The sequence below is a fragment of the Rhyacophila brunnea genome, unplaced genomic scaffold (assembly GCF_057557595.1).
Source record: "Rhyacophila brunnea isolate RB1 unplaced genomic scaffold, BYU_Rbru_1.0 scaffold_8, whole genome shotgun sequence".
NCBI lineage: Eukaryota > Metazoa > Arthropoda > Insecta > Trichoptera > Rhyacophilidae > Rhyacophila > Rhyacophila brunnea.
Window position 1 is genome coordinate 9955641 of NW_028233350.1, and position 144179 is coordinate 10099819.

A 144179-nucleotide genomic window follows, 5' to 3' on the forward strand; every position below is an offset into this window, starting at 1 on the left:
AAGATATTATTCTTTTTGAAGAGATTGAAATACTATTTTAAACAGAATTTTTTGTTCCAGCTTTAAACGAAACTGCGAGAAAAACTTGACAATTTAAATAAACCGGTGATAAATTCGTCAATTGATTTCGTTTTCACACGTATTTATTACGATCAATTGTATGGTGATTTATCGAAGACGAGCGTTATATCGCGAATGTGTGGCAGATGCTCTTGCTCACAAACGACGAACAAAAACAATAAATACTTCAAAGAAATCCGTTTCCAGCGGAAGAAATAACAATTAACGGCCAACCGTTTTGATTGATGACGCATCGATACGGCGAAACCACCTTCTTCGCATTATTTCGGAAGTATCAAAACTAAACAAAAAAATATGGAAATTAATAAAAGGTATTTCGGCTTTCATCGTGCAGTGTTATTTATTATTCCGCGATTAATCGGCACTTTTCAAATAAATACCAAAGTGACTTTGAAACGGTGGAAAGTTTGTTTTAAAATAGTCAAATATTTAGGGACATAATATTCTGTTTTACACTGTTTCAGTTGTCACTAATGAATAATATTATTATTACATGAATGACACCTCAGATTGAGAAAGTAGAAGTTTTGTTACATTTACATTTATCCTAAATCTTTAAATGAGTTATTGGACTCATTTACCATTATTAATTTAAGTACTCAACCTATATTAGTTTTAACTTTCTATATGTGCGATGTATAAGTTTTTAGTTAACGGGTTGATGCCTTACCAGCTCCCAGATTTTGTTATTTATTTATTTTTTAGTATTGCCTTATAATTATACATATTATATCTAGTTGAAGGATTTAATCAAGTTTGATGTATGAAAATTGTACTCAAATATATTGATACATGCAATATTGCTTTATATTATAATTATAATATATTATTATGACATGGAATCGCAAAGCTTTTAGCCAATTATTGAAAAATATGGAAATACATAGGTACTGGAAGCCGACTAAAATTACACAAATTTGTGGTGAGTAATGGACAAAAAAAAACTGGGTAATAATAATATATTGTAAATATAATATATTACTTATATTATATTTACAACTATTTTGCAATAAGTTTTGTATTGTTTCATTGTTCTTCCTTCAAGAATTACCACATATTCAAATACACTACTAGTCTCAATTCTCACCAACTGTCTTCTACGACAATGTGTGTCATAAATTAATATCAATTAGTTATTTGAATTGCTAATTTATAATTTACACTAAAACGATCGACCTATCGCTTATGACACTATCATTGAAGTCCACAGTAAAAGTAAATTATCATGTTCGATCTTAATCTTGCATAATATAGCCCTTCAGAGAAATAAAGGTAATATACTTATTAATACTTTTTTAAAAGATTTTTTACAAGGAATTCTAGTTAATCATTGAAAACTAAGTACAAGAATAGATATATCTTTGTATAACATTTTAATTTATCTGGGCTCACGTGACACGCGATAAATGGTGTGTAACTCTTTGTATATTTTTATATTATATTGATTACTACCAAAAGAAGTAAATTGACGTTATAAACTTAGACTACATACATTTTTTTCTAAATAAAACATGTAGTATATACACTCGAAGTTGGTTATTACGAGAAAAATGGGACCGACTGAATTTACTCGTTATATCAGATAATAGGTATTTTTTATATGAGCGGTCACATAACACAAAAAGTCGCAGTTCAAACAAAAATACACAATTAGAATTTTTCTACGAAACAAGCCTGGCATTCATAGACTACAAAAGAAGTTATTTACTGTAATGAACGCTGGTAGGTACCTACCTAGTGACTTCACAAACCTTGGATTTTTTACATGCAATTTTAAACATACCTATCAATATTGTCGGCGAAAACACCAATTAGGTAGTACTAATTAGGTACTTAGACACTTAACTAGTGTCATAAACGTAATCCGATTCCGGCGGCATCCTGTCCGGTCGGATTTTATTGCTTAGGGTCGAAATGTTTTTAAACGATCGACACATTAACAGTTTTTAGAAATTTTTTTAACCATATTTTAGCTCAGTATAACCGATAATTAGCTCGTTATAAAAGTAAATAAATGTTTGAAAAAGATCATAAACTAAAATTTCAACAAATTTTTCCTCGCTATATCCGTGATCGTAATAACCACTAGCGACAGTAGGTATGTTTTTTCTCTTATGATTCTTATGTGTATTTCATTGACTATTTAAATTCTAATTATAATGATTTGCACAAAGTCTACGTCATAATAATTAAAGGTGTGCAATACCTGGATACACCTGCAAATAAAGCCGCGTTCGATTGATTGGAATGTGGTCGCGTTGTGTATCAGCGGCCGTAGTGTCCAATACAAAACACACGCCAATATATTTTATTTGATTTACACCTGTTTAATACTTGTAATGAATTCTGTTTTCACTCACCCCAATGTGAGACAGTTGAAATCTTTGACAGCTAGATATTAGCATGTGCTTGTTAATAATTTATATTTCATATTATCTTCATAACAAAAAAAACGTTGACGAGTTGTTTATTTATTCATTCTGTAGAGAGGTGCTTACTTATTATTTATATAGATATTCATAATGTGAATAAAAGTAATACATAAAAAAGAAATAAAAAAAATTAGTTTTTACTTATCAAAATATAGAAACAGAATACATTTCTAATAAGTATTAATATAATTTAATGGTTTGAAAAAAAAAACAAAATTTACAAAACAAGATAGTTGTATTTCTTTATATTATTTTGTTTTTATTATAAGTATTATCTCATGAAAAATGTTAAAGAGGAGACATCAATGCATAGTTATTCACCAAAAAACTAAATTCCCAATATATCTGGTAGATGGATGAATTCTTCAAGGTTTTCGGAATAAATTGGCAATTGGGGCAATGTGACTAGTAGAGATTGTACTTTAAGAAGCTATCAGTTTCCAAAAGTTGAAAAAACCCGTTGATGATCATCTAGATAGAGTCTAGATTCTAGACTTTAGAAAATACAGATAAAGATACGAGCAAGTGAAGGAGCTGAATAAAGGCAACATTCACTTTGCCTTGAGAGAAGCAAGAATCGAGAAGGGTGGAAAGTCTTAGTCGCTCAAAAGATGACAAAATTAAAAAAAAGTGGTCACGATCCTCATCCACGAGTTAACGAACAGGAAAAGATTGCAATTCTATTCTTCAGGATATTATATTTTTGATAGTAATATATATAAAAATAGCATAATACACACATTTTTAACAAAATAAAATAATTGTTTCAGCAACTCTGGCGTAGCAGTGTGGTACCCAGACACAGCCTTCCTTGGAGGGGTGGTGCCTATAATAATACCTAATAAACTTTTCATCAAAAGAATTTGATGTCTACATAAATAGTTACGTAAATACCTTTATTATAATATGAAACACCAAACGATGGCTCAAAATATTTAACGCTGCTACAGTATCGATTACTATCAGCGAGTTAGTTAAAATATTTTATGATAGCTAGTAATAATATTATTAACTGTTATTTTCAATACGACAGCTTTTATGGCTTGGACCATTTATACTGTAATTAATCAGTGCAATATTTCGTGAACGGAAGCTTATCATTACGGACATTGTAAAAACTGGTAGTGCTGCCGCGAGATGATTGTAAATCATTTCGATATCCGGCCGGAGCTTTCATTATAGGTAGCCGGTATGAAAAGCTTTATTGTCGATTTTAATAATTTGCTCTTTTTCATACTACCTTGAGATAAACTTTTATTACAATAAAATATGCACCTACATCTAAAATAAAATACAGTAAGTATATCATTACCAATAGCCTGGGGCAGGGCTCGAAATGGACCGGAACGCACCGTAGCGCCGTTTCTGTTCGTGAAATCGGTAAAATTATCGCTCCGTCTTGTGGAATAAATAATTTGACCGTCTGAGCTGGATAGGTCATATAATAGAAAATCTAACACTTATTTTTATGAAAAAAACACATAATGATAACTTTACTATGTAAAAATCTTCAGAAAACTGTTGAGCGCTCCGGTTCGTAAATTTTTCCATTTCGAGCACTGGCCTGGGGTGGATAAAAGCCGCTCTCCAATGATTTCACTATTTTCACGTGAACACTTCCGTAGAACTAAACTATTTCGTCGATCCAGTGATTTCTATGATTTCTTTGTCTTCTTGTAAGTTTATCAGTGGTTGAATAGATTTTTCGTCATTAAGTTATGTATCCAGCCCATTCCCATTCGATGTTTAAGCAAAATATATTACATCACATACTCACTTTTGTTCTTTTGTCCAAGTTTTCTCTTTTAATGTTATTTGTAATATAATAATATAATACACAATTTGACAAGGAGACCGGATCTCAACATTAATGCGAAGATAGTACCAACCTACTACTACAATAGATGACATTATTTTTTCGTTCATTTTATCTAAACAGTCATAATAATTACTCACAGGTGACTGAATGTTGTGAGGACCAAATGTCGTTTGTTTAACGCGTGCGTGCTACCTGTGCTCCTGTATGGCTGTGAGACATGGCATCTTACTAAGCTTCAAGAGTCACGGCTTTTGAGCTTTGAGAATCGATGTCCCCGCAGAATTTTAGGGGTACATTGGTACGACCGCGTTACAAATATCCGAGTTCGTGAGCAGACACAACAGACTTCGGTGATTGAAGTTATCACAAAGAGACGATTCACGTGGCTGGGACATGTATTCCGGATGCCGCCAAAGAGTGCGGCACTTCGTACCCTTGTGGCACAGCCTCAAGGGTTCCGTCGCCGTGGCCGGCCCTCCCTCACCCTGCAGCAATGCTACAAAAGCGACCTACGTGCTGCAGGTCTGACATGGCGGGAGGCACAGGAGTTGGCGATGGACCGAGGGAAGTGGCGCCAACTTGTGCTTGCCCTATGCCCCAATGTTGGGACGTGAAAGGGTGAAAGAAGAAGAAGAAGACTGAATGTTGGCTAAATTGGTTAAGCACACTGACCGGAATCCAGTAAATGCGGGTTTGAGTACCGCCCGGCACCCATATTTTTTCAAAAAATATATTGTATATTTCTCATGTTAGAAGATTGTTATTATTATAAAATAGAAACACCTCTGGATTGAATATTAATTTAGTGTTCAGAGAGATTGATTAACAATAAAAGAGAATACTTCATACGGTACACGGAAATAGATTAAGGAGATTCGATGACAGTCCAGTGTTGGCATCTTTTCAAAGCGGAATTGTAGAAGAGAGCCTCCAAAATTATAGTAGGTATATGTGGAAAAAATATAGTACGCGTTGTCGTCTGTTATAAAAATGTATGTATGTGTTTCTAAGAAAAAAAAATAACGGAGAATTTGAGAAACTCCGAGACCCCTTTTTCGAAAAATTCAAGATATTTCATTTTAAACCAAATTCAAGGTACTTATTTACGTTTTCAAAGCATTTTTTCCAAGTTCTTTAAATCTTCTTATTTTGCGAAATTATAGTACCTACTTTTTATCGAACGGAAATATCGAAATTTTAGTACTTTTCACATATTTTTTTTCGATATTCAAAATTATAGTATTCTGGGCGTACTATACCTACCTGTTTTAAAAATTAAAGTGCAAATACTATAATTATAGTACGGTTAGCAACACTGAGTGTGTATCGCATTTGACAACTAGATAACCACACTTGGCTCTAGAAACGGTTCTAAATAGTGTAAATTGCTTAGTTCTAAAATAGAAGACTTCTATGATTAAAAGGGCCAGAGTTTATCAGACTAAGCTGAATCTGAGAGATTGTAAGAGAAGATTACGAAATGAACATAGGGTTAAATCCTATTCTGTCTGCATAACGTTTGAAACTTCCAGGCAAGTAGGCAGTGCCATAATGTGGGTCTCTCTTTAATTTAATATCGAGAAGGAATTAATAGAATAAACATTAGTGGGTTCGCACATCAGAACTTGCCGCATGCGTTTTACGACAAATTCGTCGATGTGACGTCATCGTAAACCAAGAAACAAACGTTATCAAATGGAACTTTGCAGATTGGCCGATGCAACTCGACGCTGCGAAGATCCTGCATGCAACATGTCGCATTCTGCTACAGCCTGCATGTTGTATCTAAAAAAAGTCGACTCCGCGCAAGCGCACAGCCCGCGGCCATCGGCCATTTCTGTCTCTATCTCTGTCTACACTGTCATTGCTCGCTCATCGCTGGTCACCGCGTTTGACGTTTGTTCATACAATCAACACAATAAAAATGGCAGACGAGAGACTCTCCGATGCGGCGAATGTCGATATCGCTAGGCATATGTGCGAGGTTTTATCAAGGAACACCGCCTGCCCGTTCTCGGAAGCTTTGATTTATGGCGGTTAGGCACACGAGGCGAGTTGTGATGTGCGAACCAGCTGAGACTTACAGGAAAATAGATTACAAAGAAATTCGATATGCATTAAAAGGTTTACAGTGATAAATAAATAAATACGCAATATTAAAAAAACATGTAAATAATTCATAAATGACGTTTATTTTCAAATATTCTACTTAACACATATTCCTTTTTGGGCTTCATGAGTATTTATTTACAATGTTAAGTAAATAATAAATTATAATGCTTTTGTATTAAAGTAAAATTAAACAATAATTGACGTACATATAAGTATTTACTAAAAAATTATTTATTAACTATTATAGTACAATTTTATATCTTAAACTAGTAATAATTTTGTGATATGCTTTCTACTCATTATAATTATTGTGATGTCCATATATTTACAATATTAATCTTAACCCAATGTATCCATACCAATATGACTCCTCATCTGACAATTCAATAATATACCATCGTCTATTTCTATATTGTCATAGTATAAGAAAGAAAAACGACCATTTTTATGTGTCAGTAGTTTTCACAAATAATATGTGTCATTTTCATTTTTCTATAATATGCACTCTATGAACTCTATGCACTATATGATGCATATTATTGATCCATTGATTTTGTAAATGCTACAGAGAACGATGATTTATTGCATTCATTATCAGTCAAATTATATATGTATATTATTTGAAATTAATTAATTGTCGCCCAATTCTTATCATAGGATATGAGTGGGTTAAAGAAGAAATAATGAGGTTTATAAACATTTTAAAAATTAAAATAAATGTTATTATTGTTTAAAAATATTTAGAATAGGTACCATTATAAAGTACTTTGACAATTTACAATGATAATAATAATTTGTAACAATTAATAAGATTATTCATAACTGACGCTGTTTTAGACTTTAAAATTTCTTTAGTATGTCACGTTTTTACAATATTATATTTACAGGGCACGAAATGGATCGGACCGTACCGCACAGTTTATGAAATACACGAGACGTGGAGAAAATCACCGGCAGAGCTAGGTGGGCCATATTATATAAAAATGTAACAGTTATTTTTATAAAAATATATACATAAACTTAGTTAAATATGTTAATATTTTCGGATAATAATTACCGAGCTCTCCGATTCGTAACATTTTCCATTTTGGGCACTGTAATTTAAGTTATATATTTTTTTAATTAAATACTGAATATCCACCAAATTTTAAATTTTAGCATGTTTTGTTGAAAATATACTTGGAAAAGCATAGAGTAACAATAATGTGTACATAAGTATTAAGAAGCAATTAGAAACAAAGGCAGCACCGTTTGACGTTACCGCTATTCAGTAAATAAGAAAAGAAAAATATTAATGTTTGATAACTAAGGTAAAGTATTATTTTTTAACATCTTCTACATAGTATAATCCATTTAATAATTAGGTACTCAGATTACAGTTTCTGCTTTCTGCCATCTGTACAGCATACTGAAGCAAATACTTCACGATTATAATATGACACTTGCAACAAAAAATATTTCAGAAGTAAACTTAATGGTTGTAGTTATTAATTTGTCAACACACAATATGAATTAATATATAAATTAATGTAGGACAGTCTAAAACTCCAAAACAATGGTTTGTTTTTAATTTTAGTAATATAATATGTACCTATGCCAAAATACAAAGTTATGTTTTAATTGATAAGTTATTTTAATTTGGAATCTCATAATATTTCAAGACGAAAGAATATTTGAAAAAATATTTAAATCAAAATTTTAAGTCGCATGAATATCAAATAATTATAATAGTCTGATAAAAGCTTAAGTACCAACGTAACCCAATTATCAAAAGGCAGATAATGAATGTACTGTAAATATAACGTAGACACATAAAAAAAAACATCGTAAGAAATCATACATCGGTTTTACTGAATACGATTTTTATACTGATTTGACATTTTATCACAATAATTATTTAAATATATTACAAAATGATAATAAAATATTTATTACGAGATCTATTTACAATATTATATGCAGCGATACAATTAATAGTTAAACATGATTATCTAAATTAACTACATATTGACATAAATATTCGTATTTTAATCAAATTGACATTGTGTATTTTTCTTAATATACAGTTTGTAATTAAACGTAATTTATAACATCGCATGTCTTTACCTGCTTACATAAGCTTTAAAGACAAGATAAATGTTATAATAGTATATTAAGCCTTGGAAATCTACATGTAATTCGTTATAATTAAATCACCAACGCAATATTGGAGACAAAACATTTTTGTATATTGACATAATTGACATTGTATATTTTATATAGGTGTGATTTTATTTTGTGAACAAATTACAAAACCTCTTTTATTCAATATTATAGGAACTCCATGACAGATTAATAAATAGAATTTCGATAGGCTATACGTGTATTTTGATACAACATACAGAAAAAAAGCAGACGAAAAAACATAAAAAGTAACAGCTGATTGTAAAAAAAAAATAGGTAATGCTGGTTGGTATAGGTTTTGAAATATAGTTAGATAAAACAGTAGTTATTTGTTTTATATTCAAATAAATATTTTCATTAATTTGAGAAGTTAATAAATCTTTCAATATATCTGATTATTATTATTTTTTATTGTTCCACGATTAAACGGTCAAAACAATTCGTTTGTCGTTTCTTTGCAGGGTGACTTTTTTTTAAATTTTTAATGAAAATTTTGACCCAGTCATTAGACTTCGCATAGGTATTTAAATTTTAACGAACATTTTGACCCAATCTTTAGACTTTGGGTAGGTACCACTGCACGCTATTTACAATTTATATAATTCTCAATAACTTATTATATATAATCATATTTCAAAGTACAAAATCAAAAGAAAATAAATATTCGAATTAAATACATTGATATGTCTTGACATACTATAATATTTAATATTTTTTACTGACAATGATTTTAATAGTAAAAAAACAAGTGGCAAGGACAAGAAAACAGAATATAGGTATATTGGCACGAAATGTCAAATAAAAAGTTTATGGCTGTTATATTATATATCCAGATAATATGTAAATTAAATTAAAAATTTGTCATTTGACATAATTTTCTTATGAATGATAAATAGTTTTATTTTTTTTGTAATTTAAATCGAATTTGTATCATTGCATTGTAAAAATATGCTTTACAAAAAACTGTATAGGTATTGTTATCGCATAGAATAAATTATGTTTAAAAATGCATTTTGTTGACTTATAAGAAAGGATGTCCTGCTCAGAATTTTCTTATTTTAAATGATAATGGTTGATTGAAAATCTTTCAAAATCAATTTAAACATAATATTATAATAATACGCTTTTTTTAATTACAAAGCGCAATAAAAAGTGAAAAGTGCTGCTCATTGCGTGACACAGGACACTGCCTCTGACTAAACTCCAAACTAGTTCAAAAATTACTATTTACCATTTATAAACAATTAACTCTGTGTTTTTTATGTAGTGGAAGCTACCTGTTTGTAATTAAATATGCTAATTGTCCTTGATACAATGTGATCAACAACTGTGTGATATTTTTTGAGAGGTGTCGACTTTTGGAGCCAGCAGTTTAACTAAATAATATCATTTAAACCTGTTTTATTGTCTGCCTATGCTCACCTTGTAACCTGCCTATATCTTGTCATGTTGTTTATAAATAATTTTGCATGATTTTATTTAAAAAAAATACTTCAATAAAGGCTTAATTTCAACAAAAGTAAATATTTAGGTTAACAAGTTTGAAATGTGATACAAATGTACTGAGAAATATTTAAATAATTTTCACAGAAAAAAGTTTTATGAAATAATGTGTTAATTAATTAAATAAACAATGGCATTAATTAAGTTAATAAATATTTAGGTTTAAAGAAGAAAAAGTGTGGAGGTATTATTAACGAAATAAGATTTTATAATACCTAGGAATGATTATTAGCCATTGGTTTACTATTTTTTTGCCAGACGAGGTATTCAAACTCACATCTGTGCTTTCAAGGCTGTCTGCTAACCATCCACAGTGTGTCAGTTTTCTCTATCTACTAATAAGATCTCAATAAAAAATATACACATTATTATAAAATAATATTCCTTTAATTAAATTTTGGTGAAAACAGTAGCATTTGCAATTCAGCAGATCAGTATGTAGGTAAATATATTTTTCTTCACCCAAAATCTGTACCCTGTTATAATACACCCGATAGGGTAAGCCAGTTACCATTAATTCGGTGTTATCAATTGAGAATTCCCTCATAAAATATGTAAGTATATATCGCGCGGTGACAAATATTTAGAGTTTTTGATTATTCACTATGGTACCTATCTCCGGGTAAAATAGTTAGAGCACAATCATTGCATCATTGTGCACAATACAGCATAAGAGGCCGTTATGCGCCGACAGTTATAGGTATCTAGTAAAAGATAGACACAAAACTGGTTAATAGACGAAGAATAGTAACCACGATTTTAAAAAGCTTGCATACAAAGTCGCTATATGAAGAAGGTTGACACTAAAATACGTCGTAAAGTTTTGATTAAAAGAAAATTTAATATTGATCAAAGATCAAACAAAAATCAAACTGTATTATAAAACTGCCATCATTATCTTTGACTGACAATAGCATTGATCTAGATTTTCTATACTGTGGATTTGTATTACCTATACCTATAGGTAGGTATATACTTATTTTAATTCCACATAGGCTGGATTTTCTGACCAATTCATAGAAATGAAGCCCATTGTTTATGTATTGGCAAAGTAGATGATGGTGATGAAAGCTTTCACTGCTTTCCGAAATGTATTTAGAGTAAGTTATATTATAGTCAGATAAGTTATTGTTATTATTAAATAATATTGTAAGATCAATTTTTCTTTTTAATAATATTATATCCCGTGTGGGTAATTTTGAGTTTTTATAATTTGATATTTTTTTTTAAATACTTATTCTTTTTTCCAACATGATCAACATTGAACTATTCATGCTCAAAACACAACAAGTATTTTTTATCACTCAAACAAGAGTTTTACAGCTCGTAATCTTTAATTATCCATTATGCCACGTGTTTTTCCAGGCATTATTATTTTATATCATACAAGAATTTTACAAGATACATGTATTTTGATTATAGATACCTACTTGACTATACAGACTTAATAAAATAATTACATATAATAGGTACCTACATAATATTATTTTAATACAATTTGGAGTAACTTTAAAATATAAAAGTCTATCACAAGTGCCCACCTATTTTCATATATGTAGGTATTCAATTTATTGTTAATATCACTTCAACACAGTTTCATTGTTTTATTTAAGTAGTTATTATTAATAAATTCACTCAGACTAAACAATTCACAATTAATATGATTAGCGATCATGCTTAGTCAACTGTAACGGTTGACAATGTTCACCAGGAATTAAAGTCCTCAGAGGGTTTCCACTAATAGATTCAGTTGAATCCAAAGGGCTTGGAGTTCTAGACCTATCAAACCTCATTCTTTCAAAAAGTCTCTCTCTCGGCGCGTCAATTTCACAATCTGACTCATCATTCACGTTGATTTCTTCGTCGGAATCAGACGCGGAGTTGTATCCGAGGTTATCCGGGCGAAGTAGATGTGAAGAGTTCGGTACGAGGGCTTTGAAGGCGCTATTCTCTCCGCCCATTAATAGTAGTGAGCTTGTTTGAGGCGGGGGCTTTTGAGTGGACTGGGGCGAGCCATGGGCGGAAGGTGGCGGCCGTGTGGGCGGGCGATTGGGCGGGGATCCCCGCTTCAGCAAGCTCATGCGCTGGTGTCGCCGCCACTTTGCTCGTCTGTTGGAAAACCAAACCTGTCAGTCAATATGGGTATTAGTTTGGTTGTCATTTGGTACACATTTATTATAATTTATGGCATGTTAGTTTTATTGATCGTTCTGATTATGGTATGCTAGAAATCACTACCGGTTTTTGGTTCGGCTTTAAGATTGATTTTATTTGATAAGATCTTGATCATTACAACGACTTGTAAGAATAGAAAAATTAAAAATACTACCAACGTCACTTCAGAAATATGTATACAACTAAAAAACATAGAAATAATGACGTTAAATATATCAAAGATAGAATATTTTTGTTAGCATTGAATGAGTAACCAAACGCATTTTTTGGTACATTCCACGTTGCAAAAACAACAAGTGATTTTGGCAGATACGTGAATTAAGCCTCTACCAACTACATTACCGTGAAGTTGGTGTCATATAATTAATGACGAAAATATAATATAAAAAATAGCAAAAAATATGCTAATTTAAATTATTTTAATACTTTTTAACTATTAACTATTTTTTTATTCAACGAATAATTCACAACATTTAAGAATGTATCATTCAAATTATTGAACATACATAATTTTGAAAACACTTATGAGAAAATATATTATAAACAATAGAAAAAATGTTTTTGAAAAAAGTAAGACACCCTGCAGGAATCGAACCTGCACCTCTCGGTTATAGCACCCATGCAAATAGAACTACTATGCTAAAGGAGTCTTACATTATTGTGACAAATTTTAACTAATGACTTTTATTAAAACTCACTGAAGTGTTTTCCAAATTGAGCTACTATTATCCTATACTTATAAACACCTAACCGATAGTAGTGGTATAAATATATATTAAGTATATATAATTATTTTTAGCAGTAAGTAAATCAATGCAATCTATAGAAATGTTTTATTATTCGGTCCAAATGACATTTTAAGTAGGTTTTTAAAATAAAATTTGGTGTGAATAATATTTATCATCCTGTAAAGATAACACTTTTGTATATTACGTCGATAATATAAAAATAGAAAATAAATTTAATTGTCAATAAAAATATAAAGCACAAAAAAGTTGATTGATAATTACCTGAACTCTGGCTTCCGAAAGCGAGGTTTTCGACGCAAGTCTTTCTCTGGTGGATACGCAAGGATAATGGGACTTCTCGAATTCTTTTTCCAACTCCTCAAGTTGGTCAGGGCTGAAGGTGGTGCGGTTTCTTCTAAATTTTGGTTGCTCTCCATCTAAAGATCCGGTATCGTCGCCATCGATATCTGTTAAACATAATTCACATATACAATAATTATAATATGTAAGTACCTACGCGTTTCTATTTCTTGGAGCTAAGTAGTTTTAATTTCAGTTAACTGTATTTTTATTTTAGTATTAGGACATGGCATAGTAATATAAAAAAATACATACCTAATCTTAATAATCGTATGTAGGTTTAATATATCCCTATAATTCTATAGCATGAGAGTCAATACTGAAAAGACACTTTCGAGGCGCATAATATAAACATAAACTTTAAGTGGACTTATATGGTCTCTATAATTAAAGTAAAATGCAGGTTTATCTTATAATATATGAGTAACTATACACTAAAGGTGAATTTGCTTGATAGACATAAAAAATTTGGCTCAAAATCTTTACTTATTTTTGGTGCAATCGACCTTACAATGTAGTACTGGTTCTGAGATATAAATTAATATATCAAATAATTTCATTTCAATGCCTTCTTTATATTGATCTCAGTCTATATAAGTATAGGTTTCTTACATCACCAGTTATGTACCCACTTATGATGATTTGGACTATACGATATTTAATATGAACGGGTAAAACATACGATAAAATTGAATTGTCATTTTCACCCATAAACGAAAAATATGTATCAATACATTTTTTAACGATGAATGGTTTTTAGTCATTTACCCAAAATTTATTCAGTCTTCACAATGGATCAAAACACATTAATACGTGCTACTTTTTCCAAATCCGTTAGGCAATTAACGTCTTAGTGATGAACGGTATGTCAACTACTACTTACCAAGTAATAATTGCTTGTACAATAGTTATTATTTGTCTAGTAATAATTATTAGTAATATTAGTAAGTAATAGCAGAGTATAAAAAGCTTTTTAAGATAATCTCTATTCAGTGGAGGCATATCATTGACCTTTTTCTTATATGTATCAGTATAAAATTAGTAAAAATTATACCTTAAAACAAAAACAAAACAAATATGTGGACCTACCTATCATTCCTCGTGGTGGTTCCCCTCTAAAAGCAGATGCAACATCATGATGCATCTGGTCTCTTGGACTAGGTGTTCCGCCGCTCATACCCCCATGTCCTGACACTCCGAGAGCGGCAAGTCCTGGCGGCCAGGCAGCGGCTGCCCAAGCTGGGAAGGGCGCATACGGGGGTGGCGGTGGACCACTCGCGTAAAGTCCATATCCGGCCGCCCTTGCGAATTCAGCTGCCGCCCGTTCGGCTGCTCTGTTTCTTAGAATGCGGTTGATTGATGATACACTGGGTGCTGTTGCGTTTGTGCAGACACCTGAAATGAAACAGAATAAAAATATTGTTACACACAAAATCAATTTACTGTAAAAATATAAATGAAAACAAGATTATGAAAAAATAAATATGCAAACAAAATATTAAAAAAATCAATAATTTATAAACTGTGATTAATCTTTACTGATTGTATCGATATGTACAGTGGTGGAATGGAAGAGTTTATGAATTGGAGCGCTCAACAATTTTATTAAAATATCCATACATTTATTTAATGTATTATAAGTATCACGAGTACGGGACATATATGTGTCAAGGCTCAATGAAATAGCTGTCATTGAACTCATGGCATGCAAAATTAGGGCATAATGTTGTCAGCCCAGCAGACAAAAATCAAGGTTTACGTCATATCATAAATATTTTTTTACCATGATTCCAACAAGTTTCGTACCAAAGTAAATGAATTGTATTAATACTATTAATATTATCGACCGATGGTACGTGATGGAATTTAAATGAATTTTATTGATAACAAGATAATCTTGGGGATTTCACGAACAAGAGCTGTGCTTCGATGCGTTCCGGTCCATTTCAAGTGCTGGATAGGTACGATTAGTATATCATAAAAAATTAAAGTAAGGTATATTTTTTAAATGCAGAACAATGAATGACCGACCCATCGTAAACAAAACATCATTTGTACAAAAAGTCAAATTATAATATCAGTGTCGAATATCGGCTAAATATGTAGATATAAAGTCTCGTTATATAGGTAGGTACCTAATACCTATTATGATATATTATTATTATGAAATTATTTTATATTTTCTATAATAAAGTAGATAAGTACCTAATACATTTTTAGGATTTTTTTATATTAGATACCTACCTACTTACGAGTATGTAATAAAAAAATAAAACATAATTTCACATTTAAAATCTTCTAAATAATTATTATGAAATATTTGCTTTCTTACATTATCAAGATATGCCTACCTAAATATTAAGTAATGGCAAATGCATTAAAAATTTAATAATTTTATATTTGACCTCAATATAGGTATAAATATTTTTGACCGAGAGTAGGTAGGTACTAGATAGAATTTGAATTTAAATTCTAATTGATTTAATTTCGTTATTTCATTATTGATTCATTTTTTAAATATGCCATAGTTTAAATTTGCCATTGATGATTGCGCATAGTAGAAATAATAGCATAATAGAAATGCAAAGCATGACTCAAGTGGAGGATAGTACCTACAAAACTTAAATCAATTAATTCAAACGACCAAAGCATTATTAGTCTGAGTAGATACTTATTATATTCTTACATAATATTTTCATTTAATAACACATGGTAAAATAAATATGATATTTAATACCCCAAATTTTGTAAAGATCAGGACTGACTGTGTTTACTTAGAAGGTCATTTTTAACTGCTAGAAAAATGTATGTATACTGCTATTTATAAAAACAATTTAATAATAGGAACTTATTGCGTAGGTATGCAAGCATGAAAACAAATTACCTACCATCTTTTTCTTCATTCAAAAACAATTGTATTTTTTTTTTTATATCTTTACCAAATAGGTATGTAATATACTTAGGTAATAATGGACTACAGAATGAGTAAATAAAAAATAAATAAGTGTTATTAAGAAAATAAATCTTAATAATATCTCAGCGAAATGAATTGACTACGATTACTGATTATAATGTCTAGGTAAATATTTTAGTCGACATTGGCGTTCTATCAGGGACCATTATTTAAATATGTAAATTAAATGACTACATACTGACTATCAGTTATTAAGTACATAGATATTTATTATTAAATGTACATATTAAATGAACAGTCTGGACTGCTTAGTATTTAGATTTTAGACGATGTAATGAAATATAAATAAAATTAATAAGTAACAAAATATTATATGTATTTTATAACCGTTAATTTGATTTGGTTGTTAGCCACATAATCGTCGGCATTAACACAGAAATCCACATGTCAGTTTATCAAAAAGCTGAGCTTCGAAAGCTTAGTTTGGCAGCTTCTGACGCGTTTACAAGAACAGCGCCTTCCCATTTCTTGGAAACGGCCATCCAGGATTCAATCACTCGTAAGTTTTGAAGGAAGCTTTTCAAATCGAAAGCCTATAATGATGCACTTGTAACCATGTTATAATATAAATGGGTTCAGTGAATATTGTATAATTTATACGTGATGAGATTTAAATGAAAGGGATGATGATTTTTGATTTATATTTCTCAGAAAAATAACGTTAATAATAAAAGTTATTGAAGGCTAAAAAGCTACTGACACGTTCAAGCTTAAAATCCCGTTAGTCTGTTATTATTGTTTGGTACGTAATAATTGTTTTCTTTTTATTTAATTTTTTTTACATTGAAATATTTTACGGCAGTTGTCAGGGTGGCAGAATAACAAGTTCCGATTTTGTATAATACAGTGGGTATACACTGTGATACTATACCAGGCTTGGTTGATGACATCTTTGAACAATTAAGACTGTTTATTTGGCCTCATGTGTGGGTTCCTATTATAATACATTGTTTATAATCATATTTACATACAAAACTTGGAATTTCATTAAAATAGATGCCTATAAATCCAAAAAGTGAATGCCAAAATACAAAAAATTATTTGTGAATTAATTAAGTTTGCTAAGCCCTTAAAAGAAAATAAGTAAGACACAAAGCTAGAAGAAAAGATAATTTCTTGTACCTATGCTTAATCCAAAAAAACACAAAACTTTAAAAGAGTGGACATAAGTATAGGTAATAAAATTTTCAGAACCTAGAGGTATGAAACTAATACTTGTAGATATATAATATATTTATTCAACAGTGGATTGATCCAGATTAACGATCATGATAATGATGACTGCAAAGTGAATTTTAAGGTGATTTCGGAATATTATATATTCAGATATTTAGAAAAATAGCGATAATGTATTTAGTTTTTCAATACGACTTATTCTAGAATCTACTTATTTTATATTCATATAAAATTACGAGGTGCACATAAAACATATTATTTATAATAATATCATGTCAACATCCATGGTGTTTTGCATTGTCTAGTTATGAGGCACAGTGAATAGAAAAAATGTTTCTACTTGATTAACTTTGAAAAATTTGTGCAATGAAAAGGAATATATTAAATATGACAGATGATATTGAAGTCAAACTAGGGCTGATACAATTAATACTTTTGATGAACTGATTTATTTTGTTATAATGCCTGATAGTATTTTTACAGTGTTAATATTTTTTTTTTGTTAAGGACAAATAATGGTATTGTTGGATTCTCAAAAAAATATTTTAAGTAAATCTATTGATTTTTTTTTCTATAAAAGAATAAGATTATATTGAAGACCAATATGTTTTATTATTTCATGTTCTATTTATATTATGAATTAAATTTTATTAGTAAAAATAGGTAGATACATAAGTAATATTTAAATTTTATTTTATTACATCGTTTTTATTAGCTCGTTTTCTTGTTTGTCCGGTGGTTGTTTGTCCAGTACAAATTTTGCAAACGATTTTTAACTAACTTCCAGACTAGCTAGACATTTTAAACTCTTATAATATATCAGAACACGATGCCAATACATTATTTTAATACTTTTAGCCATCTTTAAGCAGAATTGATTTCATTTTCAGTTGATTCTGTTTTGTATGGAAAGTTATTTAAGAAAAATCCGTAAAAAGTAAAAGACTATTATTGGTTGCTAAGGGGGTGGTACTAGCAACTAAATTATTAATATATACGTGCGTTACTATCGAATCGATGAAAATGATATTTCAGTATTATATATTTGTTTGTTTGTTTTTTATTTACTTCATATCAATTACAAGTTTGAGCATATTGAGCATAATAATTCAACAGAAAATTTAAAAACGTTGTATATAAAAAGTTCTTTCCATCTTGTAATTATTTTTTAATTAAAGAAAACCAACAAGTTACTTTGATTATAAATATTTATGAAAATAGATTGTTGCAACTAGCAAAGTTTAAATAAGTATATAAATTATAATATAGTAAGCCATAGAAAAATGGCGCTAACATAAAATATAAAAAAATAAAGTAGAAATTTGGAGTATGAGGCCTCTCTAAATTGTATTTTTAATTTTGACATTCACAAATATTTTATTGTTATCTAGTATTTATTTTGTACGAAAAAATGTGGACAGATTATTTAAAACAACACTAACCATTTAGTAATGCATTACTGTCAAAAACGGTCATTTATAGTAAACTACAACTTTATTAAGTGTCCAATTTTATTATATAAACATTCTAATACCTCTAAACAATACCAATACAACAATTAAGAAGTCAAAAGTCTCCGACTATTTAGCATTTTGGTCATTTATCCTGTCTAACAAAACATCATTAAGTAAATATTCTACATAAAATAAACATCTAACAGTTTTGATTGTCGCGATTAATATTCTAATATTATGGAATTTCAAGCCCTGTTTGGAGATGGCTCTGCTCAACTCGGTAGCCGGTTACAAAGCCACTGTCTTTCACGCGGAATAATATGACATTGGACCGCTAAAGGCTTTTAAATATTTATTATTAATATTTTGGGACTACGGGGTCATTATAAAATATTGTATCAATTAATAAACAAACCTTTTAGAGTGGCTACTTGTATTTATTTACAACATTTTAATTAATATAGTTTGATGTTAGAACAATATATCTATAAAAGAATAAATAATATAAGTATAAATTCCAATGGATTTAAGTTCTGTACTATTCCATTTGAGTCGTTTGTTTTCGATCTGTGTTTCGCCTTTCGCCTTTCGCCAACGCCAACGTTAAATGTGAAAGCAGCTGAAATGGTGGATTGCTTTGAGAGAAAGATCCTTAAGCGGATATACGGACCCATGAATGATGGTGGGGAGTGGAGAATTAGGTACAACACGGAACTATACCGCTTATAACAAGATACAAAACTCTCCAACTTCATAAAACTCCAGAGGCTAAACTGGGCAGGCCATGTCCAGCGCATGCCTGAGTCACGGATACCGAAGAAGATCCTCGAAAGAAATCCAGGGGGGAAAAGGCCAGTGGGAAAGCCACGCACACGATGGGGTGATAGTGTTGCAAAGGATGCCAACCAGCTGCTAAAGGTCGGGAACTGGAAAGGACGTGCGGAGGACCGTTCCGGCTGGAGGACAGCGGTGGAGGAGGCCAAGGCTCGACTTGAGCTGTAGCGCCATCGAAGAAGAAGAAGAAGTTTCGCCTTTCGGCATCTTCAGGCACTATGTGCACTCACCAAAAGTTCTATACAATTCTAACTTATTTATAACTCCATTAAATTTCCAATGCGTTGCCATTGTTTTAGCACCTATCTTATGTTTTTGTATTTAGTACCTATTTGTTAATTTTTATTTAATGATTTTTTTATTAGGGTCCGACGATGTTTACGCATATTGATTGTGTTATGAGTTATAGACGTTTTCTTTACAAACATTTCAACTATTCGTAATTTGTTTGTTATATTTTAATTGTGATCCTTGACTTAATAGGTATGTATGTGATAAAGTTTTCACCTACTTTATTTTATTAATTTATTAAAATTCCATCAAGTAGGTACCTTCAGTCGATAGTATTAATATAATAATATAAGTATAAGGAAAAACAAAAATATATCTAAAACCACCAACGCATCTTCTAGTATTGTACAATACATAACGGTGAAGGAACATGAACACTTCAAGAAAGACGTAATAAAGATTATAGCTTGACGATTTTGAGACGTGGTACTGGACAAAAGTGTTCCTAATTCCTTAAGGAGATATGCATTAAGGTTAAGCTGTCAGAATTATGCGTAAACCACATATGTATTAAGTTTCCTTGACTACATTTACCACCGACAATTTTATTTTGGCATGTTACCGGCAAAACAAAAAACATGAAGGACTTAGGATTCTGACTAGCCAACGTGATCAAGTATCACAACACCATTTCACTCCTTATATGAATAGCGGAATGGCAGAGAATCTTTGAAGACAACGGAGATGTAGTAACAGTAAAAAATGATGATCACGAAGAAGAATATTTGTAAATTCGGCACCGAAATTGGTAAATTTGATTAAATTTTTATTTTGAATTTTCCATCTCAATTTTAATGGCATACAATATATACTTTTGACTTTATATTGCAATATGTTTGTGTAATTTTAATCTATATTATGTACTCATATAGTCGTATACCATGATACCTTTCTTTTTGTTTGTGTTGAATCATTAGTTAGTAGGTACCTACGTATTAAAAATTAAATATTAAAAGATAGTGTCTGATTATTTGAGCATTTATTGATTGATTAAAGATAGAAACATTATACATATTTTAGTATATGCATAAATTGATGAAAAAATAATTGAAAATGTGAAATAATTATTACACATGTTTTTTTTTTTTTTTTTTGTGATTTTACCGAGGCTTTGACTGCGACTCGCTGTCATATCGCCTCTTCTCTTCTAGAAGGGGATCCTTCGATCAGGTCCTCACTCCTATTCTGTTAAATGGCTTTATATTTATTTTGTCTAGCTCTTCCGTCTTTCTTTCTTTCTTCTTTAGACGCCAGTGTTTTATGCACCAGAATCGCTCTCCTCCGTATCCATCCCTTCTGTATTTTCGATACATCGTGTAATCATTGAATTTCAGATAGTCTAATTCAGACCTCAGCCAAGTCTCTGAGATTAATGCTATTGAAATTTTTTGTCTTATTAAGTAGAGTTCTATATCATCCTTTTTTTGCTTCATACTTCTGGCATTCCATTGTAAAATCCTAATTTGTTTTTTCTTATCCATTTTGCTCCAGAACCTCCCCTAGAATTTCCTTTAAGTGTCCTTCTTTGAATTGTTTGCATACCCAGTCCACTGCTTTAATTATTAGTTGTTTAATGATCTGCTGCCAGTCTCCCCCTTTCAGCAAGACTTTCATAATTTCTCCCATCGCGTTAACCTCTGTCTTCCCCTTTGAATTTTTCTTATTTTTTGTAGGCTTTACGCTACTACCTGTAGATATTATTGTTGAGCCTGAAGCTTCTACCACCGCTTCTTCTTTCTTTTTGTTTTCCTTAGTTTTTTGAATTGTTTCGCTTTCATCTCTTCCTACGATTTTTTTTTGTTTTAATATGTCAGCATAGCTATTATTTAACATATTTTTTTTTGCTTCCTTGAAAGGTATGTTCATTTTTTTCATTGCTTCTTTGCAATTCTTTTCCTCTTGCCACTTTGGGCATTTTTGGCTGTTTGCCGCGTGGTTACCTTTGCAATTGATGCACGTAATTTCCTCATTTTTTCCGCAGGTTTTGTGGTTTTCACCACACTTAGGGCACGTTTCTACTGTACGTCCGCAATTGTTCGCGATATGCCCATATCGCCAGCATTTGTAGCATTGCATAACCCTGAATACATACGGTTCTACAGCAAAAGAGACTCCATATATGTAAATTGTTCTCGGCAATATTTTCTCCCCAAATTTAATACTGACTGACGAGGTCTTTGTCAGCTCTCCTGTATCACCTTTTCTTGTCAACCTCTTAAGGTTGATTACTTTTGCATCACTTTTGATTTCCATTTGCAGTTCTTGGAGGTCCATATCAATATCGACTTTTCTTATTACTCCATAAGAGCAGGAGTCATTCTCTTTGGTCACAAAACCGAGATCTTTGAGTTCTCCAGCTTGTTTCACTTTATCTGCTTCTTTTTCGTCTTCTACTTGGATGTACGTCTTTAAATTTTTATTGTAAATTTTCTGTACTTTTACTCCTGCCTTATGCAGCATCTGCGCTATTTTCAATTTTAATGGAATTTTACTTCCCGTCGCTATCATGACGATGTTTTGGTTTCCCTTTGGAGTGACCCCAGAGTCTCTTCTGGGTTTTTTTCCAGAGGTCACCGTCTGCCATTCTTCTTCTTTTTCTCCAACCACTTCCTCTTCATCATCGTTTCTTTTCTTCTTCGTTTTTTTGGTTTCATTCACTTCCATCGTAGTGTTTTCCATTTTATTGCTTTTGCCGTTCACGCGGTCTTGGAATTCGCGCAACAGTGTGAACAAAAAACAGTGTGGACAACCCCTCGCTTCACAGCGTTTGACGCACTCCCCGCACAAAGTGCACTATCCGTGCAACAATAAATATTTTTCACTTTTTCTCAAGCACTGGCACTGCTTGTCAAAATCACATGGGACCACACATGTTGAGTTTATTGTCAAATTCATTTACAAACAATATTATTTTTGTTGTATCCCGTATTTATAACCGTTCGCGAGTAACCAGGCGAATAGCGTCCCGAATACGCAAGCAAAGTTGTACAACCTCACTCCACCGCTGTTGGCTTCCGACTGTATTACACATGTTATTGTGTGTCAAAATATGACAATACCTACTACAAATTGAATAATAAATACATTTTAAATTTATTGTTTTACTGTTTAAAATACCATAAAATGCAATGTGAACAATTAATACTTATTTATTTTAGAATTATGAAAATATTGGTTATTACAGCGTTTATTAACCTATGAGTCGCATCCCAAAATTAGGTTGATTAGTATTTTTAGTGGCTCGCGAAAAATTCTCAATAAAACAATATTCTGGCAACACTGTCTACACGTTGACTTGTCACGCGATCGCAGTGGTCAAAACTAATAATTTCTTTCGAGACGACGTTCTCTTGGTTTCTCCGTTTCTTTGGTACTATTATAGGTATTTGTTTTTTTTGACCATGTCCGATCCTAATAGGATCATATGGGCCTCCACAGAGTAGAGGTTTGTATTAACAGATTTTGTTTTTTACGAGAAATGGATGTCAGCCACTTGCTCAACCTATTATGTCCATACCCTGACTGCAAACACAAATTGAAAAACAATATGTGTACTTTCCAGACCCAGGATTCGAACCTGAGACCCACGGCGTGATAGTCCAATGCTTAAGCTGCGCGGCCACCGTTATTATTATAGGTATAGTCTGCTTATATTAAAGTTCTTAAAATTTATTCTACCCACAATGTCGTGAATATAAAGAAGCATTTTGAGAAATAGGCTTTTCCTGCATTAATGATTGTGGAGTAGAGTTGTGAAGTATTAAGTAATGAAACATTGAAAACAAAAAAACCTAAAAGACATTTTGAAACGAAACATAAAACATTTTGGTACAAGTCGGTTATGGGAAAGCCAGCGGCAAACACATTTTTAACTTTGAAAAAAGCCGATATACTGGATTATTTGTTAGGTTGGGTTAGCTTAGGTTAGGTTAGGTTTTCATTCTTGAATTCATGAATTTTGTCCAAAATCGGCTATGACAATAATTAGCGCAGCCTCGCTTGGCTTCTCCATAACCGACTTGTACCAATATTTATTTTATCTTGAGCCGCGAACCAAAATTATTACCCTAAATTATAGGGTCGAAGATCAAAAAGTTAAGAAACATTATTATAATGACACAAATATAATATTGTATACAAAATTTTATGGATTATCCAAGAATATACCACTGACACTTACATAATTAGGGCATATGTCCCGTTAACTTAAAATACGTGAACAGTAGGTACATAAATGTAATCTGTTCTTCAATGACATATCGGCTTGAAATGTTCAAGCGACGAAACGTAAAAAAAGATCATTAATTACGGCAACAATGGGTTCTTAGTCATTGTGCCTGTAACGATAGTCTATGTTTTGTTTTGTCACACAAATACAATAGACGAACCACCAGCAAGGGAAAAAAATAGTCGAGAATTGCGGAAGCGACGGAAAAAGAGCCTCTTAATTGACGGCCATGCCGAGGGTTACGGTCAATGGCCACCAAATAAACATGTCACTATAAAACTGTGAGACTTGGCCATTATTAGAAATGTCCAAATCAAATTACCAAACATCGATTATGATAACTTGAAATCGCTGTCTTCGTGGAATGCGTCGCGAAGTTTTCACTGTGAAACAAAAATAGCGGCTACTATTCAAACGATATAATCAGAGTCGGATTTAACTAAGAAGGATTTAACTAGTACCTAATAGCTGGTGAGAAAAGTACAAATTATCTAATTAACTACAATTAAATCCTGCACACGTAGAAGGGCATTCATGCCTAAATGCATTTTTTTTGTACAAAAAATAATATACTATATCTTACACCCACAGAACAGATAATAAATAGAATACCAATAGGCTATATTCAATACGCTGTATCTTGATGCAGGGTTTTAAATGTGTGAGTGTCGTACAAAAATTAAGCACGCATTATGCACGTGCAATAGTGTGTGTAATACACCAACATTAAATGACCGTAAATGCATAAACCGAGAGCAGTTTTCAGTATTCGACGTAAAACGTATTCTTGTCACGTGTGTAAGTTTAACCCGGATTCTTACTTACTCGAGTCCGTTACCTGCTATCGCCTTACCCGTTATCTATTTCAGCTCCCATTATTTCTGAGTTCCCTACTTACACCCGTTCATCTATTTATTTTCAGCATATTGTTGTTAATATCAAATACCTCGGTACACGTCGGTTATAGGGAAGCGAGCATATTTTTAAAATAGCCAATATACTGGATTATTTGTTAGATTGGGTAAGTTAAGGTTAGGTTGAGTAAGGTTAAGTTAGGTTTTCATTCTTGAATTCATGAATTTTGCCCAAAATCGGCTATGACAATTAGCGCGGTTTCCGCCTGGCTTCCCCATAACCGACTTGTATAATACTCGTACCAATACATCTTTAAAAAATAAAATGGTCTGTTAATCTATTCCATACATTTTTATAAAATAAGGATTTTTTTTTAATTACTCGCAAGTTTAAAAATTCACGGACTCCCTAATAATAGTATGCACAATTCAATTTAACTAAAGTAAAATATTTAACCACTACAATTTAACCGTGGCTCAAAATTTACTATGTAGTTATCACTTCTGGAGTATTGTGGAAATTATCTGTACGTCTACAAATATGGATTGGTATACTACGGCTAAAATATTTGGATCAGTGGCGGAACTTTCTGCATTGCGTAAGGATTATGCCTTTTAATATGGGGAGCCGATGTCCACAGGCTTTTTAAAATAAAATTACATAAATTGAATGTAGGTACTGTGAGTCTTTTTACGGCTTGTAGATCTATGGACTCGTATGAACCATTCTATTATTGGAAGTACCTATCTAATACTAATATTTCTTACACAGTTTTATTTTGGGGTTAAATGTTCAACATATTATTAAAAATTATTTTTTCAACATAGTCTTCAATCTTTGCTGCAAATGGAGCAGATTATAATAAACTGACTTTCTTATTCAAATTTACATAAATCTTCTAATTCTGATGAAAGGTAAAATTTCTGTTATTTGTACTGATAGTAAAAAAATAACCTGCGGCCTAATGTTGTTTAGCACCTAGCTAGATATATATATTTGAATGTATTTTTTTTTTTTTTTTGAATTATGTATGATAAGGGAGAGGGCGTATTTTTTTGTAGGGTGTTTACAAAATTTAAAGTTACGCCACCGCTGTGGATTCAATAATTACATTCATTCATTACAACTACGGTTCTTCACATCCTATGCATAGTTATGGTTTGACGACAGAAATGTATTATCAATGAATACTGTTACAATATTTGGTTTTGTGTATTTTCAAAATCTTGTAGTTTTTAATAAAAATAAATATATTTTAATTATTTCACGTGATCAGCTAACTATTATTTTTTTTGCCATCAGTTTTTTACCGCTGATAAATGCTCAAGATAAAACAAAACAAGTGGATTTAATACGCGATGATTCGCTTCACGCCACCAACGTTCGGGCGAGTCTCCACTCCCCATTGTTCTCCTCACGAATTGAAGATGGTCGTATTTTTTAGCTCGATGCCCAGTCATGATCGCGCAATTTGCTTGAAAGGCAAATAATTTTCATTGGCCACTACGCTCGTCCGGGAATAATTTCTGTTTTTCTTTCTTTTATTCGAGTCAAGCTCTGAATGCTCGGCTGGCCATCTGAAGACCGGGTACAAATTAGAGTGGCTATGAGACTCAGATTAATGCCTAACTTATTGACGTTAATGACTCAGTGAAACACTTGTAAAAAAATTAACTTGAAATTGTAATTTGGTACTTACATAATCGATCACTGACAAAAACTACAGCGATTGACACTCGCAGTAAGCAATTTTGAAATATTTAAATATCTTACAAGAAAAGCAAACACGCCATCAAATTATATCAAGTTTTTGTTTTCTAAAAAACTGTTCCAATATCCTCAAAACGGGTAACTATATTAATTTCTACAAATTAAAAAAAATATGAGAAAATGAAACTGAGTACATACTTAATAAATTTTACAGTATTAGTAAGTATATTATAATCATAAATTAAGATAATTGTGTGCTTTGTAGTAATACTAAATAATTTATGAAATATAGGTTACTAAAAAGTATGCTATACTGTTTTGTTTCGTTCTTTTTTACGTTATTTTAATAGGAAAGATCACATTTTTCAGTGAGACCTTTTTTCCTGAAATCGTGAAAACTAATTTTTTTTGAATATCTTAAAAACGAATAGTTAGTAAAATTTATCGTCACCTTACTATTAAAACCTCGTAAGTCTGTTGTAAGTATGTTGAGGGGAAGGAAACAACGTAACAATATTTTAAACACTTCTGTAACTGGTTGTGAAATACGAGATTTTGTTATGCTTGAAACTACGAGACTTACCAGTTTTTAAAATTTGTCGATAGATGGACAGCTTACTAGTCTAGCTAGAGAACCGAGTTTTTGATATGATTTAATTAAAATGTTTTTTGTTTAAATTTTGTCAAACAAACTTCATTTTTCCACAATATCGGACTTACGAGGTTTTAATAGTAAGATGACGATATATATTACTCATTTTAAAATACAGATAGGTCTATTTTTGAATCAGTAGAGAAACTAATATTTTTGATTTCGTGTAGGTACCTAGGTATGTTTTGATTATAGTCTCGTTCTTGTGTTATAATATATTATATATAAATTTTATTGTAGTAGCATTTAAGATAGGTGTTATATCTTTTTGCATGTTTTACATCAGTGTGATATTTTCGGTTAATTAAATATAATAATACAAACCAGCAACATCTTGTTATTCTATCTACGCGAGAACTAGTTAGCGCGCGGAATTAAACGAAACACCCAACCGTCAGTGATGTAATTAAAATTTTGGCATAGTCACAATGCGGTCTATCTTATTTGTAACGCCTTACAACAAGGTATTGAATAGCTCCTTAAGTTGCAGGCAAGTATGGGTTCTTTTAATAGGGAGTCGTTTATCTTTCATCGCCGGTTTCATTGCACCCGTGAAACACAATCAATCACAAGTCATCAAGACCTGTCAATACTTCATTGTCTTTTTTTCAGGTATCATCGGAGTATCTGTTTTCTCTAAAGGAGATAAAAAACAAATTGTCTGTGGTAAGAATACCTCTGTTTTTGTGATTGCTGAATATCGACAAAGGGAAGATTTTGTTATTCGATTTTTAATCTTTTAGATAAAAAACATTTAAATTTTACAATGGTTTACTCTAATTTTTACCACTCAAATACAATCACATAATAATAGGTAATTACTAACTATTTTAGTAGTAAAATGTACGTACTTAGGTACTCAAGTAATTAAAAAAAACAAACACTTATTATTTTATTGTTTTATACATTTTCCACAGTTTATTTTTATATCTATCACAATACCTTATACATCTACAATTTATACTTTTAACTGGTTTCATTCTGATGGATATTCTCAATTATTGTTAGCCTAGGTTTATAATAAAATTAAGTTGATCATTTGGCATACCTATTACAAGATTTATTTTGACAAATTATTGGTACCGGGTGAAACTTAAACCCGTATCCATCAATTTTACTAATTGTGCTTTATAGCTACTCACAACAAAATTAACCAATATCTGTGCGATTTCGTAAGTTCTTTATAATGTTGTGTTGGATGTTCCCCCCGTTTTTAATGATTTGAGATACCTACATAAAGAATTAGATTTAACTAGAATTGACTTGTAGAATGAAAGAAAAATAATGCTCAATATGATAGCTCATAATATAGGTACCTATATTAAAATTAAATAATATTGTACATAGATAGGTACAATTCAAATTCTTTCGTAAACCAATGAATGTGGTTCATAAATAAAATCTTTTACCTCACAATAAGGGTTGGATATTAATTATTACAGTTTACTACATTGTTGTCATATTTTGCTAGCTTAAACAATACCACCAAATAAACTACAAATTATAAATTATTATTGTATACGATTAAAAATTCTTTCTACTCACGTTGCAATAACGATACGTAATATTGCAAATTAACTCCGCTACCTATCCTGCTAACGTGTCAACCTAAATATTAAAATCGTATACCTGCCATTCATTAATAAATTCAGTCTTGATTTTATGAACTTTGAGGCTCAATGCGCCGATATGTTTTATTAACTCAGAAGAAAAATATTTCCTATTTATACGATAAGCCAACATTGAGTGTTATGGTAATGGTTCAACAAAAAAATACGTTTTTATTTCAAATTGATCAGATTTCCATACCTTATGATCTGATATTTGACAGATTTCTATGGAATAAATCAATATTTACGACAGTTATAATACTATTAACTTACCTAGTTTAATTCTTCCAGTATAATCTGATCACAGAACAGATTAATACATTGAATTCCGGTAGGCTATATTCCAATACAACTACATTTTGAAGCAGGGTTTTGAAAGTGTGAGTGTCCTACGAAAATGACCCACACATTACAGACTTGCAATAATATGTGTTGCAACCTTCAATACACCAATATTAAATGAGCGTCAATGCATAAACCGAGAGCAGTTGGCAGTATTCGGCGTATGACGTATGTTTGATACGTGTTTAAGTTTATCCCGTATTTTTCCACGCTCGAGATCAGTTGCCTGCTTCTACACACCAGTTAGGTATTTTAGTTCCCATTATTTCTGAGTTTCCTGAATCTGATCTCAAATATTTTTTTAAAGATAACATTTTTCTCAAATTGATTTTTATAAATAAACCTGTATTTTTGTAATTCTTTTTTTTATGTGTTGCCCAATAGGTACCGCTAACGCTGTTTGCTTTAAAGTTAAATAATTAAACACGCATAAAACATAATAGGTAAAAAATTATCTCAAATAATATCTTGTTACTAGGTACTCTAATGTAACGCTATATTTTGACACGCCACATACCTATCGCTACGTCTATTATATTTATCGTTTCTACACAGTATTTATAACAACTTACAACATACTGTTGACATTTTGAACATATTATTGTCTTGATAAACGAACCGAAATCTTTTCTTTTGTTGGCTATCCGTTACGTTACGCAATACTAAGGGATGTAAAAAAAAGGTTAAACCTTTAACGAGATCGAAAAACAGGTATTTTCTATTATATTTATTCAGTCGTTTTGCGATGAGTGTATACAATTTCGTTGGTATTGTTTGATTTTTATTCAACAACAAAAAATATCTAACAAGTGAATTCAAAGCGAATTCCAGTAGGTTTTTTATTTTTTGTATTAATTGATCACGAAACTAATACAAGTAGGTATGATAAATTTAAAGCAATATGTATAAGTATAAAATTTAAAAAACAATCCAGTCTAATAAATATAATAGTAAAATAACGAACAGTATTTTTGATAAATTTATTCCAGTACCTATGAGAAGTATGTGTATTAGTTTTCTAGTCGTCTAACAGTCGTTAAGAGAGTATTATTAGTTTTAAGCCTATTTTTTTATCTATATTCACATATATACAATAGATATATACCTATTATTAAAATTGTTATGAGTGAATTTACTACCTACTTATAGCCGATAAATTTAGGCCTGAATCTCGCGATTTGTATCATATTACCCCAACTAACCCTTATTTTGTGATAAACTGATAAACTATACACACAACTTACAGATTAAGTAAATGGTTCACAACAAATCTTAATAAGAACTACTGATCATTCTGTGGTGGACCCATATGCTCAACGCCTCAACATTGTAAGTTATGTAACATCATTTATAGCGATGAAAATTTGTAAAAAATAATACCGACTAAGTGAGATACCTACTGTTACTTATCGATTGACTGATTTGGTATTGTCAATCGATTGGTCGATTGTATATTTTTAACAATTTAAATTGATTTATGTTTAGTACTATTTCAATTGAGTATTTTTTTCGAACCGGGTTTCACCTTTCGGCATTCTCAACCACAATGCGGACTTACCAAAATGGCAAATGCATACTGACACAGTGCATAATGAATGAACGTGAGAATATTATTACGAAGTAAAGAAGCAAGTATCAAGCATCAGCTGGTGTTGGAAATTTTAAAGTGTTTTTGAATATTATCAAAAAATGTCAAATTCTGTCAAATAGTGTTAATTTTGTATAATAATCATTTTTAATTCTACCTACTTCTTCTCTTGCCGCCATTTTCGATTTAAGATCAATGATCAATTATTTAAGGTAGGAAGGTATGTATTATCATTTTCCTGGCATAGCTGTATCTGATCACCAACGCATTACACATAAAGCAACATAGGTACATACTAGGATAATTTGAACTAAAGTAAATCACATTTGACATTATTGCGGAAACTATTGTTACATTTATAAACAAACATCATCTTTCAATGATTATAAATTTAGTCTTTTGAAAATATTGTGTTAAAAGAATACAATTGCATTATGTAAACATATTATATAATATAGAAGGAGGAGCAATCTCACCAGTTATCGTATTGGTCGAAGTAAATTTGGAAGCCATCAAACCAGTGATTCGTATCAGTGGGCAATGAGTGAAAGAAGCCACATCCGGTATAATGGTTGGTCTACAAATACGGTGAGAATAGAATATTTAGTTCACACACTCACTTAATGCATTCATATATATATGTTTAGGTATTTTTATATTTAGTGCCTACAAAATGTGAGAAATACTGTTTTTTAATACTAATCTGCATCCTGAATCTAATAAAAGTAACAAAGAGTGTTAAAAATTGAAAAATCGGTATACGATACATATCATAATATATAAATGTTAAGTTTAATTAGGCATGATTAGCAAAGGCTATAAGAATGTTCAATGCACTCTCTAGAAATGTTGATATTTTTAATGTACCTACTTAGTAGATAATATGTTTTTATTTTATTCTCTTTATTCATTATTTAATATACCTACTTAATAATATATATATTATATAATTATGTATATCGTATATACATATGCCTAAGATGACCATGCGGCTAACGCATCAGCGTATAATGTCGTGGGTCCCAGGTTCGAGTTCTGGGTCTGGCAAATACACATATTGTTTTTCAATTTGTGTTTGGAGTCACAGGACCTATTAAGCTGACCAAGTGGATAACATTCATTTCTCGTAAAAAATCCCTTAATACCATCTTCTACTCAAAAGAAGAAGAATATAATATATCATAATCAACTTAATAGGTCCATACTGTGACTCCAAACCAGCGCTCGGAATGGACAGGAACGCACCGGAGCGCCGTTGTGGTTCGTGGAATTCCAAAATATACCGTTCCGGCTCGTGGATTCATTTAAAATTGCGTTGCGGTTCGTTAGATTGAGATAATTATATATGAATGTATCTTTTAAAGTTTTTCTCAAAATTAAAAATTAACGAAGTTATGTTATGCCGGGCGTGCAAGGGTTAAAAATAAAAATTATGACATCCCTAAATTTCTTTCAACCTTCTTATTTTGTGTCGATATGTCCATGCCTAAATGCATTGTCTAAATAACAAGAAACAACCAGCTGCAAGCGTAAATTACTTTATTACCCAAAAAAATGTGCCTTGCTGACACTATTTGAAAACTCTTAAAAAATAAAGTAGGTATACATTGTTTAATAATTTCTAAAGGATGAAACATTTCAAATCTCAATACAATCTTGCCTTTGACTTACGCATTGTTAATTTACTTACCTACTAATTTATTATATTATTTTATTCGGAGTGACAAAAATTATTACTTCGCCATTTATTTTCGGGTGAATGAATTGTGTTTTCGATGGTTAAATTAGTACAAAAAAGTTTGATAATTTGACTCGTGCAATCCGCTATAATATTCCTATTAGTTGCCTTTTAAAATATTTTGTATTATTTAAGATATAAATACGTTTCTAAACAAAATTGTTTATATTATTAGTTTGGTGTTTTTTGCTACATTTTAGTAAGTTTTGTGTTTTAATTTTAACTGTGTGTTTAACTTGATTTTTTAATAAAAAATTGTTCTAAAAGTTGGTCAAAAATGTCATCAGGCGAAACGTGTTAACCGAAACTATTGAAAAATATTTTGTCGCAGGTAACGTAACGCTAGCCACATACCTACACAATTTGATCATTTAAAAAATGATATTGAGTGGTTATTTATAAAAATAATGAAGGTATAATAAAGTAGTAGGTAATTCGTGTAAATCTGCTAAAACCACATTACATTACATTAGGAATTCACTCCAATAACCATTGAAGTGGCAACAGATGGTATTCATCTCAACAATTAACTTTTGTTAAAAAAAGCTTATGACGTGTCGTAAACCCCTCTTTTTACGATGTTTACATTTGTTTTGTAATTTACATTATTGTTGAATTGCGACTATAGTACAATAAATCTTGTGATATAACTACTACATTCATTCATTTATTTGCCATAGGTCATGATGAGTATACTTTTTTGTAAGTGAATTTTGTTGCTTCTGGTAAGTTTTGTGTTTTAATTTTAACTTTGTGTTGAACATATTTTTTAATAACAATTTGTTCTCTTAAAAGTTAGTTAAAATTCTCAGCAGGCGATACGAATACCTTTATATCGTCGGTGTATTGTAAAAATGGCGAATTAACCAAAATACTATTACAGGAGGAGAATTTTTAACCTTTGACATTTATTTATTAATTACCTGTGGATGAATACTTTTCTTATAATAGGCTTTATAATATAATATTTTAAAAAGTCTATTATGTTAAATTCGCTTTTTCTTCGTAACACTAAGTGGATAATCACCCTTACAATTATCGTTTTTAATAAGTAAGTACTTTCCTGTGGGATACAAATTCGCCATTTTTACATAATTATATTATTACATATATACCTATATACTATTGTCGCTGGTATCCAAACTGATTTAAGATAATTCTGGCCACACGCACAATTTGATAATTTTGTGGATATTTATAAAAATAATGAAGGCTTAATTACGTAGTAGGTACTTCGTGTAAATCTGCTAAAACATTAGGAATTCTTTCCGGTGGACAATACAGTGGCAACATCTGTTCTGTGATTCAATAATTATTATCATCTCAACAACTTGACTTGTGTTAAAAAAATATTTATGATAAGTCGTAAACCCCAATTTTCACAATGAATAATGAATGATTTTTTCTACAAAAATGTGTTTGGGCCATTGATGGTTTGGGCAGAAAATATTGAATAGCCTTCTGCAGAGTTTATTTATTTGGGACGTTCCTATTGTATTACAATTATTATTAAATGCATTGTAGTTTGTGACTTTAAAAATAATAGAAATAATACATAGGTAGGGTGGAGAGAACTTTTACTTAATTTTTGTTTGTAAATTTGTTTAAAAAAAATATAGGAATATCCTTTAATAAAAATGTACGACTATCATAATATCTGTATTGTATGTAGGTACCTATTATCATTTCCATGGCAATAATAATGTGAGTAGGGAAGGACAAACAACATAGATTAAATCGTTTAGAATAAGTAGGTACTAACAAATTAGGTACCTATGTGTCCAGTGCGGACATCTAATTATCTTAGGTGGTGTTAGTCATAGATTATTAAATAAATACGGTGGTAGATGTATATTACAATAATGGTAACCAAAGCATCACCATTGTAACATAACATGCATACAATACAATATAAGTCCTTATAATGTTGAATATAGTAGGTACTAATTAATGACAATTTTATATTATTCTATAAGAATCGCGCTACGCAACCTGAGTTTCACCTTCCGTCATGTTTTATCTTATATAAATGAAAATGACACACCATTGGTAATTTAATTACAAATAATGCTATGTTTACGTTGTTTGGATGACTTGAAACTTTTATTAGATGTAGGTACGGCCTTATGCCCCTTATAGTGGAGAAGGTTCAAAATAAATCTTTGAGAATCCTTTAAAGCTGTGTGGATAGTGGATACTATCCATGGTTTTATCCGATTGATTTCTCAAGACGTATGCTTACATACTGTATTCTGAAAGTTAAAAAGAGAGCTAGGTATTTAGGCTACGTACTTTTTCCAAATTATATCTACCCAGTACAAATGAGAACTCTGCCATTATTGGTACTTAGTATTGATTTTATTATATATTATTTTATAACTTTCTTGATAATCTAAGTTGTTTGTTCTGCCAAGGTGCAATAATTTCTAATGATAATTGGGCAGGAAATAACTATGTTCAACCAAATCGCTTCGGATAATCGTATATTCCACCTGCGTGAGAACGAGTTTATGTGAACGCTATTTTATAAATTCTTGGTATAGGTAGGCACTTACTGTTTTTTCTAATACTATTTCTTTATTTTTTAAACACTATTTTAATACTATTTCTTGATGTTTGATATTCTGTGCTCGTATTTAAATGGAATTTGTAAAATTTTCTATAAGTACGTAAATATTTTTTTAATTTGAATCTATAAGGTACTTATGTGGATACGTTGTTTGTTATGACTAATTAATTACAAACTTATCTATCCCAAATGAGACAGTAAGTTATAATCAGTGACGAGTGGTGGTAGAGGTATCATGCACTGGTTATAGTGGTAGATAAAGTAAAAATAAAGAATAATACAATTTTTGACGGTATACTTTGTTAAAACAAGATTATTTCGCCTGCGGCGCTGACAATCCTTACCAACCTGCCCAATATAGATCCACGTAAGAAGTTTAAAGTTTATTGTTGCATTTTTATATCAAAAGTACGTACGTACGTAAAGAAAGGATTAGCATAAGTACTTAGTTTCGGAAAATTATACAGCGTTCCTGTTCGTGAAATTTTCCATTTCGAGCACTGCTCCAAACACAAATTGATTGAATTTCTATAATGATTGCATTCTAGTGTTATTCTTTAACTTATTACATGGTAGATTCCTCATTATTATATTATTATCTCTTATTGTACCTCATTGTACCTATGTTTATACTTTAGATTGTCATATTTTACTAGTTTATTTTTAAAGATTTAAATGTTTAAAAAATCAGAAATGAGTTGAATTTCTATAGCTTAATTTTAAAAATAATAATATTATTAACAGGTTCTTAAAACCTACAATATAATTGATTAATACATAGGTTGGTACTAGTTTTTTAAAGTTCAAATTGAATCTTTAATTGTGCGGATATTAATTAATATAATATGCGACACCCTAAATAAATTGCTTTGAAAAAAGTAAACTTACCTACTTAATGCACGAGATCATTAGCGTGACTATTTATCTACCCCTTTCGACGCAAAGCTGATATTATATTAATTAATTAGTTTCTATTTAAATTCATTTATTTATTTATACGCGTAAATATTACAAGAAATATAAAAATAAATTTATGAATGAAAACAGTAGAAAATGCATGAAAATATTTGCAAGCTAACTGGGAAATGGTATCGAATGATGTGAATATTTTAAGGAAATTCAAATATTCATCATCATACACAACCATTACTACTGAAAATCTCAAATCTTCTCTGAAATCAAATGAAAAATCTCTTTAAAGTTATGCAGGGTTTATTGGTACTTGTATACATTGCTAGCATATCATTGTAATTGTAGTTTCGATGAATTTAATATATTGATTTTTTATAATGAGGCATGATTGGAAAAGCTTTTAATATGATCGTCATGTAAAGAACGCCATGCAGTTCACACACAATTTAAAATAAAGCCATGTCTCACTTTCCATACATGAACAACCTAATAACGCGATATAGCTTTTACGTGACTGCCATATTGATTTGGTGTCATAAAAGCTCCGACATGAAACGTCGATAGTGAAAATAAGCTTGTTCCCATATTAATCACGGTATCGGAAACGCAACCTGTGTATTAAATCGTAATAAAATTATCTCTAATAAATGGTTCAAAGATTAGCTTCTTAGGTATCATAAATATAAATTATCTTTCGCAAACGCCACAAGCGACATATCTTGCCGGCATCGCATCAATCCATAGTTTTTTTTTATGTAGGTAACCTATTGAATACGAAGTTTTAGTTCGAAAAAGCTCCAATATACATATTGTTTTCCGCAAAATCTTTATTATTTAAATAAAAGCCCATATTATATCGTCGTTTCCATTGCAAAATCTCAAGGTTTCAGGGGAACATGAAAACAGTTTAAAAAATGTATGGCACTTGAATCAATTTCAAATAAAGTTTTCATAATTTCAACGAAAATGCAATTTTTATAAATTGTGTTATTTTACATGTGTGTAAAGGTGATTTTTGCAGTTTTAATTATACAAAAATGTCAAAAACGCATATTTTGCAGATATACAATTGGAACGGAAACGACGATATTTATTACTATTTTTTAATTTAATACTAAAAATATACCTACTAAAGATTTAAGAATGTATGAATATTAAATTTATTAATGAATATACATACAAACTGTTGAAAAACCTCAGAAGTAAACTTCCTACTAAGAAAGATGTCAGTTTGATGCCCATTTGGTTATTTTTTTATCTAACACCTTTTCTAATTGGTATGTAGGTAACTAAAATATATTTATATTTATTATTGTCCTTAACAATTCTTTACCAGTACACAGAAAATACATCACCACCCATAATTGAGTTAGTTTTCATTAAATTATATTTGTTCCATTGAACTATGTTATTTACTTTATGCCTTTATGGTCAACATTAACGAATTGATTGAAAGAAAAATTAATTAGCTCTTAACTCATTCAGCTGACAATAATCCCGAGCTATTCATAAAAATGACAATTTTGTTGTAGATATATAACTGTTTACATAATATCTAACAAAATTAATGCAATAAATGAAAATACCTACAAGTTAATAATATATCATTGTCAGCACTCGAAATGGAAAATATATCGAACCGGAGCGCTCGTTAATTTTCTGAAAATATTCACGTAGGTATCTAATTTTAGTTGTGTTTTATAAAAATAAGTGTGTTAGATTGTTTGTTTTATGGCCATTCTAGCTCAAATGGTAAAACTATTTTTTTCACGAGAAAGAACGACAACGTTGCTGATTTTACGACCCGGAACGGCGTTCCGGTGCGTTTTGGTCCATTTCGGGCACTGCATAGTTAACCTTCTTTAAATTAATTCATTATAAGCCCCAAAATAGTGCAAACTATTAATTTTCAGTGAAATATTTAGTAATATAAAAAATATCAAATATCGTTAAATATAATTTTTATTTGTATGAGAAAAATATCAATACAGATATACCGGTGTATTTTAAATTTACTTAAAATTGAATCACTTTATTGCGTAAAATGTAAATAGATGTTTCAAAAATGAATGGTTATCATAATTATATATTTTTCATTCTTTCAAGACATTAAAGAAATTATGCAAAAATATTATAATAAAGCGTCAAAGATGATTGAACCTTTTCAAAGTGAGGATATAATTCATTTAAAAAATCATTAATCTTACTGAACGTTTGCAAAACATCAAATTAAGTAAAAATGATGAATTAACCATTTAGCGTAACATACTCATAAATTAAAGTTGATTTTAATGACACTTGAGGCGCGAGAAAGATTGAAATGTTATGTTTATAATTTTTAAGTATGATTATCGATAAACTTTAAGCTTTATGCAGCTTTGTATACTATATTGTAAGCTCCTGTATAAAATAATATATAAAATAAAGTATTATAATAAATTAAATTATAAAAAGGTACAAAAACATAGAAACAGATTGATAATAGTTATCCATAAAAATCGGATTTTTGACCTTTGGTTGACCTCCATGGATATTCGGGTTCTTAATAAATCTTTATAAAAAGTGTACTTAAATAAATTTGAATTTAAATTTATTTAAATTGAAAACGTACTTACAATAGTCAATAATTGCGGTAATATTGGATAATTTTATATTCCTACTTAATTCATTGTGAAATAAATGGTATTTTATAATATAGTAACAATGGTAAAACTATCCCATATATTCGATATAGTTTTACTTTCAATACCAGATAAAAACAATTTGTATAATATATAGGTATATTATGCTTTATGTTCCTACTTTATTATCTTTTAATCACAATATTATGTATACATATTTTATTCTTATGTGTTATACATTCTGCAATATAATATTTTCACCGTCTATACGTAAATAGATGTAGGTACCTATAGACTTTTACCAGAAATAGTTGACAAAAAAATATATTTAACCTATTCTTTTCTTGGTGGTGTAGTAACAGAACAAACATTCCTGAAACACATAATATGGGCTCGGAGATGACACATTCAATAAGTGTTTGATGATATTGATATAGAGTAATGACTCTATTGAGCAAAAAAATTGCTAATAATCATCACTATTAAAAATGTGTACTATTTAAACTTCATATTAAATGCATTCAATGAAATTGAATCGGATGCAGGATTCAATACATTATTTTCACACGACTTAAGTTTTAACGAATAAATTTAAATCAATTATAAAGAACTATCTTTCTATTCGACCTACTGTACCCGTTGTGTTTCGCATACTCAGGGATATACATGATGGATTCGGTTTGTATGACACCGCCCCGAGCGACATGTCGCGCAACAGAAAGCGGTGCGAGGCAAAGTTATAAATATAGGGAGGGAAGCTGCTAGAAGAGTGAGTATCATAATATAGAGGCCACCGCAGCCATCGAATGAATACCAAATTTTTCTAATGAATCACAAAAGGCAGCACCTCCACAAAAATGGGGGTTTTCATCAAATCTCAAGTAAACTAGATAATAGGTGAGTTTTTAAACTATCGTATTATTATAATACTAATTAAATGCACAATATCATTATTCTAGTAGGAAACTAAAAAAATAGTTAGGTACATAATATAATATTACCTATAGTATTTTTATAACAAGCTATGCGTTTCTCAAGAATAAAAAAATGTTATTATCAACAAATATTTTTACAGCATCATTAAATTCAAATCAAACCCTGATTTTTAGTATTTGTTTCACGAATTGCATTTTATATAAGACTACCTACGTATGTATTTTATTACATAAGTAGTTAATATGTATATTAGTCATTGTATTATTATGTGATTAAGATGACTCTCAGCAAAGCATCATACATATATTTTTTTAGAGATTTGATCGATTAGAAGAGTTACGATACACAATTTAAATGATTATAAATTAATCCTATGCATAAAACCTATAAGTATTTTATAATAAAACCTTGTCCACTGTTGTAGATAACTGCAAGTTTTTAAACAAAATTTCATTCCCACAAAAATATCATATAATAAATGATGTGTTGCGGATGTTTGCAGTTATGCCCATTTAACGGTAGATTTATCGTATTTGTAATATTATAAGATAATAATGACAGCTTTAGATAATATGGGTTATTCCACGTAAATTATACTTCAATATATTTTGAAATATACCAAATTTCATTTAGACCAAAAAAATATACTTACCATTTAAAATTATTTTATGACAAAAAAGGTTGGTACCTAATTAAATATTTGTTTTTGAGATATTATATATTAATTAATGTTTTTTTTTAAATATTTAAATATGGCGCTGTGTCATAAAAATATTTTTCGCGTTGTCAATTCATTTTTTTTCATGTGACCAAAACGTATTTAGATCTGACAACTACATATTGTGACACTATAGATCTAATTGTAAATATACAGGTATCATCATCAAACTCAGCCGTGAACAATCCATTACTGGATGAAGACTTAGCATAGCTCTCTTCACTCTTATCGGTCCCTAGTTCTTTGCTGCCACGTACATGTATAATAGCATATTATTATTATTCTTTCAAAACTACAGTTGATCATATAACTCGTCCAACCATCTCTTCATTCAACTTAATAACTCAGTGCATATATATCAAATAATGTGTATATTTTTAAAACAAAAAAAACATTTTAATACATATTTAAAATATACATGTCTTGAAAACACCTCAGATATAAACCCACTAGAAAAAATCATATTTGAAAAAAAATACAATGCTCGGTGGGATTTGAACTCGTATAATCATTAGTATCACGCCAACTGTGCATTAACTAATAATTATGCTACGAGCCTCCTATCTAATTCTGACAATTATTTAAACTAGTAAGTCATAGATGAAATGCTTATCAAATTGCGTTATTATTGACTATCGGTTTTTGTGTATTAAAGCAAGGCATATTAATTACCTTAATTACTAATCGACGCCCGGCTTTCGCCAAATATTTTTAGCAATAGCATCTACTTGAACTTGCCAACAATATAATTATCCTATTCACTGCGGACCTTTTAATTATTATTTAATTACCAAATTTAACTCATTCGCTGCGACTATATAATGAGATTTTAATTAGCACCTTTAAAATGCACGTTAATTACATTGATCGGCCGCCTGGTCATTACGCGCATGTGCGTCTTCAGCGTCCAAAGTATTAAATAACATGCTAATTATATCTAATGGCCACCTGATGGGCAACGCTCCAGTTTATTTTGTTAAAAATAATTAAAATAGTTTAATCAATTACTTGTGGGTATTAAAAGATAATTTGCATGGGCCATTAAACAATATTATTGATACGCCTATGAAATTTTCTATAGTGCAGTAAAATCGGCTATAGCCTTTATGGATAAATCATGCATCGTTCATCTGGCTAGATAAATCTGCCAGTTATAATGGCTAACATATGACTTAAGAACGTGTTTGGTGAATACAAATTTACTACTCCTCGGAAAACACACAGAAGTAATGTACCGTTAAAATGCTAACCGTGTAGGCACTGTGTATATTAAATCTTGAATGAAAATTGCAGATTCATTCACAAATATCCGGAAAAGTAATAAACACTTAGTGATTATTTAAATTAAAGATTCAAGACGAAATCGATTAATAAACCAAAATTCACTTAAAGAACAGATTTATTAATAGAGATAAAACCATAATTGTACCGAATTAGTTCTGAAATGTAAGGTATAGTAAATTGACATAAATTACTATTTCCTTCCTATAATATTATATTATATTTGACTTAACTCACAGCCAGTATGTGAAACCACGTGTCCGGAAAAGTTCGCCGTATCATATTTCACCGTGAAATGTTGTATCAGAAATATATGGCCGTATACTAAAGACCATCCAACCTCTTCGCGTCGTATAGTACCTACTGACATGAAATTCATGTCTAAATAAAATTGTTAGGTTAGGTTAGATTTTCATTCTTGAAATTAAGAATTTTGCCAAAATCAACTATGAAAATTGAATAAATGTTCATATTGAATCTAATAAAATTGAAGACCGTATAGTATACTGTCATCTCTTTCCTATAAGGAAGCTCACGGTGAACTGTGCCACGGTGAAATGTTTAACGTACAATTTACATGTAACCGCTTGGCGTGCCCCTGTCGTGAACAACATTTTTTTTTATGCGAAGCCGTCTGTGCGGAGGGTGTTGAGAGACCCAAATTGCAGTGGTTGAATGGCTTGGTCCAAGATGCCCAGGTAATCAGACGCTGGGGTCACTATTAATTGGAAGGTTGAAAATACAAGTAGACCAACTGACATAAACCTACTTCTGAGATATTAAGCTTTGAACGTTTCTTGTCTACCATTAATTATTTATACATTTCCTTAAAAAGTTTCTAACTAACTAAGTGTAATAAAATAAGCACTAATCAATGTAGTGTTGTGTTTTTCAAAATATATCATGATTTTCAAGATAATGACGCTTAAACAAAAATGTTTTCAAAAATTTAAAAAAATCTTTTTATTTTAAGATCTACTTATTGAAAAAAAATATTTCAAGAGAAATTAATAACTTAAAAGTATAAAATAAAAGACAAATGTGTTTGCGGGTCAGTATCATACTACTTTATTCAAATATATCGGAAAAAATATTACATAACGATGTACCCAATAGAAGAAGTAGGTATTTAAAAAGTAGCTAAGTATAAATTATAGTTTAAAAAAAAACCAAAAATGCTAATGGTCTACTTCTATTCTCAATAAATATTAAAAAATTTACGTGGTCTAAGTGTATTCTAATAATAATTTATAAATAAATATAATATAATAATAATAATAATATATAATATAATATATAATTATAAACTTATTTAGGTATGGTCCCAATATTGAAGCTCGATTTAAAGGATTATACACATTTATATTTTTATAAAAATCGATGTTTTTTTAAAATGAAAATAAAAAATAATAAAACGATGAATTAGTCAAAAATCTTAACGTCACAAAATAGAAAATTTAATAAACTAAATTTAATAATAAATATGACTATAAAATAATATGTAATAATAGCGTGAGACCCTGCACCAAATTCACATTTTATATTTAACATTTTTCGTAAATTGTAGGTTTATCTTTGACTTAAAATAAAAAATATATTTTTTTAATGTTTTCATTAATACAGTTGAAATTGTAAATTATCAAAAAAAATGTCTCAAATTGCAAGCATCATATTTTTCCGCTAGGTGCCTCTTTAAAAAAGGCTCAGTAAAGGCATCACCTTAATACGCACCTTTTGGAATAATAATTAACTCAATTTCATACAAAAGTGGACTTAGTCTACTTGTATTTTCAATCCTCCAATTATGATCGTAGATACTTATAAGATGCAAGGTCCATAATCAGTTTGCGGAAACACGGCATAATATATTATTAATTACAATAATTACGGATCATGTTCTAGCTGTGCATAAGATCTGGTTTACTGCGTCCATTAAAAATAATATTACACTCATACCGGCGTAATTATTCATTATCAATAGTCTAACAATGTGGTGTGACGTAAAATAATAGTTGCAGAGTCGTGCTTTGACGCCTTTGTTATAAAGCGCATGACTTTGAGAGGCAGTAAGTAGGGAATTAATTTTTCTTCGAGCCGGTTGTTGCGATAATGAAGCCGGCTCGAAACACAAAAGTGCAGCGTACTCGTAGGCCAATTAAATGCACCTTCTCACCTTTGCGGTAGATTCCAATCGACAATTTAGCCACACGCATTTACGATAATACGTAGGTATAATAATATTATAAACTAGACTCCACAGAAGAACAAAATCAAAGAATGGGTACACGTATATTTCTTTGTGAGACTTTTGAAATCTGTATTTACCGCATGGAATATTTTCAAAGTTCCACAAAAATTGTATTTTTACTGTACGAAAATAATTCCCTACCTATTTCAGTAACCCTTCTAATCATGTGCCTTAGGTTCTGGCCTTTAATTCGAAGGCCCTGAATTTGATTCTCGGTAAGGTCACAATATATTAGTATTTTTTGAAAATTGTACGTACCTATGCAGTTCACCGTATCACACTTTACCATGAAATGTTGTATCAGAAATATATAGTTGTATATTAAAAACCGTCCAACTTGTTCTTGTTCGTACGGTTCTTGTCGGTTTACAGGAAGCCAGCGTCAAACAAATTTTGGAAATAGCCGATATACTGGATTATTTGTTAGGTTAGGTTTCCTTTGTGAATTCATGAATTTTGCCAAAATTAGCTATGAAAACGCTCCACCAACAACGCTTATTTTTTCATATCGGTGCTCGGATAAGAAAGCTCACGGCGAACTGTGCCACGGTGAAAATGTAACACATACAATTTACATTTAACCGATTTTCTCAAAACCTGGGTGTTCGTGATTATTTCTCTTATATTATTAAATAAATATAAGTACTACTGTTTCACTACATTGGGCATCACGGCCTGATGTTGTGTTAAAAAGAAAGAAGAAGAGGAAGTAGATAGTTTTTTTAACGTTTTTCATTTATGTGTCAATGACATTGAGCTTCTTTACAAGCTGCTTGTCGGCGAGTTTAAACGCGGGCGAACACAAAATTTTCCACTCGCTCAAAAGCCAACAAGCGAGCGAGTTGAAACCGTCATTTTTGGTATTACTTTGACAAGACGTATTGAGTGGTTAGTTTTTTTACCGGGAGGTCGCCTGCGTACTGCGCAGACGCATATTGGCCCACACGCCAGCGTGTAGCGTGTAAAGTAGGCCGGCTTTCAACTTTTCTCGGTAGATTGTTTACAATCTGCTTGTCAGGTAGTTCAATGATGACACTGGGAAAGTTTACAAGCAGATTGTAAATTCGCTGGCCTGTAGCTTGTAATGGAGCTCAATGTCATCGAGCCATTAACAACGCCCGAAAAAGTGACTAATTGTTTTTTTTTCAGAATTAGATATACTAAATAGATTTAACTTTTCTAAACTACCAATAGAATAATTTCGTTTCAAAATCATATCCATCAGCTTTTTTTATTTTCTGAAAAGTGTCGATTAGTGATTGGCTATTCAAATGTGAATATATATTCGTCTTAATGTTGAGAAGGTTTTTTTTATCGCTGAAAAAAACAGCCACCTAAATCCGCATACGAATCGATAATTGTGATCTTGCACAGAATTCAGATTGTCTTGAATTAATATTTTTTCGCACACCCTGCGGCGCCCCACGGCATTACGGCGCACACTTTCAATACCACTAACCTAATTTTACGATAATTACTAATTACGTAAGTAATTATTGAATGTCTACATCAATCATTATTAACTAATGGAAATAAGTGCAGTATTTTATTGACAACTTAATATTATTACAATATAAATATTTACCACACAAAATGATGCAAAAGTCTGCTTGTATTAGAGTATTACAAAGAAAATCAATAGGAAAGTAGGTACCTACCTAAATTCGTTCAACTAAGCAATTTTACTAAACACATGTAAGACGGTAAACATTGATTTTTACAACATACATTTTTAAATATAATAAAAATCCGATGTATGTATAATATAAATCGGTTTAAATATTTCCGGCGTCATCATTTTTTGTTTTTTCTGTTAGATAAGTCAATTATGACTTGTGTGGCTAAAATATGGGCAAATCAGCTTAACATACCAAGCCTCAGTCGATACGAGGCACTTAATCTCATTACCTTTTTTACACGCGAAGGTGCTCAATGACCTACTTAACTTCCGAATCTGCTTAGGTCTAATGTTCATTGGATATTTTTTGGCTTTCGTTGGCCGTAAGCAGCGAGTTACGTAAGCCCAGATTAAAAGCTGTGAAAATATAATGGACTGAAAGCATCCTTAGTAATATTTTAGATAGGTAGTTACTTAAATTATTACCTACACATGAATTTTACAGAATATATCGATAGATAATGTCAGGGACGGCTCTACCTTAAGGGTTCATAGGGACCGTCTACACACCGTTATCATGTCAAAAATATATGTTCGATATTTTTATCATTGTCATAATACCTACTTAATTACACGATTAAAAGAACCATTTAATTTATTTTATCCATCTAAACCAGTCGCAATTTATTATGCAAATAAATAAAATAACCATTATAAATTATGTAATACGTAATGGTGTTTTTATTTTAGAATTACTAATAACCATATCTTTGTTTTTACGTACAAGGTGGTTGTCAGTAATTTTGAACAATCACAAACACCCAGGCTTTGAGAAAAATACACACCTAATTATTTTTTCCTCATCGGTAATCAACCGCAGAACTCTCGGGTGGAAGACCAGCGCCTTACGCACTGCACCACGAGAGCCGCCAACATAATGGTGATTACGCGGTGTTAAAATAGTTAATTAAATTAAATAACCTCTATTTCACGGCGACACCTATGTAAAAATTAAAAAAACTGTGGCGTCTATTTTTCGATGACGGGGTCTTTTTGTCCCATCCCTTCGCCATGGTACAAATCTTATTCTAAAAAGGATGTGAATGCATTAAAGTTAGTATTTGCATACTGGGGAGCGAATCAAATAACCCTTTATTGAGTAAAAACGCTCGCTGTATGTCGTTGTTCAAAACTGATAATGGTTATCTATAATAATAGTTAGATAAGTATTATTAATTACGTTAATATTTTAAGCACGATATATAGATGTGATGAAGTAACGAGTCAGATAATCATATTATTTATTCTGAAAAATTACTCATTACCCCATTAACAAAATCATATTATTATAAGTAGCTTGGTACATAATGTATAATATAAAAATGTAGATAGGTATTATATTTATTAATGTATAATGGCTAAACTCCATTATCTAAAAAGTCGACGAGCCGCCACTGGTTAATGTTATATAGCTGTTAACGTATTAGGTAACAAAACAAATACTTCAATCAACATATTAAGAAAAGTATTACACTGTCCTATATTTCTTGATGGAAATACCTACTTGGTAGGAAGAAATTAATGACAAACACTTATTTTTATGATAGTTTTTTCTATTACTACTATTTTAACAATTATACTCTCTATGTTAGTTATCACTCTACATAGATTCTTATAATTAAAATAAATAATTCGACGGAAATTTAAAGTGAAAAATATAACTGCAGATTCATTTGAATTTATGTTGTCTTTGAGTTTTTCGTGTGATAATAAAGTATATTTTCATATTTATTAAAAATGATAATATTCTAGAGATAATCTAACTACTCTACCTAAAAGCAAAATAAAGAATCCACTTTACAATCTAGTGTAATTCATTGCTCTCAAAGGGGTTCTTTAATTATATGTAAAAAAAAAATACATTATAATAATTAGAATAGGTGTACGTACCTATATATTGTACTCTGTTATCATTTGAAAATTTTATCAGCTGTCCCTATTTCATATTATATTGATATTTTTTTTACTCGTACCTCACAGAATTGATATTGATAATTGTATATTGTATGATATACTCAAGCGTCAATTTTTATTAAATTTGTGTTATTTAATATTATTAACACGTATCTTAGTAAGTTCTTTTTTATTTAGTGAGACCAAGTTATATAATATACATTTTTGCGTGGTACATAGTGTGGCTCGACACATAACAAATAGTTTGACGAAGTGGCTATATGTAAAACTAATAAAACACTTAATAAAGTAAAGTTAATTTTTAAAACTACTTACCCTCAGATATCAGTCTTTCCCGGATTTCCCATGCGAATATTGTAGGGTTTTCTCTTTTATATTGCTCTATCTTGGAAACCACAGCTGGAGTTGCTACCTTTGGTTTACTACCTCCAATCAGACCAGGTGGACGGAGTGTTCCTAAAATTAAGAAAAAATAATTATAAACAAACTGGATATTCGGACAGTAGGTATATGATAATATTATATGTTTGGAGTGGATGATATCGATAAGGTGTGTGAAGAAAAAGCTGTTGTTGCTTGGATGTTGTGAGGAGAGAGTTTATATTTTACCATTACAAGAATAAATAAATACAATGATAAAGATGACATAGTGATATTATAATCGTGGGTATGGATGTTATTATTATTATTGAACTGACTATCGATGTAATGAGATGTTAATATAACCGACAGACTGGAGTTGAGATGAGTATTGCGCCAAGTGACGGACTCGATGTGAATAGTGCCCCGAGTGATGGACTTGAGTGGAGTGATGAGTTATGGATTGTCCTCAATATTTATACAAATGCAGTTCATACATTACAAGAGACATTGTCGCAATTAAACAAATCATAATAGACCCCCACGCCCACAGTAGCCGCGCGGCTTAAGCGTTAGACTATGACGCCGTGGTTCCCAGGTTCGATTCCTGGGTCTGGCAAGTACACATATTGTTTTTCAATTTGTGTGTGAGTCAGGGTATGGACCTAATAAGTTGAGCAAGTGGCTGACATCCATTTCTCGTAAAAACAAAATCTGTTAATACAAACCTCTACTCTGTGGAGGCCCATATGATCTAGATTAGGATTAAGGAAATGCTGACAATCGTTTCCGCTACGTTGTTTTGTTTTGACAACAAAATATACATATTAAAGTGTGTCACCCTTACAATGATTGCTACATAATATTATGTATAACGGTAGACTTTGTTTAAGTTCCTGTAGGTATATTTGATGTCAAAGAAACTTAGTATATAGACCATAGTCGTATTATATTTACAATTAAACCAATAATATTTAAAATACAAAAACAAAACTTGAAAATCAAAAATAAAAAGTTTAACGTCTTGAAGCCGACAATAAAATAACAATCTATTGATTCCTTTTTGAATCGATACTAATTACAGTGTGCGCGATAATATTAATATTCATTAGGAAAATAAACAAAACAGCTTTCGTGGTGAGTAGGCTGTATCATAACGGCGCTATAAATCGAAAAGCTCCCCGCCCAGTGAGTTCACTATCTGAGCCACAGAAGCGTCTGAAAAAGCGTCACTGTTGCATCGAAATAGCGCCGCCGGATATAAACAAAGCGAGCCTACCCCTTTGTAATGACATGGGTACAGAAGGCGTTATTTAAAGTTGTCGAAAGGGGGCTTTAACTTTTGATTTCATCTTGTGATGCTTATTTTAACTCAGATATAAATTATTTCATATAGCAACATATAGAATAACAGCAATAAAAAATTTGAATATTTTTTACAGATCCCTGTAATTTCTTGTAGGTGGTACCTATACAGTTTTAAATCTATGACATTAAAATAAGATGTACAACATATTATAATAGTCAATTACAGTATGTAATCTTTGTATTCCCTATAACGTTGGTAATGAGATATTTTTTTATATCCATGTATAGGTATATTAATGAATATCAAGTAATAAAAAAAACAAAATAGTTAAATAAATGGAATATTATTTCGAGCAACCTTTTCAACAGGTTGGTCCCTCTCAGCATTCTACAACACACAAGGCCTGTGTCAGTGCAAAACCAATGGAACCATCTAATGTTTGCTTTAATATTTTCATACGGCATGTCTAAAAAACAAGACGATACAAACTGGCACTAATAACCGTAGTAATTATGAGATTGGGCCACGCGCATTCGATAACCATATAAACAATAACTCGTAGATAGATGCAGGCCAGATGCTCATCGCTATACTTAAAGTGGAGAGTGCCTGATTATAAGGAATGTAGCCGTAAAAGTGCGGGATCCACTTTTGAAACGACGAAAAGCCATTTATTTATACAGAAGTCAATGGAATTTACTAGGATTTTGTATACACTCACCTCCCGCCCTTAAAGGTCAATAATAAATTATAATGTATATTTATTCGAAATGGACCACCTCCATACCATTTTTATGTTTGTGTTGCTTGCGTGTAATGTATTAAATAATTACTGTATAATGGTATTGTACCTACCTAAACTACCTACATAATATTTGTATGTACAAAAAACTACCATAGAATGCCGTCGCATTTCTCCATAGCAATCCTTCCCTGTCTTTTCTAGTATTTGCGAAGTATCATGCACAGAACAGATAATAAATAGAATACCGATAGGCTCTATAAAATGAACCACGCATTATAGACGTGCAATAGTAAGTGTAAAACACCAATATTAAATGAGCGTCAATGCATAAACAGAAAGCAGTTGTATTCGACAGTATTCGACGTATGACGTATTCTTGACACGTGTTTAAATTCATCCCGTATTCTTCCTTACTCGAGATCGGTTGCCTGCTTCTCCTTACCCGTTAGGTATTTCAGCTCCCATTATTTCTGAGTTCCCTGGTATCATGTTATTTAATTGTGTTCCTACCGATAGTCGGTTGGTTTCTTCCATTATGGTGAAATAACATTATCGTTGCGTCAAAAAGCTAAACCATACAATATTTTTGAGATAATCGTTATAAATTGTATTCACGTAAAATATTCATGTTTTTGTTACTTTAAATCTAACTTCTGATGTGAATTTGAACTTTTATTTTTATTAATTAACCATGAACACAAAAATTACATTTTTTTTTATTTATGCTAACTAAATGTCTGTCTCTCATTGTGTCAAATTTTTCCTGCAAAGATATTGCCAAAAGCAACGTTCACCCCCATATTTATTATTTACTCGCGAAAAACGTATCAGTGATTACCTAAATGGCATTATTATAATTTAAAAAAAACTTGGTAAGTGACATAGTTTAATAATATATTGTTAGATACTTAATTATTTACTAACAATCTCATTTTAATGAGATACATATTATTAGCATTACTTTATAATAATATAGTGTCTTCAATTTAAAAACTTTTGTCGCCCAAAACTTACAATTTAGTTTCAAAGGGAAAGATAAATTACTATCTTAATGCTTATAATTAAACATAATTGCTTATTAGTAAGACATAATAATTACCATAAACAATAAAATATCCATAAATTCTATTTATTTTTTTCTACAAAACGTTGGTTAATGATAGCTTTATTTCTTATATAATTATTTAAATATATAGGTATATAATTTCCCTTAATAAATATTGCGTTCAGGAAGAAATGTTAAATTACGTTCTGAATATAAATGTGTCATTTAGAATCAAAACAGAGTTCATTAGACGGTTTCTAAATACAAATATTTTTTTATTAAAAAATCAGGTTTTAAAGGTGTCCCACTAATGTTGCGATTAGGGCATAGTTAGTGTTGTGAAAGGGCTGCTTTAATGTTTATGGTTTACTTGAGGAAAAAACTAAATGGCCAACTATTATTTTATGGGAAGGTAGTAGGTACTTATCGGAAATGTCTGCCTTTAACCTTCCCATGACCAGACAATTGTTATTTTTATTAGATTTTTTTATCACGTTTGAAAAATCATTATTTTTGTAGGTATTGTTTAATCTAATATACCGTCCTAATATTATACTAATAATATGAGAGTATTCTTTTTAAAAACATATCAATATAATATTCACTTTTAATATTTTTGTATTTTTATTCTTTAATTAAGTAAGTAGGTAAGTACCTAAGTATATTTTTACCATGTGTTCATTAACTATCAAATCAAGTTTTTTCTGGCTCTAAAATTTGACTTATAATATTAGAAGTTCGTTGCAAACTCGGTAACATCTATCATTTGATATATAGGTAATATTAGATACTTGACTCGTAAATAGCAAAATATGATTGATATTATTATATTTCGTACTCAAGCGTTCATTACAGCGAACGATCCATTTGTATGTAGTACTAAACTACTCGTATTTTAATATATGTAAATGTACCTAATATTTAATGTCAATATAGACTTAAAGTTATATGTACCAAAGTTTTTTTTAAGTTTGGTGTTTAAAATAATTATAGTTCCATATGAATCAATATCCACCATCTGGTAAAAATACCATAAAATACCATAGATACTTACTTCTTAACTTGCAGCAAAATATCCATTATATATGGGTTTCCTAACCTTCCTAACCTAACCTAACCTAACCTAACCTAACCTAACCTAACCTAGCCTAACCTAACTCTGGAACCACGGATCCGATTATTATTTTATTTAATTAACTATTTTTTATTCAACGAACAAGACACAACGTTTGAGAATGTAACATTCAATAGATTGAATATACCTACATAATTTGAAAATATCTCAATTAAGCTTAATTGGTAAAGTATACTAGCGCAAATCCAGCAGATACAGGTTCAAGTCCTGTTGTATGTTTTTCAAAAAAAAAATGATTTTTTCTAGTGTGTATATGCATAGGATGTTTTCAATTAATTATGTACATATTATATTCATTATTTTATTTGATGTAATTGAATTCCGCAACCGATATTTAATCGGTTGTTATGCTGGAAGTGAACCATTAAAAAATGGAGGGTTAAAAGATGAGCTTTGATTACTACTGGCAATAGTGTTAGAATATGTATATTATGCATATTTATGAAATATTAACAAGTTACGTACAGTGTGTCCTCGATTTTTTAAAATATGCTTTTTTTGCTGCAGTTTGTTTCTCTGCGCTTGTGTTTCTATAGAATAATATTATGTTATATGATCATCTAAAAATAATAGTAGTAATGCAATCTACGATAATTACCAAGAAAACAAGAATATTAATAGAAGAAAATGGAAATATCGGTTATATGGATGGAAGATAATATGCAGCAACAACAAATTTCAATAAGTCTTATATTCATACAAGATAAAGCCTTGAGTCGTTTTGAAGACATAAAGTGTAAAAATGATGATAGTGTTGATACTAATACATTCACTGCAAGCCACGGATGGTTTCAAAAATTTAAAAGCCGTAATAAACTACACACCATCAAAGTAACAGGTGAGGTTGCCGAGTTATGCAGATACAGAGGAAGCTATGAAGAGTCTAGCAGAAACATCAGAAATCATAAAAATGAGGATACCTGCCACAACAAATTTTTAATGTTGACGAAACTGGGTTTATTGGAAAAAAAATGCCAGATCAGTGATATTATATACCCTAGGGGGGCCGGTTATATGAAAGTATGGTGAAGCAGGCAAGTATGGTGAAAAAGTATGGTGAGGCAGGCTGGTAATCAATTTGCGGCAAAATTTCCACGTTAACATTATATTATATGGGTACGTTATTAATGAACAAAGTAAATTCTCCGTGATGCCCTGTATTTTTTTTTATCGCGTCGCTATTTCTCGTAAGTTGTCGGCTATTGTTAGCCTGCTTCATTCAGGTGTATGAGATAGCCGATTCCTTGCCCCTCTTTTTACTTAATACCTCTATGTATATACCCCAACTAAAATAATCTAAGCCAGGTTATATATAAGGTGTCTGAAGATAGGCTAACCCTTTTACCTGGTGGAAATGCTGCTGGGGATTGCAAAATCAAAACATTATGTTTTCTTAAATATATGTATGTAGGACGTAGGTCTATTTTATTTTCACTTATTCTTTTTAACTAACACATATTATTTGAAAAATTGCATGATTTTAAGTTTTATTCGACTTACGCGTTTTTTTGACTTACACGAAAATCTTCGGAACGAATTAATCACGTAAGTCACGGACTTGTATTATATTCATTATAATATTTTAAAATGAAGCACTATAAGGGTTAGGCGTAAAAGTTAGTGCGCCGCAAGCGTCGTCTGACTATATTTGATAATAGGCCCTTGTTGTTTGCGGTCGGGAAATAAAAATGTATCACCGGCGACCATCTTTCGATCGAAGCCTCCGATAAGGCAGCGCGCGGAAAGAAGCTTTTTATTAACGATTGGGCAGGCGATGAAATTACAATCATTTCGTAATGTCTCAGCCAACCTCCGTTGGCATTGCATTGATCAGCGTACCCAAGATTGATGGACTATTATGTGTGAAATAAATATCAGGGTGCCTTGAAAACATCTGGTTTAAGTGAGCGTTATGCGATTGAAGTTTCTAGTCGATTATTTTTTAGATACGGGTCAAATAGTTGATTTAGGTGTATCTGTGTTTTTTTTTTATAAAATAGAGTGAGCATTATTAACGCTTTCGCTGCTGAATAGATAATGAGATTTTAATTGCCCCCTTTAAAATGCACGTTAATTACATCGATCGGCCGCCTGGTCATTACGCACCGTGTGCGTCTTCCGCGTCCAAAGTATTAATCTTTTACACAGGTGCTCCATTTGCTATCAACTCTAGATAGTGAAAACATATACAAATAATATTTACTTTGAGTACCTAAATAATTAACAATGGTTTAATTTACAAAGCGAAAAATTGTTTTTATTAGTCAATGACTTTAAGACGATTGTCTTATTAATTTTGTTACAACAAAAATAATTGATTGATAGCGACAAAAAAACAAATTTGTAGAATTTGATATTATTACAAAAATCGGTGCGTGCACTTATGTACGCGCGTTAGAAGTTATACTTATTTGGCGTAACAAAACAAAAGCAAAACTTGTGATAACCTAGATTCTTCAACTAGCTTTTAATTATCTTGTTAAATTACACACTCAAAAAAAGGGCCGCTTATTGGAGCGCCGTTGGTTTATTTATATACACTTATATTACTAAATTATATAATTATTTCTCGTTGTTTTTATTTATAAAGTAACAACTATCACTCTGACGTTTAATCGTTTGTTTACGTAAAAAATTGCAAATGGCCAACAATAATATATTCGTTGCCTAGGCAACGGAATAATTCTACTATCAAACTTGCGTTTGTATACAGCTGACTAATTCGCAGCTAACTTCATACTGTCGCGCACTTTCGTAACGGTGTGCGCGCGCAGCTCTCAATTCCACTCTATACCAAACACCCCAAAAGAAGTATAATTTCAAAAATAAATAATATACTGAAAAAAATACAATAATTCGTCAATTTCAGATTTTTCGTTCATTCATTTTTATTTTCCACATTCAGTATGTTATTTTTTACTATGACTGCATTTTGCATTCAGCTTTATTCAAAATGCTACCATTATTGCATAGAAAGCTGCTTTTATCAAGCAGAAAAAATAAAGTTGTGTTCCATCTACAAATTTTCGTCAATACCCGACTGCACTTTGAGATTCATATCAACCGCAAAATGTAGTCCATGCTGGATGGATTATTATATTTTTAGTAGGTAGTATGTATAAGCACGCCATCAAAAAAAACATATTTTTTTTTGTTATTTAAATCTGTGAAATATTATTTTATTTTATAAAGATTTTTTTTATTGTAGATTATTTCAATCAAAAACCAGTGCTGTTATGTAAGTTCCTCCACATACTATCAGCTGTAAAAATACTGTAACTACATGTAATAATGTACAATAAATAATAATAATTTATATAATATTATATATTACACAAATACATTATTATTTTCTAAATAATACATAATATTTAGAAAGAATCAGCATATTTTTGCAAGTTTGTTGATGGTTATCTGTAAAATAACTGTTGTAATTATTTAATTATTGAAATATACAAACGCTAAAATTAAAAAGATAACTTTGCTAACTCTTTAAACTTTATACTTATGTTAAAATTAAAAAGATTATAATTTCACAAAACATAGTACTTAATCCCCAATCAGATTGTAACACGATAAAACTGCCCATAGCAAAGTTTTAATGTCTAAAATATTAGTGGTGTCATGTATTAATTTAGCTTGAGAGAACCGGTTGTTACTATCGACATATTTTAAATAACAATATTGAACATCCTAATTTGCACTCACGTACACTCGTTATTTGTATTATTGTTATATTATGTATGTTGTAAAAACACAAAATAAAATGTTAAAATAATCTACACTTTGTGGAGGCCCATTATGTTCTTCTTAGTATGGAACATGGTTAAAAAAACAATTCCTATATTTAAATATAGTCAGACATTTTTAAAAATTAACAGCAATTAGAAGGAAGAACAAATGTTAGAGAACCGTATATAGTAAGCCTGCGGCCAAGTATACTTTCCTTATAAAGGTCAAATATCTGTAGACCAGCCATCTCTATAAAAGTGGTCAATAAATTTTAAAAATTATCTTATTGTTTTTTTATGCATATTTTATTCAGACCAAGCATCCAATGGCTTGTAAGAATGACCAACTATTATTATTTTTTAAGAAAAGTCTGTTAATATAATCTCCATCCTGTGGGAGCTTCGTATTATCTACCCATGATTAGAATCGCATTTAATTTACCTTTCCAAATAATAACTTGGATAAGCCGATCTGAAAAATCTTATAATAAGCGTTTTTTTAATTTTGTTTGATACTTGGTAGATTTAGTTAATGTAACTATGTCTTAATAAATAAGACCATTAGGCTACGCACACACGATAACCATTTGTGTCACTAGATTTCAAAATCAGCCAAGTCCATAATAGATGAATAGGAGAAAAGCAGCTTTTGGTTTTCTCAAATACACAGTCACACGGGTGAAAGTTTATATTATTTCGAGTATAGAATATTTAAAATTAATAAATTCCACATTTTGATAATGCAGAAATGTTAGAAAGCAGTAGTTCTTTAGCAATTCACAAAAAGTAAAAAATACCTAAAGGTAGACTTGGCTGATTTTGAAATGTAGCGACACATTTATGTGTGCGATAGGTTGCGTTCACTAATAAGTGAGCATTCCTACAGTGGTTCTAGCTACAAGTAGGTGTTTATTGCTAGAATCAAAGGGTGTATTGCCTGGGCATGGGAACATATATAACTACTAATTATATATAAAAAAATACTACATAAATAAGTGATAATAAGTCATTTCAATTCAATTTATGTTAATATTATCGAAATCACATTATAATCTAAAATAAATTAGTAGGTGTATTTACCATAGTTAAAAATAATTAACAAATAATACAGTTTTTCTACTTGTGTGCCTTTTTTATGTTCTATAAATGTGCCCTTAAAGTAAAGTAACACGTTTGAAGCACATTTAAGACACTTTTTGACAGGTGATTTTGATTGGATAATAATATTGTTGTGTTTGCAGTCGCATTTGGCGGATTCGTGAAACGGGTTTAAAATATTTAATTAAATTCAATGAGATTGCGAACTGGTTGTTAGAATAATAGAATGACACTAGTTGCATACCGTGTATAGTTACTGAGTTATTTTGATCAATAATCGTGGTGTCATTGAATCAATTTATTTTTTCCTCTAAGCATTTAACTTCTTATATCGCAATAATATTGACTCATTAAATAATAGGCAACCAAGAGATATCCGAGCGAGTTTCTCGTCGTTCGCCTCCCTGTGATTGATAGCTAAATTGCTCGCAGCAATCATCTCTCAATAATTAAATTGAACATAAAAATAATCGCATGTTCGCAGGCAATTACCTCTGGAATATACAGATAAAGAACGCAACTTCAGATATTCCACTTCATTTCAGTACCATTACTCTCAAAACTGTTCTCAAACTTTGAAACTTTTTGCTACTGGTGTTTTCATGCGGGAACATTGACCAAATAATTAATTAAAATAAATGTCTGATTGAGTTGTATAGATTCAAAAGTAGAACTATAAGCAAATCAAAATGTCAATATATCAGATTTTAAGCCAAAAAGGTGTTTGTCATTTTTTAACGTAACAGGATAGCAAAATTTTAAAAATATATTAGTTTTATCATATTTATCTTCACTGGCCACCAGACAAAAAAAATAGTTGTAACTTCGCCACGGAATATCTTTTTCTAACACACTATCAAGACACTGAAGATAATATTCTGAACAACCTGACCCTATAAATAAATGACTACTTACCGACTTTTTTTGCCAAAATGTATGTTGCAAATTTTTTTTTTAAATCATTTTAAGTATATTACAAAATTTTCAAATATTTTTATACAACTCTCAATTTATATCGTAGAAATAACGAATAACTTCAAATATTGAATTATGGATACTTCTCCATTTGATTCCACAATCCACAAGAGACAATACCGCATTCTTAGTTATCACCATCCCCAGATGTATTGATTATCTTCGTACGTTTAAACGAAAGAATGAAAATATAAAAAAATAAGTAAACACATTCTGTTTGCAAAACAAAATCAATATTTTTATTATCTCCATGCATGCAATCTGGAAATGTTTAAATAAATATTTTCTTAATTAAACAAAACCTTGCACAAGTATGCGTTCTTTTTATTTATGGCAAAATAATATTTGTCATACATAACTTGAAAACAATCCAGATATATCCCCACTAGGAAAAATCATATTTTAAAAAAAATACGAACCTCATAGAAATTATATTTTTACCTACATATTTTATGCTGGCTTTCACAAAGTCAGGAAAATGGTGAGCATCGACCATTGTAAAGAAGGTACATAGGTACACGTTGGTTGGCAAAATGTTTGCCGTCTATCGACACAGTGTTGATATTTCAACACGCATCAAAGGGCGCCAGCATTTGCCTGACTACTATAATAGCATTTAATTTAATTAGTTTAATTTATTTAGCATAAGTATTCAACTTAACAACTATTATTAGTGACTACTATATAATTGGAAAGCTTAGATACTCTATAGTCTAATTTGATTTATAAAGTTCATTAGGAAGGTATATTATTGTTTTTCCGTCAAAATTGTTGTAAAATAATTTTCCACAGTTAATTACAATTTTTATTATTAAAACATGGAGAAATTTGATTAGTAGCTATTATTGAAAATTATCATAATGTTTCGATCTTTTTTCTGTGATGCAGCGTGACACTACTATTCAAGTTGAGTTGAAGTATTTTATTCATCAAATGATTGACAACAACTGATTATAGTAAATGATAATAAGCACGAATATTATAGTAGATATGTATGTAATTCATTTTAAAATTACATTATGATAAAATAAGAAAATATTTCAGTTAGAGAGTCTGTATGTTTAGGTGCAACTAGCGCTCAAGAGCATTGCAATCTTTTGTTATACGAAATAATGAAACTTACTTGACACCTAAGCAAAGAGTTACATATTATTATTATCAACACACATAGCTTCCTTTTTCCTTTCAAACCCATCTGTCGTAGTTACATAACTTTACAATATGACCAAGTTTATATGCGCTTCTTACGAATGCTTCACGTAATTGCAAGGCGAGTATTATTAACAGAATGAATGCAAAGGTAAAATATAGCATCGTACTATAAGGTGTCAGTCAGTGGCATACTATAAAATAACACAAGTAGAAGATCACAAAAATAAACTAAGAAAATTTTTGGTACTGTTCGGTTATCAAGAATACAGCGGAAAACACAAACTCACAAATAATCCAGTATATCGGGTATTTTCAAAATGTGTTTTCCGCTGTATTCCTGATAACCGAACAGTACCAAATTTTTATAAATAAATGAATATTTAAATGTAAAACCCTATATTTTAATGCTTACTAACTTAACTATCTGTATGACAGTTTTTATTACCTACTAATGTTTTAACATCTAGCTGAAAAGTAGCAGATATCAAGATTAAATTATTATACACTTTAATTTTAATGACAATAAATCGAAATATAATACATATTATTTATTGCATTTAAAAATTAATAATTACAAGATAAAAAGAACTTTTTATATACCAAGTTTTTAAATTTTCTGTTGAATCATATAAATTTGATAGTTCTATGTATTAATAATTTAGGACAAATAAGGCAATTGTCAAAAAATCATTTTTTTGCCATTTTGCAACAAACAAACAAATATAGAATACTGAAATGTCATTTTGATTTCCATAGTAACGCACGTATATATTAATAATTTTGTTGCTAAGACCACCCTCTTAGCCACCAATAATAGTGGATTGGATTACGGATTTCTTCCAAAATAACTTTTCATATAAAACAGAATTAACTGAAAATGAATTCAATTGTACTTAAAGATGGCTAAAAGTATTAAAAGAATGCGCTGGCATCGTGTTCTGATATATTCTAAAAGTTTCAAATGTCTAGCTAGACGGGAAGGTAGTTAAAAATCGATTGCTAGATTTGTACTGGATAAACAACCACCGGACAAACAAGAATACGAGCTATGAAAATGTGGTAAAAATCCACATATTTTAATAAATTTCCGAACTGGACATTCAAGTAGGTAGGTACTAAATCGATTGTTGAACAAGTTAATATTAATTTATACTTTTGGGTATGAAAATGTCTTGATTATATTTTTAAATCATGTAAATAGACACCTACACAACATAAGAGACTTTTAAAAATCATTTTATATCATTATTATGTCTTTCCACCATGAATTGATGTGCCATTCATTGATAATAATTAAACTACTATGCAGTACCTACTATTTCCACTGTATGAAATTTAATCATACCTACCATACTATGTAGCCAAGATTTAATCCTGGGACGCTAAATAAGAATAGTAAGATGGTTTGTCTTGGATACTCGTCTTACAGAAACAATGCTCAGAAAACTCAAAGCTTTCGAAATGTGGACATACAGTCGCATGCTCTATAATAGCTGGAAACAGTTAGGAGTATCAAAGTAATGTTACGGACCAAAGAAATAAAAAGAGACATCATGCCTAATTTCGACAGATATCAACTTCTGCTTCTTGTTATTCAAAAGAAAGCTCTGGTAAGCGATGCCAGGAAGAAGAATAATGCACTGGATCAAGAATCTTAGAGACTGATCTGAGCTCAGCATATATATTATTTAAATCAGCAGCAGACAGGGAAAAATATTCGAAGATATCACCGATGTCCGACAAAGGATATTGCACAGAAAGAAGAAGAATGGGAATAGGTATTAATCATATTGTCAGGTGAAAAAGCAGTGATTATAATATTTATATGTGCTAATTGAGTTTGTTTGTTGTCTATGACCATTTTTATGCGAAACATATTATGAAATCTCTGCCAATAGCCAGTTTTCTTGCGGTCTGTCAGGCCATACTAGCATCTCTCAGATACACACTACCTATATGAATAGTACCTATTGAGATAAGTCAATGTTACATCTTCACCTGAGATATGACGAGATGTCAAATACTCTGCGTTTTCATCTATTTCATATATTAACAGTCATACAACCTCAGATCCATTATCTGCAAACCTTAAGTTCTTTAAGCTTTAGGAAAATATCTGCCAAAATTTATGCCGCGAATTTGTTGTCTGAAATGCAAAAGACAGTAGAAAACCTTTCTGGATATTTTTTTAAGTATTTTACAACACATGATTATCAAGTATAAGGGTCTTTCATCAATTATTTCGAAAGTTACGACAATATACATATACTAACAATGGAAAAAATATAGATACGAAAAACGATCCTGTGCACAAAGTCTTATTTTCTGATCTAGAGTCGTCAGCGTTTTGCATTTGGATTTGGAGTCGATTTGCTCGGTTAGTTACTACATCCATTAAATCTATGATGCTACTTGGATCGTTTTTTCTGTATGTCATAGGGATAAAATAAAAATGTAAACATATTAGTATAAGTTTTTGAGGATATTTTATGTGGTGTGCCATGAAACTAATTCATTTTCCCCGTAATGTCATCAGCTAAAAAAAGTTACACATACTGCTTGACGATATTCTTACCGCTATCGCTTATCGCTACCATAAAGTAGCACCGTCAGAATAGAAGTATTGTATATCAATTAAATTGAAGAGACTTTTTTTATCATATAGTAACTTTAATAATACATATTAGCTTTTATTTTACGCCTGACGCCACTGCTAACTATGTGCACTAATAGTTGGTATTACAATAATAGAAATATGTCCATTGGATATGGGAGTAATACAACGAAGAAAATTAACAGCTGTATGTCATAATTGAATGTAATTTCTCAATTAATGCATAAAATTATTAAATAATTACCAACTTCCTTCCTAATTTGTATCCTTACAAAAAATATGTATGTCTTAGTTCATAAAAATACCTGTTTTTTGATATTTATATTATTGAAATCAAACAACATTTCAATAAAATTTTAATGTGATAAAGTTTAATTTAAAAAAAACTGGACACACGTTAAGGCCATGCATAAGTTGAGGCACGGTATAAAAAGATCGTTGCTAAGCGATGCGCGGATTGCGGGTCGCGGGTGCAAATGACGCCTGTCAAACGAAATATTATTTGTCATATAAATCCAACATACGTCCATTTTATGTTCTGTTTATTGTTCTATTAGTAGAAAAGTTGCGACTGAACTGTCGAGCCGTGCGGACGTGTTTTTGCATCGCTATTATTTCGCTTTCGTTATCTTCCATTTTGACCCTGCTATTCACAAGTTTTTGATCCCGTTTCTATACTAATACCTTCGCCTGCCCTTGGAATACGATTTGTGAAACTTTTGTGTGTTTTCCCCTTGGACTTTCCCGGGAATTGTGACTTTTAATTCGTTTAATAATAGTTACGTAATTATTGTAACAATAATATTTATTGTGCGATAAATTTTGGTTGAGTGAGTGACGTGTGACGAGTGTTACCTAGCGCCATGGTCAACCACAAAGGGGACCCCATGCAAGTGGAAGGAATGTCCACTAGGAAGCGGAAGTCGGACGTGGCTGAGGGTATTGGTGACCTAAAGCAGGCCCCCAAGGTCAAGGATAAAAGGCCTGAGAAAGAAAAAGAGAAAGACAAGCAGAGCGCTTCCACCACTTCAAAGGGCAAGGGCGTTAAGTCAAGGGCTGGTTCAACCTCAGCATCTTGCGAGGAGATCAGTCCCGTGGCTTTGAGTATTCTCTCTGAGTCTCAGGAGAGTGCGTCCAGGGCGACGATTGCCATCAAAAGGGCGCTTGCCACCCTCGAGAAGGACAGTCGTATTGCCAGAGCAACCGTGAACGCAGTTGCCGAGGAGCTTGAGATGGCAATCACTGAAACGTGGGCCATGGCGATAGAGCTGGAGGCACACAAGGCAATTGTGAAGGATCGTGCCTCCTTAACGAGAGCCATCACCCAGGCTCCTTCTAATGCTCCTCCCAGGGTTCTTTGGAGTGACGTAACCCGTAGAGAGGCTCAACCAACTAGAGTCTCCGAATGGCCACCAGTTCCTCCGAAAACTGTCGCCAGGCCGGGGGTAATGTTTTATCCGACTAAGGAGGGCCAAGAATCGACTGCCACAAAGGAAGCGGTCATGAAAACTATTGTGCCTGAAACTTTGGGAGTGCACATCACCGGGGTACGCAAGATCCGGGGAGGCGGGATCATCGTGCATCCCAAAAGTGACGACGAGGCTAAGCGGCTCATGGCTGCCCCTGGGCTGACTGAGGCCGGCTTAAAGGCCCAAGTCGCGGGGAGAAAGCTTCCCCGCGTCATAATTTTTAATGTACCCATTGAGACGACAGAAGAGCAGCTCAAGGAGGCAATCATAAACAATACCCAGGAGGCGTCTGGCCTTGCATCTGAGGGTTACGCTGGAACTAAACTGAGCCACAAGGCGGGACCGAAGACCGAACGTTGTCATATGATAATGTCGATCCCTGGAAAGGCTCGAGAGGCGCTGCTTAATGATGGCAGACTTTTCATGGGGTGGAATTCGTTCCCTGTGCGTGACTTTTGCGGAGTTGTCAAGTGTGCAAAGTGCCACTTATACGGACACATGGCTAAGGGTTGCAACGCTAAGGTTACAACGTGCGGCCACTGCACTAAAGAAGGGCATGACAGAGCAGACTGCCCCACCGCTGACGAACCGGGAAAGTGCCCTGCGTGCACGCGCTACAAGAAGCCGAACGGCCACTTGGCCACCGATCCCGACTGTCCCGCGCGCCTACACGCTATTGAGGAGGAAAGAAGCCGCACTGATTACTGTCCGCAATGATCTCCTTCGCTCAGATAAACGTGGGCAGAGGTCGAGCCACATCTGCCGAGCTGCTTGAGGTTGCTCGGGATCAGAATACGGACATAATTATGATACAAGAGCCATACGCCTTTGGTCCCAATCGGGGCCTAAGCGGTGGCCGTATCATACAAGCTACCCCGAAATCTCTAGCTTGCATATTTGTAATTGACACCGCACTGACTGTGTTGCATCTCTCGCATCTATCCAATGAGCTCTTCGCGGTGGCGGAGATTGCTAATAACAGGGGGCTCTCCATTGTAGTTATATCTGCGTATTTTCAGTACAGTTCTTCTACCCTGTATTGCACAAAACAACTGGAGAAAATCTTATATGCTTGCAGAGGCAAGCAGATAATTGTTGGGGCGGACGTTAACGTCCAGTCCTTGCTCTGGGCCCCCTCTGGGCCCAGACGTAACAAGGACAAACCTGAGCCACTCGAGGAGCTCTTGGCCGCCTTTGATTTGACGGTGCTAAATGACCCTAACGGGCCGGCCACTTTCTCCACCAGAAATGGTGAGTCACATATTGATGTCACTCTGACATCCAGTGGCGTTGCCAGACGCGCCGTGGACTGGCAGGTCCACACGGACGCGGTGGCTAGCGATCACCGTCTGATCACATTTTCGTTCAGAGTTGCGGGAGATGCGGCCCCATTGAGCCAAACCGAGAGCCTACTACTTCCCAGGCGCTTTCGGACGAGCGGTGTCAATTGGGATGCTTTTGACGTCAAAATTGGTGGACTGGCCTCTGCCATGTCGGCTGACGATCTCCACCAAAGAGCCAATGACTTGACTGCGTTCATTACTCAAACTGCGGAGTGCACGCTGGGTAGAACCTCTCTGAGGCCACCCAACCTTGCGCCATGGTGGATACCAAAATTGACGTCTTTGAGAAGGACCATGAGACTTGCCCAAAGAAAATTGCAAAGAGCTAGAAGATCTCAGAACGACTTACCCAGAAGTGACGAACCTACGGAGATTGCTTATAAATCCGCAAGGGCAAAATTCAAAAAAGAGTTAAATAAAGCCAAGAAAAAGCACTGGCGGGATTTTGTCTCTGAAATGGGGGGCTATGATCCGTGGGGACCGCCTTTCCGCGTGATAAAGCTGGGCTCAAGGCCTGGTAAAGTCATGGCGGCTATGCGGCGCCCCGATGGTACCTTTGCGATGGACAGCGCAGAGTCTGCATCCATACTGCTGGAAACTCTAATTCCACAGGACATACCTACGGCACATGAAGATGACAGAACCTGTCAACTAAGACTATCTGCAATCTTGCCGTTGGAAACTCACCATTCTCCTGAGCTTACCCAGTCGGAGGTGGGATTAATTTTTGATGGCCTCAGGGCGGGCAAAGCCCCCGGACCTGATGGGATCAGCAATGTGATTGCCAGAAGGGCGTGGCTTCGAGCACCTCATGAGATAGTCGGGCTGTATGCTGACTGTATGAGCAGGGGCATCTTCCCGGACTGTTGGAAGAAGGGTCTCCTTAGGATTATACCTAAGATGAGCACACGACCACCGCATGACCCAAAAGCGTACCGTCCAATCACTCTTCTGCCAGTGCTGGGTAAGATATTGGAGCGGTTAATCAGCAGAAGACTGGAGGACCACCTTGAGAGAATCTACCCTATCTCGGAGAGGCAATTTGGCTTTAGACCCGGCAAGTCTACTGAGGACGCTATCAGATTTGCACAGAAATTTGTTGAGGACTCAGAAGGAGTTATTGTGGCAGGCTTCTTTTTGGACATAGCCGGTGCCTTCGACACCGCATGGTGGCCATTAATTCTATCTAAGCTTCGGCTCCGACAGATCCCGGGGGACCTCTTTGCCCTAGTGCAAAGCTATTTTAATAAAAGGGAAGTTATATACGACTCTAGCACTGAATTGATTTACAGGGAGACCACCATGGGGTGTCCGCAGGGTTCCGTGATTGGCCCCTTGCTATGGAATATACTTTTTGACGATGTTTTGACGTTACCTCTGCCACCGGGCTGCGCGCTAGTCGCGTACGCTGATGACCTTCTTTTACTAGTTGGCTCGTCGAGCCGTCCGACACTCGAGCGCGTAGCTAAGGACGCATTATCGAGAATCCTTAACTGGGGTAAGCTTAATAAGCTTGCATTTGCACCTGGCAAAACGGAAGCTATCCTCCTAAAGGGCAGCTCAAGGATAAACATAAATAAGCGATCACCCGCAGTGCGCTTCGGCGACTCTGCTATAAGGTTTTCTCGAGAGGTGACCTACTTGGGGGTCGTTCTGGACGAGAAGCAGACCTTTTTGAAGCATGCTAAAGTAATTGTGGCTAAGGCCAACTCAGCCTATCAGAAGGTTGCTCGCCTGGCGGGCAACAATTGGGGCCTAAAGCCTCGGGCCCTGAGAATCGCCTACGAGGCTATATTCATGGGCATCGCTGGCTATGCCTCCAGCGTGTGGCACACCAAAGCCTCGCTGACAATTGTGAAGAGGGCTCTGCTTAGCGGACAGAGGGCTGCTCTGATTGGCCTTACTAAGGCCTATAGGACCACATCTTCGGATGCCCTGGCGGTCCTTGCGGGGGTCTTTCCCCTCGACTTGCACGTTCAAATTAGAGGATCGATCACTCTCCTTATGAGGAGGATCAATACAACTCTCGCCGGTGTCCCTCTGACACCGCCATCGAGAGTGGAGGGCGTGAGCTACAGAAAAACTGTATCTGAGCTGGTCTACAAGACCGCATATGCGGCATGGCAGGCGAGATGGGTGGCCTCCTCTAAGGGCCGCCAGACTTTTCTATACTTTCCAGATGTCTCGGTGAGACACATGACGAGGAGACTGGTGCCTACCCACTGGACTAGTCAATTCATGACTGGCCATGGAAACTTTGCGGCCAAACTGCAGGGGTTTGGTTTGGCAGGACATGGGTCGGGTTGCTCATGTGGACACGACCAGCAGGACGCAGAGCACGTCCTGTGGGACTGTCCACTTATGGGCCCCGAACGAGCGGAGTTGTTTGCCCGGGTCCGACCCCATTCGGGCCCAATAGGACACGCGGACATGGTGGCAACCGAGGCCAATTTTGCGGCCTTTACTAAATTCGCCAGAGCGTACGGGGGGCGGGACACTCTCGACTCCCCTTGCGACTCTTCAAACTAAAGTCACTCTGATAGTTGCCATATAAATTAACATCATGCATTCGCACTTCGGTGCAAGGTTGCATCACCAGTCTCGTGCGGCTCTGCTCGGGACAAAATGAGGGCTTAAATTCTTTGATCTGGCATACGTAAGGGTTATGTTAGCCGGCCGCGTATGACGTGGCTGCATATACATAACGGGAGCGGAGGTGGGAATTTTACACACCATGTTCTATTAGTAACAATAATAATATATTCATTGACATGTTTTCTTTTTAAAGTAAATGGGTAACGTTTTTAGTCATCTTTACACGATTTTAGAATTAATTGACCCGTCGCCATCACGCAGCAAAGTGACGTGCTTCTGGCTCGACATTCTCTCACTGAATGGCAGCGAGTCCAAAATTTCGTCGCGCGTACAGTTGAAAATTATTTGGCGTTTCACTGATGCGTCACCTTAATAATATCATAACAATGGCATCTCGGTTTGATACCTAAATTAAGTATTTTAGAGAATATATTATGGTACGAGTACCTAAATGGGGATCATAATTATGCGACACGTCCATAAAGCTTATACAGTAAAGAGAAATAATTGCAGTAGACAGGAAGGATTTGAGATGTTTTCTGTAGACGACCAGAGTTTGCATTGGGTTGTAGCACCAATAAATCGGTGAAATGCTGATGATAGAATGAATTTAGTTTTATATTATAGCTGATAGAAACTTAATATAAATGTTGAGAAAAAAGAAATGCATAAATAACGTCGTATTACTTATAATAGCAGAAAAAGAAAGGCCACACAAATGACACTGCTCATATTATATTATTATGTACATCTGGGTCGCCTCACTCTAGTGTAATTTTATTTCTTCGTAACACAAATTATTATGATTGAAAAATGAACTCTGTCTACATTTCAATATTGTTGCATTTCGAAAATTTGTGTCTCTTGTACCGTTGTACAATATTATTATTATATTCTACTGAATATTGTCAAGTTAAGTTAGAAAATAATGCACTCATAACATCATTATGAATAAGTAAAGTGACCATATAGCAGCGATGGCGTGTATATGTGACGTGTAGATAGAGAGGCTTGAGCCTATATCCAACCATTGTGGAATGTTATACTGACGTATGTGTCTAAAGACACTTACTGAATATTCATAGGAATGGTTGGGGCACGCGTTTTGGTCAAATCATTTCAAACCGAATCAGTATAGGTATTTCTTAATTTTGTATATCTGTCTACTTTTTCTAAATCGTGTTATTGGTTAAAGGTTGAGGTTTAAGATTTTGTCAATTTTGCAAAATCGTAATTTACAAACAAAATCGCCTTTTAATATTGCTTCTTAGGTACGTGAAATAATTTTGGTGTAAGTCAATTTGTCAAGTCCTTTTAATATTATTGATTAATTTAATAAAATGAAAAAAATTTTAATAGTTTTTCACTTATAATACATAAATTTCTACCGATTTAAATAATAAATAAAATAAAACAATAATTATGTACAATCTATAAAGTTATCTTAAATCAATAAGACAATCCCAAACATTATAATATAGGATACAATAACGGAGATGACACAAAATTCAATTGACCATTTAATAAATTAGAACTGGGCAAAAAATTATACTAAGGATACGTAGGATTGTACCTAATTTTTTTAATGATTTTAAATGAATGATGATTTAAACATAAATGATTTTCAAAAAAAGAAGACTCGTTACCATTTTTGGCACAGGCTAATTGTTCATTGATTCTAATGTTAAAAGATCGTCATTTTTGTCAAACATATTTGGCATCACAAGAGTCACAATTTAAAAAATGAATATTGTTGTTAGAGGGAAAATAAGGAGAAAAGCACTTAAAAAGTTCAATTTTTCATTACACACAAAATATTCATTAATAAATAAAAACCATTAATTATTATGATATTCAGTTATGATTATTTGGACGTGTGAATCCATTTACAATACAGTAGCATTTACACAGAATAGTATTGAGAAAGTACATATTCCTTAGGAAGCGAACAAAATGATTTCAACTGACGTCAGCTTCAAGGCAAAGTAGCGGAATAACTTATAATAATAATTAGTATAACATGCAACTAAATGCAGTCAGCGGTAAATGTGGCCAGCCTTTCATACAGATGATGCCGATTACCCAACAATTTTAGCCAATTTGCGCAAAGTGCCACGAGAAAAATATTTTAATGCGACGTGAGGTTCGCTCAAAGTGTATGCAAGCCGAACAAAAATATTAAGCTCACGATTATTTCCTTCGCCTGAAATTATTATTCCACAGTGATGTAGCTAGAAGAAGGCATAGTGTAACCTTATTATCAAATTAACCGTCAAATTTAACTAATATAATGTTCAATCGGTAAAAGATTAATTTATAATATTATTTTAAATATAAAGTTTAAATTGTAATTTACCAAATACTAAAATGTCGTATAAAAGTTTCAATACAATCTTAATTAATTTTGTATCATCAGTTAAAATACAGTGTGCCAATTATCATTTCAGTTATAGGTATATGCGTGTCAAAAATTTAAAGTAAAATATCATCAACAGTCTAGCTAGATCAATCCACTCCTGCGCATCTGTTCTATAAACAAGACTGCTATCGGCATCTACCGAGGGTAGTTTTTCATATGTATGTATCAAAATATTAGAATTTTTACAATAAGTGCTAATACTTCGATACAAAACTACCCTCGATAGCTGCCGATAGTGACCCACAGTAGTCTTGTATATAGAATAGATTCGCTGGATGAAAGCCTCAAATATGATTTCATTAATTTTTGTCCTATTTGCTGCATTATTACCTATTTTCGTAGATCTTAACAATTATATCAATCCGGTGACCTATAAACATAGGTCTACTTTTCCAATATTTTCTACATGCGTACTAATGAATGACTACATTTTCCCAGCAGTTATCTCTTTTTTCAAGCTATGTGTCGCGCTTATTTTCGTAAACAACATAATATGAGAAATACCCATCAATTTTTTGACATACCTATCAAAAGAGTTTACTTTTTAATTCAAGATTTATCACGTATGTAATTTGAAGTAGATACGACAATACGATTTCCAATGCAAATACATTAGTAATCTGTCATCAAAATTTTCAAGTTAGCCACTCAGTAGGTAATTGAAAAATATTGTGCCATTTTAAACCATTTAGGCATTTATAGTATTTGGCTAATGTTATTTTTATTATTATAGTGGTGGAGGTTAAGATTTAATGTCCATATAATATATTATATAGATTTATACAGTTGCATAATATTCAAAATGTTTTATTTTTAAATCTCGTAATTACAATCTCACACAGGTAGGTACCTACATATATCTGATCAAAATGAATACTTAGTATGTTCTATATTCTGAAAATCTGTGTAATCTTTACAAGGGCACTCATAGTCAAAAGTGACCTTAGACACATTTAGCGAAAAAAACGAGAAACGAAATTGCGAACCATATGCCAAAATTATCGTGTATCGTACCTAACTAGGTATATAGAATTGAAGCAAATACCCGCACAGTAAATGTGTATTTTTCCGTAACATTTATAAAATAAAATAAAGTCATACAATATCTAATATGAAGATTTACTAGGACAAATACTTTTCCGAACACCTCAGGGTATACAGAATTGGAACACCCTCATTTTTTTTATAACGCGGACGTTTACAGCTCCGTCAAAAATAAAAATCGACCCGAAAATTAGTGGTCAAGCATAGGGAGTGAAACGAGTGACTTTCGTGTTAAAATAAAAAAAATATAATTGCAATAATAATAATTGATGTGCGTGCTGGCCGGTGACCATGCCTCCGCAGCCACTGTGCGACCCCAGGCATCGATCATGTGCAATTAATTTTGCTGTTGAGAATTATTATTTTTAGTCCAATAACATTAGGTACATTTGCCACGACTGTGCGACTACTTGGCTTTAAAACATATTATTTATCTAGGGGTAGCAGATTAATTTATTAAATAAGCATTTGTTGACGCTAAATCGTTAGGAATATAGAACAAGTTGGGTAGGTACATTATTGTATATAATAACCAATTATACATAGAATTGGTACTATAACGTATGGGTGCTATTGTTTGTTTTATTATAGCTATAATATATAACTGTTTTGATATTACAGAAGAAATCAACAAGAGAATCATGTCTGTGAATAAATGCTACTTTGGCCTGTTAAGACATTTTAAGTCCCGCATACTATCTCGCCGAACTAAAAGCACTCTTTACAAGACACTTGTAAAGCCAGTGCTCACCTACGCATCGGAAACCTGGACATTAACTCTGCGAAATGAACGAGCTCTGAACAACTTGGAAAGAAAAATTCTCCGCCGTATATTTGGACTAATCAGGGACGGCACTAATTGGAGGAGAAGATATAATGCTGAGCTCTACGGGCTGTACAAATATTGCAGCGCAATTCAATCAATTAATACAATTCAGACTACGATGGCTAGGTCATGTGTACCGTATGAATGACAATGAACCGGCAAAGAGAGTGATGTCCAGCAATCCAATAGGGCGTAGAAGAAGAGGCAGGCCAATGATTCGCTGGTTGGATGGAGCTGCCAGTGACTGCCGTATTCTGGGAGTACCGAATTGAAAAAAGCCACACTGGATAGGGACAGGTGGAGGGAGTTGTTGGAGGAGGCCAGGACCCACACCGGGTTGTCGCACCCTTGATGATGATGATGATATAACTGTTTACAAAAAAATACCTGACAAATTAATATTTGGTACTTTTCACGATTCTTAAAACCTATTTTCATAAATATAGAAACCGTTTATTATAGAATTATGTAATTAAGTAGGTACTCCACGAGAAGAAGTATTTTTTTTGATTAAATATTATTATTTCATCATCATATTAATGAAGGAATCTACACAAATAAAATCATTTGTATATAAAAAAAACTTTAGAGCCATTTATCACCTTATCATTTAAGGTTATTTATTTAGATGCCTAATGTAAGCACATACATTTTGTAACTATGGTGCCATATTATAGTGCAGCATTTTGCCTAGTGACGTCATTGATCTTCATATTATTTTCTATATTAAAATAATCTTACTATTTTATCGCATATAAAGGCTACGTTTAAAAATCATAGTGGTAGATTTTTGATGAATACCTTAATAATAATATGCAATAAATCGAATCGTCTTTTTATAATATTCGTGTATCACGATAAAATACAAAATGTTATTCGTACCCAATGAATTACTTACAAAACTTAATAATATTATTAATGAAGTATCGATCGCTAATTAAACTATGACCATATAAATACATCGTGGTAGTTGGGTCACGTATTAAATTAACACACCATCGCATAAAGCCTCACACCTAATTTTGAGTAATGTATCTTTTTTCACAATCGTTACATTAAACACAAACTGATTCTTTATACTTACAAACTCATTTATATAACTAAAGCGTAACTAAGAATGACTGTTATTGATCGGTCATCGAGATAAAGTAACACTGGGAAATGCTACCACGTTTTTTTTTATTTACACAGTAGCGAACTAAGGTAAGGCCATTCCGCCATAGTGTATACCAAAAAAGTACACGAATGCCAAATAGTTGCCAAAGCGGATTTTGGAAATATTAACGTTAAATTTAATGTTCCAAATAACTGAATACTCCTACCAGAGGTATCCTAGGGTAAATACAAAGCTTAGATACTAATTACTAATTTTAGGCATTTGTTTTGATAAGTTTTAACTAATAAAATAATAAATATGTATGAATCTTAAAACATTAAAACGAAAAATATCTTTTATTTTAAGTCAAAGATAAACTTTAGTATAATTTAAAAAAATACGAAGTGCGAATGGTCAAACAGAATTAATATATTTTATTTTTTACCTGGCATATTAATTTTTTACCGTGTCCGATCCTTATAAGATCATATGGGAGGTATGTTTTAACAGATTTGTTTTTACGAGAACTGGATGTTTGCCGCTTGTCTCACCGATTAGGTCAAAACTTTGACTCAAACACAAATTGAAAAACAATATGGAAATTTGCCAGTCCCAAGATTTGAACATGGGACCCACGACGTTATAGTTCGACGCCTAATCAGCTAAAGCAACATGGAATTTATTGTACTGATAATCTTACACAAATATGATTATTATGTATTAAATTTGACAACAATATTTGCTAATAAATGGCAGATACTTAATTAACTACCATGAGAAAAATCTTCTAAAATATGTTGCAAATGCTGTGCAGAAAAATGGTAAAATAGACTAATTTAATACAAAAAAAAACATCGTGGGTTTTCACTTTTAATGTTGCGGTATTTTATTGGAGGAGGATGGTAGGAGATATACTAGATATAAAATTGGCACTCTGGCGCCAATACATCTCAGTACGCCTCTGTATACATATCACAAACGTGCAACTGTTCACATTAGTTTGAGAGACTACGAACATCTAAAGACGGGCGTATTTCTAAGAATTCGGCAAATTGATTTCTGTGTTAGACTTTTTCTTCTCTTCGTATCTCATTTAGATGATAAAAATCCATCTATTTACAATAATTGGATATTGAAAACATTGGTAGTGACTCCGGTTTCGTTGTATTGTGCCTATTCAAACCAACGTGAGAACTACTTCGATCATCGAAATGCATCGAGTTATCTCCATACGATATTAAGTTTTTTTATAACTACGATTATAAGTATTTAACTGTTTAGTTTATCACGCTTTTTATACTCAGACTTAACAAAACGCTTCTAGTGTTCAGTATAAATGGCTGTGTAAAATATGGTAAGATTATTTACCAACATAATAATAATTTTCTCAGAATTAATTTTTATGAGGCAGAAATAGCTTAAAGCTTTAAATGATATGCATAGTATATTAAACTTCCTATTATTTTTTTCAAAGTCTATCATTCAGTTATTTTACCACCTAATAAGATGAAGCGAATCATCACCCCATTTCTAGTTTATGATTATCATCATCATCAGCGAGGGTAGATCCACTGCTGGATGAAAACTTCATCATTATTGTTCAGCGCTTATCCATATGATATCCATATCCGATATGCCGTAACAACATCTATCACCCCGCTTTCTCTTGTCTGCCTCCTTATGCGTTGGTGTCTTTTATGGTCTTTCTGTGCTATGCCCTACATGCATCTTTCTATGCCACGCTACGCTACTTATAATTTCATTTGTATTTAAATGGAAATGGTCAAATTCCTGTCACCTATCAAATGCGTATACTTTTGGTTTTTCTTCAGTAGAAATTGTTATATTTTGATCCATCTTATTTACTATAATACTAGTCTTTACAAACTTTAATTTTTACTATGCCGTATAATTTATATACTAACACAATATATATAATACAAATACATTGATTCAATATTTAAACTCACGTATGTCGAAACTAATAAGTTGTACTTAGATATACCAAGTTAGAACGACTTCTTCCAAATATTTATATGCATTTGTAACAATACAAATTTACACAATAATATGTAAGTATTTAGCCTAATTTAGTGCCTACTTTAAGTTTGATAGATCTGCGTATAAGATATTTATTACTATTTAATTATTACATAGATATTTGCACTTGTACGTATTTATTTAAAATAAATCACGACCAACTAGGTTTATATTTGTTGTTGTAATAATAACGACATATTTATTTTCTATAATAATATATGTGAATACGGAATAAATATACGTACATATGTGAAAAGTTTTCAACTCCATGTAAACTGTTATTACGTACTTACATTTTATGAATATTCAACTAAGAAATCAATAATAATTTATTATCGACATACTGAACAAATAAAAACTATTTTTCTTATATGCGTATATTTAGATAAACTTCAAGCTAATATTAGTGACTTCATTTATTAGTAGATATTTATCATCTTTCCTCTATTGGAGACCATTTTCCCCCATTCTGTCATAGAAGTGTATAGATGTTTATAGAAATTATATTTTTCTGCCACATTAAAAATACAAGAATTAATTGGATATCCATATAAAGTAACAAAATATGAAAAAAAGCGTACAGGTTTTGTTTTCAAAAGACTTACTGAACAAAGCAAAAAGCTTCAATCGTAATTTGTGGTCTGACATCTTATGTGACACAGATGGACTATTGACAAGTTCGCGACAGTTGCAAGTAGCAACGGTATATTATATTAAAAGATAGTTTAATACCAGGGATCATAAAAATAATGGGACGTGTGTTACATTCTAAGTGTGGATGTAAGGGCACTGAGACGGCTGGACACCAGGGCGAGTGGACGCAGTAGGTACTGTCGAATGAAATAACGTTGATTAATGAAATAAATAGACTTTCGTTACGATTTGATACAAAAAGTAGAAGAGGAAGTTTAATAAGTTACTTACTACTTGGTAGTTTTAATTGATATTGCTCTTAACATAATATTTTTTTTATTGTGGATTGAGAATTATTATGCCTGACACTTCATATAAAAATAAAAAAAACTCTCTTTTCGTTGGAAGTTAAACGTATGCATAATGAAATCCTTATTTACGTGTGCATATTTAAATTCTTAGTAGGTACGTAAGTATTAAATAATATATATTTTAAAAGTATCTAAGTATAATTTTCGAACGTCTATTTCTTTTCGTATGTCATTCAATTGCATAGAGCCCAGTTGTCCCAGCGCCAACTTATCCTAGACCCGTTGTAAAAATGTACGTTTCTTGAGTATGGAAAATAGGTAAGTATTAGAAACTTAAACATGTGTTAAAGAGAATGCTATTTTTAATATTTAAATCTGTAATTAAATGTCCATCAACGTTTGTTGCGTAAACGCAACGCGTATTCAATGTTGGTAATATTTGATAATTTTCAAGAAGTTTTGTATTTTTTGTTTATTGGCTTTTACCCTTAATCAAAACTGTATAACCAAAAACTGCTGCTAAAGTATTCAGTCTATACTCTGTAGTCTATATGGCGAAAGCGAAATAGATTAATATTGTTTGTTGTATATAAGGTACTATATTGTACAAATACACTAGCAATACAAATTTAGTAATATTACTATTTTGCCATACAAAAGGCGACCAAGAGCTTACTGGATCCATGAAAAAATCAAGTTTAACGGAAGTAGGTAGGCTTGGCAATGAATTTTTAAGGACGCAAAAAGTAATAAATTCAGCAGTTAAAAACTGCCAGAAATATGACTACTTACACTTACAGTTAGGTTTAATCTATTTATGAAAACGGAAGAATATTAATTCTAAAGAATATTTCAGTAATAATTTATTCCTTTATCCTAAAGGTATATGGTAATATAATGATTGCCACGTCAAAATAATATGTTTGCTTTGATTATCCCTGTTATGTTAATACAGTTTACTGTTCCAATTAATAATCCAAAACGTCGGAGCATGTTACAAACAGTTGGGAAATGCAAATGAAATTGAAGCAACCGCATTAATTTTGTATGGGATTCAATAGACGTTCCGGATATATCGCGCACTGCGTAGCTATACCGAAACAATGGTGTCCGAACGTTTAATTAGGCAGTATCTCAGATCAACCAGGGCTCGTATTGCTAGTACATTTAAACCGGTACTACATTTTAATTAATAAAAAAAACTTTCGAGACGATTATTATTTTATTTAATTTAACGAAAATTACTTAGTAGAAAACATTAATGTAACGTTAGTTTTTATTACTATTATAAATGTATTTTTTATTTTACTCTAGGTACTATCTGGTGTAATAATAACGAAACAACAATCTATCTGGCTTTCAATTTAATATAGGTACGGTGTATTGAATCAAAACGTGAATATGGGGCTTAAACCCAAGAGCTGTGTTGAAATAAATTTCTTAGTCTTTTCAATAAGATATTTTTAATGCAATTGATAGACGTTGTTAATGTCACCTTACTATGCATTAGGTCCGTATAATAAGAATGTTTAACCTCATTACACCTTACTCTCACTTCATAACATAATATTTTTTTATTAAATTTAAAAAAAAAAACTAAATGGATTATAGATTTAGAAGCAGAAATTTTGTCCACTACTTTTCAACGGGCAAACAAATATTATTAGTTATTTATTGCAGTACAGTAGTATTTTGAGGCTAAGTAAAAAAAATCATTTCATTCACGATTATGATTAGGAAATACATGTAGAAAATTATAAAAGTGCTAAATAAATATAGTCGTCAGTGACAATCAAGAGATACTATACAACACCGGCGAAGGGTAGCTGTAGGCTGTTAAGATCCAATATAAATAGTCGACATTAAACTTTGTCAGTCAGATGTATGTTTTCATTGAACTAAGAGTACAATATTCAGATAGTATTTGTTAGTTTTTTAAGTTTACTAAGCTCTGCGTATACCAAGCCATTATTAGATAATGGTCAAAAAATATTTGTCTTTCTACTTATAGAATATCTAAAATTATGCCATTAAATCATACATAGTTTTATATATTTTATAGATAAAAGAATGTTTTTTATCTTTATGGTTTGGTTTAGGCAGCAGTTAATGAATTTAAAAAGAACTAACCAACACCATCTGTGTTCAACGAAATTCAACGAAAACTATTAAGTATGCTTAAAGTAGTCTACACTATTCTTATCGGATTGCCCATATTACACCCAAACTATTATAGTTTGCTTTAGGCAGAATTTAATTAATTTATAAAAACTTACCAACATTATCTGTAAATTGGTGTCTTAGTTTAATGAAAAAAATACGAATGACTGACAAAGTTTAGTGTGCACTATTTATTCCGGATCTTAACAGCCCGCCTTGAACCCGTCAAGTTTGATGATTTGACGTAATATCAAAGAATTGGAGACCATGCAGTGTAGAAGCAGCTAGGCGAAAACTCCATCGAACAGTGGGTCAAACCTGGTTAAAAACGATTGTAACCTATAGGTATATGTAGAAATGATAGCTAGCTTGTTTATTTTTCTAAGCTCCGTAATACTATGGTGTTCTGTTTGGTGAAATTTTCCATTTTGTCCGCTGAGATCTACGGATAATAATAAATTGGTACCGCAGTAATCGGGGTGCGGAAAAACAATGCCATGGAAGTACCGTTGGGATCATTCCGAAATCTGACGATACGATATTGTACTTAAATAATTACATTTCATATTCCATGCGAATGCTTTGTGATGGCTTGCCACAGCTAATTAGCGGCCGTCAAGATATTTCGATGTTTTAACTTTGATAGTTTTTTTTTTGAAAGTTCACGAAATTTTTCGTTATGTAAACATTGTTTCCGAAAAACGATTTACCACACATCGACATCGCCTATGCAAATTGTAACAGAAACACAATTGGAAAACGCCCAGTTTTGTTTAGATAAAACAAAAGGTAAGTACCTACCTAAATATGTATTTTTAATTTAGGATTTTTCTCATGGCGCAACAAAAAAATTAAAAATGTTAACATATTAAGTAGGTATGTAATTATTCTTTTTTTCATTAAATTAAACCTTCTTGCATCAAAAAAATAAATCACATTTTCTTCATATACTTCACTACTTAGTTTTTATAAACTAATGATATTGGATTGCATGATACGTGAATTGTATTTATTAAAATCATATTTAACATCATCAATATTTTTTTCTAAATTCACACACACAAATATTAAAAAAAATATATATGTATATTTTACAATTTAGTGAGACTTTTTGCCTTTTGTCTGAGGTCAATTTTATTTATTGGTTCACGGTTTATAATAAAATTGAAGAATTTTAATCTTACAAAATAATATGTTTCAGTCAAACTATATTGCCAAGAAAATGTTTTACTTTCCATTTGAAATAATAAATTGACAAAAATAATTTTTAACAGTCTTATAATATTTATACATAGATTGGTGAAATAGTGGTTTGGTATTTTTTTCATACAATTAAATGTACCTATTTGATACCTAATGAGTACGGTTTTCCATTAATTTAAAAGTTCAATCTGTCATAATATTACTTTTTTATTCACAATCGTACCTATCGACTAAAATAATATTCAAATTGCTGCTTATTCTGTTTGAACGCAAATGAAACAGGTTACATGTAAATTGTACGTAAAACATTTCACCGTGGCACAGTTCGCCGTGAGCTTTCTTATCGAAAAGAGATGACCGTTTACTATACGGTCTCCAATTTTATTAGATTCAATATGCACATTAATTCAAATTTCATAGCTGATTTTGGCAAGTTCAAGAATGAAAACCTAACCAAACCTAACAAATAATCAAGTATACCGGCGATTTTCAAAATTTGTTTGCTGCTGGCTTCCTTTAAAGTGTAAGCCGACAAAAACCGTGTTTTATTTAGACATGCATTTTATATCACTTCCATACGACCCAAAGAGATTGGACGGTCTTTAATATACGGCCATATATTTTTGATACAACATTTCACAGTGAAGTGTGATACGGCGAACTGCATACGTACAAGTTCCCGGACACGAATGAAACAAACCCGTGTTATAAGGTGCCAGAAGAGGTGATTTATAAAAATTCTAACCTTACTCGTATGTCTTAGATTCATAATCATAGAGATGTTTTTGAAGTTCATATTAGGTTGTAATGTCGATTATATAATAGTAATTAGAGTTTTTATAAACAGTTATTAGTAGGTACCTAGGTGCTTTATGTTGCGACTCCGAAGGCATATTATGTCATACATAATATATTAAAGCTTTCAGTAGATATCTACTTACTAGATATACCTATCTTATTTTTCATCGAAACAAAAAATTAATTCGCATACTACTTACAATAAACAGTATCACAATAGGTAGACATCGTGCATTTTCAATGAACCATCAGAATACTTACCTAGTTAACAGAATTTGCATGTAAAAACACAAAAGACATTGGGTAACTATCTAACGTAAGTCGCGATGCAAAACATGTGTACCTAAGTGGTACATTATTCAAATTAGCGGGAAGGGAACTGTTGCAAACAATTCTTTCGCGAAGAGAAAAAAATCACCTGAGCAATCTTAGGACGTCTCAATCGGGGCTTGATAGCTGCAAAACGGTAGTTTTTTTTGATAAATGCGAAAGAACAATGGAGTAGTAAATTCAAAACGCCTGACGGGAAACTCTCCCAGAGCAGTAATATGCAATGAGGGTTGGCAATCTGTGATATGAATCGATGATTGCTGAACCAGAATGCAATCAAGCTAAGACTTATTCTTTGAAAAGTGGTTTACTGAATTTTTGATTCTATAAATATTAATTAATGTGAAAATTCTTTTTGTTTAACAATGAAGAATTTAATATCGATAAAAATCTTTAGAAATATTTCATTAATATTACGAAATCGATCTTATAAAACTGATGATAAACGAGTCACATAATAAAAGTTTTACCTAATTCTTTACAACCTACTTCTTAATATTATAAAAATAACATTATAAGTAATACTACGTTATGGTTATCGGTTATCGTTCATGTAAGTATAATTAATACTATATTATTTTTTATCAGCAGAATATGAATGAGTTATTTATATTTGAAAATAATAATTTATGCTCATGAAAATGACGTTAAAATTATGAAAAAATAAAGCAGTCTCTGGAATATGCTTATTTGAAAAAAATCTAGAAAAACTACGAATCCCGGCAAGGATTTGAAGCCATCTAAGAAAGCGTAGTTAATAATTATTAGCTATCTGTGGCAGTTTCAAATTGTTTATGTTCAATAAAAGTAATGCTACACTCATATAACTAGTCAGTATTAACGGCCCACGTGCTCGTCGTAGGTCAAAATTGAGTTTTTATTGTATTTTGAAACCATGATCCTGGACACTCCTTAAACGTTGTAGATAATCTATTTATATAATTTTGAAGCCTAATTATCTTTTACAGTTATTTTAAACATTTGATGACTGCATAAAGTATTTTTGTTACATAAAATGGTATTCTTTTAAACCTCTCGCTCTAATGTTTTAGAATATAGTCATATTTCGGTACATAACTGTGCAGTGGTGTTAAGATTTTTTACGTTTATTAATTTTTAAACGCATTTCTGAAACTATTAGTATAATTTATTACGAGATAATTTTTGTAAAATATTCACGATAAAAAATTATATTGATAATCTCTGTGATCCCGAATTTGACAAGAATTAGGCATTTTATTATTCAAAAAATCGGCAAGATTAACACATTTGAAGATGTGATTGAAGATCACTGTTTTTTTATGATTAACTATTTCTTATATTCAACGAATAATTCACAAGATTTAAGAATGTACCATTCTGATTATTGAACATACATAATTTTGAAAAACACTTTCTGATTTTTTTTTTCAAAATTATGTATGTTCAACAATAAAGAAATAGTTAATTATAAATTATTAGCAAGTTCAAGTAAGTTACATCATAAAAAATATTTGAGAAACCCACGACATCGGTTAGTAATTGAAGTAATAGGTATCTACTTTGATTAAATAAAACAAAAACCGATTGCCAAAGTAGCTTGATTTAGAAGAACGGTGATGAGTAGGTATTAAAAAGGCCAATAGTTAAAATTTGTCGCAATTAGTACATCGCCTTGTAGCATAAAGGTAAATGCAACGGACGGGGCGTAAACCCAGGAGATGCAGGGTTCGATTCCCTGCCGGGGTGGCTTACTTTTTTCAAAAAGATTTTTTCTATTGGTTATAATATATTTTCTCAGAAAGTGTTTTTCAAAATTATGTATGTTCAACTGTCTTTTTACTTAGCATGGCAATATATAGGCACCTAATTTTACAAATAATTATATATTATGTTCAGAATGAGGACATCAAAAAGCTCCGACAGGTGGCACCCCTAGGGGTAGCGAAATAACTGAGGAGGGTCGGCGGTGCGGAAACACGTGTATGCAATGGATACGTGCAGAAATAATTACAAAGCCCGTTTATCTTTCGTCTTTTTCTGGTATGGAGGTAGCAGAGCGACACGCGAAATTTACCGTGTAGGTATTTGAAAAGTTCGATTCAAAGTTAAGATCGAGAGGTAAGTAAGTTGGTTGTATAAACGTTTCTAAATTATAAGAACGATTGTTTAATTTAATAAAGTTAAAAGCATTTGTCTCTTTAATATATGAATGAAAAGTATCCAGGAAGTAAAACGATTTACAAGTGATATGAATTTTTGAAAATTCGGTATTCTTTCTATATTGACACAATAGAAAACAGAATAGATTATCAGCTTGGTGGATAGCAAAAAGTCTTCTAAGGAAAGCATAGGTAAAGATCGCAGATCTCAAAAATGACCTCAACGGATTAAATTTCACCACACTCAGATAAAAGAGAGGTTGTTAATCTCCGCTCATGCGTGTTAGACCTACGATATATTTGCGAGAGAATTGGGTTTCTGGGACCTCTATCTATCACAAGATGAGAGTTCTTTACCCCAGATTTCTGCCATTCATGACGCCAAATATTCTCAGTCTCTGCATTCCTTTTAAGCGAGTTCTCTCTTGCCATCCAGAAAAATTAGTTTCTTAGTTACTAAAATCTTTTAAATCAACTAGTCATGACCAAAGAATGGGCAAGAACATCTACTTGAAAAAATGTTAGAAAACCTAATGCGCGAAAATTGATATATTGGATTAGGATTAGAGGATAATAGCGAAAGGTAAACTAAATGCGATAGACGCCTAGGGAAGGCGAGGGTCTATCTGATCACTCATAAAACACACGTTTGTGGGTTTAATTTCTTAATGTTATTGAGGCTACGTATATTGCATTTAATTATTCATTAAACATATTAACTGCGATATTGTTTTTATTTAAGTACCTAGGTAATCATTTTTATTAAAATCCTCATCCGTACGATGCTTATTTATCTGATTGCCTTTTTCAAACGATTGAACAAAATAAAAGCACTAATTTGGCATTTTGTAGCGGTATAATTTTTAACTGATTTTAATCACACGTATGCTTCTTGGTTACGAATATTTGGGCAAAAAAGAAAGTAGTTCAACTGTTCCTAATAATACGTCAAAACATCACGGTTGGGTTATTTCATGTTAATTTACTTCGTATTGGAGTGAATATTGTTTTTCTCATTCATTATGTATGCATGATGATTAAAGACAAATCAAATACGGTATTACATACAATTTACAAAACTTTATACGTATTCATTATATATTTTATTGAAGCGTATGCCTTTCGTTATATGATACAATATATCGCTTTACACATTATTATAACTATATTAAACTATTCAAATTTTCTATACAATTATAATAAAAAGAATGCTTCCGTTTAATAAGTACATATTTCAATAGTTAATTTGGTCTTCCGAATACAATCTTATCAATATTAATAATCTTACTTATCCAAATTAATAATCATCTTCTTTAAAAAAAATCATTTCTTATATCGATGTGAATAGAAATATATCCTCTACTAGAAATATCAATATTTTAATATTATGTTATCACGTTTGTAGAAAGTTCACCTACGCTCGAAATGGAGTCGTTAATAGAAAGGTAGGCCAATGTTTCTACGTTGGGTTGATTGTTTGGGCCCTTTATCGGTTGAAGTACAACACTATAATTTTTTTTCCATCCATGTCCGATCGTTATAGGATCATATTATGGGCCTCCACAGAGTAGAGGTTTGTATCAACAGATTTTGTTTTTTACGAGAAACGGATGTCAGTCACTTGCTCAACCTATTAGGTCCATACCCTGACTCACACACAAATTGAAAAACAATATTTATTGTGTACTTGCCAGACCCAGAATTCGAAACTGAGACCCACGGCGTGATAGTCCAATGCTTGCGCGGCCACCGTGGGTATCATAACACTATGATAGAGAGGGCTAATATTATTTTTTTTATTTTTTTTACTGGGGCTATACAGCTACTGTCAGTGACATTAACCAACTGACTTTGTGGCATTATTTTTTAATATATTATATAAATAACCATGCCCTTGCTTTTTTCGTACAAGGTGGTTGGGAGGGTTAGTTGCATTGATGTGTGGTTAATTATGTTCCTCCATTTATACCTTTAATTTTCTTTATGGGCTTATTTCTTACATACTGATAGAAGAGCCAGTGCTCGAAATGGAAAAGTTTATGAACCGGAGCGCTCGACAAATTTTCTGAAGATATTTACATAGTCATCAAATCGTATGTGTATTTTATAAAAATAAGTTTGTCAGATTTTCTATTCTATGGCCTATCTAGCTCAGATGGTCAACATATTTTTTTCACGAGACGGAGCGATAATTTTACAAATTTCACGAGCCGGAACGGCGCTCCGGTGCGTTCCGATCCATTTCGAGCCCTGAGAAGAGCTCTTTCTACGAATATAATTATAGTAGTTGTAATTAAACCGTTGGCACTCTCTTCGTTTGGAAGGTGTCTAACTTACAACTGTGTTCAACTATTTATTTTGATTTAAATATTGTAATCAGCTAACCTAACCACAATTTTTCGGAGGCACATTGTATGCTCGTCCTTGTCTTGAAACGAAATGGCAATTAATCTTTACACATACCTAATAGATACGCATACCTATTTTTTACATTACTTATAAATAAATAATCCTGGAAAATATCTAGGTACTCAATGCATTTATCTTTACTTTCAAAAGCAGGCATTCTTTTTGAATGTTTAGGTGGAGTCTTGTAGTAAAAGATGAATTATGCAATTTTATACAATTTGTTAATTAATTCCATTTTAGTGTTTTATTGATTGATTTTTGAAGTACAGTTTATTTTTTTAATACAAAATAAGGGTCTGTTGAAAACTAACTTCATATTGTTATAGTTATTTTATTAAATGTATTTTAATTTAACTAGCACTTTGGATTTTTAAAGAGAGGTTATTAAATTATAAATACGTCGTTAATGATTTAGAAATATATTGATAAACTGTTGCCAGATATAACTAGCAATACTGCACTTTGTTTTAACCATCCTTAAAATTGTATCGGAAATCGTAATGGTTACCTACTGGGTAATTTTACAGTGAAACGATAATTAATTTCTCGTTAGTGTTTACTGTTTGGTCAACATATTAACTTTTTGATATATTACGTATTATGTACCTACTCATTTTTATTATTGAAATATTATAGGCAGGTAGGTACATATTGTTTTACAAACTATGAGCGAGTAAATATTTAAAATATTGAATCTACACTCTACAGTCATTGAATTCTTTTTGACCACTATCAAAACGGTAATAATATGTTACAAAATAATATACACTTTATAATAAAATGTATACAGTAGCCAATAAATAATAATATATCGATTCGTTTCTTGTTAATAAAATCAGATATGCACCTACAATTAAATATTTTTTAATCAAAACTAACCATCAAGATAAAAACAATATAATTGGTAAATCATTTACGATAGCATCTTGGCGAAAATATTCATAGAAAACTTCACACGGGAAAGAATATTATTCGAGTTGAATAATTATCATAGTTCATACAAATCCTTTTGAATATAATCGAATTAAAAAAATGCCTTAAGCGTTATATATGAAACAGTTCCAATAACCAACCACTGATAGGCTACCTATGATAAGTGTTTAAAATGTTGGTAGCACTGAAATCATTGCCTCTAATTATAATTTGAGAAAAATCATGCTACAATTATCGGGTCATTATTTTCTGAATATATCTCGTGAAACATCTTAAAATGTTGTTCTCGTGAATAATTTCGTGAACGTATATAAACATTTTGCCCATAAATCACGCCTGATCGGGCCGAATAAAGTTTGGCCCGAGGTGAAAGTATTGTTTTGTTGTATGGGAATAAGACGAAGGTGGTAATTAATATTATTTTTAAGTAGCCGAATCCGTGATTATTATCTAAAGACTCGTCGCCTCATTTGTTATCGTTGAATTACGAATTCAAAACGCTTAGGAAACGGCCAGAGGCTGTGAGAGAAAAGCTTTTTGACTGTTGAGTTTGCGTACACCTCGTGTGTTATTTTATTTTAGTAATGTAACATATTTTGAAACACGTATGGGACTCGGTAGGCGTTAAAGGCGGAATGTATATTATTATTGTAGAATTATAAATCCTTGATATATTTTTTTCATGAAATAACCATTAAAAATGCCTGCATAAATTATATATTTAAAAATTAAATTTTACTGTCAATAATATGAAATTCTTGATAATATGGTTGATTGTTATGGTATTTATTTGTTGGGTTATTACTCATCGACGTTTCCAGTTCGTTTTAGAGTCTATTCTTATGTGTAAATAACTAATGTATAAAAATAGGTAGCTCTATTTATATTGAAACGTCAAGAGAAGGAGGAAGAATACGGGTTGATAACGCTAAAAATTAAAAACCAAATACAATATTATGTGAACTTATGTGTTGCATCAATAATTAATATATTATTAACGTTAGGGCTTTTTTTTTATTACTGTAGATCAATTTGATTCAAAATATTAATAAACATTTGTAAACATTCATAAAGATCATTTCTATAAACCCAAATTTCAAATCAAGTCCCAAGCCAAAAAAACACTGTATTGTCTTTAGATATACATATAGATGAATGACAGATTTTCTTGCAGAATGTGTTAGTGTCATTTGAAAGACACCCTTAAGAATGATATTGGAATTTTGTGAGTTATCCGTATTTTTATAAAGCTCTTCACAGTATAGATACTTTTCAAGTTTGTGTAAGCTTTTTAATTTTGGAAATGAAATTCCTGTTCTTATACTTAATCACGAGTGTCTTTAATTTTGATTGGTTGCGCAGTACTTACTATACTCAGGACATGAATCAAATCAATGGCTTAAGATCATACTTCAGTGAAGCGGCAAATAATTTTCAACTGTTATAGGTGCGACGAAATTTCGGACTCGCTGCCAATCGAAGAGCGAAAGTCTGCGGAATTAATTCTTAAATCGTGTAAAGATGACTAAAAAACTTTACTCATTTACTTGAAAAAGAAAACATGTCAATGAATATATTAATATTATTACTAATAGAACAATCAACATAACATAAAATGGACGCATGTTGAATTTTACGAAAAATTATGTTTTGTTCTGCACGCGACGTTTGCACAATCTTTGCGTCGCGTAGTCACGATCGTTTTAGACCGTGCCCCAGGTGAAGTATAGCCTTAAATAAATTTTAATAAACAAACAAATCCACGGCGTCCCTGTTAACCACTTGCCCAAGATCCAAACTTTGGTAAGCCCTGGCCTACAGTATATGTGTTAATAATATGATAGCTAACTGATAAAACTATTAGATATAAATATGATAATATGGAAATAGCACAGTAAAATATCAAAGTTCACTCACCTAATAGTTTTGTGACAGCTCCTTGCTGCGTCAGCATGTGCTGGGCAAGGTCATAGTGCCGCAGTCCAAACCTGGATAGCTCCAAAAGTCTATGATGAGACAGTAGACCAGCCAGAGGTGGAAGCGAGTGAGGACCTCCAGCGAACAGACCTCCGCCGTTTCCTCCACCACCCACTGAGGACGAAGAAGACACGGCCACTGAAATTAGTCAGGATATTTGGTAATACAGATAATTACAAATTCTATGAACATTAGATAAATCGTTACAGTTCGGTTATGAGGAATACAGCGGAAAACACATTTTGAAAATACCCGATATTCTAGATTATTTGTTAGTTTGGGTTAGTTTAGGTTAGGTTGGGTTAGGTGAGGTTAGGTTAAGTTTGGTTAGATTTGGTTAGGTTAACGTAACAAATAATCCAGTAGGTATATGGGGTATTTTCAAAATGTGTTTGCCGCTGTATTCCTCATAACCGAACTGTACGATAAATCTCCATGTAAAGCGTACCTAATGCCATGTCCACATTGGCAACCTCATTAAATTTCACGATAATTATCATAATTTATGACCATAAAATATTTTAATCTTAATTTAATGAGGTTGCCAGCAACTTTTTGCCAATGTGGTCACCGCTTAATAAGACAGAGGTTTGTATGAATGTGGGAGAAGTATTTTATAAATTTATTATTGTATCAACTACCTATGATGGTTTTGACACAAAATTATTTTTCTTAATTTTGCTTTATTAAGTTATTTACGTTGACAGATGTTTCGGGCTATAAACCCATCTTTATGACGGTTGATTTTAAATTACAGCTAATAAAAATCTTGTTTTCAAACCATTAAGCCAAATGGAGTTCTCACGTAATCGCCAGTTAAATTAATAAAAAAAATAATTAACCAATTATGTAATAATTATTATTGATTAATTTTCTTACATTTGATACTATACTACGTTTCTACAAATATTATGTACCTAAGTATGTATAATATCAAAGCTTATTTTCGTATCTATATTGTTTATATTATTGTAAAACTAATAAAATCTACGTGATTTTACTAATGCGATCATCGATCAATGCTAAACACCACTGCTATCATTACGTCAAATAAAATCACACCATAAACTTCTATAAGTTCTTATCAAATTCTTCTTTTACCTAAACTTTTGCAACAATAAAAATAATCAATGCTTTTTCTAATAAACCAGTATTATGCGTATTTTTTTCCGACCATGTTCGATCCTAATAGGATCATAATATGGGCCTCCACAGAGTAGAGGTTTGTATTGACAGATTTAGTTTTTAGGAGAAATGGATGTCAGCCACTTGCTTAACCTATTAGGTCTATAAATACCCTGACTCACACACAAATTGAAAATAATGCGTAATAACTAATAAAAAATATGAAAAGATACAGTACCTAAGTTGATTTTGAAGTTTTTATTAAAAGTGCCTAATGAAAATATGATATTGCTGACATTTTATAAACCGGTTTTACTTATAATTGAAAACCATTATAAAATTGTTCTAACTGAGTTGGTACATTCTGCAGCATGGGGAAATTCCTTAAGAATTATACCTTTGTTACGTTTCAATAAATATTTATATTTCCCTGCGGACCTTTTAATTAATATTTAATTGCCACATTTAAATAACATGATAATTATATCTAATTGCCACCTGATGAGCAACGCACCAGTTGTGTAGGATACAGCGAGAATGGGTTATACGACTACATAACTGACACTAAATACGTTTTCATTATATAGTAAATAATAACATTAATATCATAAAAGTAGGTACATAAGGTAATTTCCGTATTAAATGTTGATGTTTTTCACATTAAAATACTTACTGTCAGAGTAAGTAGATATCTACTACAATGTTTAAATGGTTGTAAAAATTTGATTATTCGTAAGTATAGGAAATTACCAGGTAGGTACTTATTAGAATATTGCGTATTCGATTTTAAAAAATGTATGACTGAATTTGCTGATTCAAATTAATTAAATTAAGTTGTCATTCAGTAGTAGTGAGTTATAGGCTCACTAATGATTATGAGTGGGCAGTTTATACTTCATAATAAGAAAGGGTTGTTATTGTATAGAAAAGTGCCCTGTATTCATAAAAAATTGCCCACTTCAATAATAATCGGTTACCCTCATAAAAATATTCCGCGACATTCAAAAGGATGTCGATATGCCGACCCGTTACCGTAGCAATGTCCTTTGATGCATTAGTACAGCTATCATTAAAACCTCATAAGACGCATGCGCTTCCATGCACTTTTGTGCATTCCACTGCATTATAAAAATCAAACTGGCTATTCTGCAGGGGCGCTGCATCCTTATGTGCAACGTGTGCGGAGCGCACGGGCGGCAGAAACGATGGAATACTTCTTAATTTATTTTTGCAACGACAGTCTCTATGAGTGATTCATATAATATAATTATTTATTGCATATCATAAGTTCTTAATTACAAAATGGATAAAACAGACTGAAAAGTCTTAACTATTATTATTTTGTTCAAGTTATCGATTATGTTCGGCTTTATAATACAATGTATTATAATTAAGAAGGCTATTGTTGTTACTTATCCAAATTTATCGGTTCGTCTACAAATTATGTATATATTTTGACGCTAGTCTGAATATAAATAAAATTTGATTTCTTTAAGTGTGCAACATGAATTATTGGTAATTTCTGATTACTACATGACGGCTAAACTAACAAAATATGAACTACTAAAACAATCTGAAATTGCTCAAACTTTTCAAATTACTAAGACCAGTGATTGCATATCAGCCCAAAAATATTTTATTGCACAAACGGTCTACACGTCTTTAACTACGACTTTATTCGAAACCTCAGTCTACGTATATTATATAGGTATATATCAATATCGCTGTTTAGCATATTGTATCTCTGATAAATAAAGTTTTTTTGTAAAATATTTATATATCGTTGGTGTTTTGTAAAAATTATGTTCAATAATTTTGGTGTAATTGAGATTTTAATGAAAACACAATAATATGTACCTCACTAGCTTTGTTTTGCGAAAACGGCGAATTCGTATCTCTACAGGAAAGTACTTAAAAACGATAATCAGTCAACTTCCACTTCCGACAATTTCTCTAACTACAAAATTTCAACCAAGATTATGCTGGTTGTAGAAAAGTGCTAAGTGTTTTTTTGCCCACTGGTGGGTATCCCTAGCGTCGGCCCTGTAACTCTATATTCTAAATCGCTTAATTATATGCTTGACTTTGCTACTGGGCGCATAATGACAGACATACAGCTATGAAAATGAAGTGTTTCCGACTCAAAGGTAGTCACATCGGGTCTGTTCAGGATAGAAAGCTTATTATTATCGTTTTTTTTTTACTTTGTAGTTTTCACTTAACGACTTTTGATTTAAATGCGTTCGCGGAATATTGTCCTGCCATATTTATTTTTTATTTGTAGTGGTTATTGCTTATCATTACGATGATGATGATTACTTTGATGGTGAGTAGGTTTAGAAGTAATGAAACTTTTTAAAGGTTGATTCAAATTGCCATTTATAATGGATTAAATATTTTAAAAATGATAAATAAAAACACACTCTTGTTGTTACTATAATCATGATAACTGTTTATTCTAAATTAAATAAAATTCACAATAATTCTTACTCATATAGACTATGGAAACTTTTAAAATTGTATTAAATAATATGACATTACTTTGACAATATATATCGATATTCTGAGAGTCGTCAGGAATAGGGCCTCCGAGCTTAACAATGGACACTTAATATAATGTCCGCTTCAAGACTGAGAAAATGGCCCACACTACCTATATTAGTAGCCTTTTTCAAAATTTTATTAGCTCAATATATTATACCTAAATTGAAAATTTATAAAATATATTGAATAACACAAGCAACTTTGTCTCAACCACGTGCCTTGGGTCTACATGCATGCTAATATCAACTCTACGCCAGTCTCAGGATATACTCATTTAAATAATATTACAGGATTCTAGATTCTAGACTCTCCTGGGTTTACCTCCGCCGAAGTTTGCAATTATTTAAAAACCATATAGCCCTCAGGAAGGACGACAATTATCTAAAAAAGCTCGTGGTATTTGGTCAGAGGTTGAGGGAAGCTCCGATGAACGGAAAAATCGAGAATTGCCCGATTTTTTTACTGCCGCCAAAAAATGCCAAGCCATGGACTGTCAGATGGTCAAGTCATCTATCTAGGTAACGATCTGCAGTCATAAGGTCTCCACAAAAAAGGAACATAATAAATATAATACGTTCTTATTTTGACCATACCTACATCAAATCTCGTATAATAAAATTATGTAGGTAGATTAGATTAAATAGTGCTCGAAATGAAATATTTTAAGCAAAGAAGCGTTCGATAATTTTACGAAAATATTAAAATAGTTATCTAATTGTATGTGTAATTTACTAAAATAGGTATGTAAGATTTTGATTAAATGGCATATTCAGCTTTTGGTCACACATTTTCACAAAACGCAGCAATAATTTTTGGGATTTTTTGAAGCGAAATCGCGCTCCGGTGCGCTTCGTTCTATTTTGAGCTCTGCATCTAAACAAAAAAATGTTTTAACTAAAATACTATAATAATATCCATCATAAAAATTTGGCACTACCCATAGGAGCAATAATATTTTTTTTTTCTTTATTTGGAAGCAATTGAGCTCTTCTCTGAATGGAAGGCTATTCTGCTTTACAATGCTTTACAAAAGTATACATACATTTTTTTTTTAACGACAGGCATAAATAGTTACATTATTAATGATACAGAATTACATTTTTGTTACACTATACACTAGACATTTACGTTACATTTTTGGAGAAATTCATGTACAATTTTCATAACTGAAATATTTGGTTTTGCCAGGAACGAATTAATCGTAAAAGGAGGGTATAACCTGCATTTCCCCAACTTATTCAATAACACTTCTCTCTCCTGGTCATAGGCATCACATTTCCAGACAATGTGGTTAAGATCTTGAGTGGGATGTCCACACTGACACTGAGGGCTATCTACCACTTTAAATTTGTACAATGATTCGTTGAGACTGTGATGCCCTGTCCTGCTTCTAGCTATTGTCACTATTACATCTCGCTTTATTTTACAATGTTTACTAAACCAAGTTTTAGGAGATCTACTATAAAAGTTTTGATAGTAGTGTGTTCCCTTTTCTTTCCCAAGATTTTCTAAATATTTACCGTTATTTTCGCTCATTGTTTGTTTAAACTGGGCTTTAAAATCTGTGTATGGAATTCTTATATTTTCTGATAGGTATTTTACAGATTTTTTTGCCAATTGATCAGCAATTTCATTGCCATTAATTCCTTTATATGCTGGAATCCAGTATATCTGTATATTTGTACCGTGTTCGTTACTATTGCTAAATTTGGAAATGTTGGTTCTAATATTAAGAATGTAGTCATTAGTTTTGATGCTGAAATTTTGATTTTCGAGCGAGTGAATCAGACTTAAGGAGTCAGTGAAAATGTTGATATTTTTATTTTTGTAATTAAGTGCAATTTTAGTGGCTTCGCATAAGGCTAAGCACTCTGCTGTATAGATGGAAGTGAATCTGTGGACACTTTTGGCAACCGACGTGTTGGATTGGGGGAAGAACACTGCTACACCTACTGAAGGTGAATCGGGAATTTTGCTTCCATCCGTAAAAATTTGGACTACATTTTGATTGCTAAATTTGGACTTGATAATAAGTCGGGAGAGTCGGAGTGCGATAGCTCCATTCCTATTTTTGTATTAGTTAAAACGTTATATATAATATCCTCATAGGTATAATTAAAAAAGTTGTAGAAGTCTCTTTTTAAAATCAGATGATCAATACAATTTACAGCTTGGATACTTTCTTTTAAAATTTGAAATCTCTTCGGAGTACGATCTCGCGTTATAGTTGTTTGTAGAAATCTGTTGACATTGTATCTCGTATTAGAAGTACGGTTTGACATACATTTTACCAAGAAGTTTTTACATAGAAATTTAGATCTTTCTTCTAGTAATGTTATCTTGGCTTCGGCAAGTAGTATGTTAGTAGGTGTACTTTTTCTTAGGCCAAGAGCCAATCTGATAGCTTGGTTCTGTAGTCGTTCTAACTGTAGCTTTGCTCCTTTATTTTTTGGGAAGTAAATATAGCTTCCATAGTCCATTATGGATCTGATGTAGCTTTTATAGAAAGTTATTAGAGTGGAAGGGTGTGATCCCCACCAAGTACCTCTGAGGAACTTTATAATGTTGGTGGCTCTATTGACTTTCTGGGCAATGTAATTGACATGTTTATCAAAAGAAAGCTTGAAGTCGAAATAAATACCTAAAAATTTGGCTGAGTCAGTTGATTTAATCATCATATCATTCAATTTAATTTGAAATTCTCCCGGCAGTATTTTGTTTTTGTTGAAATGTACAAATACCGTTTTCTCCGGAGATAGATCCAAACCCAGTTTAAATAGATTATTTCTAATTGTTTCTAGTGCACATTCCATTATATTTTTATCCTGATTGGGGTCTTTAGTTTTAAGGAACAAAGATATATCGTCTGCAAATTGGGAGACTGTTATAGCTTTCGGTATATTGCGAACAATGTGGCTAACGTATATAATGTAAAACAGCGGACTTAAAATTCCTCCTTGAGGAACGCCTTATTATATTAATAAAAACGGTGATATATTAATAAATAATACATATGTTATTTAACATACATAATTTTGAAAACACTTCTGAGAAAATATATTAAGTACCTATAACGTTATAACAGATAGAAAAATAATAAATAAATATGAATATAATAAAAATCTTGGAGTGATCCGTGACGTCGGTTAGTAATTAAAGTAATACCTAGGTACTTTGATTTAAAATACAAAAGCCGATCGCCAAGGTAGCTCAATTTAAAAAGCGCTTCAGTGAGTATTAAAATCCACAAGTTAAAATTTGTCGTAATTAAGTATGACTCCTTTAGCATTATGGTCAATGTGCGTGGGCGCGATACCCGAGAGATACAGGTTCGATTTCTGCGAGGTGTCTTACTTTTTTCAAAAAGATTTTTTCTATTGGTTATAATATATTTTCTTAGTTTTCAAAATTATGTAATATGGTCAACAATTAGAATGTTACATTCTTAAATCTTGTGAATTATTCGTTGAATAAAAAAAATAGTTCATTAAAAATATTATGTTATTTTATTAGATGGCGTTGTTTTATTTTAAATTGCTTAAAACAAATAGTGTTGAAATTACACTCATCACAATATGATTAAAAGTATATCTGGATAACTTTTTTGTAGAATGAAAATGTTCATACCGATAATAACACGTCGTACTATAATCGTAGGGTTCATCAATGAGTGCTCACCAAAATTTAAAATTACACGTTCTTCATTTTTTTTCTTGATACCTTAATGGCCATTTATAAAGCAGTAAATTAACGCAACCTCTCCCTCCGTGTTTACACTCAGTAAGCTTTGATCGGCCGATCGCGGAAGATAATAATTTCAAGGCTTCACGGGGGACCCAATACAATTTCATATAAAAAATGTACTAACGTAGAGACCATTTCAGGTAGCAATTCCAGTGAAAAACACAATTATATTGTGACAAAAATATTTTTTATTAAAATTATGTAGTTTATCATGGGTAGAGTATAAATACGATTTATAACTTTGTACTCCGGCTCTAGGATGAAAATGATGTACCTACCTAATACACTAATTTAAAAAATATTTTTGCTGCCTAAAGTTGGTAAGTCGATAATTTAGGTATTTAGAGTTAACAACGGATTATGTGTGTATATGTTACTATGTGTAACGGAATATGACTTAGTTTGGTATAGAAAATTCAAGATTATTCAATATATAGATCATGCACACAAAGCACAACGAAAGTAGAACATGCGAGACTTACGGACTTTTGGCAGTAATCCTACGATTATTATTATCTATTTATTTATTTATTTATTACGACATAACATTTTAACATCTTAATATCATTTGAGCTAATTTTATGCAAAGTAATCGGGCAAAGAAGCTTATCAGTATTATAGTTAAAGATGCAAAGTTATGAAGCGTATATACTACTATAAGTACACTTTATTAAGTATCTATATCACTATCATTAAAAAGTTCGACAATAAATAGGCATTATGTGCGAAAACGTGCATAAGGAGATTAGATATAAACATCAAAAAATGATTTTAATAATAGGGAATTTAACCTTTGTGCATATTATTATATTATGTAAATAAAAAGAGAGGCAAGTCTCATGCATCAACGCTTCAAATTACTAAATTTCACACGAAAAACAGTAAAAAGTTGTCTAAAATTCAATCATAATATGTTGACTTTCCTGTAAAGTGGTTATTCTAGACGTATCTCTATTTTTTGTTCACAGCATAATACCTATATGTATTAAACATGTTAATCGGTAAATAAAATAATATCTATTACATTCATATTATAATAATAGTGGATTGAAATAGTAAGATGTCGCAAAGTAAACATGTTCACTTAAATTTTAAGATAACTATAAACATACCATATTGATTATGCAAAGCACTTTAATACTTATTTAAATTTAATAAGTTTTGGTTGATATATTATAATATAATACATATTATAATCTAATAGTAGCTCAGTTGTAGGTTTAAGATGTTTGTTATACATAACATACTGTTTATTTGCATGTAGATGAGAGACGAAAAATGTCACTTAATGAGTTTCCGTTGTATATTATCCAGTGTAGGAAAAATTTTCACACCAATGCCGGTATCACTCCATGAATTGAAGTCTACTCCACACTTCCTTGGTAACGGCGCGTGGTAATTGATTAAGTGTTAACTTGTACGGGATGCCGCGAGAAGGGCGTTGAATACTTTAGTTTATCTACGTGAGCATCGTTAGCATTAGGGAAATTTAAGCGATTTAATGATATTGTCTGTTAATTACCATACATACAACTTAAATAAGTTAAGTGTCGAAATCTGTATGTACATTTTAATTTATGATAATGATTACTAATTTTAATTAGTTTTGTATTCCATTTGCTGTTTGTTTATAAAGGGCAGGAGAAATATTTTATCATTTTTTGTATTTGCTGCGCGGAATAAAATATACAATATTTGTATGCGGAAAATTTTCAATCGTTTTTTTTTCACAATGTACCATAGTAATATTGTTATCTATAAAGTTACTACCAATAAAATAACTAAAAAATGCATAATCTACATTTGTCTTTAGATTATTGTCAAAGACGAAATATAATAGTTCAAAAAAACTAATAGTTAATTAAACAACCCCATTCATCTACATTTTCCTGATTACAAACAATAAAATTTATATGCTTAAACTCAAATATCGATAAACAGTCAGTGGTTTCTAAGGCTCCTTTTTTTTAGAATTATTAATAACCATGTCTTTGTTTTTTCGTACAAGGTGGTTGTTAGTCATTTTGAACAATCACAAACACCCAGGCTTTGAGAAAAACAGATAAATGTTTTTGTCATGACCGGGAATCGAACCCAGAACTCTCGGGTGGAAGGCCAGCGCCTTACCCACTGCACCACGAGAGCCGCCTCTAAGGCTCCTTTGATTCTTCAGCTGTATTGCATACATTAGTAAAACAATGTATGTACCTGAATAAAACAGTAAGTATGTACATTACAATGTTTGTAACTAAGAGTAGAATACAGAGTAGGGACTATATTAAAAGATTTTTTTCCATTAATATAGGCTGCCTACCATTCACCCAAAGCGTTGGATGTTTTCACTGATGACTGAGTCAAACAAACATTAAAAAAAGGATATGCATTATTTTGTCCAACCGCGGGATTAAGCCCGCAATCTACTGTTTTATAGACGGCCGTTTTACCAACCAGGTTACTGTGGGTATAAAATATTGACAATGATACCAATATAAAAATCCTAAGATGGAATTTAAACAGACTTTTTACGAGAAGTGGTTGATAACCATTTCTTCAACGCATTAAGACGATACTCTGGGTCCAAATACTTACATAGTGATTGTCAATGATAAGTCAATGATCGTTGGTATACTATATAATATATTGATATTATAAGTTTCGCTGGTGTCGATACATTGGCTACGCGTCACACGACAGATGCATTGGATTCAAAAGTGATTGAACGTGACTAAAGCGGGAAATTTACAACACTGTGTCTTTTTGTATAACATCATCACACCCCACCTGCAACTTGTGAATACAATTATATGCTTTCGACACAAATATGTACACATTTTAAAAGTTAGCAACAATTTTCTTTGCGATTTTTTACTAAACTGTATAAAGACTACGCTGCCCTTCCAAGGAAGAAGGCAGTAACTCGCGAAATTTGTGAAATTAAGTTATGCATGCCATCCGTTGAAAGCTATATTCTATTCACTTTAAAATCAGTATTATCATTAAAATACCATTTAACTCCTTAATAAAAAAAATGGACATCTGCTAAAATGATAGACATTTCTTAGTAAAAAGGCAGTCATTGCACCTATTTATTGCAGTTACTGCTTGTTTATTATTACTTTGCTTGTATTTTAACATCCTACTAATAAAAAAATCGGTGTGTGTACTTATGTACGCGCGTTAGAAGTTATACTTCTTTGGCGTAACCAAACAAAATAAGCCGTTACTTGAGTCTATTAATATTACAGTGGATTAGGTTGATGAAAACATATAGCACATGCTAATTGTAATTTAATTATTGTATTGGACCAAAACTCATCTTTGCCATACAGCGGTTATAATCGATTCAGAAGTGCCCATGATGGATTAATAAAAAATCAAATTTTATTATATATTTTGAATTATTTACCAACTCAACATAGACAAAATTTATTTATTTATTGATTTATAATTTTACTCATAAATAATACTTACATAAATATAGCATTAAATCTTGATACACAATATTTACAATGAAACATAAATATACACTCCAATATAAATAAAGTTTTATGAATATAAATTAACAGTATAGAATGTTAGTCTCCAGAAATTTATTTATAAATATAAGTACCTATATTTATTATGACACAATGTTGGTTATCTTTACAACACGTACTGTTTACTTGGTTGTATTGAACGACTAACTAAATCACACTATGTGCATGCGCATGTACCCCTGAGACCGAAATGAATATAATCATAATAATAAATTGTGTTTTAACGGCGCACGCAACTTCCGTCATACGCCAAACGTGTTACATCGGCGCGCGCAACTTAGAAGAAAAACTTAAAAAGAAGAGTCCTTTATTAATTAAACGTGTCTTAATTGGTTTTTCTTCTAAAAACCCCAATATCCGTCCCTTATTTTGATAAATGTACTTTACTTTTTTCGAATTCAAAAAAACATACCCACGTCACATTATAAATGAAAATATCCGATAAAATGATTAAAGAAAGTAAAAAAAAAAATCTTATTAAAATCGTTTTTGATTAACTACGAAACTACAAAAATATTCTGTCACTATTAAATACCTATATTAGGCATATTCCATTAAAAATAAATGCGAACCTCTTTACTAAGATTCAGTTCTGGTTTATTATAGGTCCAAATACTTAGGTACCTATTTTACCTATCTATCTAGATATATTTACCTAGTTAAGTAATGAAAATTTTATTTTAATTTAAAAATTCAAAATGTAGATTTTTATATATAGATACCTTTAACAGGTAAAGAAAAGATCTATACATCATGATATTTTGTAGGTATTCAACTACTTTAGTAAATATTTGTAAAACATTACGTTTGAAGCTTATACATCACAATAACTACATTTGTTTCGTAATAAGTGACATCTTACTTAGCTCGAGTAACCAATTGCCAGAAATATTACAAAATTAAAAGCACTATTGTACCTTCACAACCCCGATGTTTAACGTGTCCGAAAATTTTTACGTATGCAGTTTGTCGTATCACACTTCACCGTAAAATGTAGGTATCGGAAATATAATGGTCGTACATTAAAGACAGTCCAACCTCTTTGGGTTGTATAGTACCTATCTACTGATATAAAATTCATGTCTAAATAAAACACGGTTCTTGTCGGTTTACAGGAAGGCAGCGGCAAACAAATTTTGAAAATACCCGATATACTGAATTATTTGTTGGGTTAGGTTAGGTTTGGTGTTCATTCTTGAATTCATGAATTTTTCAAAATCGGCAATGAAAAATGACACAGTTCCCGCCTGGCTTCCTGTAAACAGACTTATATACCGACTAAAACACTTATATACGTAATAAAAACTACTGAAATACAAAGGAAAGCCGAACGTAGGTATGTAATTAAATTAGAAATACAGAACAACGCGTATTTTTTTCAGCTCGGTGCTATAGAGATGACCCTATGGCTTATACTATACGGTCATCTCTTTCCAATAAGAAGTCTCACGGCGAACTGCGCTTCGGTGAAATGTAATACGTAAAATTTACCAATGCTTTAATGGGTTCCGCTTCGATATATTCAAGATTTGGAATAAAGGGTTCCGGTCCTGGATCAGAATCTTATTGGATAACTCTGCTTTAAATGTAATATTTTATAATGGTCAATAAAAACATAAGTACCTATATAGTTTTTATTAAAGAGAGAAATAAATTAAAGTATTCAATTATCCATTCAATGGAACGCCTAATACAAAAAGCTATCATTTTATTCCGCACCCTCTTCTCTATAATCCAAAAACACAAAATTAAAAACGGTTTACGTTTACACAGAGCCAGACACCTGTCTCTTTTTCATATTGCAGCCTGATTGTCAAAATAACAGACAGTTTAGTAAGGTTTTAAAACACCGGGCGGTCAAAAAAAACCACACCGATTTCTCCGGTAAATGACTGCCTACAGAGTGGGTCAGCAGAATTGATGCATTGCTGTTTTGTGTGAAATTTCGTATGAATAAAACAACGATTTCATGATGTCTGGGAAGAAAATAATATACCTACACTGCAGAACGCTACATTTTATATAATATATTATGTCAATCTCAGCCTCGTTCATAATATTTTGTTATATACAATAATTGTTTATGAAGTTTTTTTGGTGTCATTATTTATTATGATAAAATTGTTAAATGTCAAATTTGTTGACAAAAATCATCCCATAAATGTTGAGTAAGACATTCTTCTATGAAGATTGAGTACTCGTATCCTAAGTAAATCAGAAAAGAGGAACCATCGTAACGATTACTGCAAATCGTTTTACATTACAGATTCATTTGTAACGATATTTAAATATTAATTGGGCATATAAGTAGGTACCTATTTGCCAGGCCACCTTGCATTAGTGATTCCTACAATCTCAAAAATGTTTTTTTAAACATTGAACAATTAAATTACCTATGTACAAAATACAAATTCTAGTAGATAAGTGCCTAAAAAGGGATGAAAAAGGCCACCATTTTAGTTTGATTTACAAACAGTATTAGTGATTACGTAATGCATAGAAAGGTTTTTTTTTCAATTGTTACAAATTTTATTATTCTACCACACTTATACTAAAATCGTTTTGGAATCACTATAAAACGTTGTACCTAATACCTTATATGCTTTCCTCTAGGTAAACTATATGCCCTTTGGTTGGTAGTTAGTGACATTAAAAAAGACCGTGCTTCTATACGTTTATAAAATTAGAATATTAATTAATTTATGTACTTATATTAAATAATCTCTATGTATAATATATAATGGTATGAAAACTATTCACAAGGCGTATCTCGCGATATTAAAAAAACTTTAATATATAGAGTGGCTATAAAATATTATGAATTTAAAAAAAATGATTCAATCATTTTGATAATCACCAAAATCCACATTCGTGAGTCGCATCTATTATGTATGTCTTTTCAAAGTAAATCAACCCCTACTGCTTGATGTATTATCATAAATCTTACATGTCAACAGACGAGACATTTTTGATACACTTATTATTTGCCGATAAGGAAAAAATGTCTGGCGGCAGGTGAAAGAACCCTTATGCCCGACCACCCTTGTGTGACACGCGAAAGATGGACTATCTAAAGAATTAGTAATATATTATAATTACTATTAAAAGCAATATTTTTTAATATGTTATATTATTACACTTGACTGGTAAATTGGAATCAAAATGGTGCAGTAGGTACATATTGGAGATTATTAATTATCAGTTTTTTTTATAATGGTTTTTAGTCATTTTATCAACCATTTGAGCTCATGCTGTTGAAAGTAAATAACTACTTTGGATTTTGCGATCTTTATTGAGATTGTTAATAGTAAAATTAGAATCAACTAGGAACTCAACACACCACACTACAGGCCCGTCCCAAGAGATTCAGCTGCCCCCGTGTAGAAATTCTAATAACTTCATCACGCATAATCGATAAGAATAACACAATTAGTAAATCGAAAGAATCATTCATCAGTACCTACTAATTATTTTTCCGATATTTCAAAAAAGTTGTTTTCATTTCAGATTTTTTTTTATTATTTAAATAATATAAAGATATAGGTACGTCAGTATTGATGTATGACTCAATACCTATACCTATTTTTCTGATTTTTTTAAAATTGTAATAAAAATAACTCTCTTGAGAGCAGTGGTCAGCTAATTTAAAAATTCACAAATTTAATAAACTATTCGTCGCCGTCATTTTGGTATGTACTTACCTAATGCGAATTTCATAAATATGTAGGTGCGGGCCTGCCGTAGTACATGTCATTTACAATTCTGGTCTAGGTTATTCCTTTCCTATATGGTCCCACCGCATCTTTCACATACCTACTCGTTTCGTTTGTTACGTCTCAGTATACCAATGTGAAGATGTTATAAGTATTTGAAGTATCTTAATGAGGAGTTAATAAACGTGGCAGCAGAAGTAGAGTTTTGTTGAACGAGCAAGAGCTGAGAATTTGTCATCCCAAAATGATTACCTATGATAAAAATTAATGTTTTATCATAAAAAAATGCCTGCCGCGTAAATCGTAAAAAAATGTATTTATGTAAGTAAAACGAACCCTTATGTAAAAAATTATCAATTTATTGTTTAGTCTATTTTTTAGTCTATTTTTCCTTCATAATTACGTACTTATATACTATTAATTATGAACAATTCTATGATTTTTATACTAAAAAATCAGGGATATTTTTTCAGTTTTAGCTGAAAGCTTTTTATTAGTTGTTTAAGCCGTATTATTTAATTCTGTTAATGATAACATGATATCATCGAACTAAGTAAGTATTTATCTATAAATAAATTGGTAGTGTTCATAAACAAATAAGTTGTTTTTTACGTAAGGGTCGAATTTTTCGTTATTCCCCGGGCACTAAAATACCTTGCTACTCTCCTGAATATTTGGCAGAACTACGAGTGTTTAGAAAACCTAAGAATCTGCGAGAAGAATGCCATCGATAACGATTCTAAAGTTTCCACGTGATCATTTCATAGAAAGCGTACATGAACATATACGTTGATTTATTATTAAAACACAAACATCATTGTTATTAAAGACACAAAAAACCAAAAAATATATATTTTACTGCTTACTACAAAGATTTAATACATACGTATTCATTTAACAAAAGTATTTTTATATTTATTGGTTAATATTCTTTACACATTTAATGAGTCCAAATTATAAGCTTCCGAAACATTGCAATAAATTATTCATTACGAAGTTGTCATGAAGCGTTGATTTTATTAAAACTTTCTCAATCTTTTTTTTTCTACCATCACTCGACAAAATTACAGTCGGTACATATATAGACACTTAACCGAATATTATTGCTGTCCATCATAAATTAAACTACACACTAACGATTATTTTTTAATTAACAATATTTAATATGGTATTTTACTCCATAAACGTAGTATGGCTTAAAAATAATATGATTCAGTAGGAAAACATTACAAATAAGTACCATGCCACATGGGTGATTTTTTTATGCAGATCACCCAATCGTTTTGTTAGAAGATTTAAAAGAGGCTATGAAATAGTTCAAGCCGGTCATCAAATTTTAAAAGCATGCCTAAATCTTGAAAAGATGCGTATTAATCACACATTTACATTACAAAATCCTTGCAAATAGCATCAAAGTGGGCCCTAACATAACCATTCAAACAATATTATACTAAGTATGTACTAATAATTGTATACAAAAAATCAACCACAAATATTATTACGTATCATTACGCTCATCCTATATTATGATATTAATATTGGTTAGATAAAGAATGTTTGAATGAAGAATGATATTATTTATTTAATTTTTATCATGGGGGGTTCAAAATTAGTCTCCATACCTACCCCTAAACTCCCCACTATCCGTGTACCGATAGGCGTATCATATTGCATAAGGCAGGCAATAGTATAAAGATAGATAGACTATAGAAATCCTACAGCCCTACAAGTAGCGGTCATGTATAAATTTGACACGTTGTTCTTGGAAGTATACTTTTTTAGGGTGAATCCGACTGATGTCAAACGAAAAATCACCACAATCTATTAAAAAAAAAACACCTATTAGTAGGCTTGAACTTATCAACTTTTTATGTGAAATCGATTACTTAGTACTTAGCTTTATCGACATGCTCAAAATTGCGAAGATTACTCCTGTTTTACTATGTTTATATTGGTAGGGGACGACGCTGCAATTGGTCACACAAAACGTCTTTATTCATCGGTGTAAGTGCAACTCTACCAATAATTTATATTATATCATAGGTATAGCAGACGATTAAAAAACGGTGTGTGTACTTATGTACGCGCGTTAGAAGTTATACTTCTTTAAACAAAACAAAAAATAACAAAATAAAATATTATTGCAGAATGTACCTACTTTGGAAGAAAAAAATCTCAAAGCCAGTGTTTGAAAAATTTAGCAAACCGCTATTTCGACCATATTTGCTTAAACAGATGACTGTACAACTATTTTCGTTAACAATAATAATTTATTACAAATCAAAAGAAAAAAATCCTATGCCCTATTTAATGATTTAACTGAAACGTGATATTGGTTTTTATGATGAAACTTAATAATTATTATTGTCTTCAATTATTATTAACCGCTAATAAAAAAAATTACGTGGGATATACGACAAATATTATCCTTAAGTGTAAAAATATGTATTTTTGTGTATGAAGTGTCTAAATATTATAAATTTACAACATAACATTGTTTGAATTATTTACCAACTCAACATTCACAAAATTTATTTATTTATTTATATATAATTTTACTCATAAATAAAAGTTGCAACATTCAGTCCTTACCCAACCAGCTCAAGCCACAGCCGTCAATATCACAGCTGAAAATTACAAACCGCCAGAATTTAGAACACCCGAACGTTGCCGCGCAAAATAAATTATGTTGCATCGGCGGGCAAAACTTCCGTCCCACGCCAAATAAATGCGTTACATTTGCGCGCGCAACGTCGTCCCACGCTAAAAAATACACTCTGATCTGTTTTTCCAAACGCGCCTAAAGAAGTAGGTATAACTTCAAAAATTCGCCCTGTTGGTAACCAACCTCTAATAGGGAATGACATGAGAAACTACCTACGTAGTGTTACATAACCTATAATAATATGTCAATTTTATGTCATAAGTCATAAGATTGATAAAAATCCGCTAAACTGTGATAGCAAAAGCATGCTCATCAAAGCTTCCATTGCACGCATCAGAAAGTGCATCTTGGCTGAACAATCGCATCAAAAATGCAACGACAATTTGTCAAAACGCAGTGTCGAGTTTTTGCGCGAGCAAGCACCGCGATCACGAAAATGACATCGCGCCATACATAATGGATTAGGCTATTAAATTGTGAGAAGGAAAATATCATATGAGATCGTTAATAATGCTGATTTATTGTCAGTGGTGTGGAAAATCTTTTCGTAGATAGTGTACGTAATAAGTGATACAAATATTTTTTTTCAAAAGTATATATTTTTAAGATAGGTTCAGGTAAGATTAGATTAAAAAATAGGATCTTTTAACAAACCGTCACTGTAGGATTAGTTTGTCGAATAGACCAAATGTCAAATTTTCAGGGGACGAAAAACAAATTTGATTATTTATAGGTATGTAATTACATGAATGTATTTAAATTGTTGTTTTTACAGCATATGAATGCTGTTTTCATTACAAAGCAATTTAAAGAAAAGGATGGTTCTGGTCCATTTAGATACAAAAAATCATTCTGCATTAAAAGGTCGATTTCGACAAAAATCGGATATTCGACAAACCAATCTATAGCGACGAAACTATAACATTATTTTAATTAATTTATTATCACATTTATATTATTTAAAACATTCGCACGGCTCTTAGAGCAGCGTTAATATTCAGATTCAGCTACCTCAGATGTTTCATACACATGTTACATAATCTATTGACTAATGATATTGCCGTAGGTACCTATGCAATGAAGTTTTAAAGAGAATTAAAATAATATGCAGTAACAGTCCAATAAATAAATACATTACAAATACAAATAATGTTAATACTTTCGACCGAAGGTACTTGATGGAATTTGAATTTAAATTCTAATGGATAAACTTACTATATTACTTACATGGAATAGTACAGAGCTTGAATCCATTAGAATACAAATACTGTATTTTTGAAACAAAATAAAACATGATAATATTTTATATCCTAACATTAATTATGAATTGGAAATTTTAAAAAATCATTCAAGATAAAATAGAATTATTTATTAATTGGAAAATTTCTTTGATGGAAATATTTGATAGCTATATTAATGTATTAAACAATATTTAAATATTAGTATATAGGTACATTAAAATGTTTGTTTTTGGAATATATTCTTAATTAATGGACATTTAACGGAATTCATATAAAATGTTGGTCGATGGACGCCACTGCGCGTATGAGTAAGATGGTGAACATTCTGCCACGTAAGATATGTGCATTCAACTTGCGATTGTCGGTAATTGATATAATCAAGTTTCAGGCTTTATCAACACCAAATCAATAAAATATTTCAAAAATGAAGTTGACGTATTATATAAGAATATAGTCACTTATGAACAACATTCCAAAAATCAAAAATTACTACGCCCTTGATTCTTTAAAACATTTTTTTTTTAAATTGAGTTACATAATGTATTAAATATACTCTAATTATAATAAGATGGATTATATAAACTAGTCTTAGAAATTACATAACCTAGTAGGTACTACAGTATATCTTGTCGGTAACAGAACCAACAAAAAATTGTTTTGGTATCTTTTAACTAAATGTATTCCTGAATAATGTTTCTGACTAACACACGGTGAACATGACAAATTACAGATTTAATGCGTTCACAACATGACATAGAAACATATTGTGTAGGCATGTATATAATATGTAGATAAAGATATTATTTTTTATGTTTATATTAATTTATAAATAATTACAAGATAAAAAGAACTTTTTATATACAACGTTTTTAAATTTTCTGTTGAATCATATAAACTTGAATTGACTAGCTTAAACGATTAAAAAAATTTGTACTTGATAGAAATACTGAATAATGAAATGTCATTTCATATTGATTTCCATAGTAACGCACGTATATTATATTATTTAATAATTTAGTTGCAAGGACCCCCTAGCAACCAATAATGGTGTCGAAATAACTTTTCATACAAAACAGAATTAACTGAAAATGAATTCAATTCTACTTAAAGATGGCTAAAGGTATTTAAAAAATGCATTGACATCGTGTTTTGATAAATTATAAAAGTTTCAAATATCTAGCTAGCCGGGAAGTTAGTTAAAAATCGATTGCAAGATTTGTACCGGACAAACAACCACCGGACAAATAAGATTACGACCTAAGAAAAACGTTGTAAAATGAGTCAAAAATATGTCAAATAACCATTTACCTGGCATGTGGATGTAAATAAATAATTAAAATACAATTTTTAATAATAGGTACATTTTTATAATAACCGTAAAGGCAGATAAATATTATCTATTCTTAAGTGGTATATTTTTTTAAATTACTATATAAATAGCTTATCAATTATTTTCCCATGATAGGTGGGTATATTTTGATATCTTGAATATACAAGAATATCATTTTCAACATTATTTATTAAATTATATTTGTTAGGTTAAGTTTTAAGCCGTATTGTAGAGCGTAGGTCTTCGTTTTAAAAATAAAAAAAACATATATAAGTTCCTTGTTTCCTGAATATTGTTATAATAATATTTTCTTGATAGTCCCTTGTAGGTAGCATTATACTTACATATTATACTAATCGCCGATTAAAAACGCATGACGAGAGTGGTCTCATAATATTATAAATTGACATAAGTTGACTTGTCGACATGTGACATTAGCTTTGACTATGTTTGCAAAGATAACGTTGGTATTTACCTAATTACTGATATTTATAAGATATGTATTGATTGTCTACGTTTGAGAAACTTAATCATAAATTAATTTTATATTATAATGATGCTTTCCAAAACTATTTTACAATATTAAGATATCACAAATAAGGCAAACGGTATATTATAAATTATAACAAAACGTGAAACAGGCCACCATTTTTATATACCTAATATTAATTTTTCTATTGCCAACATTTTATATTAAATTAATTCCCTGGACAGGTAAAATTATTTATTTTGACACTTATGTACATAACTATTTATAAATTATAATATTAGACAATAATATATTTTTGCTTTATAACCCGAATGGCTATTTGACTATTGTAAAAACGATCAGTTTATTACATTATAATTTATTTTATATGATGTCTCTTTAAGGCTTCTTTCGTCTGTAAAAGCTTGTCTTTCGCGCTCCAAGTGCGTGTATGAAAATAAACTGCCGTGCGCTCAGAACAAAATTACCTCACTTTTTCTACTCACGCACATTACGATGCCTCGAATTCCTCTGATATAATTTCTTGTCGCGATATGTGACGATACTATGAATTGAAAGCAATACCAAAGAAAGTTTTCAACAGAGCTTTTATGCTGCGATGATCGGTTTTGATTACCTATCTGGGTAATACTGTGGCTTTTTAATGTTTGCAGACTTTTGAACGATTGTCGTTATGAACGTGTCTTATAATATATGTATTGTATACCCAATACATTTAAATATTATGATTTAATAAAGGTAGATCATTTTTACTATCACATAATATAATATGGTTAAGGCACTTTGGCATTTCTTTGCTATATCCATGCTATAAGCACCTACATGAATTAATTATATATTCGACATAAACACGGCCTCCAAACCAAACCCGCCCCGCACCACACTCGGTCTTAGTCGAGCGAATCGCGAGGCACTACGTTTGATGTAAAGCATCTGTACCGTTGTTTACGCTAGGTAATGTCCCAGGAGCAGTTACCCGAGACAGAGGTCAACACACTCTCAAGTGAGATTTGACTGAGTTTACTGATTTTACTCTAATGCAAAGTGCCGGGGAGAGAAAAGGCACAAGTAAATTAACAAAAAATAAAATAATTTATTAACAATAACAAAAAAACGAAGCTAATAATATGGACAGCAAAAATGATGTAAAGAGATCTTCACGCCTGCAGTAAGATGCCGCAATTTTTTAAAATACAAGATAATTGGCCTTTGTGGCATCCAGATCGGATGGTCCGATGAGTCCAACAGCTGGTTGGACCCACTCAAGTAACTATTACCTCTCGGAGCACATTCTCGGATATTCCCAGAGGATGTGGTTTGCATCCTATTTTTCTCCGCCACATGGACATGTCAGTCGGGTAACAAGTCCAAGCTCAAATAGCTTGGCAGTGAACCCACCGTGGACTGTCAAAAATTGACCGGTGTAATGATCTGGAGTCAAAGCAGTTATCTCCATTTGCCATTTCCGGAAAGAACAAATATGTGTACCAGCCTTTGGTAGATTCACCTATAATATTCTTATCTGCACTTATTGCAAACAAAAATCACCCACCCCAGATCCGCCTAGAACCACAAACGAAGGAATATTAGTTTTGTTTTTTTGTAGACTAACATAACCTGGTCTACCCGTTCTTCAAGCCAACTGGATTCTAGTATCCTGGAACGCAGCTAAATACCTACCATCACAGGATGTATGTGATGAAGCTCAGGGATACTTGCATGACCTGAATAGACATAAAAAAACTTACAAGCGACATTCTTAGAGGCGCTGTTTAATGTCCAAATGCTCCAACTGAGGATCGGACAATATGGTCAAAGACGAATGATACTAGAACATTTTTCTCATAAGTAAAATATGTATTAACAAGTCTTGGTGATTTTTAAATGAATATACACAGACTGATTTTGAGGCCGTAAACTATACAAAATTAACAATTTCACGTCCATCTAATTGACTTTTGATGATGTAAAAGGTAGGTATATAATATAAGTAATTTCTTCATTGATTTGCTGTCTTTTAGCAACACATGAACTATCTAGTGTATACTCTTAGAAGACGTTACTAAATTTAACATTGTTGAATGATAGTTGAGCGTTTTTTTCTGTAAAATTTAAATAGATTTTATTAATAAAATAAAAATATCAATTTACACTTAATACGCATCTTACCTATATCGGTAGATTGCGATAAATTTTATAACCTGTGTGAACTGTGTGAACTGTTTGGTGACCCCTATTAAATTTCCTGACGAATCGGTTGCGTCATTTGCGTCAAAGAAAATCACCGCTGTAGGTACCCACTTTCTCTTTAGTAAATATTACAGACTTAGCTGAAATTTTTACTAGTTAGGTACCTATTTACGTATTTATAAATATTCTGTTAAGTTTTTAGACACGCAAAGTAACAAAAACACTAGTTTTATTAAGAAAAAATATGTAAGAATTGTTGAATTAATGAACAACATAATCTTCCAAAGGAAGTACAAATGTGATTCGTCATAATCAAAAACACATTTGAACTTTATATCAGATGCTTGCTTCTCGTGAATTTCATACCTAGCTACATACTTTAATCAAAATCTGACCCGAGTTAATATTCAAAAACGAACCAACAACGATTCGTTTACACAAGAATATGCTGATTAATTTGATCATTATGCACGTAGTACAATAAGCCAAGACGTCAGAGCTTTGTTTTCCTCGGGCGGTACTTAAGGCTTTTTGACAATGGTGGACTATGGTTACAGTAGCGAGATAGTGTCGACCTCATGCGGTGCAAAAATGAACTATTGTTTGACATTCGGACGTTGGGAGATGTTGGCAAGAGATTAGGGCCTAACTTCACGCCGCGTGGCGAGCTTTTTGATTGACATTATGGCGCTTGTGTATGTGTAACAAACGCGAGCTTTTTACCCCGCTGGGTCCTGAATAAAAATGAAAACGTAAATGACAGACGCATAAAAGATTACTGGTGATGTTTGAATTATTTGAATACAAGAATTTTGATATGGGTTTTTTAGTGATGTTCAAGATGATATTTCGACCGAGCCCCTTGATAAATTTGGTAAAATTCCCATAAACAAATCTTAGTTATCGGAAAATTCATACTAGGCTATCCGCTATATTAGGTATCTAATTAATTACTATCATTTACCTATCATTATCATCATCATCATCTCAATAACTCTCGATCTACAGACTGTCGAAACTTTATCCTGGTTACGTGGAACGTAGTATTTATTGAATTGTAAAGAAAGTCTCGTGCGATAATAATGATTATTATATTAAACTTGCATCAAAAATATATATCGTGGAAATAACAAAACGCAATATATGCTGCAATTTGTTCAAAATGATAAGTAAATTACAAACTCCAACTGAATATATTTTATTATAAATTATATTATTTATTATTAAAATTAGAGGTAGGTAGGTAGGTATAATGCACAAATTGATAAAAGTATAATTTAAAATAATGCTTTACCAAACGCCCAGGATGACCGAGCGATTACAACGTCGGCTTATAATGTCAGTGGTCTCGGGTCTATCAAAATTCCCATGCCGTTTTTGCAATGTGTGTTTGGACCTTAATAGGTTGAGCAAGTTTAGTGATTAACATCCATTTCTCGTAAAAAAAATAAAATACTCTACCCTACTCTATATGGTTTTCTTAGGATCGAACGTAGTATAAAAAAAACCTAACCGCGGACATCTGATGTCTGATTTGATCTTTCCTCTCAATTTCGAATGACTTTGTTTACAATAATGATCTTTTATGGTATCTATTAGTATTTTTAGAAATGCTTATTTATAATAAGAGAAAATATATGACATAATACATATTACTGATACAATGTATCTAATTTTTGACATATTACAATCTACAGATTGTAAATACAAAACTTGTAAAGATACACAAAATTATGTCCTTATATGGACCTTTTAATTTCATCCTAAAAGTCTCTTTTTGGATGTAATTTTGGATAATGTTTTCATCACTACAATAACAGTAGGTACTGCCCTGCTAAGGAAAAATACATTATTTTTGGTTTTTGTGAAATGAGAATCCAAGTTTAAAACAACCTTTTAGAGATTATGACAAAAACAATCCAATAATTATACATATCATGTAAGATAAACGGTAGTTTAAAACTTGGGTTTTCATTTCGCTAAAATAAAATAAATATGTATTTTAACTTAGCAGGGCAAAGTAGATAGATAGGTGTATATTTGTACCAAGGAAATTAAGAAAAAAAATACAATAAATTTAGTTTTATTGTAATAATATACATAATTATCAGTATAGAAGGTAGGTACCACAAAAATAAATGATAATATCGAACTGAAAAATCGGAAAAATTTGAGTTTAGTATATTTTGAAATGTCATTTTCATTAATAATTTATCGTAGACTTCTGGAAATAGTAGGAATACAAAAAGCATGTTTAATGAAATAACTGGTTACAACTAGATACTATATATTTTTTCAATATGTTAAACTTATTTGCAAGCCTATCAACAGATAGGTAGCAATTAAATTTTAAATAAAAAATATTCTCTTTACGAATCTTATAAAGTACTTACCCGATAGAAAATATTATCTAATTAATCTTTTAAAAATCGTTAAATCACGATTTCACTCGAAATACTATTTATTTTTTAGTCCATCACTATTTTATAATGGCATTCATAATTAAATCAATCATTTAAATTACCACAATGAAAAAAAGCATAACTTTCTATGAATTTTATTAGGTCTTGTAGGTATTTAAGTAAGTATTTTTTAATAAAATGTATCAATTCTTTATATATTTTTGATGGAACTACTATGAAAATTTATAATTTGATTATCCAATTAGGTATACCTAAGTATTAAAATATATCCGAATTATGAATTCGACTAGTAAATAATGGATATTATTTTTAATATATTACCAATTCTTTGCATGAAGCTTTGTTAGAGATGTACCTACTATGTATAGTGGTGGTTTCCATTTTAACGTATGACATCTAGAGAGTAGGTATCGTACAATAAAATTTAGATAAGTATAGTGAATACCCTTAAACTTTCCCATCAAATACAAATAAATATAAGACAATCAGCAAAATGTAGGTACCTAGGTACTTACAACTATCGATATGTTTACGCAAATTCACTACAACAAAGCTAAATTTGTTAAAGTTAGGTACGTATATAAAAAAATATCAAATATAATATATAAAGGTAAAGAGTTGATAGTTATTTTAAGTAAAAGTTATTGTCGGGCATAAATCAGTCATATATTTATCTTAAGCCGCCTCAGTATAATATTATATTTTCATAAACAATTATTAGGTACATAATGAAGCATCAACCCAATATAGTTTTACCTAACCTAAGGTCTAAAGAGATTTTCAGGGGAACTCTTGCATATATTATTTATATATGCATTTATATATATTATAACATATATTTTTCTGGTATCAATTTTTTTAGGTAAAATGAACAATTCACAGTGGTGAGAATAGGTGTTTTAGCACCCGAGGCAGAAAAAAATGCATCTCTCAAGAAAACTCGTGGCATCTCTCATGCAATGATCTTGATTCATTCAAATATATTTTGTAGGCATGTAAAAAAGTTAACTCCGATTAACAAATAATTTAGAAATACCTAAATAAAGATGGATTTGTAAAATGTAATAAAATAAAGACATGCACAAATATACCCACATACTTATATACCTACCTATAGGTATTAAGGATTTTTCTTGATCCTTGCCTAATTATTGAAGATAATGGTATTTTATGAGCAGTTCCTATTTAGTATACCTACGATTCTCATTCAGGTGTTCCTAGACTATACGAAAAAGATCATGCTGCAATGTCTATTAAAATGTTTCATTGCTGAATTTTTCTCTTTCTCTTTTATCATGCGACAACTAATTATGAGCCATATCTACCCCTACCTCCTGCACGTGATATGCCGTTTGTTTGTATGAGACAAATTGTTTTAGGTCTACATCTCCATGTATGTATCTACCTATTGGTAGACCTGGCAGCGCAGAAAACTCTGAGCATATGCCTTCAGCACCATATTTCAAGAACATTAATACTTTTAAATCCACTACTTGTATGTTGCATATTTTATTCTGCTGCATGAAGAACAGGCGTCTTGATTTTAGTTATCAATAGGGTGCTTCTGACTTTCCATATCTTTTCCAGCTGCGACATTGCAGTCTTAGCTGTTGCGTTTCATATTCTTATTGGTATGTCCCACTAAATCCCAGTTACATAAAATCACCAAATTTAATTTCACCTCTATAGATGGAGGCCAGTGGCGAAGGGTGGAGGTAGGCTGTTAAGATCCGGCATAAAAAATGCACATTCATACGTATTTTTTTTCATTAAAATATGACTACAATTTAAAGATGGTGTTGGTTAGTTTTTAAAATCACTGCTGACCAGTTAATTACTAGTTAATTACCACATTTAATTATTATGCTAATAGTATCTAATGGCCATCTAATGGCAACGCGCCAGTCGCGTTGTCAGCGTTAAATTAATTTTAAACCATGGTAAAACTAAGCCATACCTAATAGATAATAGTCAAAAAATACTCGTCTATCAATAAAAAATCTAATATTATGCAATTATTTCATACATAACTTTGGATATTTTATAGATAGAATGATATTATTATCTATTATAGTTTGGCGAAGGCAGGGCATAATAAACTTTAAAAAAGTGAGCCTACAATATGTGTAAAAGGTATTACTTATGTATTTTTAATCCAATCAAAACAATTAACTATAAATTTAATGAAAAAGTGTGTACAATTTTGTCGTATCGCCCAAATTATACCAAAACTATTATGGTTTGGTTTGGGTAAGGTTTAATTGATTTTAAAAAACTAACCTTCTGTAAATTGTAGTCTTAGTTCGATAAAAACAAATACCTACGTATGATTAACAAAGTTTAATGTGCAATAATTATGGTGGATCTTACCAGCCTACCTCCACCCTTCGCTACTGATGGAGGCACATTGTTTATAATAAGCATTTTTGGTAAATTATCGTGATTTTAATCTTAATTTTATTGGTATTGGACAATTAATCACGAGCAACTAAAAATACTGACGAGAGAGCATTTTATTTTTCTTCTTCCCTTAATTAAGAATAACGGGCCCTGGGCCTTGGGTTTCCTTTTAATTTACCTTACCATACAATATAACAGACAATTCGGTACCTAACAACATCCAATATCCATTGTCTGTCCTAACATTCTTGAAGTTATCTATTTTTTATTTTTACTATGTACCTAATTACCTACTTGCTTACTGACATCCCTACCTACTCACGCAAATAGCTACATGTGATTATAATACCTACCTACCTAAAATATACATATATATTTATATAGGTATATAGACACATATTAAAGAAAATAAATCTTTAATACATATTTATATTTATTCATTTTCGTTTTTCATAAAATGCTAATTCTATGTGCAAAAGGAACACCTATATGAAATATGCTTTTCCAAAATGATACATAGGTAATTCAAATCCTGACAAGTACCTACCTAACTACCTACATAGGATAATAATTAATGCAACCGTAGGATACCAAACTTTAAAATAGCTATCTTGGGGATTTTAAATTAGTAATTCGTAAATAATACCTATAGGTAGGTATTATTTTCACTGGAATGCAACAAAATTTTCAAGATGGCGTCCGGAAAATCATTTTTTAACCTTTTAAAATGAAAATATACTTATTTGCAACCCAACCACATATTTTCATAGAGTGAACAATAAATTATAGGAAATAATATTAACCAATGTGAGAAAATATCCGATGATAGGTAGGTATTCACAATTACCTAATTAAATCAATAAAAAAAATTAATTACCTACCTATACCTATCGATCAGCATAATAACCTACGTAGAATATCTATTATTAATTAGATATTTAAATAGGTAGCTAGGTAGTTATTTATAATTTGTATCATTCCTTAGGTATGTAGGAATATTTACTAAATAAAACAGTTCAACTATGACCTATGTTATGTAGGTGGGTTACTTCAATAAATAGACATCAACTTAGGTAGGTGGCGAAAAGAAATGTTTTAATTTTTAATTTTATCCAAGTTTAATGTTTATCAGACAGTCATAAAATATAGTTAGACAATTTTCATATACTATCATACTATTAGGCCTAAATCATAATAATTTTAGTCGTAGACCGAATTGCCGCTCGGCACTTATTGTTATTGTCTTCTACCTGTTCTTACCTATAATACATTTCTAACATATATAGGTACCTACTAGATAGGTATGTATTGTTATTTTGGTACTAGTCGGTTATCCTGTATACCTATAGCAGCAAACACATTTTGAAAATAGCCGATATACTGGACTATTTGTTAGTTTGGGTTGGTTTAAGTTAGGTTAGGTTATCCAAACAAATAATCCAGTAGGTATATTGGGTATTTTCAAAATATGTTTGCCGCTGTATCCAGGATAACCGACTAGTACTATTATTTTTTGTATTGTTTACCTTCTCTAAACGTACAGTTGGTAATTTGGTATCTACTAATTCCATTCCTAACTTTTAACACATTGACTGCTGACTAGAAAATTACTGTTTAATTACTAAATTTAAATAGCATGCTAATTATATCGAATGACCACCTAATCGTTACGCGCTGGGCGCGTATTTAGCGTCCAATGTATTTAGAAGGTGTAGAAAATAATAATATACATAATTAAGTATTTACCTGACGGCGATAGTGTCATTCCACTGGGCGGAGCAGGTGCAGCAGCTCCGGGCTCCATTTTCCAGGGGGCGCAGCAGGAAGCGGGAGAAAACTCGCTAACTGCGCCGATGTTCGACGATATTAACATGTTACGTGGAAGCCTTTCCACTTGGCACTTTCCACCCTCGATACGTCGCTGGTAAGGGTTCTTTTGAACCAAACAAACTATTCAGTCTTCACATCAACAAACATCGTAGTGGCTTTTTTTAGTCCAGTCCAGTCATTGATTTAATATGTAGGTATTATAATATCAATATTTGTTAGATTTTTTCAATACTAATTAAGTATCCACCACAGTGTATTTTAGTCATTTTATGATAAACGAAAAATGTATAAATTGTATCTATACCTACTTAATATATTTTGTTTCACTGTCAGAAAGTATTCGTATGATATATAGGTATGTACCGAATTAATTATCATTAAAGATATTTAGAAAAGTCCTGTTTTTTTATTAATGTTTTAATCACTCCACGAAACCAATAAACATGTTGTTTAAATAAAAATCTTTAAATTCACACGTCGATAGTTCATTTTCACAAATTAATTAAATCAATATTAGCAGAAAGTATATGGGTATCCACTCTTCATGAAATTGTACAGTAGTTATATAATTTAATTTTTTTTATCAAGTTTACTCAGTTGCTTGTTGGCAAAAATTATTTTTTAAGTAAACACTAAGTTATTTTTCGATAGCTGTCAAATTATAAAATTTGCTTATTTTTTGTTTGTTCTTAGGCAGTGTGCGCACATTGATTTCACAGCTGTTTTAATGTCAATAATTTATCACTTTTGTACACACTATTATAAAAGTTTTTGCACTCATTTCCGGCAGAATTTCAATCACTTAGGTATCTTGGCACCTAATCATAAAAGTCGTTGAATAATAATTAGGTATAGTTATCAGTACTTTCAGTAGAAGTAAAGGTTTTTATCACTTGTTTGACAGATGCACAATTTAATATTTTATAACAGTTTATTTACAATTATTGCTTTCATATAGATATATAGATACTTATTTAAATAATCACTGGTTGATTAATTTGATTTAATGTCAAAGTTTGTTAGCGAATTACGCGGTAAGTGCGATTGTTAAAATGATTTTTATGTAAACGTAATCGATGATTCGAGAGCCCGATCGTGTTATGTTTCGCGTCCACTTCCTGGTCTGCCTCAGTGGCCAAGTGATACTCGAACCTGAGTCTTTGGACGCACAGCCTCCGACCGGGCCTGCCCGCGTGCAAACTCATCAATCACCAACACCCATCTCCTTCGAATCTGATACCACCACCATAAGAGAAAACGGGACAAACATAACAGAAGCTCACCTTTCATTTGAACAGAGGCAGGTAACTTGTATATTAAAAAACCCGTAACGCGATCTTTCCTCTCTCTTCTACTCGCTCCATACAAAGCAACGGTTTAATTCGATTTCAAAGTGCTACTTCTTTTACACAAACCACTTCAACTCTTCTTTTAGTATATTTTTATATATGATAAAAAGAGATGGATTTAACTATCTACGGAAAAAAGTATCGCGGGCGCTCTCGTTCGCACCCAGGTAAGCATCACACTTCTGAAAAGGACAGGTGCTTTACCAGCTGCGGGGTTCCGGTAGTAAGCACAGGTGATCTTTTATATTGAGCTTTGAAGCTTATCAAAATATTCACCTCTCTCTCTAGCGGCAATTTAAAAGCATGTATAGAAAGAGCACTGTATTTATTGATGTAGGTTAATAATGAATGTAAGAAGTAGTTAGCCTAACTTTGGTTGGCTCCTGAAGCGGTTTCGGTTATAGAAACCTAGCTCCGCTCACTTGACCGGCGATTCTATAATATCGAATACAAGTACCATGTCGGTAATCTAGGAGTCATTTGATATAAGAATCGATATGGTATTATTTCACGCGTTGGGAGCAGTCCTGGCACCTGGTAGCCGCAATGGGCCGACGCTGTTTATTGCCCTTGATACGAGGCATAGATAGTAATTTGTTTCTAATGCATTTTATATGGTAAGGAAAAAATAGTTTATGACGCACCATTAAATGTTTATCATGACGGCGTAATATTTTCGACTTAATAAATACCCGAGCTTATTTTTTGGTCAGTTGTAATGAGGCGTTATTTAGAATTGGCTGTAAATCAATAGATAAAGAAATCATTTCAACCCACTTAAGATTAGGTAGGTACAAGTTTACGACTTCAACTAGATTTGATCGCAGTAATTTTATTATTGCCGAGTATGATAGTATGATACATACCAGTGGCGAAGGGTGGAGATAGGCTGTTAAGATCCGCTATAAATAGTGCATATTAAACTTTGTTAGTCATTGAAATAAGACTATAATTTACAGATGGCGATGGATAGTTTTTAAAAATCAATTAAATATTGCAAAAACCAAGCCATAATAATAGTCAAAAAATACTAGTCTATCTGTAAAATATCTAAAATTATGCAATTAAATCATACCTAGGTATAAAACTTTTGATATTTTATAGATAGAATAATATTTTGTATCTGTTATAGTTTGGTCTGGCAGGGCTTAATGAATTAAAAAAAAATGAATCAACAATATGTGTAATAATAGTAGGTACCTATGTAAGTATCTATTCTTAATCCAACGAAAATAAATAAGTAGGTATGATTGAAAAAGTTTGCACAATTTTGTCGTATTGCCCAAAGTATACCAAAACTATTATGGTTTGGTTTAGGCAGGGCTTAATTGATTTTTATAAACTAACCAACACCATCTGTAAATTGTTGTCTTAGTTCAATAAAAACAAGTCGTATGATTAAGAAAGTTCAATGAGCACTATTTATGGCAGATCTTAACAGCATGGCCCCCACAAGGGTGGGGGTGATAGGGCTCTATCCTGGGGGCCCTGGCTTAGTGGGGCCCGGCCTAGCGAATTGACTAGCCAAGTGAGATAAAACACATTACAAAATTGCCCTAATTCACTTATACCATGATTAAAAATTTCAATTATGTGGTTATGGGATGCAATTTTTGATTATTGTTTGTCAATATTCGATATCTACATATTATTTCAAGTAAGTGTACTAGAAATACAAAAAAAAAGCTAAACATATCCTAATTTTTACCTCGAACACTATTTAGAATAAACAACTGTGATAGTCACACTGCCTTTAACTTTAGCAATAGGTAGGGAGGCTTTAAAAGATTCTAGCCTGGGGGCCCGCTTCAGGATGTGGGGGTCATGCTTAACAGCCAACCTCCACCCTTCGCTACTGATACCAACATACCTACTTAATATTCTTATCCAGAGTCTACACTGCATTTAGGTTTCTATATTTTTAAACTTTTGCTATTAAAAGTCAAATAATGAACAATTTTCATCGTTTTATTTGATGGATAAAGATATGATTCAAAGTTAAACGATCAGAACGTAGACACTTGCGGGATCTCGAATCTGATTACCGTTTTCCCTTATTTTGATGGATAGACCTTACCACAAATAGCAGGAGGTCGAGTTTGGTGTTTAGTGTAGGGACGGTTAACACTGAGGGATCTCATGCGGAGTAATGTGCGGGAGTGCACTACGCATAAATAACATACGTACATTGATGTGTGGACACATTCCTAGATTTACCATACTAGGTAGGTATAATGATTAAAAGGACTATGTACCTACACCCCAAACCCTATGAACTTATAAACTAAGTGCCTTAAAAAATACTTAATTGATGAATAGAAAAGTTTTTTTACACGAGGCCGGTTATTGTTCCTTTCTTAGTCAAAATAGGTATTAAAGTAAGGTAATTGATTTTATTATAAAATGTATAGGAAACTATAAGTAGGTATCATTAAGTTTCAACAATGTAAAAAAAAAATCATGATTGTTTGCTCACATACTACCTACCTACTGATAGGTATACCTACATATTTTTTATTTTTATTCTTTTGACAATGCCCGATCCTAATAGGATCATAATATGGGCTTAGTAGGGCGTAGGCCACAGAGTGGAGGTTTTTATTAACAGATATTTAGTTTTACAGGAAATGGATCTTGGCCACTTGCTAAACCTATTAAGTGCGCACACTCTGACTCAAAACATAAATTGAAAAACAATTTTTTTTCCGACCATGTCCAATCCTAATAGGATCATATGGGCCCCCACAGCGTAGAGGTTTGTATTAACAGATTTTGTTTTTTACGAGAAATGGATGTCAGCCACTTGCTCAACCTATTAGGTCCATACCCTGACTCGCACACAAATTGAAAAACAATATGTGTACTTGCCAGACCCAGGATTCGAACCTGAGACCCATTGCGTGATAGTCCAACGCTTATGCCGTTATATGTGTAGGTATTTGCCAGACCCAGGATTTGAACCCGGAATCCACGACATTACAACATATACCTATCTACATTTTTACGTGTGCTAAATACCTACTTACCTAAGTACCTACATTATGTCATCCCCTAATATATCAATAATAAAGCTATACCTACCTACTCAGTATAAATGCATGCCTCAACAAATGAAAATACCTAAGTTAAATTTTCTAATGCTAACCTTAAAATTATCATTAGTGGTAGGTATTACCTAAGCCTAATTTATAGCGTAGCATGTTGATACTAAGTGACGACTACCTACCTATATAAAATTACCACTAAGTATACGCTAAATCCTTTATAAATATGATTAGGTAGGTAGGTACCTAGACCTACCTATAAGTATTTGATTAACTTATACCTAAGTAGGTAGGCACTTAGTTACCCACTTAATTCCGTACATATGTAGGTATGTAGGTACCTATTTTTTATAGAAACATGTAAAAAGAAAATAATTTTGATGTGGGTTAGTAAACTGGGGAATAAATAATTAGGACACAACCGTTTTAATAATCATGAGTCACGACAAAACATTGGAAATTGATGAAAATCTGAGATTTAAATGCTTATTCTGTACGTAATTTTGTAGTTGGGTATATGGAAGATTAAGTAGGAGTAGGTAGGTACCTCACTATTATATTTCGATAATAAAAAGTAGTAAATAGGTACATAATTATATAATATTAGCGATATACCTACCTAGAAACGCTATTTTAATTCATGTCTTATCAGGTACCTACTTAGGTATTTGCAGTTATTTATTGCATAGCACGCCTAATACATCGGTATATACCACACACCCTTTCAGTTTAAATTGAAATTTTTGTTTTATTCACTAAGTGCTTACTCACTTTTGTTGTAGGTACTTAGGTTGTACCAACCAATATATTGTTGCCTATAAACCTGATTCTACTTATCTAGCTACGGACCTATAAATGTATAATTTCACAAACCGGTACCTAGGTAGATACCTACACTTGATAGTTCTTAAGATGAATATTCCACCTACCAGATGCACCTAGAGGAAGTACCTATTTTAATTAATAATAAATAATTATTGTTATTTCAAGTCGAAGACTATGAACCTACTCCCGAAACTAACCATACAATTTTTAAAAAAAGTTATAATTTATGAATTTGTTATCTATAGGATTAAAACTAAGGTATATACTTAGGTACCTACCTATTATTTTATGGTTATTTTTATGAAGTAGGTAATAAAATTTAGATTAGTTTGGTACCTAGGTACTAAGTATTAAGTAATAAGTTTTAAGTTTTCTCTAAACTAAACTATATAATGGTTTTTGACTTATGGATGGTTTTAATCCGGGAACAGTGTTCTGTATTTTTTTTATATATTTAGGTAGGTACCTACCTACCTACCTGTTTTTAAAAAATGTGTTTAACTTGAAATCATTTTATTTACTTATATCTATACTTAAACAAAAAAGGATCTCTAGATACTTACTACCTTGGTACAATGGTACATATATTTTTTTTTTTTTGTAAAAATCGATATTTTTAAATAATTATAAAAACACATTAACACCATGAATGAGTAAAAAAATGTTTTCTATGCATTATAGAAAACTTATTAAATTAAATTTGAAATAATTACAAGATAAAAAGAACTTTTATACCTATACCTATAACGTTTTTAAATTTTCTGTTGAATTATTATCCTAAATATGCTCAAACTTGTACTTGATATTATGAAGTAAATAAAAACAAACAAACAAACAAAATAAATAAATATAGAATACTGAAATGTCATTTTGATATTTCATTTTGATTTCCATAGTAACGCACGTAGGTATATATTAATAATTTAGTTGCTAGGACCACCCTCTTAGCAACCAATAATAGTTTTTTTTATCTTTTACGGATTTTTCTGAATTAACTTTCCATACAAAACATAATTAACTGAAAATGAATTCAATTCTGCTTAAAGATGGCTAAAAGTATTAAAATAATGCATTGGCATCGTGTTCTGATATATTCTAAAAGTTTCAAATGTCTAGCTAGTCGGGAAGTTAGTTAAAAATCAATTGCAAGTTTTGTACTGGACAAACAACCACCGGACAAACAAGAATACGAGCTAATAAAAACGTTGTAAAATAGCTGAGCTCCACAATAATCACAAGCACTAATGACTAAAACAATACAACCTATCTACGTGCTGAAATTTCTCCCCTGTTGCAATATATATCCTCCAGGCATAGAGCCACCAAGCTTAATTTTAATAATAAAATTAGAGATCGAGTCAGTTGAGTGGTTTACCGCCTTGGCAACGTAGGTGTTTATTTTTCCAGAGACCTGACCAAAAATACACAAAAGTATGTCATACGATTATACACAGTCAGGTTTGTACTAACCTACCTACATCAGGTTAAGTAAGAAATATATTAAGACATCTTGTTTGTTGTCACCCCAGAAAATAATTGAGATATTTTATAATACCTAGTGGCCTTACACTATATTGTATCGTATTGTATTATAAGACAGCAATAATTTTTATTTTTAAATTCAGGATTTGTCTTTGATGATCGATAATCGATGATGACTTAAAATCACAGCCAAAAATTACCGTGATCTTCTACATCATTTTATGGGCTGCTTCATGCCTCACCTTCCATTGTACCTAATGATTTATGAATAATTGATAGGTAAAAATGGTGGCACGACTATGTTGTAGGTAGACATACATATATGTACATATATAGACAACGAGGAACACTATTCGTTGAGTCATTCTTTTAAGATTGACAGAATTAGTGTAGTTCTAGAAGTCAGCGTCAAAATTAACGCATATTAAACTACAGGCTTCTGTAAAAAGTGCTTACCAGACTTTTATAGAACCTACCGCCCCCTAGATTAAAGCGCTTGAGTTGACATGTAACTCAGCAAAGGGTCTAGGACGATTTGGCACCGCGAACTGCCCTCCGCCGATTGGCATCCGGTAATTGGCCGCTGGTACAATCGGACGCCAGCCCAATTGGACGCCGACCCAATTCGACGCCAACCCAATTGGCCTCCGGGACGATTGGACGCCGCACAGTTGAATTAAATGCGCAATGGAATAGACGTACGTTACGATTTGTTGGAGTAAATAAGCAAGTCAGTTTAATATGCTTCTATCTTCTCAGTAGTTGTACCTTATACATTTCGCGCTTGACACATTTTTAATATATATTGAGAATAATTATTATGCCTTATGATGTTTATTAAAAGAAAATAATTCTTCCCTCGCTAAAACATAAAGATGTGCATAATCAATTAATTTATAGTCTATACATGGGTACTTATTTATATTTACAACAAATATTAAAAATAATGTTAGATGTTAGAATGAAAATTACATTATATTTCAGCGTTTTATCGACTTAATATTATAATAAAGCTTAAACATGTATATTATTATGCATAAATGCGTATTTTAAGATAGTATGAAATTAGAAATAAAATATTAAGTAAGTTATCTGCTAAGTATAAATGTTTCAGTAGTTTGATTGATAAAATATTTAGGTACTGGGTGCCGGACAAAATCCTGAAGGCTGAAATCCCGAAGGCCGAAATCCCGAAGGCCGAAATCCTGAATGCTGAAATCCCGCATGGCCGAAATCCCGAATGGCCAAAATCCCGAAAGCCTAAATCCCGAATACCGAAATCCTGAACGCTGAAATCCCGAATAGCCGGAATCCCGAAGGCCGAAATCCCGAAAAAAAAAAATTACAAACATCAATAATTGCGCAATTTTTGCAAGAGACACAAAAACCCATTTTTTGTGGAAATATAAAAAAAATGTAAAATACAAACATCAATAATTGCGCAATCGTGAATTGCGCAATTTTTGTAAGAGACACAAAATCCATTCGTTCTACAAAATGGTCTCTCCTGAAAAAAAATTGCGCAATCGCAAACATGGGATTTGTCTCTCTTACAAAAATTGCGCTCACGATTGCGTAATTATTGATATTTGTAATTTACATTTTTTTATATTTCCACAAAAATGGGTTTTTGTCTCTCTTGCAAAAATTGCGCAATTATTGATGTTTGTATTTTTTTATTTTTCGGGATTTCGGCCATTCGGGATTTCAGCATTCGGGATTTTGGCGTTCGGGATTTCGTCCGCCACCCAGTACCTAAGTAGTTTATCAATCAAACTACTGAAACATTTATACTTAGCAGATAACTTACTTAATATTTTGTTTGTAATTTCATACTATCTTAAAATACGCATTTATGCATAATAATATACATGTTTAAGCTTTATTATAATATTATGTCGATAAAACGCTAAAATATAATGTAATTTTCATTCTAAGATCTAACATTATTTTTAATATTTGTTGTAAATATAAATAAGTACCCATGTATAGACTATAAATTAATTGATTAGGTATGCACATCTTTAAGTTTTAGCGAGGGAAGAATTATTTTCTTTTAATAAACATCATAAGGCATAATAATTATTCTCAATATATATTAAAAATGTGTCAAGCGCGAAATGTATAAGGTACAACTACTGAGAAGATAGAAGCATATTAAACTGACTTGCTTATTTACTACAACAAATCGTAACGTACGTCTATTCCATTGCGCATTTAATTCAACTGTGCGGCGACCAATCGTCCCGGAGGCCAATTGGGTCGGCGTCGAATTGGGTCGGCGTCCAATTGGGCCGGCGTCCGATTGTACCGGCGGCCAATTACCGGAGGCCAATCGGCGGAGGCCAGTTCGTGGTGTCAAATCGTCCCATTCCCCTCAGCAAATCAGAAACTGAACAATATGGAGAAGTTTCTCACCAGTGGTAGGTAGGTAGGTAGGTAATAATATTATTATAGACACAAGTAGGTATCTAGTACTAATCTAAATACATACAACATTAAGATAGCTATATTGGTTGTCGTATGGCTTCCATTTTTTTTAAATTTTAATATTTTGAGAATTTAATTCAAAATTTAATTCTTACTAAATCTCTTTTTTATAAATTCAATGCTAAAGTCACTGATTATCTAGATTCTAGATGCTACAGAGTACCTAACAGTTACCTAGATACATAAATATATAATAACTAGTAGGTAGGTACCTACTAATGTAGTATATGTAGGTATAACATATATATCTAGGTACCTAAGTAGGTGCGGTAGAAGTAGGTACCTACGGTTCAAATTTAAAACTTTAAAATATTTGAACTTCAAACAATAACATATCCGGCTAGTACGCTAATTAGTTTGACTGCACGCCACTGCCAGCCTCAGGCAAAAACTGGTTTAGGTACCTACTTACCTTTACAAAATAACACCATTTTTATTATTTTTATTATAACATCCAGGCTTTTTTGAATAGGTAGATTGGTTGTCAGAAATAAATAAACGTAGGAGAAATTAAAACAAACAATATCTTGGTAGGTACCTAGGTACCTACTACCTACCTTAGACTATAGATACAGTACCTACCTATTTACGTAGGTACATCGTAAGTAGGTAGGTAGATACCTATTAAGCGCATTATAAATTATAGGTACCTACTTATCTTACTTACGTTTCTTGTTTATACGCTTTGATTAATAGAAAATGCAATAGAAGAATATTTTATATAAGTAGGTAGATATCTACCTAGGTACCTACCTACTAGGTAGTACCATTTTTAATCATTTTAATAAACAGTATCCAGTAATTGGTAAAGTTTCCTTGCGTATAAATAGATAATATCAATAGCTAAGGGTGGAGGTAGGCTGTTGATCCGCCATAACTAGTTAGTAACCTGTATACACGTCATTAAACTTTGTTACTCATACTTACGTAGGTATACCTATTTTGTTTTTATCGGACTGAGACTAAAAATCACAGATAATATTAGTTAGTTTTTTTAAATCAATTAAACCCTGCCTAACCAAGCCATAATAGTAGGTACTGATGGATTTTGAGCGATACGAAAAAAATGTGCATATTTTTCATTTGCACATCTTATTTGTTTTTGTTGGATTAAGGATTAAGAATAAGTAGATAATATGTATTATAGGTAGCTACCCCTATCTATTATTGGTGCATTTTTTCAAATTCATTATCTAGCCCTGCTTAAGGGCCCGCTGAAGAGCCCGCCGTTCAAATATAATTTAGTATAAAAAGGACCTCGGCGTCGTAACTACGTCAATTTAAATCGATCTTTTCGCAAAAATCACTAATCATCGGAGATTTTATTTTAAGAAATATTATTATTATTACTGATAATTTCTGCCGCGCGGAGAATTATTATTATTTTATGAACACCTGCGACATGAAGCCGATCAGAAAACAGGGCTGTCAAAATAATATTAAGCATTCATATTTTTTAAATGTTAATTTCATCATGGTTTTTAATCAAACCTGTGCAAGTACGTACTGATAACTTGGGTGGATTTTGTAGCAAACATACTATTGATATATATACGGGTATATTATTATTATAACCCAATTCAAATTGAACATAGGTTGATACTCAAATACTATTATAGTATGTTTATGATTTCGAGAAAATAATACGATGGTATAATTAATCCATATCAATTATTTGAAAACATTACATTCGCACTTTGCACAAAATTACAAACACATTCGAAGTTTGCCGCACACGTACAGACCACGTGATATTTGTTTACGCAAAATCGTCGCTTTTCAAAATGGCGAATTTGATTACCAGATTTTACTGCGATGAATCAGTATGTTCCTTTTTGTCTTTTTTTATTCGTAGGTTTGTTTACTATGTACACCGAGAAATTTCCATTTATAAACTCGGAAACGATTTTTACAGAAGAGTTTTGGAATATAATGCAACCAAAACTGGAAAAAATTCTATCATGGGTGTTGACTTCCTGAATTAGCTAACCCCAGGTCCATGCCACTACGTGAACCACAGTGGATATTAAGCCATTTCCACACTGGCAACAAGTTGCTGGCAACCTCATTAAATTTTACGATACTTACCATAATTGCTTAAGAAATTTTACAATAATTATCGTAAAATCTAACGAGGTTGCCAGCAAATTAACTTGTTGCCAGTGTGGACCCGGCATTAGATGCACAAAACTTAAATAATATATATTATAAATAAAAATTTAAAATTATAAATATATATTATGATTTATGTCTTCGACAGCCCTGATGAAATAAATGTGAAATATGAGTCGGATCAGTCACAGAGCAAATTTATTAACACAAACAACTTTGACACGACCTTTTTATATTAACTAGTAGACCAGATATTATGGACCACATGTTAAAAAATCATATTTTCAATTCTCAAGGCCATTTCTGTAGAACGTCCTCTTAAGAGGACGCTCTACAGAATCGGCCTTGAGAATTGAAAATATGATTTTTTTACATGTGGTCCATAATAACTGGTCTACTAGTTAATATAAAAAGGTTGCCGCTAATGTTTGTCTCAATAAACTCCCTACAAGTGAAGCTTGTGAAGTGGAGCTATGGGGTGACCAAAAAATAGTACTTTCTAATAAAATTTATTTTCTAATAAATTTACTAATAACATTTAATGTTACTAAATTCAATATGTTTATCAGTTCTTTGGTGGGAAGTATTGCAACTGATATGATGGATATGATAACTTTTTTGATTATGTGTTGGCCACGATATAAACTTAATAATATATTAATAACTTTTTAACCTGAAATTGTCCGACAACTAAACATACGAAGGATGTTGACATACATATCAACCTACATTTTTATTTCATGTGCTATCCAAAAAACATTACTAATGAATAGTGCTTATTTGTAATGTTTAGGACCTACATATTAAAAATAATAGGTATTGTTTAATTCTAATGCATATTTTTTAAAACGTAGAATTTACTGTCTGCCTATAAAAAGAAAGTGACTTTTTATTGCCTGCGCAACTTCACTTTTATACTAGTGAAACAAGTGGTAGGTAAAGCCAATGGGCGAAATTATATATTATATTAAGAGTGCCTAAAAATAATTATTAACATACAGTCACTAGACACATTATTTTTTTATTAATCCATCGGACTGGCGGGCATATAAAAAATGACTATAAAAAATGACTGTCGCTAGAAAAAGTGTCTGACAGGGCTGCCGACGCAATTAATTATATTGTACTTTTTAAATTTAATTTATAATATATTTTATTTAAGTTTTGTGCATCTAATGCCGGGTCCACACTGGCGCAAAACAATGTCGCGCGACAACCTCGATAAATTTTACGATAATTATCATAATGGCATAAAATTTTTTACGATAATTATCATACTTATCGTAAAATTTAACGAGGTTGCCGGCAACATGTTGCCAATTTGGACCCGGCATAATATCCACTGTGGTTCACGTAGTGGCATGTACCTGTTTTTCTGGGGTCAACTAATTCAAAAAGTAAACACCCATAATAGAATTTTTCCAGTTTTGGTTGCATTATATTCCAACTCATTTCCGATATTATTAATGGAAATTTCTCGGTGTACATAGTAAACAAACCTACGAATAAAAAAAGACAGTAAGGAACACAGTGATTCATCGCAGTAAAAACTGGCAACCAAAATGGATTATATAATATATTCCATCGTATTATTTTCTCGAAATCATAAAGATACTATAATAGTATTTGAGTATCAACCTATGTTCAATTTGAATTGGGTTATAATAATAATATACCCGTAGATATATCAATAGTATGTTTGCCACGATATCCACCCAAGTTATCAGTATGTACTTGCACAGGTTTGATTAAAAACTATGATGAAATTAACATTTTACAAATATTATATTATTTTGACAGCCCTGTTTTCTGATCAGCGGACACGTGCAGGTGGTGTTTATCAAATAATAATGTAAGATTGTCCACAATAATAATAATGTAGAAGGTCGACAATAGTAATAATACTAATAATAATGTTTTTTTTTTAAATAAAATCTCCGATGATTAGTGATTTTTGCCAAAAGATCGATTTAAATTAACGTGCGTACGACGCCGAGGTCGATTTCATACTAAATTATATTTGAATACGGAGCTCTTCAGCCGCCCCTTAAGCCAAACTATACTTAGGTAATAGGTAGGTACTTGGATAAAAAAATATTATTCTATCTATAGAAAATCCAAAACTAGGTGCCTATGGATGATTTACCTAATTGCATAATTTTAGATATTTTATAGATAGACCAGTATTTTTTGACTATTATCTATTATGACTTTAAGGGTTTAATTGAATTTTAAAAACTAACCATAAATTGAACGTAGTTATGCAGAATGTTGTTGTGGACTGGCTAGCAATAATGTCGAGCTGAGATAATTTTAGCTAACTTTAGCAACAATTTTATTTCGAGAATATTTTTTTTGCGGCTTGGCTATTTTCAGCAAAACGTAGAGTAAACCTTCTCGCATCTGATCTATATTATCATATATCATTTTTTTTTGTGGACTGGCTACTTTCTGCATAACTATGTCCAATTGTAGTCTTATTTCAATGAAAACAAATAAATTTTATCGTTGCAGTGAATTCAAACATTCATAAGGGTTTTGATATTATTACCTACCCACCTGAACATTTTTGTATAAGTAGGTAACATGATTAAAAATTAAACCTAAACTTCGACATAATATAATGTCTTGGGTCCCAAGTTCGAATCCTGGATTTGACAAAAATACATATTGTTTTTCAATTTGTGTTTGGAGTCAGAGTATGGACCTAATAGCTAAAGCAAGTGGCTAACATCCATTTCTCGTAAAAACAAAAAAAAATCTGTTAATACAAACCTCCACTCTGTGGAGGCCCATATTAGGTAGGTTGATCCTATTGGGATCGGACATGGTCAAAAGAAAAAACCAACTGAGAATGAAATACGCTTTACAAAAAAAAATTGTTAAGTCGTACCTACCTACGTACCTAACGATAATAATACGGTATCTAGTGTTTGCACCGTAAAGTTTACCCAACAATTAAGGCACCGAAGTACCTACTACTATGCACTACCTAGGTACCTACCAATCAGTAGGTACTACATACCTAAAAGAACTAAGTAGTGTTATCTAACCCTAACCTAACGACAGGTATTTTTAACACATCCAGTAACACTGGCTTAGTCTTTTGATAATATAGTGTAGTCCCGTAGCATTGAACGTGTTAAATCTTTTAGAAAACACATAAATGAGTGTATATCCATATAAATGCGGTTGTATCATTTAATGAAAGCCTAGTTCAATATCGTAGCCCACCCACAGCGACACCTTCTAATGAAAAGCATCAACAATGAGCCTCAAAGCAAATTTACATTACAATAGCCATTCATATTCAAGCCATAAACACGGCCGCATGGTTCAAGTGTGACTAACACCGTTTTCAAACGCTGCCTTCTGTCCCCGCGGTCGGAACCCCCTTCCATTGGCTGGAGCTTTCGGGGGCGTGGCTCGTGAAGAGGTGCGGGGAAAATGGTTAGTTCTCATTGGGCAGACGGGTGCTACCTGCTACGCGAGTAGCCACTGTGGATTATCTCAGTGTGGAAAATCGATTATTCAAATTGTATTCGTTTGGAGACAATCTTCAAAGTTTATCTTTTATTGAAAAGAGGATTAATATTTTTTGTACACTCACTCAGAAAATATATACCTATACGAATACTTAAGCATGGGTACGTAGGTACCTACCTATGTACTTAATTAATATTATTTATTCGTTATCTAGACATTAGGTAGGTATTCAGTATTAGGTACAGAGCCGGTTCTAGCAAGCGCGCGGCCCTCAAGTGCAACCCACAATGAAATCGTCTTAGGTACTAGACATTTTAAAATAATTTAGGTAGGTACTTAGGTATATACCTACTTAACACAACTATTTAACAATATTTTTGTTATATTTTCATCGGCAAAAACTATTTTTTAACTCCTAGCTTTTAACAGTTTCAATCCATAAAAAATGGAGCTTTTGAGTGAGAGACTGAGAGAAGTGTAATGTATCACAAAATTGTTAAAACAGCGTATCATATTGTGTATTTATTATGTATTTCCGGTATTATAATTGTCTTTAATTGTGTAGTTCTCTATAAATTTATAACTAATCTGTTAAATAACAATAATTATATCGTTAAGGCTAATTCATAAATTCCAAAACATTGTATATTCCCAAGCCTAACTAAATAAATAATAATACACGATGTTTTCATTCCATTGTAACTATCAGTATAAGTAAATAATAATATATATAATACCTATGTTCTAATCACACAACAGATATTAAATAGAATACCGATAGGCAATATTCAATACGCCGCATGGTAAAGCAGGCTTTTGAATGTGTGAGTGTGTCCTACGAAAATGAAGCACGCATTATGCACGTGCAATAGTGTGTGTAATACACCAACATTAAATGAGCGTAAATGCATAAACCGAGAGCAGTTTTTAGTATTCGACGTAAAACGTATTCTTAACATATGTGTAAGTTTAATCCGGATTCTTCCTTACTCGAGTCGGCTACCTGCTATCGCCTTATCCGTTGTGTATTACAGTTCCCAATATTTCTGAGTTCCCTGGTTCTAATATATGCATTTTTATTCCATATTTTATTAAAACAATAAATCATAAAATATGTTTATTTACCGTAATATGTACTTCATGCACATCCTGTGTCAATACTACCAAAGAACACCAACACAACTGCAAATCGCTTTTAGCGTACAACAATTTCCCTGTAGAGTGCGTGGACTATTTAATACATTAACTTATTTGTGTTGACCAATAATATAATATAGAATGTAGATGCAGAGCTTCCCCAGAAGTATTCAATAAATTACTATCCATCATAGTGTTATTCATTTTTTGCACAATTTATTGTAAGTACCTATGACACATTTTTTTTATTAAACTATAAATTCTACTTCGAATGGCTTTATAATTTATATAAGTAGGTATAGGTAACTTGTGACTTGATTGATTGTTGTTATTTAAGAATAGGTAGGTATGTAGGGGAAGGTTGCGATCATTGGACCAGTGCTTTCATTGGACCACGTAGGTATATCAGAAATAAAAGACGTTAGAAACCATCAGTGACCTCACAAAGCAAGCTTTCCATGCCTCTTCCGCGCCTCTCTTGTTTCAGTCTCGTCTTGGATGTAGTAAATGAGTCACGTTCGTTGGTGTATTCATCGTGCATAAAATATAACAATCAAGTAAAACTAAAACGAATGTAAGTATGAGTCTATTAACTATATTTGGTTGTACTTACATCAATTATGTTAGGTAATTTATTACTATTTGCAACTATGATAGTAGTTATTACGCTAATACTTTGGTTTTTTTGTGAAACTTGTTTTTGTGACAGCACCCGTAGTTGCTATCATTGGACCATGGATAACCTCTACCATTGGACCGGTCCAATCATGGAAACGATTTTATAACTTTTTTCACATTATATTCTTTTTGCATTCCATAATGGCGAAGAGAGGTAATAATACCTGGAATGAGCCCAACATATCATTGGCATTACAGGTATTAAAGAAAAAAGAAGTAGGTTTGAACAAGGCAGGTCGAATGTTTGGAGTTCCAAAAGCGACACTGAAACGAAGACTAGATGGAAGCAATCAAAAAGCCAAAGAAGAAATTCAGATAGTTGGTTCCGAAGGTGATCTATCATTAGAATTATTAGAGACAGAGCTTTACGAACACATTCTCGAGCTTGAAAGTTGTTTGTATGGTATCACTTCAGTAGATGTCAGGCGATTGGCATTTCAATTTGCTGAGCAAAATAATATAAATAATAGATTTAATAAAGAAAAGCCAATTGCAGGAAAGAAATGGTATTACGAGTTTATGAAGCGGCGTCCGAACTTGAGCCTACGACAACCGAGAGCTACTTCATTCAACAGAGCTACCGGATTTAATTAAGCTACAATTAAAGATTTTTTTGATAACTTCAGACATCTATGGATATGCATGACATTAACGATGCTCGGCGTGTATTCAATATTGATGAAACGAGTTTCTCCAACTTGCAGAGAAAATCTAGAAAAATTTTGGCATTGAAGGGTAAGCACCAAGTTGGAGCAATCACTAGTGGAGAACGTGGCACAACGACCACAGCTGTATGTTGTGCCAATGCTGCTGGCCCATTCGTTCCCCCGCTTATCATATTTAAACGGAAGAGAGCAAAAGATGAATTGAAAGATGGAGCACCACTTGGTTCAATATTTGCTTTCAACCCAGACAGTGGCTATATTAATAAAGAAATATTTTTTCTATGGATGCAAAATTTTGTGGAGAATGTAAAACCATCTCCAGAAAAAAAAGTTTTGCTTATACTGGACGGTCACTCAAGCCACACCAAAAACTTGGATGCAAGAGATATGCAAAGAGACATGGTGTAGTAATGTTTTCACTTCCTGCACATACATTCCACAAACTTTTTTCATTTTTTGTCATTTTTTAAGCCGCTGAGTAGTTATTACATAGATGAAACCGAAAAATGGCTTCGTCAATACCCTAGGAGATGTGTGACGACATTTCAAATATCTATGCTCTTTGGAAAAGCCTATTCCAGGGCTGCTTCTGTCGGTACGGCTGCAAATGGCTTTCTGAAGACAGCCATTTTTCCTCTGGATAAAGATGTATTTTCTGACTATGAATTTGTGATAGCCCATGAAGAATCGGAGAATGCTTTTGTTTCATTTTATAAAATCTTATTATAAAGCACATTGATTGGACCAAGTGTGTAAATTATTATTATTTTTTCAAAGTCCAATGATGGAATTTTAGTGGTTCAATCAAGGAGCATGTGGTCCAAAGACGGCAACAAACAAAAATTTAGGTTTTCTGTTAAATGTCGAAAATGGTTAATTCTATTAGACTGATGCTAAGTGTATACATAATAAAGTAAATAATACATTGAAATGAACAATTTGTTTTATTTTATCAATAATATTTGATGAGTTACACCATCACAAAGTTAAGTGGTCCAATCATAGCAACCTTACCCTACCTATATAAAAAAATCTAAAGAATACCATATAATTCCATTGGCTACTCATCATGGTCCTTGATTCACTTATTATTTACAAAACCAAAAGTATAAGTATTGATTTTTTTTATTCAAATTACTGAAGTAGATTTCATGTTTTGGCTGATTTTTATTTGATGTGAACAAATTACTCTTATCCGGTGTGACATCAAGATACTGTACCTTTATACATACCCACCTACCCACTTATTTCTGTGGTTCTGCTATGATGATAAATTTTGGAAACTGTTCGCTCTCACTGAATAATATTGATATGGCGATGGTATGAAAAATGTTCTAAGGGAAAAAGTCAAAGAAACAAAATCACAGAACCCCTTATAAAAAGTCACAGTACAACCGGCAAGGCACCAATCCACCAAATAGCTTCCAGTATAGTCTGATGTGTGGCTGAAACTCCTCGGGCAAATACATGACTCCACCATGTCCTCCGTGGTCTAAATCTCACCAAACTCGAAAAGTGGGCACTTTTTCAATCCCGACTTATGATTTATATAAGCACAGCTGGAATTTCCACTCCGGTATTGCTGTATAGTACGACAACATCTTCTTGGCTACGCTTCTAGGCGCTGCTGTCTACTAAATGGGAGGAGCTTGTTAATTTATAATATAATTCCGGGTAAAACTGGGCGGAACATGTTAGTTCACAGTTTTAACACGTAGCCAAAAAGATGTTGTCGTACAATAGACACATTCAATAGGTATTTGCGTAAGAACGTAAATCTAGGAAGCTCGTTCAGTGGATCCACAATTAGACGGGATTCCTGACGCCAGTGATGCTGTCAGTCAAGTCGCCATGTAGGTAATAGACATGCTCTTCCTATCTTTCAGTTTGAAGCAGATATTTACACTGTGATTTAGGTATATCGATTGCAGATAAGTCATTTTTCCATCAAGCATTGACATAATAAATATTATTTAATCTACTACTAATAATAAATTCTCAAGAATTAATACAATCTAATACTAATACATACCTATGTACATATCAATAGCGAAGGGTGGAAGTAGGCTGTTAATATCCGCCGTAAATAGTTCACATTAAACTTTGTTAGTCATACGTAGGTATTTGTTTTTATTGTAGGTAAGTACCAGTGGCGAAGGCTCCATAGTAGGCGATTATTTAAAGCCTACCTTCTAAGAAAAATAGATCTTCAAGTAACTAATTTAATTTAAAAAATAAATAAAAACACAGAAAAATCCATCCAATTTAGAGTCATCTATCGTCAGAATTTTGAAGTTTTATTTTATTTAATAAGGTTTATAACCATATACCCATACTAGCGCCGCCCGGATTCAACTATATTATGAATTAATTTGACCCCTTTTCCAGATCTGTTTTGTATGACTTCTGTCTCATGGCGCCAATCACTGTCTGCCTTTTTATTCCGAAATCATAAGTTGTTTAGTTTGCGCTTACATCGCTAGGGCACATTTATTCAAAATAATTATTAATAAGATAATTGAAAAAATAATTTCTATGGGATTCAATCACATATAAATATTGATTGTTAAAAATATAAAATCATTTATCTCGCGATTTTTATTTAACAGTTATTTATACCAAAGTCTGTGTTTTAAATATAGAAGTATTTTAAAATGTCTAGTTTTACGAGTTAAATTATAAATTGTTATGGAACATATTAGGTATACCTACACAACAACGGATATTTTCAAAGATGATAGGTAATATATTTTGAGCGTAGGTATGTCACGTTTATAAATGTTTAGGAAAATACATAATTTAAACTCATTGCTTATTTATAAACTAAGTAGTATATCAAACTAAATGAGCTTTTGAAATTTCATCGATTTAGTTTAGGTACCTACCTATTCATCAGTAGTAATATTGGGTTATCTTTTTATTTCCCGTAAATATATCTGACAAGCGTGGTTACTCCACAGCCTACCTCTTTCCAAAAGTCACCCTTCGCCACTGGTAGGTACTAATACTATAATTATTTATAGATGATGTTGGTTAGTTTTTAAAAATCAATTAAACCCTGCCTAACCAAACCGTTATAGTTTTGGTATACTTTGGGAGATACGACAAAATTGTGCACACTTTTTCATTTACAGGTAGGTACTTATTTGTTTTCGTTGGATTAAGAATAGGTACCTACATATTTTTGCTCTATTTTTTAAATTCATTAAGCCCTGCATAATACTAAATTATACCTAAAAGGTACCTACTTATATAAAAATATTTACCTATACCTTAATATTGCATAATTTTAGATATTTTATAGATCCACGAGTATTTTTGACTATTATTATTATTATTCTGGCATGGTTTCACAGAGTTTAATTGAATTTAAAAACTAACCAACACCGTCTGTAAATAAATTGTAGTCTTATTTCAATGGATACAAATAATATGTATGACTGACAAAACTTAGTGTACCCTATTTATGGCAGATCTTAACAACCTACCTCCACCCTTCGCCACTGGTACATATATACCCACTTGTAGATAATGGTTACATTTTTATCAAACATATAGGTACCTACCTAAGTAAATACCTAAAATAATTTTACTACCTAATAAAAAGTAGACATTCATGCATTTTAATTAAAATCATGCAATGTTAACTTCCCTATTTGGAGCAAACAACCATTTTTGTATTTAAAAAAACCGCTTCAAATTCAATGAGTCAAAACAAACCCACTCCGGCAAAGAAACCTTATTTCCTGACAAAGGCATATAAAACTCATCTTTTATGCATCGCCTTTGTACGTTACGTTCCACCGTCGGGTGTGTCCGTAGATATCCGGGGTCTACGCTGTAGCTCGCCCACGGTGGCTCTACGATTTCCGGTTTCCTTACGACCGGACAGCGGCTAGCGCTACGCTGCGGCCAGGCCCGCGATTTGCTTAATTCCCTGCTCTTTCGATTACAAAGGGCAATCCCCTATTCCTTAATAAATATTCATGTGGAATTATTCCATGCCATGCCGGCAGCTAAGTACTTGTAACAGTCCATATATTATAATATACGTAGGTATACCTACTTTTAATACACCCACAAAATTTGAAAGCCGTAAGGTATTCATTACCAGTGATGTCCCACAAGAGGCTCGTAGATATTTGTTCGAAATTGCTGACTTAGATACCTACACCAAGAATAGGATAGCGAACCGGTTATTTATCTGTTCAGCGTTTTGTGGGAAAGAACATTAAAAAAAGTTACTACTTTTTAGCATCAATACGATACATAAATTATTTGTCTATCTAAAAACAAACAACTTTTTATTCTTCGTGGGTTGTTTACCTAATAAATTGATTTTTAATTTTATCAAATATGGAGCTCATGTAGGTAGATACCTACCTAACTAAACAAAACATCAAAAGCGTAGGTATGTAGGTAAGTCTTATTAAAAAAATAATATAGAAACTTACATACTTAGATATAACTACTTACCTTTATTTAATTACGTAGTTAATCAACATTATCACTATCCAATATCCATCCACTGTTCGACTAAGGTAACTGGCTTAATTTCTTTAGGACTTTTAGGTGAATTGCCTTACCACGTATGCACTATATACAATGTGTCTATAGGTAAATCAGTAGGTATATAATAGCACCGTGGGCACGGTAAAAGCTCCTTGCAGTAAAGTTGTACTGGTGTCATGGCCCCCACATCCTGAGCCCTTTTATCTATCGCTTAAATTAAAGATAGTGTGATGCCTTACTATTATTGCGCTTCCCAAATTCTGCTCGAAAATTATCAGTTAAGTAAATCAATCATCATTTAACATCAAATTGCCTCGCACTACCACAAATCTATTTGAGAAAATTGATGTATGTTTATCTCACTTAGATGGTCGATCCGCCATGAGTTCAATTAAATTTTTGAAGCTACCGATAATGTTTTTAACCCGGGAGCTCTTTGAGGGTAACCGTTACCGTCCCTGTATTATATTATTATTTTCACATCATTTTTAGGAAACTACCTTCTTATTATACCTACCTGACTAAATATCTGCTGGTTGACAAAATTTCCTGTATAGTCACAAAAGATAACAGATTAGTAATTGTATGTACCCACGTTTCATGCGATTGCGTGTACTTCACACATTTGTATCTATATAATTAGGTATTAATATTGCGGAACCAATTGATAAATATTTTAAGGGACACCACTAATCATAACCATTCTTATTTTGTCTTAAAAATAATAGCGCAGTCCAAATTTTAGGCCAGCGAAATATTAACCTGCGTTATACTTTGAATGAGACCGTGTAATGCCGTGATAATAATTATTATCAAAGCTCTATGAATACGGTGGTCACTTTTTAAAATGCTGCTATAAAATGATAGAGCTGTTTTGATACAGTGATTCGACTTTAAATAATACATTTATAAATGCTTATGTCGATAGATAACTAAGTATTAATCAACTAGAGGTACGGAATGGCAAATAAGGAGACAGGTACTTACACGTACAATCAATAACTAATAATTACTCTCAGCGTTTATCTTATTTTCATAATTTCCAGTATTATTAAACCTACTGAAACAATGAAGTCCTGATCCGTAAAGTCGCCAAAGAGAAAAAATGGAAACATGTTCGATGCTTAACATAGGTAGGTAGGTTAAGTACACCTAAATAAGTGTAAGATATATATTATTACGTATACTAAACAATATTGGAAAATACAATGAACATACCTACATATTACAAATCAAATCAAATTTATTTATTTTACATATGATGAACATAACAAATTATAAATTTAAAGCATTCACGACATGACATAAAATAAGTCTTAACAATTTTTTAAATATAAATACAGAAGTAATAAAACATAGGTACAATACATAAGTAATAAAATAAGAAATAAAATAAAATAACAAAAATAAAAGTAAATGGAAGCACACACAGTGAACTTTGATAGACTCTATCTTAAAAACTTATAATGAACTTATATACGTGATTATTGGCATTAAAACTACTTCAAAGTTTAAAGTTTCGCCTCCATTGTGTTCTCTAAATTTGTTGACCTTATTAAATTAGTCAAGCAATATAGGCACCCTATAAATACGGACGGGTAGGTAATCTTCGAATGACTTAAAAATACTAGTTGGTACCTACAGTCTGTTCTGTCAAGTTAAAGGAGTAATAAAGTCAAAAGAAATAATATTAAATAGGATTGAATATGACTGGTAACGTCCTAATTTAAAGTGCCGCCCTTAATCTGAATTAAAATTCTGCGCGATCAATTTTAAACTCAATTGTATGTGAATCATTTATTGACTTACTTCGGTACATTATTTTTTTTTATATTTTACCTTGGTCTTAAATGGAATTAATTAAAAAATAATCATTTCACTTAATCGCATATCTACTGACATTTGTCGCAGGAAGAGTCATCTGTAATATAATATAATATAATACATACAAATGCTAAACATCTACTCTCAAAAATGATGACTGTAATTCTGTTTACATGTTTTTTTGCTACATATAAGAATATGCTATTTCTAAACATTGTTTATATGCAATAGCAAGAGATGCACTTTTTAATTTCTGTATTGGTGTAGGACGTAGGTAATAAAAATAATCAAAATAGTAAACGGTGACATGTAATGATGATTTGTGCCTTTTAGATCCAGTAATTGCAGTCATATAAAGTTAGGATAAGTATATGCTCAGAATATCAGTCTTATGCGACATTTCTTTTACCACGGGAAAAACTCAGCTATTGGTAATCGCAGTTTTCAGTTCCCAATAAATATGGCGAAATATTCATCAGAATCAACACCGCCTTGCGCTACAAAGAATTTTCCAGGGTTTTCGCAACGTCGTTTCATAGGTCCTGGCCAAATTTAAATTAACAATAGATACCCGATGTGGGTAGACGAATGTTTTTCAATAAGGTATCTTTCTCAGCCGGCACAATTTTCATTTGACTAGCATCAAGTAGAGTAGTTTACGTGTCCTTAAAATAAATCTCGATAGTGAATGCGAGGTATCCATAAAGGCATCTAGAAAAAAAATGCAACGGTATTTATTTGAGAAACCAAATATAAGGCGGTTGCTTAATTAAAAAATATGTAAACAATAAAACTATCCAAATTTTTCATAACCAATAAGATTAAAATAAATACCTATTAAACCAATCAGAATGTTAAAAATCCTGGTGTATTTGTAACAATCAATGCTGATTTATCGCATATGATTTTTTTCTTTGAAAGGGAATTTCTCAGTAGGTATGTTAATGTCTCGGGTATCCAAATATCTAAAATCTTTACTTATGACTAGTAGACCTTTGTCAGTACCTAATTTGTACCTAGATAGGTACAATTAATTCAAAATATATGTGCCGTAGTGAGTCACAGACACCAACAAGTACAGCTCAGCTAAGTCCTCTAAATCGGAATCACTGGCATAGTCATACTCTATGGCCAGACTGTGAGAACATACATACGTGTGTATGAATAGGAAGGTTTTTTTTACCTTAGTTACTGGGAGACTTGTAAAACACAACAATGAGTTTCGGAATAATAATTTGAATTTTAAATAGTGGCGGAACGGAAAATGAATGGCGGCTCACATTGACTTCTTGAGGCTCGTGGAAGTAGATGCCCTGCATTAAGACTGCCTGATGCCTACCATTAGGAAAACCATAAATATTATGAATGTGGTTTAAGATTTTAAAAAATACCAAAAAAATATATCTAATTAGGTAAATAAAAAATCGGTTTTCATAAAAGTAATATTATGATGCAGATCTATTTACGGAATCCGCCATTTAGAAAAAAAATCTTAATTGTTGTCTTTTATCTCATAAGCTTAACTCAAAGAACGTATATAAAGAATTGTCGCATGCGGCACAACTTCGTTCAGTTTTGATTAACATAGAATTCGAATAATACTATAATCGTACTAAGATCAATATTACAATTTTTATTATAATATTTAAAATGGTTATTCACATGAAAAACATTGTTTGGTATATATATATTATATAACTGATAGGTGATTTATTTTAAAATCACCTATTTTTATCTAGGTTTTCAAGCTAAATAACCACCTTAGTCATTTTATGCATCCGCTAGTGCTTATACGGCCGACGAAGATACCATGAACAGAAGACAAACTAAAAAATACCTAGGTACATATGCCTCGATATTGCAGGAATTGAGAATTAGTCAAAGAAGATGAAAGACTTTGCTCTGTGAGTTGGCGTCGCATTCTGTAATTCTTCGGGCATACCTACTATTATATCAGAATTATCAAAGATCTCGAAAAGCATAGTGTGCCAGGTAAAGAGAGCGGTTTCTGTCATTTGGAAATCCTTAATTTTTACTAATTTTAGCAGTTTTATCCCTAGGATAAATCCAGATTTGTATCATCAAATTATAGACAATGTCATCTCAAAGCTCTTTCCACTCTTCTTGGTTCCTTGTTCTTTGTTGTCACCTAATTCCACCGAAACATAACATTGTATCAATCCAGATTATATTAGGCCACATTTTTAGAAAGGTACGTCTAGCTAGATTGTAATATTCATTCAGTTAACATCCTGTCTATAAGCTATGTATCCACCCAGTTATATTTATTATTTAAGTGTGTTTTCATGCCTACTTGTTTATGTAGAATATTCTCGTAGTTTTCTTGCTTAGCTATCAATCCTTTTTTTTGTCTCCACTTCTCCGTGTCACTTTACAAGCCTTTATACCTACTTACAGGTATTTTATTTGACAATCCGGTAATAATTAAATTGATTCTTTAGTCTAAAAATGACATAAATGAAAACTGTAGGTGAAAACCTAAATTACGTTCAGGTAATTCAACCATTATTTTGTTATGTAATTTTTCAATAATATTATATATAAGTACCTACCTATATTATATAAGTATCATTATTAGTATATTTTCTATTGCCTTTTTCCATTTGTTTTCATCAGAAACTTTAGCGAATTTTTCCTGATGCATTAATAAAAAAACAAAATTTCTGAATGTGCTACGTTTAGCGGTTTCTGATTTTATTGTTCACATCGCTTAGGTCTCATACGGTGAGTGCCTACGCCTAAATTTATTCACATCGACTGGCTTCAGACATACAGGTAAAAAGCACACACCGATTAGACTACGTTCATTCCCATATCACGCAGAAGTGACTTAGAAATTTGCACGAAATGTTAGCAGTTATTCAATGTCACGTTTTGATAAATGACGGCGATTACTAAAAGAAATGTAGGACTGAAATTGATGCCTGTGCTTTATTATTAAGACTAAATAACCTTGCCGGTATAGTTAATGTATAAATCGGCATATGTGCCTGCCTACCTTTTAAATTCAGGAATTCAACCTTATTTCGTAAATAAAAATCAGTAAAGGTAGGTACATGCCTAGTAGTTTCTTTACCGCCTTAGCTAAAAGTCTTTGCACATTAAACTAATTTCGAAATACTAATACTTACACGCATACATTATGTCGATGCGTCGAATGCTTGCGACTCTCATGAGTTCACAACTTGTGGACGCAACTGCCCACTTCCGCGCTCTGATCTGTCATATCGCGCCTAAGCACTTATTGCTATGACACAGGCAGTCAACACGTGGACTGCATTTTTAAGTGGCACTGGGAAAACTGGACATCAGGACAAGTGGACGCCGCACTGTTGCTATAACGTTTAACATAATATGCACAATTAAATTATTATTTAGGTACGTGTGCATATTTTAAATTCTCACTAAGATTAAAAATAAGTACCTACTAATATTTTATAAGTACCTACCTATAATTATTCACGAACGTCTATTTATTTTCGAATTTCATTCGATTGCATAGCGCCCAGTTGTCCCAGCACCGAATCGTCCTAGACCTCTTCAAGTATCTACGAGTAGGGAAATATGCTCATCTACACATAATAATTATGTCTTTAAAATTGTGCCAAGATTTTAACGGCAGTCAATCATTAACAACATAACATGCTAATTCACTATTGTTAAAAATATTTTATTCAATTACAAATCAATCTAAAATTCCATTCCATAGGTATAGAGAAATTGTTTTGGT

At 31.9% G+C, this 144179-nt stretch overlaps 1 protein-coding gene across 2 annotated transcripts; it reads right to left on the reverse strand.

Moving 5' to 3' along the window:
* Positions 1-11283: 11283 nt before the first annotated feature.
* LOC147063892 (paired box protein Pax-6-like) lies at positions 11284-117965 on the reverse strand. 2 transcript variants are annotated; one of them, XM_085959020.1, is made up of 6 exons: positions 116741-117965; positions 87534-87731; positions 48018-48158; positions 14463-14768; positions 13296-13480; positions 11284-12236 (listed from the first exon to the last, which is right to left on the reverse strand). In XM_085959020.1, exons 1-6 carry the CDS (start codon positions 116865-116867, stop codon positions 11775-11777), a joined length of 1419 nt encoding a protein of 472 aa, XP_085815146.1. In that variant the 5' UTR covers positions 116868-117965; the 3' UTR covers positions 11284-11774. The 2 variants fall into 2 exon arrangements, with proteins under 2 accessions (XP_085815146.1, XP_085815147.1); XM_085959021.1 differs by having other exon boundaries at positions 11292-12219.
* Between the last annotated feature and the right edge of the window lie 26214 nt (positions 117966-144179).

Excerpts from the sequence above, each read along its gene's own strand:
- LOC147063892 (XM_085959020.1), bottom strand. The coding sequence starts at position 116,867 with ATGTTAATATCGTCGAACATCGGCGCAGTTAGCGAGTTTTCTCCCGCT. Across the intron at positions 87,732-116,740 it reads AATGACACTATCGCCGTCAG|TGGCCGTGTCTTCTTCGTCC; the intron begins GTAAATACTTAA and ends GACTAATTTCAG. Across the intron at positions 14,769-48,017 it reads GGAAAGACTGATATCTGAGG|GTGTCTGCACAAACGCAACA; the intron begins GTAAGTAGTTTT and ends GTTTCATTTCAG.